Below are 144,179 nucleotides of genomic sequence, written 5' to 3'. Positions count from 1 at the left end.
GCACCAAGAGTACAACACAGAAAAAAAAAGATACATTGTGGGATAAACAGCTTCTTAGAGGTAAAAATGAATGGCCCAAATAGATGAATAAGTTGACACAATGGAGAGAAAAAAGAAATGAGTCAGTGGCAATATAAGAAAAAAGGTAAAAGTGAACAGAGGACAGAAAGGGAGAAAAGAAAAAAAATGTAAATGAGTGAGACAAAAAAGCCCAAAGAAGAAAAAGAAAAAAGAGAACAAGAGGGGGAAAGAAGTAATATTTTCCTTGATAAAAATGCACAAAAGGGAAGATGAACTTTGTTCTTTTTCTCTTTCTACTCTCCTCTCTCTTTCTGCTTTTCGCCTCGCAGCACGCCAGCCTAAGCTGAGAGCTGTAATGTCATTAAATTGCAAATGCTTTTTCATTTCCGACACACACTGTTTACTTATCTGGCAAAAACATATGTTGGAAGGAATCCGTTAAATTCTGCCCATTGCCTTGGGTAAAAGTGCAATGGAAACGGACCCACTGAGCTCCTTCTTTCTTCTTCTTTTAGCACTTCCCTTATCTACAAGACTGCTTCGCAGAAAACTGGCTAGTTCAATGAAAAATGAAGATACAGCAGGAGATTAGAGAAGAACACTGAGCAAAAAATTCCTGGAGAGAGGGTCACTCCATTGCAAATGATTTCACTCCTCTAGATCTGCATAAATTACTATTTTTAAGGCATCTCCAAAGTCTGTATATTTTTCTCACTCTGTCAAACATTTAATTTCACGCCCCGTGTTCTGAATATGCTAAAATGCATATCTCTGATGCACCTTTAAGCCAGAAAAACGAATGCAAAATTGAAGATAAAATGATGTGATTTGCACTACAAGCCTATTACTTGAGGTATTTACATATAGTTTACCTCTGCAGTTCTGAGAATGATTTATTAAAAAAAAACTGGATTAAGCTCATATAAATATGTATAAATCTTTGTTTAGAAAATAGATTTTGCAGCTGTTGTGTCAAAAAGTTCTTTAAGATTCTGTGAAGAATTTTCCTTTTAGCATGCTTTAAGAAAAAAAAAGGGGGACAGAATTTGACATTCTGCTTGGCATGGAAAAAAGCCCATTCCGCCATCCAGTATTTATAAAGATTCCTTTTATTGCCCGTCTTTGCCCAAAGCAGCTTGGCCCCTCCTCACTCTTTTATTATACTTATTTAATTTTCATTCATTCATTCATTCATTCATTTTTTTTTCTTATTTGCTTGGACCCAAATAATAGTGTCCTGGATTAGCTAAACTCAAATTAAATATCATTGTGTAATGACTGAAACAATTGTGGGAATCTTGGACCTGCCCCCAGTCCCATCATCCCCTCCTCTTTCCCAAACACACTCTATATCTGGATTCTACATTCAGGTTTCTCACCGAAATCAGTGATTTGAGCTAGGGAGGGAGAAAACTTGACCTGACTATTTTTTAAATGATCATTAATATGGTAAATAATTTTTGAAAACAGATACTTTATTCCCTGGAAAATAAATTAAAAAACACCAGAGGTGGTTCCTTTAAAATTTCATTTATATATATGGAGATATATATACACATACACACATGTATACATATATACATGTATGTATATGTAAACATTTACACACATACATACATATGTGGGTACATATATTTTGTTTCTTCCACCTTTTTTTTAAAAAATCCTTAGTTTTACCCTTTTGTCTGAAAAAAAAATACTTCACTTAATGCTGGTCTCTTGCTTTCTTGAACTTATACCCTTGCTTCTCTGTAATCACTTGGGGGCAGAGAGAGGGATGTGTGTGGCTCTATACTATTTTTTTTTTTCACAACCCACATCACTCTGGTTTTTGGAGAATTTAGATGAACAAACTGACTAATTCTAAACTGAACACATATTAGATTCTGCAATTACTCCAAATTCTATCCGATAAAAGAAGGGCCAGGCTTCCAGGATGCACCTGCAATGATGCTAGGGGCACAAGTAGTCCCTAGAAGCAGAGAGTGGGAAGAACTATTACTTCAAAGCTAACATTAATCCTTTTGCAATTAAAACAAGAAAGGGATGTTTATAGCCTTTCGATGGCTTTAGGTGGAGACAGGAGTTTGCTTACAAAGATCGAGTTATAGTTCCAGTATGCTGCACCTGCTTAAAGTTGTGTAATGACAACTTAAAATAATAAAACTTAGAGTCATTTTCAAGAGTGAAGTCATTCTTCTTGCACAAAATGGCTTAATGATCCCCCCTAGTGGTCCTTTTTTTACAATTCCTCAGGAAGTGTTCAGGTGAACACTCCAGTTTCAAATCACTGCTAAAACACTGTGTTTGCTAGTTCACAGATTCACATTAAGCGGAGTATGCAATTAAAGCTAATGCCAGATTACCAACTTTCTCCAGTTTCTTGTGTCTTTAGAGATGAACCCACCAGCTTTGCATAGCCCTATTGTTGTCTTATTTAATTAAGTCAGGGTAAAACTGAATAACTTCCAGAACTGGGTATGGTATAGCTGGGCTCTTTAGTACTTCTGTTTGTGTGTGGGAGTGGGGAGGAGGGGGACATGGGGATTGAAAAAGGACAGAGACAGCAAAGCAGAAATGCTGTATGTCTTTCAAGAAGGTTCATGCCCATCTTAGTGGCTTTGGATAGACTGTCATGTTTAGAACAACCTTGGTATCTGGAATTAGAGGACCTGGGTTAAATTAATTAATCTACAAGCATTTATTAAATGCTCCCTACGAGTCAGGAACTGTTCAAAGTGCTGGGGACACACACACAAAAGAAAGGCAAGAACACAGTCCTTGCACTCCAGGGCCTAGCATTTTAATGGAGACAACGTGTAAACAATCAAGTAGTTAAAGGATTAATACTTAAGAGTAGATGAAAGGCAATTTGGAGCAGGAGGCATTAGCAAATGGGAAGACTGGGAAAAAACCTCCTGGAGGAGGTGGAAGTTAAATCTTGAAGGAAGTCAGAGAAACTAAAAGGCACCAGGAGTGAGTGGTAGAGCATTAAGGGAGTGAAGTAAGGGAGTACAATGCCACAGAGTACCAAGATAGAGTATCCTATCTGAAGAATTACAAGTAGGCTAGTGTCACCGGAACATGGATGTATGGATGAGAGTGAAGTGTAAGAAGACTGGAAAGGTAAGAAGGAGCCAGTTTATAAAAAGCTTTAAATGCCAAACAAAGGCGTTTATATTTGATCCTGAAAGTAATTGAGAGCCACTGGAATTCAGAGCAGAGGAATGACATGGTCAGACCATACTTTAGAAAAAAAATCACCTTGGTAGCCGAGTGGAGGATGGATTGGACTGGGGGGAGGCTTGAATCGGGGAGACCTGTTAACAGGCTATTGAAATAGTCCAGGTGAAAGGTAAAAAAGTCTGAACTAGGGCTGTGGGTGTGAGTGGAGAGAAGGGAATGTACACAAGAGAAGTTGTGAAGGTATGCACATTAGGAAACAGTCCCACTTTCATCCTCCCACTTAGCCTATCAGATAGGGACATCACAGAAGCTCTTTATGCCCCTTCCTAAGAGCTTTCTTTATATGGAAAGCAAGTAGTGATAGGGATTTATTAAGTGCTCCCACAAACACAGGACCAGCTTCTATTCTCCAGGAACCGAAAATGTTAACTAAACATACTCCATCTATTGCCATGTAGAGAAGTCGTCTTGGTCTTACTATATTGAAGAGTCTATCAATATGTTCAAAAATTGCAACCATCATTTCATCTTCATTTTTTGGTGCTGGTTTGTCTTCAGGATGTGTACAAGGATGGATGATTCCATTCATATCCAAATATAGATTATCAAACTCCACTTCATTTGGATTAGGTTTACTGGTATCAACTGGGATCTTGACGCCATTGCATTCTTTGGGCTTTTCCTCCACGCAGTTCACGCTGATGGACGGATACTTGCGGCTCAGCCAGCGAAAGAAAGCCGGGACTCCCATGGTGTCGGTCGGGCGCTTTTTGAGTCGGCAACATCATCCTTCTGGTTCCTCCGTGACAAAACCTTAGTTATTTCTAAATCCTCTTGGATTTTTGTTGTTGTTGTTGTTGTTGCCCCAAACGTCCAGAATATCACTAAAGCTTGTGAAATCTACCTCTGTCTTTATTGGATTCATCTCTTGCTTGTGCTCTCTAAGCCTACACCTTAGCCCAAACCATCATCACCTCTTGCCAGTATTATTGTATCTATTGTATAGAGGGACCCAAACCCTCTCTCTTCTAAGTTGTCCTCCCTGCCTCTACACTTTTATTTATTCTTTTCATTTGTTGTTGTTCTGTTTTTTTTTTTTTAGTCATGTCCAACTCTTTTTGACCCCATTTGGGGTTTCTTTGGCAAAGATACTGGAGTGGTTTGCCATTTCCTTCTCCAGCTCATTTTACAATTATGAAGAAACAGAGACAAACATGGGTAAGTGACTTGCCCAGGGTCACACAGCCAGTAAGTGTCTGAGGCCAGATTTGAACTCATTAAGATGAGTCTTCCTAACCTCAAGCCCAATGCTCAAGCCCCTGTGCCACCCAGCTGCCAAAAAAAAAAAGCCCAAACAGCTGAACAATGAAACTTTTTTGTTGTGTCCTACTCTTTGTGACCCCATTTGGAGTTTTCTTGGCAAAGATACTGGAGTGGTTTGCTCTTTCCTTCTCCAGTTCATTTTACAGATGAGGAAACTCAGGCAAACAGGGTTTAGTGACTTTTCATATGTGATACATTTAGTGACCACATGGGTTGTTTAAATATATATGGACATGTCTTGAGGGTAGTTTAAAGAGAAAAGGATCTGAGGCCTGGGATGCCTCTGCATAGAGGAAGAGAGCTATGACTTGAAGGTAAGGAGAAAGTTAGGTCTGGATAAACAGATCTGAATCACTGCATAGAGAAGATAATTGAATTCATGAGAGCAGATGAGATCACTAGGTGAAATGTATGGTTATGGAAAGGGTGTGTGTGTGTGTGTGTGTGTGTGTGTGTGTGTGTGTGTGTGTGTGTTTATGTTCATAATTTTCAAAGAGACAAAATTTTTGGTAAAAGAATTTTGATCACTGGTACAAACATACTAGAGAACAATTTGGAACTATGCCCAGAGGGCTACAAAATGGTGTATATCCATTGACCCAACAATACCACTACTAGATCTGTATCTCAAAGAGATCAAAGAAAAAGGAAAAGGACCCATATGTACAAAAATATTTACAGCAGCTCTTTTTGTGGCGGCAAAGAATTAGAAACCAAGGGGATGCTCATCATCTGGGGAATGACTGAATGTTTTGTGGCATATGATTGTGATGGAGTACTATTGTGCTGTAAGAAATGACAAGGGTGGGGTGGTTTCCAAAAAATAGAGCAAAAACTATATGAACTAATGCAAAGTAAAGTGAGAAGAACTGGGAGGTCTTTGTGCACAGTAACAACAATGTTTTAATGATGATCAACTGTGAAAAACTTGGCTACTCTGATCAGTACAATGATCCAATTCAATTCCAAAGGACTCATGATGAAAAAATGCTATCCGTCTCCAGAGAGAGAACTAATGAATTCTGAGTGCAAATTGAAGTATGATTTTCTCTCTTTATTTTTCTTGCTTTTTTAAAAATATGGCTAATATGGAAATATTTTGCCTGACTTCACATATATAAATGATATCATATTGCTTGCCTTGTTAGTGGATCTGGGAGGGATACAGGAAGAGAATTTGGAATTCAAAAATTTAAAAATAAAATAATATTAAAATACATAAATTGAAATATTTTTAATAAAAATTTGAATCAAGTCCGTAGACATGATGAGGCCAGCTTTTCATGCATGCCTGCCGTTCATATCTTCTTTCTTTCTTGCCTTCCTGGAGTAAATTCCATTTCTCTGCCTCTCTCCCAAAAAGACTCTGGAACAAACACAGTAAGTCCTTTGGCATAGGGGTGCAGTGTTGAACTCCAAATTCTCTCCATCAGTCATGAGTCCTATACCTCCCTCCATATTCAGCACAGGACTGCCTTTCCCTCACCCCACTTGGGTGGGAACTGGGTTACTCATATTACACATGGTAGCAAATAAAACTTACCTAAAATGTCATTTGGATTGAGTCACTCTTCAGCTCAGACATATGTTTTGGTCTTTATCAAATTTAATTAGGCAATGTACCTCAAAGGGCTCTAATGATTGGCTTCTTCCATATAGCTATGCAACAATTCTGCCCTTATCGCCCACTCCATCTTTATTTAGAATTTCGGCTCATCATCATTTTGCTCTGTCTTGTACCTCAACTGGGAGTGCTCCAAGATCTCTTCTGCACCCTTCTCTGCAAACCCAATCCCTCTCTCTCTAAACTAAAGCTCATATTTTTTTCTCCACAAGAAGTCTTCCTTGACTAGATTAAGACACACCTGGATTTATACTAACTCCAGAACTGTCTTATGAAATATGTATGTAGTTCCATAATTCTGGAGAGGTGCACAGTTAATACTTCTATATGAATTCAGACATCTTTTTTCATTGGTCTTGCCTTTCCTATTAGATAATAAGCAACTCAAGGACATTAACGATGTCCATAGCCCATCACTGTGCTTAGCACATTTTTCTCCATTATGGAAAATTCATTTAATACTCTCAACTTAATGGCCAAAAATACAAAGGAATATTTTATCCAAAATCAACATACAGAAAATTACTTTTATCCAAATCCAATCAAAGGGAAAGGGAAAGACTAACATTCTAACTCATTTTGCTTTTTAAAATATGGAGCTCTTCAAATATTTGAAGAGCTATCTGGGAAAGGAAGATTCGATTTGTTCTGCTTGGTCTCGAAGAGTTGAACTAAGAACAATGGGAAGAAGCTGAATGGAGGAGGTTTACACTTGACGTAAGGAGAAATTTCCCAACAATTATCCTTCAACATGATTTGTTCAGTTGCATCCAACTTTTTGTGATACCATAGACTTGTCCATGAGTTTTCTTGGCAAAGATATTGGAGTAGTTTGCCTTTCCCTTCTCCAGTGTGTCCCCATTTTACAGATGGGGAACTGAGGCAAATAGAGGTTGAATGACTTGCCTAGGCTCACACAGCTATTAAGTGTCTGAGGCCAGATTTGAACTTAGGTCTTCCTGAATCCAGGCCTGGTAGTCTATCCACTGTACCACCTAGCTGCCCATCAACACAATAGATGTCTTCAACTATTTAATGGACTGGCATACCGAAGAGGGATTGGACTTGTTCTGTGCTGACCTACATAGCAGAAGAAGGAGCACTAGGAGTTGGGGAAGGCTTCCTGTAGAAGTTGGGAGTCTAGTTGGGACATAAAAGAAGCCAGGGAAATCAGTAGGTAGAGGTGAGGATGAAGAGCATCCCAGGCATGAGGACAACCAGAGAAAATGCCCTGGGCCAAGAGATGGAATGTCTCACATGTAGGACAACAAGGAGGCCAGTGTCACTGGATCAAAGAGTCTGCAGCAATAAAAAAGACTGGAAAGGTAGGAAGGGGCTAGGTTATGAATGTCTTTCTATGCCAAATGGAGGATTTTGTATTTGATTCTGGAGGTGATAGGAAGCCTCTGGAGTTTATTGAATAGGGGAGTGACATGGTCTGACCTGTACTTCAGGAAAATCACTTTGGTAACTGAACGGAGGATAGAATGAAATTGGGAGAGATTTGAGGCAGGCAGACCCACTAGAAGGCTATGGGCAATAGTTCAGGTTTGAGGTGTTGAGGGCCTGCCTTAGGGTTGTGGTAGTGTCAGAGGAGAACCTTGGCAATAGATTGGATATTGATAGAAATGGTTATTTCTCTCTGATAAGGGCCTCATTTCTAAAATATATATAAATTAAGTCAAATTTATAAGAATACAAGTCATTCCCCAATTGATAAATGGTCAAAGGATATGAACAGAAAGTTCTCAAATGAAGAAATTAAAGCCATCTATGGTCATATGAAAAAATGCTCTAAATCACTATTGATTACAGAAATGCAAATCAAAACAACTCTGAGGTGCCACATCATACCTATCAGATTGGTCAACATGACAAAATAGGGAAATTATAAATGTTGGAGAAGATGTGGGAAAATTGGAACACTACTGCATTGTTGGTGGAGTTGTGAAATGATCCAACCATTTTGGACAGCAATTTGGAACTATGCGCAAAGGGCTATAAAAATGTGCATACCCTTTCACCTAGCAATAGAGAGACCATACAAATAGGGAAAGGACCCACATGTACAAAAATAGCAGGTCTTTTTGTGGTGGCAAAGAATTGGAAATTGAGAGGATGCCCATCAATTGGGGAATGGCTGAACAAGTTGTGTATATGAATGTAATGGAATACTATTGTGCTATCAAGAAATGATGAACAGGCTGACTTCAGAAAAACCTGGAAAGACTTGTATAGTCTGATGCTGAGTGAAGTGAGAAGAACCAGGAGATGGTTGTACACAATAACAGCTATGTTGTGCGATGACTAATATTGATAAACTTAACCCTTCTCAACAATAGAAGGATCTAAGAAATCTCCATATGCCTCATGATGGCAAATGCTATCCACAAAGAAGAAAGAACTATGGAGTTTGAAAGCAGATCGAAGTATACTATTTGCTATTTTTTTTTCTTCTGTTGTGCTTTGTTTCCTCTTTCTGGTGGTTCCTCCTATTGGTTCTAATTCTTACTTGCAACATCACTAATGTGAAATATGTTTGATAGTAATGTATGTGTATAGCCTATATCAGATTGCACGCCATCATGGGGAGGTGGGGAGGGAGGGGGAGAAAAATTTTAAACTCAAAAGCTTATGGAAGTGATTGTTGATCATTCAAAATAAATTAATAAAAAAGAAAAAATAAATTATTTCTCTTATAATTAATAACTTATTATCAAATTAGGACCAAGGTTTTCCCCCTTTGCCTTATCCAGAAATCAACAGTGTTGAAAATCTTGGGCAAAAACTTACCCAACCAGGTTGAGAAAATTGGTGAATTCCTGTTCATTGTGTTTGCTCAGACAGGTCTGGGGTAGAAGTGGATTCCCTCTTTGATGTGTATATTGATAAGTCTCTTTGACCAAGACTTTGGTGACCCAAGTCATATGCCTCCAAGACCCTCATTGGAATATAGCCCAGGTCCTCATTGGAATAGTCATTCTCTCATTAGTTGTTAAACAATCAGAGTTGACTGCCACCCTCAGAAATACCTACTCTTCCAAGGGCATATAAACTGTGAGCCCACTACCATGAGGGGTCTTTGGCATTTGAAAGTGCCCCTGACCTTTTATTCATTTAAAAAATTTTTATTTATTTATTTACATTAATTTAATTATTTATTATAGACATTCTGGCATTATTAATAAGATGATTAAATTACCCAGAAATCATGTCTTGAACTTTTTAAACTCCACAATACGGGGGTGAGATAAAGTGAGGAACTGAGGATGACTCCTAGGTTGTGAGCTTGAGGGAATAGGAATATGATGTTGCCATCTATAGTAATAGGGAAAGTAAGAAGGTGGGGACAGTTTAGGAGGAAAGATAATTAATTTAGTTTTGGGCTTGCTTGGTTTAAGTTTTCTCCTGAACATCCAGTTTAAGATGTCTAAAAGGCAGTTGGAGATGTGCGATTGGAGGTCAGCAGATATGTTGGAGCAGGACAGGTAAATTTGAGAGTCATCAGCATAGAAATGGTAATGAAATCCATGGGAGCTGATGAGATCAAGTGAAATAGTATAAGGAGAGATGAAAAGATGACTCAGGACAGAGCTCTGAGAAACACTTACTGTTAGGGGGCATGATTTAAGTGAGTATCTTGCAAAGGTAACAGGAGGGATGGTGGATAAGTAAGAGGAGAATCAGTACAGAGTGGTATTCCAAAACCCTGGAGAGAAGAGAGTATCAAGGAGAGAGTGGTCAACAGTGTCAAAGGCTACAGAGAAGTCAAGGACAATTGGGTCTAACAAAAAGCCATTGGATTTGGCGACTAAGAGATCACTGTTAACTTTGGAGAGAGCAGTTTCAGCAGAATGATATAGTCAGAAGCTGGATTAAGGGGAGTGGGAGGGATTAAGAAGAGAGAGAGGAGAGAAAGTGCAGGCATCTATTGTAGATAGCCTTTTTGAGGAGTTTAGGTACAAAAGACAGAAGAGATAGAGGATAATAGTGAGAATGGGAGGATCATGGAGTTTTGTTTTTCAGGATGGTAGAGACAAACATGTTTGTAGGTGTAAGGAATGAGCTAGTTGACAGAGATATTACAAATAAGTGAAAGAATGGGGATGACAGAGAGGCCAATCTGTTGAAGGAGATGGGATGGAATTGGCTCATTTGAGCAGGTAGAGGGGTTAGGAGTACCAACTACCCGTTATTGTACCTTAATGTGAGACAGGGTTGAAGGAGGAGGTAGTGGCGGAAGACCACTGGGTAACAGGAAATGAGGATGAAGAGAAGAGTGAGCTCACACTAAATGGCCTCAAATTTTTCTATAAAATATGAGGCAAGGTTCTCAGCTGAAAGCATAAGGGAAAAGGAGTCATGGGAAGTTTAAGGAAGGATGAACAGGTTTGGAAGAAGTGCTGTAGAGAGTGGGACAACGAATTGACAAACTACAGAAGGATTGCTTAGTAGCAGTAGGCACCTAGTTGAGGCTATGTAACAAATTTGTAGTGGACTCCATCAAAACGGTTGCATTATTTTCTCCATCTTTATTCAGCAATGCAATGGAAGTAAATAACAGGAGTGATCCAAGGCTAAGGCTTGGCAAGGTACAATCAGAAAAATGAGTAATAGGAGAGGAAATAATTTAGAATGAAAAGAAGCTTGTAGACTATGGAACAGGCATTGTCGGAGGCACAGTGGAAAGATTGAGTGATGTTTGGTTGAAATTTTGGGTTGGGAGGGTTGAGAGAGATAGAAATAAAGAATCAGGTGGTGAGGGATAGGAAAGGAGATGTGGATGATGACCTGTAGGGGTTCAGAATCACTGGGATGTGGAGGGTATGACCAAGCATGAGAATGTTCATCATTGAGTAGAGGGCATCACTCTTCTCCCCAAAGGAAGTTGGAGATCCAGCTGGAGGCAAGTGCAGGAGGAGATGGAAGGCATAAGGCAGGCCATCAGAGGAACATTTGGCTCCTCTTCTCATCTGCTAAGCTAACGGATTCAAATAAAAGTCCTCTGGAACTAAATCTAGCATTCTTCCCACTGTACCATATCCTCTCTTAAAGGTGCTAAATCCAAATTATTAAGGCCTTGGAGCATTAATATGATGTTAGGTAGGGATGTGGACATTGCATATTAAATTGGGGATAAAAGTAGGCACTTGGGCCAATTATTTATAACCCTTCTACTCCTTATCTCTAATCTTATAGTGTTGGGTTTTTTTTAATTGCTCAATAAACACTAACCTCTGATAAAGCTTTCCTCTAATGCATCACTGTAACTTAAAGGACTCTCAGAGATTATACCAGGGGAACACAAATTCTAGCAGGTCCTACCAATCTAGAAAAACTGCTAGTCTAATAATGGTAGCTTATTATCAGAAAGCTGGCCACAAGATGAGGATTTTTAAAAAAAATATATTAACTGAACTGCCACAATGGAGGTTTTGCAACCTGCTTTGACAAAGGGAGTACTTCCATTGTTGAAACTGTGGGTCTTAGAAGTACTAAATTAATATAGATAATCACCATTTGGTTATTTGTAACCCAACCATAATTTGGTTTGTAAATGTAAATGACCAAGTAGTGGTTATTTATATTAATTCAGTAGCTCAAGGATGCCCAATTTCATCTCAGTCTTCTGCAGAAAGAGGAGGATTTCCCACTTACAGTGGTAAATGACCACTATTTGACTAACCCCTGAGTTCTCTGACGCTGTCGTAAAGCTGAGGTTTTGAGAAGTAGTATCAGGTCTGTTTTCCCATCAGTCAAATACGTTTAAGAAGAAGCACAGCAGAGTGGAGAGAGATCTGGCCTCAGAGTCAGGAAGATATGACTTCAAATCCTATCCCTGACACATACTCCTGTGTGACAACGGGGAGGTCACTGCACCTCACAGTGTCTCTTAAGATTATAAATTGCAAAGCAGGTGACAGTATGCTGCGAATAGAGGGGTTTTCCTCAACCAGAGTCCCCTACATTGAAAAATCACAGGTCCAAATCTCCATTCCCAATAGTAACAAAAATGGGGATAGAAGTTACTGTACTATCTCACAAGGCTGACAGTATCAAATGAGATGAGGAATAGGAAGCACAGCATAAAGTGAAAAGTACTAGAAAAATACCTTCCATTGTTTAGAGTAACATAGTAGCAGACTTTCAACATATTTTTTTTAAAAAAAGAAATGGAAAAAAAGAAATTTTTGTTTCCCTGTAATTCACCAAAACTCTCTTACCTTTTATTTCCATCAAACAAGAGTACTCTGTATCATCCTCTTAATTTTTGACGAGACAAACTTTAATATTTACTAGCGCTGATCCTATTAAGCGGTCCATATTACTTAGAGGTTATCACTATCGAAAGGTCATACATCCAATAGCTAAATCTAAGAAAACAGTATTTTAGAGAAAATTATTCAAATTGTAGCATGCCTCTCCTAGTAGTAAAGTTATCTTCTAGTTCTGCCAAGTTTAGAACATTGCTCTTTAAGCCTGTCAGAATACTAAGTTTTCAATAAGAAGTGCTCACCATTAATATAAAGCTGTTCACGATTAGTAATATTAACAACTAGTATATTTCTAGGTGTTGCATTGGGTAAAGCATTAGGCCTGGAGTCAGAAAGACCTGAATTCAAATCCAGACACTAACCAACTGTGTGACCTTTGGCAAGTCACTTAATCTCTGCCTTATTTTCCTTATCTTTAAAACGTTACTAGCACCTACCTCCTAGGGTTGTTGTGAGGTTAAAATGCAATAATATTTATAAAGAACTTTGCAAACTTTAAAGTGCTTTATAAACATTAGCTAACATAACTTCAGTAGGGGATCTGAAAGACCAAACAGAACATAAATTCTGATGTTAACCAGCAATATCCTATCTTTTGAATATTCAAATGTTTGAAGAAATAAGCAAAGGAATCTTCTCTATGTATATTTTACAATTATAAGAAATTCCAGACCAATAATATAATTAACCCATAAGCCTTTCTTTTAAGGTGGCATCAATAATAGAATGATAGAATCTCAGCATTAGATTGAATCATTCAGGACATCTAGTCTCACCTCTACCCGAATTATAAATCCTCTCTACACTATCCCTGATTGCTAGTTATTCAGCATCTTCTTGATCCAATAATCAGTATTCTGTGGGTCCAGTTATTCAATCAGTTCGGAAACTACCAAACTATATTTTCATCCAGTGCCTATCTCTTTATCCTATCCTCAAGGATAGAGTGAGACTTTTATCAAATGCCTTGTTAAAATCCAGGTATGCTCCATCTAAGAGCTGCTTTATGAGAAAGCTGGTAGTTGGCCTCCTAATTATGTCATGGATTTATATTTCATGAATTTATCTAAGTTCCTCTTGAGTCTATTTTTTTATTTTAATCTTACACAACCCTCTTAGGGCAATGAGATCTAATGTTTATTGGAAATCTGTCTTTGAATATGTTTAATTTAGATTGTCAGTTTTGATCATGTCTAATTCCATGTCAGCAAGTAAATACTGTAGTGGCCATCAAGAAATCCTAAATAATCATGTGATTTTTTACATGGATACTTCAATGGATCTGAGATTTCAAGGTAGAAACTCTTGGGTGATGTAGATCTCAACCTATCCATGCCCATTTGACCTGCGAGATCCTATTCATGTCCCCTGATAAATCATCCACAGGGGTCTGTCCGATATGCTGGTGGTACTATTCTAGCTCTCTTGGCATTCTGTGGATACCAAGGGAGCGTGAAAGATGCCCATCAGTCTAATTTTGTGGCTGACCTGGGACATACGTCTCTCCAATGCCATGTTTCTTTTGAACAGTTCTTTGTCAGTAACATGCACCAGCCTATTTATGCCCATCTTGCACCTCTTCAATGTCCTTTGGATGACCTGACACTTCATTCTTCACAAAGCATGGCTTTTCTTGACATTGCCCAGATATGAGTGGAACACTTGAGCTTTCTTGATGAGCATGGTTGGGATCAAAATTGCTATAATAGTTTTCTAGACCATGATAATAATAATGATGATATTTGTTTAACCTTTATTTTGACTATTAATGGTTTTCTTGAATTGGTGTTCATACAATCTAAGTAATAACACTCCACAAATTATCAAGCAATTCAAAAAACCATTAATAGTTAAAATAAAGGTTAAAATGATAATAGACATTTTGATCACAATCATTCTTACCAAGATCAGTTGTGATGGAAAAAGAAAAATAGCCCTCCAAAATGATGGTGTGTTACTAGGACACCAATATCTGCAAATCTTTAGTTGTCTATGTCTCTAATATAGTACAAATGTAAATTCCAGAGCCATGAGGGAAGGGAAGGAAACTTACTCCTAGAGGTACAATTCGATAGATCACTAGGCCTGAAGTCAGAAAGGCCTGAGTTCAAATCCAGCCTCAGACACTAATTAGCTGTGTATTTTAAATTTTTTTTTACAATTTTAGGTAAATTTAAATTTTTTTCCTTAAAAAACTAATGATCTTGGATGTTACAGAATCTAATGGTAAAGTACATATTTTACAAGAAATGCTACTTAAATTCTGTATTCTTAAGACATGTATGAATTGATGAAGAGTGAAATGAGAACTAAGGGAACAATTTATACAACAGCAACAACACTGTAAAAATGAACAATTAAAAAAGATTCAATTTCTCTGATCAAGGTAATGATCAACTCTGATTCCTTAGGACCAATGGTGAAGAATGCTACCCACCTCTTGAAAGAAAGATGATGGACTAAATATGCAGAATGAAACACGCATTACTGAACATGGTCAATGTGGTTATTTGTTTCACTTAATTATGCATATTTGTTACAAAGTGTTGTTTTATCCCATCACTACCCCACTAGGGTGGTGAGGAGAAAAAAGAACTTGATAAGTTTAAAAAATTTAATTCATTTTTTAAAAATTCTATGTTTCTTAAAATGAACAAAAGGCATATATTAAACCACCTAATTATGATATAGCACATGAAGATCAAATGAAATCATGTATGTCAAGGGCTTTGCATCCTTAAAGCACTATATAAATGTTATGTCTTATTATTATCTGGTGCACATATAGATGAACTAAACCACTCTACATTATCTTTGAAAAGCTCCACATACACATCAGACACTCTTCAAAGCAAAGAATTGTTTAAATGAAAAAAAAAAACAAACCCAGAAGCAATAAAATCCTTTTATGGACTAATCTCTTGCCAAATTTTGTTTTTTAATCAAATCTATTTTGAGCTAAACAAAGTATGAAAATGCAAATGAAGGGTCTGATGTTCTCCATCTTGTGAACATGTAAGGGCTGATACACTTCAAAGATGTTGCTTTTTTTGACTCCTAAATGAAAGCACTCATACAACATACATTCGCACAAATACATACTTGTAAACCATTTTTTCTTGCAGTTGGTGCCATTTCAGCCTGGTGAAAATATAGAAGACACCATTAAAAAAAGAAAAATCTTGGAAATGGATGTTTACAAGGTAAATATTGAACCACACTAAATTCTAACACATGCTTTATACTCTTGAATTATAATGCAGAATTCAATTGTTTTACTCTACTTCTGTTGAATGCATAAACCCCAATCAAACAAACCTGTGGATGGCTTCATGAAACTGCCTGTTTGTATAGAATTCCCTGGTGAAGCTTTTCCATTTCAGATTAAATATTCATTAGTAGGCCTAAGCAAACTCTTCAGAACATTTTATCTGTAAGTGAGAAAACATTGTTCTAAGCAGGCTGCTAATGAAGCCATCCGCCATCTTTTTTGATGTGGTTCAGTGGAGAAGCTAAAGTATCCTCTAAAAGGCACCAATCACCTCCAGCTGTGGCTCAAGGCAACAATTAGGGTTGGCAACTGTTTTAACCTCTGTGGGACAATAGTTTAACGGCACTAGACTCTCTTCCCATTAAATGATGATGCCCTGCCCTTCTTCCCCTAGTAAAAACTGTCCATGGATGCCAGCTTACAGTATCACATAAACTTTATTTTATTGTATGAACTACAAACTATGGGACCATGTAATAATGTATCATTAGAGAAAATGATGTCCCTCTTAGAATTCATGTATGAAAGAATTTTAATTATAAGACCTGTCCTAAAGCAAATCTTTGAGAAGCAACAAATGAATGTGTATACTATGGATGAAATAAACACAAATAAGTAGCTTGTGTATGCATCTTTCATCTGAAGAATTCAAAGCACTTATAGACAAATACTATTCTATGGGAAAGACTGTGATCTTACCCAGAGGTATCGGTGTATGAGAAAATGCAGGCTAACTGTAAACTAATAAAGTTTGGATGTAGAAAATAGAATGTTTAGATTAATGCTATGATGGTTTGAGCTTTTAAGTTTCTCCTTATTGTTTACATGGCTACATTTTGCACCATCCTAGTGCAAAAGAGAATTCAGAAGATTATATCATAATTAGGATGCAAGAACTGTCAGAGAACCTGGTTTCCTTCATTTCCCATCTGGCTGCACTCCTTTGGATTTTTCCATCATGCCAAGCCAGTTACCTTTTCATCTTTCTTTTTTATTTTGTCTTCCCCCATTAGATTGTAAGCTCCTTGAGGGTAGGAACTGTCTTTCTTTTTCCTACTTGTATTCCCAGCACTTAGCATAGTGTCTAACACATAGCAGATACCTAATAAATATTTATTGACTGGCTGATTACTATAGAGAAAGGTAGAAAATATAATATTATGTCCCTCCAAACCAGAGGTATGCTGGAGTCAGCTCTTATGGGCTTATGACAGCAATCGTTAAATTTTTAGTATGAGCATTTACACTTAAAAAAAATAAACAAATGATAAAAATCAGGACTTAATTTATCCTTTTGTTGATTGTCTAGACTTAAGAAAGTAATGGAGAAAATTTTTTAAAAATTATTTTTATTTAACAACAATTTTTTTTAAAATTTTGAGTTCCAAATTCCCTCCCTCCCACCCTCCTTTCCCCCTTCCTTGAGTAGGCAAGCAATTTGATTTCAATTATACATACTACATCATGTAAAACATATTTCTATACAGCCATGTTGCAAAAGAAATACAAACAAATAAAAGAATATCTATAAAGAAATTTTTTTAAAGTATGCTTCAATCTGCATTCAGATTTCATCAGTTCTCTCTCTGGAGGTGGATAACATTTTTCAGCATGGATCCTTTGCATTGTGATCATTGTCTTGATCACAGTAGCTAAGTCTTTCACAGTTGATCATCCTTACAATCTTACTATTACTATATACTATGCTCTCATGGTTCTGCTCTATTCACTTTGCATGAGTTCATAATAAGTCTTCCCAGGTTTTTCTGAAACCATCTTGCTTGTCATTTCTTATAGCACAATAGTATTCTGTCACAATCACATGCCACAACTTGTTTAGCCATTCCCCAATTGATGGGCATCCCCTCAATTTTCAATTCTTTGCCACGGCAAAAAGAGCTGCTATAAATATTTTTGTACATAATGGGTCCTTTTCCCTTTTCTTTGATCTCTTTGGGATACAGAGCTAGTAGTGGTACTGCTGGATCAAAGGGAATGCACAATTATAACTCTTTGGGAGTAGTTCTAAATTGTTTTCCAGAATGGTTGGATCAGTTCACAACTCTACCTATAGTGCATTGGTGGGAGAAAATGTTAATAATAAAAATTAAATTCAAAATGTCCTGTGTTTTTGGAGAGTTAGTTGTTAAACATTTGCTGTCACATCCTTACTCCAAACTCATCAAATATCATTTATTGAACTTTTGCAGGAATACAGTAGGGTGCTGTGCCCTAAGCAAAGATAAACAGGATGCAGAGCTTCTGATCACAATGGATAATGTAGCCAAAAGCTAGTACCTAAAAGCATGCAAAAGTACATGGGACCATAACAAATGAAGATAACGCAATATAGGACCTAAGTAATGAGGAACAATACATGTTTATACACAGGGTCAGAGCTTTATGCAAAGTGCAAGGCTAAGGAAAATACCCACCCCATTTCTATTAAGTATGTACATAAGAGTAAAGACACGGTTGGTCAGAGAAATAATAATAATAGCAATACCAACAATAATAATAACAACTAGTATTTCTATGTTACTTTATGGTTTGCAAAGTATTTAGTAAAGAGTATTTCATTTTATCCTCACAACAACCCTGGGAGGTACTATCATTACCCTATTTTACAGGAGGCAGCTGGTAGTACAATAGATAGAGCACTGAGCCTGAAGTAAAGAAAACCTGAGCTCAAATCCAGCCTCAGACACTTACTTAGCTGCGTGCCCCTTGCCAAGTCACTTAACCTTTGTTTCAATTTCTTCAGTGGTAAAATGGGGATAATAACCTACCTCTCAGGATTATTTTGAGGGTCAAATGAAATAGTATTTGTATAAGGTGCTTAGCATAGCGCCTGGAACATAATAGGTACTATATAAATGTTCATTCCCTTCCCTTTTACAGATGAGGAAGCTGAGGTAAAGAGAGGTTAAGTGAGTTGTCCAGGCTCATATAGCTAATAAGAGACTAAGGCGGGATCTGAATTAAAGTTTTCCTGACTCAAGGTCCAATGCACTATCTGCTGTGACCAAGAAAGGACCTTAAGAGAAATACTGCCAAAGGGATCCTTCTTAAAGAAAGGATTCTAAGATTTTAGGAAAGAATTTCTCTACATATAAAAATAGTGTTAATAAGTCTAAAAAGCTATCTGAAGTTCATGAGATTCTTGAAGGACCATAATGAGGGCTTCTTAAGCTTTGTAGGGGTATGCAGGTCAGAAGTTAGGAATGGAACAATGATCTCAATAGGCTGGAATCTGGGGGCAAATTTAATAAGCTGAGATCCAGTGAGGATGAACATGAAAATCCTACCCTGAAGTTGTTATTGTTTTTTTTTTAATGTCAACAACACAAATTGCTAGATAGCAATTCCTACGAAAAAGATTTGGAGGGGTTTAACAAAGTGCAAGCTCAACCTCAGTTAAGGGTGTGATGTGGCAGCCAAAAAACATTGAATGAATTAATAAAACACAGTTCAGATGGTTAAATGGTCCCACTGTACTCTATGTAGGGCAAGCTACATCTAAAATACTAGGTTTAGTAATAGGTGTCCAATGTCAATAAAAATTTGTTAACAATAAGAGCTGTCCCAGTGCGTGATATCCTTAGGAAGTTGTGATTTTCCCATTGCTGGAGGCCTTCAAGCAGAGACTGGACAATTATTTGTATGGTATTTTGTGGAGGAGATTTATTCTTCGGGTAGAGATTGGACTAGATAAATTCTGAGATCCCTTCCAATTCTAAGAATCTGGGATCTTAAGATCCATAATGCCTACTATGCACTGATTCTGATAAAACTCAGACTGTAATTACATCTGTTTCAAAAACTCTTCCTACATAGGGGCTACAGAAACTTTACTGACCTTTTAAGAGCATAGAAGCCAGGAGTTAACATTAGTCACTGTCATTATAGGAAGAGCTTTTCCCTATAGTGTCAGGGAGAGTAAGTGTTTTTATCTTTGATCTATAAGGATATATGTTAAATTATAGAGGAGACAGAGAAAAAGAAGATGAGGAGAAACTTTCTTGTGAGAATAGTCAACTATTATTTTATAAAGATAATTTTATGAGGAATGAATATGGAGAAAAACTGAGTGGATTCTTTTCTCTATATTATAATCAAAATGAAGCAGAAGAGATAGAAAAAGAAATTCCATTCAAAATAACTGTAGAAAAAAATTTTTTAAAGAAAATAAAAAAAAACAAAGTGTAGAATACATAAAATACGTAGGAGTTCACCTACCAACACACACATAGGAACTATATAAATACAATTACAAAACATTCTTTATAGAAATAAACAGAGCTAAATAATTGGAAAGATTTTAATTGCTTATGGTTGGGACATATTAATATAGTAAAAATGGCTACACTAATTTATTTATTCAGTGCCATTTCAATCAAACTGCCAAAGACTTACTTTACAGAGCTAGAAAAAGAAATAACAACAAAGTTCATTTGGAGGAACAAAAGGCCAAGAATCTCAAGGGAAATGGGTAGTCTAGAAGTACTATATCTCAAACTATACTACAAAGTAATAAGCATAAAAACTATTTGGTACAGATTTAAAAAGTGGAATAGGTACCTGTGATTTCACCAGTATAAGGAACTCTTTGGTAAGGAAACTCCCTCTATCAATGCAAGTCAGCCCCTTTTCATAAATTTATTGTCTTAGACAGTTGCCTAGAGCACTCAGAGGTTAAGGGACTTTCCCAGGGTTAGTATGGATAGTATGTGTCAGAGGTAAACTTGAACCCAAGTTGATGTGGGTTAAATATTTTAAAGCATTTTAAAACCTCTTATATTTTGTGCGTGCTAACCACTGGGGATACAAAAAAAGGCAAAACCAAAGTCCCTAACCTCACCTACCACAAATTCTATCTGGGGAGACATCACGCAAAAAATTGTACACAGAAGATAGATCAGATAGAGATATAAGTATAGATACAGATGTCATGTAAATAGAAAGTAATCTCAGAGGTACTTCCATTAGCAATGGGGGAAACTGAGAAATGCCTTAGGCAGAAGATGAGATTTGAACTGGATCAAGGAAGCCAGAAGTTGGAGGTGACTAGTAGCAGCATTCCAAGAACAGGAGATAGGCAGTGAAAAGGTATGGAGTCAAGAAATCAAAAGTAATGTGGGAGGAATAGTAAGAATGTCAGTATTACTGGAGGAGAGTAAAGTGTAAAAAGACTCGAAAGGGACCAGGTTATAGAGAGCTCTAAAAGCTAAACAGAGGAGTATCTATTTTATCCTGGAGGTAATAAGGAACCATTGGAGTTGATTGAATAGGTGGTGACCTGGTTAAAACTGCACTTTAGAAAGATTCCTTTGGCAAATGAATGAAGGATGGACTGGAATAAGGAAAGGCTTGTGTCAGGGAGACCAAACTGAAGGCTGTTGGCATAGTCCATACATGAGGTGATGAAGACCTACATTATGGCAGCAGTCACGTGAATTGAGAGAAGGGGAGGTATACGAGAGATGCTGTGAAGGTAGAAAAGACAAGACTTGGCAACAGACTACATACGTTGGGTGAATATGAGCGATGATTTGAAGATGACACAAAAATTAGGAGCCTGGGTGACTGGGAATATGGTGGTGCCCTTCTATAGGAAAAGTCTGGGAAAGTGGAGGGTTAGCCAGAGGGCGGTAAGATAATTAGTTCTGTTTTGGATATCCTGAGTTTGAGACATCTATGGGTTGATGAAAATGAAGATGACTCAAGAACCACTGTAGACAACAGGGAACCATTGGAGGTTGTTGAGCAGAGGAGTGATATGGTCAAAACTGTGCACTATGAAAATAATTTTGCCAGCTATGTAAAGGAAGCTCCAGAAAAGAGGAGAGACTTGAGGTGAGGAAACCTATTAGGAAATTACTGCAATAATCTGGCTAAAAAGTGATGAAGGCCTTAACTACAAAGGGTGGTTTTTAAAATGGACATAGTTGTATTGCTCTAAAAGTAGTCTGACTGTGGGCTACAGAAATATCTTGTCCATAGTTTTTCTGTGGCTGGTAGGAAAGAAAAAGTTATTCTTGAAGACAAATAGAAAGTAAGATGTCAGGCAATTCTTAGAAGATGATAATGTGATAAGGACTCAATAAAAGAGATGCCTCCTGAATTAGGAGTTATAAGTTGTAAGATTCAAAATAATAGGATACAGAGCTTGAAGGGAACTTAGAGGTAATGATTCTGCAAATGAGAAAATAGACCCAGAATTATTAAATGATTTGTCCAAGGTCACACTGGCATTAAGTAGAAGAGTGGAGATCATGCAAAGTCTAACAATTACAGGATCAGTATCATGGAACTCAAAAGGATCACAAGAGACCATTTCATCTGGTCCCCTGCTTCCAGGAAAAATAATGATACTATTTTTAAAGGTCCCCTTTCCTTTTATGTTAGCATTACTATATTATTATTTAATCACTTTATGTTTAACTGAGATCTCTTTTTGCTGAGATTCAGACTAATTTCCTAGAATTCTGCTGTTTATGGAGACAGATGGACATAGCTCTTTCCTTATTACATTATTCTAGTTTACAACAAAATATTATAATGATATTAAAATTGTCCCCTAAACTTCTCTTGAAATTTCAAAGCAAAACTTCTTTTCTCATGGGTCCTACTTTGTATTTCTCGTTTATTTTTCTGACCATGTTTCCATTTTTCTCTTAAAACCTTGAACGATAACTTGAACATGATGTGACCCCACTCTCTGAGAGCCAGGTCTCACAGCTTACCACCTTTTCCCCAAAGTTTCTCTGGTACCTTGAGGGGGTTGGGCAGTCTCATTTCTCTGCCCTACTAAGCATCTTCCCCCAATTTAGGGGGCCCAGTGGCTAGCACCCGAATTCCCTTAACATCAGGTCAGCCTTTTTTTTTTTTGCAAAAGGATATTTACTTCAAAGACATGCCAAGAACAAACATACAAACATTTTTCCACCCAGCACCTTGAAGGCATAATCCCCTCCTACATCACCTCGGTATCCAGAAAAGGAAGGGAGAGGGGATTAGGCTAGAGTCTTTGGGACCATGCTCCACAATGTATCACTGCTGAGCTGGATGCAACATTTAGCTTGGATTCCTCCATGCCCTTGAGCCAGATCATAGACTCTGTTTCTTGCACCTAAAAAGGAAAAGAAAAGACAAAAAGGACACAGATTCAGGCCCATTTCTTGGGGGCCACATGTTATAAGGTGGAAGCGGGAGGACATGAGTGAAGTAATCTTTCACCCTCAAAATAGAATGACAGAAAAAAAGCCCTCTGAGTTGCTGAATCAAGCAGGTTTTAAGATGCTGAAAGTTCTGGCTACAAAGCCAATGGTAGAAAATGCAGAATGTCCACATATTCTCTGGTCTTCTAGTTTCTTGAAATCAGTCCCCTAGTCTCTTCTACATGGGTGATAGGAGGTCTAGGCATACACCAAACCCCTATTACATTAATATTTCAATCAAGACTTAAGTAATGCTGACAAGAAACATTAATTCTTAGCACTTGCCAATAATATTCCTACTTAATATCTCCCAAAGTTAGCTTTATATAACAATAACAGCAGTACAGATTTATGTTAAAAAAAAAAAAGGGAAACATCCTTTTTTTCCCTACTAATTTGGGCTGGGCCCATCATTCCTAGTGATATAGTAGTTCAATTCAATAATTATTTATTAAATGCAAAGCATAGTGCCTAGTACAGGGATTACAAAACAAAAACAACACTATCCCTGTCCTCAAGGAGCTCACAATCTTATAATCTGGAGAAAACAAATATTACTATAATACAAATTTAAATGAGCTAAGTACATAGGAGAATTTAAATAGAGATGTACAAGAAACTTGGAGAGGGAGAGTCAGAGAAGGGCTGTCAGAGAAGGAATTAGAACCTGAACTATGCCCTGAAGTGGGGGGGGGGATTTCAAAAGATAGTGATTGGAGAGATTCCATTCCACAAATGGGGAATAGCATATGAAAACACACAAATAGGAGAGGGTAGGAAGAGAGAAGGTGGAAAGAATGAAATAAGAAGGAGGAAGACTGGAGGTCTCCAAGGTCCTCTGAAATCAAAGTAAAGAATTTGTACATTGCTCTGTGAGCTATAGGGAACCACCAACAGTCTCTTAGGCAAAGAGTGATATGATTACAGAATTATAGCAACAGAATTTCAGTGTTGGAAGGAACCTCAGAAGCTATGTAATTAACGCAAGAATTCCCTTCTATGATATCCCTGAGAAGCAGTCATCTGAATTCCATTTAAAGACTTCAAAAGGAAATATACTATCTCCCAAGTCCATTCTATCTTGGATAGTATTAATTGTTAGAAAGTCTTTTCCAAGCTAAATATCCCATTCAACTGATCTAGTGATGTGTCCTCTTCCTCTAAATACTCTTTAGCTTAGCAATATCCTTCTAAAAACTTGTTGTCCACCTTGGGCAAGTAACTTAACCCCATTGCCTAGCAAAAAACAAAACAAAAAAAAGAAAAAACCTTGTTGTCCAGAACTGAACACCCTAAGATCACTCACTTTTTTTTTTTACAACTGTTTGGCAATATTGACTCATGATAAACTTGTCCCACTAAAATCCCCAGTTCCTTTTCAGAAGCATTCTAGACTAAGTCACTTTTCTCTCATCATATATTTATGAAATTGAGTTTTTAAAACTTAATAAAGAGTCTTATATATCTTCTTCAATTGGACTTCATGTTGGCCAACCAATATATAAAAAAAAAATATCCATAGCAGCTCTTTGCATGGTGGCAACAAATGGAAAACTAAATAATTTGCCCTTCCATTGGGGAATAACTGAACAAATTATGGTATATACATGTAATGGAATACAATTGTGTTGTAAGAATCAATGGAGGGAACAGATTTAGAGAAACCATGGAAGACCTGTATGAACTGACTGCAGGGTTAAGTGAGAAGAAACAAGAAAACAATTTATACTTTAATAAAAAGACGATAAAAGCAAATAACTTTGAAAGACGTAAGAACCATGATCAATGCAATAGCCAACCATGATTCTAGAGGACTGATAATAAATACTACCAATTTATGGTATGTGATGGACTAAATATACAGACTGAGATACACATTTTTTAATATGTGGAAATTTGTTTTGCTTGCCTTGTTACAAGAGTTTAGGGTCACCTCCTCCAGTGGAGAAGGAAGAAATTAAAGAGAAAAAATGCTTCTTAATTGAAAAAAAAAAAGTGGCTCAATGTTTTAGTCTATCGGGGTCTTTTTGGATCTTGATTCTGTCATCCAAAGTATTAGGTACCCTTCTGAGCTTTGTGTTAACTGCAAACTTGATAAGAATAATATATTTGGGGCAGCTAGGTGGCGTAGTGGATTAAGTACTGGCCCTGGAGTCAGGAGGACCTGAGTTCAAATGTGACCTCAGACACATAATACTCACTAGCTGTGTGACTCTGGACAAGTTGTTCAACCCCAATTGCCTCACCAAAAAACAAACAAAAAGAATAGTATATTTGATAAGAATAATATGCATCCAAGTCACTGATAAAAATGTTAAATAGCATAGAACCAAGGGCTTTGGGGTTCTGTAATAGAGACTTCTTTGAAGTTGACACTGTGCCATTAATAACTGGTCTTTTGGCCTAGTCACTCACACCATTCTGAATCTCCTCATTTTAGTAAAATTTAGCCCCTGTCTCTTCACTGGAGATTCTGAAAGCAATGTGAAATGTTTCAGAGAGGGGAGAAATTGGAAGCAGAGAGACCAGTTTGATAGTTATTTCAATTGTCCAAGCTTTGGGTAATAAGGGGAGAGGCAAGGAGAGTAAGAGTAAGGCATGAGGAAGAGATAGATACAGGAAATAGAATGAAGATTGTATTTTGTATATTGTATAGTGTAACCTGGCAAATGTGGGAGAAGTCAAAGTGATTGTGAGGTTTTAAGTGCCTCTGAATGAGTGGTAGTAACATCCAGAGAAATAGGAAAGTTAGCAAGATGGACAGATTTGGAAGAAAGGAAGGGAATGACAATAATAAAACTACTTTTTAATATTTTGTGGGTATTATAGTTATTTTGACCTGCATGGTCCCTAAGTATAATGATAGCTTTTATATACTATTTGATACTATCTTTGATAAGAACTCACATTCTATTAAGCAAGTAACAATTTTAAGGCAGTTCCTTCTGGTCACTATAACCAGAACCAACCCAAACCCTCCTTACCCCAAGGGCAGGTGCACTGCCTAGTCTTTATAAAATAATTAATGTTCTTGTAGACTATGTTGACATTTGCAGGCAAAAGAATTCTAGGATGTGGTTGAATAGAACAAAGCCTGTACTTAAGTATTTGAATTTTGTAGGAAAATTTAAAAAATAAGAGGAAAAGTAAAGGGAAAAAAAAGGATGAGCTAAATTCTAACCCAACATACTATCTGGAGGCTAAAATATTTTCAGTTCATAGTAATGCCACACCTATTTTTCAGGCTTCCAGATAATTCCCTTTTATGGAATGCACAGTGAAAGATAAGTTTCTGAGAGCGTTTGCAAAGGCAAAAGTAGATAATTATGAGAAAAAGGGAGCTGATTTTTTTTAAGTTACCTATTTAAAACACGGATAAAATTTTATTCCTTTCAACTCATTTCAAAGAAAGTACATTTAATACAATGAATATTTGTTTTATGATGAGAAGACTATAATGCCAAAGACTTACAGCATATGAAGAAGCCACATGCCATTTATATCATAGTTTCTTCAAGAAAAGAGTTGGATGATGCTGGACATAGGACCAAATAACATCATAAAAAATTAAACTGATTATATCCTAACTGTCAGGAAATAAGTGATAATTGCAAGGGAGTCATTTTTCAATCAGCTGTGTACAGGCGATCAACTTGTTAGAGCAAAGATTAAAGTCTATGCCAAATTAGAAGAATGAAAATGAAACTAATAAGACATGGCACCCAATAGAGGAAACTTAAATCTGATCTATTTAATCAACTTGTTAATGCTAAAAGAGTATTAAATACAAAATGGATAAAAAAATAGATATTGACATTGACTTACCATTTCCTAAGGAAGGTTAACTGGTGTAAATTCATTGCCAAAGCAAGGAGAATTTAACCTGATCCAGCCAGGAAAAAAAATGAAAAATACCAATTGACCACACTAAAATATATAATTGGGTGGATAAATGGTAGAACTCATCCATCAATATGTAGAGAGTCTAGAGACCACCTTAGCCAGCAAACAATCTTCTTGCCAACCAGAGAAATATAACATTCAAGGGCAACCCTGGTTTAAAATAAAAATTCATTTGTAAAATCTGTAGGAGGAAGGTAGTAAAATACTATGAGCTATCATTACTTCAAAAACAGCAAGAATTTGTGAAGAGAAACGAACAGTTTAAGAAAGTTTGGTGTGAAAACGAACTAGGAAGGGGCAGCTAGGTGGCACAGTGGATAGAGCACCAGCCCTGAAGTCAGGAGGACGTGAGTTCAAATCCAGCCTCAAACCAAACACCTGATACTTACTAGCTGTGTGACCCTGGGCAAGTCACTTAACCCCAATTGCCTAAAAAAAAAGAAAAGAAAAGAAATAAAATGAACTAGGAAAAATCATTCCAAGAATATTTAAGGACAAATGGGAAGAACAACAAACAGATGAAAGATGGAAAAAAATCTGGAAAGATTTTCATAGCAAACTTTTCATCATCAAGGACAGCAAAGCTATCACATTTGGACTTTAACATCAAGGTCCTAGACACAGATGAGAAAAGCAACTATCCCAGACAAAATTTATACAGAGGACACCCATGCTGGAGGTGACAGACTTTGGAAGGCATTAAGGAATTGATTCCCAAGCTGTTTGTAGGAGGGGAAGATACCAAAGCATGGGGGGTAGGGTCAGGGAATTGCAATTTTTTATTGAAAAAAAGGTAATGAAAAGAAAATAAACAACTACTAATCCATATGTCTACTTTCCAATCTATATAAAATTTTTATAAGAATAATCCACATAGGCATAAAAGGCATCCTTATTGAGGATATCAGAAAGGAGCAGGCAGGCTTCTGAAAGTGATAAACCACAGAAGATTCACATCTTTGCCATCATATCGTTGCCTGAAGGAGGCAGAGAATACAAGAGTCTGCAGTGCATCTTGTTTGTTGACTAAATAAAAGCTTATATCATAGAGTAAAATGCTACCTTCAAGGCTAAAAGATCCAGCAGTGTCCAAGCTGAAGATAGATCCTTCATAGATGGTTATGTCCTCCAGAAACTCCTATTTGCAGATGGTGTTGTTGTTTACTGGTTTTCAGATGTATCCAACTCTTTGTAATGCCCTTAGGGGTTTTCTTGGCAAAGATACTGGAGTGGTTTGCCATTTCCTTCTTTAGTTTGTTTTACAGGTGAGGAAACTGAAGCAAATGATTAAGTGACTTGTCTAGGGTCACACAGATAGTAAGTGTCTGAAGCTAGATTTGAACTCAGGAAGATGAGTTTTCCTGACATCAGGCTTGGTACTCTAATCACTGCACCACTCAGCTGCCCATTTGCATGATATTGTGCTAATGGCGTCAATCCCTAGAACTCTGCAGAGCTTGTAAGATTTTGGCTAATCATGCATGCCAAGAGAAACCAAATGAATGATAATGTTTATTGTCCAGATTATGATATGTAGTTGGGTGGGTAACTTGGAGAATTCACTTAGTGGTGCGTGTGATGTGTGTGTGTATGTGTGTGTGTGTATGTGTGTGTCTGTATACACACGTAGATGTCCTCCATTGGAGAGTACACTTATATTGATGAGATCACACATTCATTGTAGTATTGATTTGGTAGAGCAAGCTGTCATCTTAAAGGATTCTCTGCATAAAGTGTTTGCCATGAATATCTTAAAATCATACAAGATCACTTGAAAGCTATAACAACAGAAACAAATATATATAGTATGTACTGTATACACACATATGTGTGTATGTCTATGTGTACACATATATATCCACATCTGTGTGATATATAATGAAAATTGATAACCCATTGAGCAGGAGAAAAACAGGCTAGACTGCTTTTTGGAAATAGCACAATTCTTTTAATGACTCCAAATTCCTCCTGGGAAACAAAGGCTCATCTTTTGAATACCAAAATACCAGTGAAATGGTGTGGCTGCCAAGCCAAAGAATATTTATATAGTCTTTGAAGAACTGAAGTCAAGGTTTACCCAAAAGGCAATGGAGAACTGAATGGTGGATATGAAGGGGCTATAACACATTGCAAATAAGGAATTATAAAGGAAAAGAAGCATAAAGGATGTTATCAAAGAAACTATGACTGAAAAAGATGGGTCAGTCATGCAGGAAGAGTAAGGGATAACTAGTGGGAAATCCTACAAGCCCTCTCACAAATCATTTAATCTCTCTGGGCCTCAGTTCCTCATCTCTAAAATGGGCTGGACTAGATGGTCTCTGAGGTCACTTTGAGCTCTAAATCCACCCTCCTACGATTCTGTGACAGGGACCAGTCATGCAAGATGGGTTATGCTCCGCATCCCAGGAAGCAAGACTTATATTGATGAGATCACAGATCCACCATACATTGCACTCTTAATATTGTCAGGTATTTACTTGATTTGGGTAGAGCAAATTGTCATCTTAAAGGCTTCTGCAACATGGGTGTTTGCTATGTATATGATCATATCATAAGATCCCTTGAAAGATGTAGTAACAGAAACATATTTATTCGGCAGTCCTTGAACAAGACATAGAGTGATGAGACACAGGCTTGCCAAAGATGTTTTCTACTGTTGTAGAGAATGCCCAGAAGAGTGTTAAATGGAAAAAGGGGATCCCTGTAAATAGTAAGATCCTTCAGATGATCCTGTCTGTGGATGACAGAGTGCTGACTGTATTCTGCCCAGGGACATTTTAGGGCCCCCTGAATGAGATCTATAGTGGCTCAAATGATCATCCTTAAAGAATACATATTATATTATACAGGAGGCCCACAGCACATCTACCTCCAAAGCAACACTTCCTTTCAAGATTTCACAAAGGCAAATGAATTACACAATTACAAAGTGAACTGAACGTCAAAGAAAAGGATACGTTAATAGCTCTTTCTACATTTAATTTTAATTAGCTAATAATCATATCTCAAAACACTACTGAACGTAAGGTATAAGTATCTTTTTTTTTTTAATGTGGAAACAAGCTGAGAAATTGAATAAGAATCCCAGGTTGTTATTCCAAAGCAGAGTGGCATGCTGTATGATAAAAACAGATAGTTAATTATGTAGCATTTGAAGGTCTGCAAAATTTATGTTACGAATGTTGTCTTATTTAGTCCTCACAGAAATCCTGTAAGGAAATAGGTGCTATTATCATCCACGTTTTACAGATGGTGAAACAAGCTAACAGGTTAAGTGCCCAGGATTTGATTTCAGTTCTTTTTAACTTCAAGTCCAATTGTGTCCATGGTGTCATTAGGCTAGAAAATTGGTCTCAGAATGAGGAGGCAGTTTATAAATTACCTTCTACAGGGAGACTTTCCTGATTTCCCCCAACTGCTATCGTTCTCCCTCCTCCCTTACTTCCCTGTATTTGTTCTCTTTAATTCTTTATTTTCTTATATGTGTACTTATTATTACCTCCATAAGAATACAAGCTCCTTATGAATAGTGATTATTTCATTCTTTCTATTTGTATCCCTAGCACCTAGTATAGAGTACCTGGCACATAGATGTTTAATAAATGCTTGTTTATTGACTTTTTTAACAATATTTTATATTTAGATAGATCTATGAACTTATAAGGATACCCTTCCCTCTTTACTCTTCGCTCTCTTGTATCTTTCTTAGCCAGTCAGTTACTAAACACTGCCAATACCTTCACACTCTCATATCTGTCCTCTGCTATCACCAGAGTACAGGTCACCTGTCACCTGGACAATTGCAACAGACTCCGAATAGGTTTTCCCATCACTACCCTCTCTCTCTATTCCAATCCATCCTCATCTGGTCATATCACTCTTTTTCTAAAAAATCTTTAGTGACTGTTGTCTTCTGAGCAAAGAAGAACTACATGTTTGTTGAATTGATTAAACTTTGATAAGACAGGGCATTTGAATAATATTTGTTGTTGTTTAGTCATTTTTCAGTTGTGTCCAACTCTTCATGACCCCTTTTAGCGTTTTCTTGGCAAAGATCCTGGAGTGGTTTGCCATTTCCTTCTCCAGCTCATTTTACAGATGTCTGAGGCTGGATTTGAACTCAGGTCTTCCACACTCCAGGGCCAGCACTCCATCCTCTGTGGCACCTAGCTATCCCTAATATTTGTTAGTTGATTGCCAAAACATAATCTATATTATTTTATAGACTTACCTCATATATATACATATATATACATATATATGTGTGTGTATATATATATATATATATATATATATAAAATGAACACATATAACATAGTGAAAGTATCCAATATATGAGCTTATAGAGCGCCATATACTTCAAAATTGTCCCCTTGAGAGGTTATACACATATTCCAACGATACTGCCACTGTACAAAACATCTTAAAACTCTTGGAATTGCTTTTAGAGACTATAGTGCATTCTATCTTCAAATAATGAAAAATGTTTATCCATCGAAGGTGGAATTTAACTTTTGGAAACCATCAAAAGTAATTCAGAGGCAAGTCAGAGACAACCTCATTGGATACTGGTTTTTATTCCCTAAAATAATTAGATTTGCTTTGAGTAATGTGGCCTATTGGTTGACTCCAAGGGGAGATCCAAAAGAGCATTAAGAAGGGGTTTTGAGAGGCAGAGGCAAGATGGTGAAGTAAAGGCAGGGACTTCTCTGAGCTCTCCCACATTCCCCTACAAACAACTTTAAAATAATGCCTTGAAATGAACTCTGGAGTACAGAACCAATAAAAGGATGACATGAAACAGTTTTCCAGCCCAAGACAACTTAGAAAGTTGGCAGGAAAGGTCTGTCTTACTGGGGTGAAAGTAAAGTGCAGTCCAGAGCAGGCTGTGCCAGCAAACCAGCAACAGGCCTTAAGGGCAGCTGAATCAGGAATGGTGGCTTCTGGAGCTCTCAGCCCACAGATAGAAAGAGGATCAGACAACTGGAGAGAAGGAGATTACTGCAGTCCCTTTGCTGGCACGAGGTATTGCATTGCCCATACACAGCTCTAGTTCAGAGTCCAAGACTGAGGAAGTGCACTAGCACATACCTGCAGAGGAGTGAGACCTGGTCACAGTTCCAGGGAGGAAAAGAGTGCTTGTGCTCACTCAGAGACCAGAGCGCAGGCCAGGAGAGTGGTGACCACACCTCTCATTAGATCCTACCACCTTGGGAAAGGCAGAAAACTTACAGGCCTCCGGAGCTAGCCCTAAAAATAGCAGCATAAACAAGCTGAAGCTTGGGACAGTGCCCCTTCCAACTTAGGAGTACAGCACAATTTTAGCATCAAGTTAAAAATCAAGAAATAGGCTGGAAAATGAGCAACAAACAAACAAACAAACAAAACCTGACTATAGAAACTTACCATGGTAACATGGAAGATCAAAACACAAACTCAGAAGAAAATAGTCAAAACAACCACATCCAAAGCCTCAAAGAAAAATGTGAATTGACTTCAGGTCCAAAAATAACTCCTGCAAGAACTCAAAAAGGATTTGAAAAATCAAACAAGAGAGATAGAGGAAAAATTGGGAAAAGAAATGAGAGAAGAAAATCCTAAAGAAACAGGTAATTACTTCGTAAAGGAGGCACAAAAAAATACTGAAGAAAGTAATACCTTAAAAAATAGATTAGGCCAAATGGTTAAAAAAAAAAGGCACAAAAATCCACTGAGAAGAACTCCTTAAAAAGCAGAATTGGTCAAGTGGCAAAGAAGGTACAAAAGCTCACTGCAGAAAATAATTCCTTAAGAATTAGAAGCTAATGACACCATGAGACATCAAGAAACAATCAAACACAAGCAAAAAATATATACATATATAAATGTGAAATGTCTCACTGGAAAAACAACTTACCTAGAAAATAGATTAACAGGAGTTAATTTAAGAATTATTGGACTAACTGAAAGCTATGATTAAAGAAAGAGAGAGCCTAGAATCATATTTCAATAAAATTTCAAAGAAAACTGCCCTGATATCCCAGAACCAGAGGGTAAAATAGAAATTGGGGGAAAAAAACCCACTAATTACTTCCTGAAAGGGATCCCAAAATGAAAACTCCTAGGAATAGTATAGTTAAATTCCAGGTCAAAGAAAATACTGCAAGCATCCAGAAAGAAACAATTCAAATATCATGAAGCTATAGTCAGAATAACAAAAGATGTAGTTTCTAGATTAAATGACTGGAGGGCTTGAAAGATGATATGCTGGACAGCAAAGGAGCTAGAATTACAACAAAGAATCACTAACCCAGTAAAACTGAGTGTAATCCTTCCACTGAGGGGAAAAAAGGATATTTAATGAAATAGAGGACTTTGCAAGCATTTCTGGTGAAAAAACCAGAGAACTGAATAGAAAATTTGAATCTCAAATACAATACTCAAGAGAAGCATAAAAAGCTAAATGTGAAAGAGAAATCCTAAGGGATTCAATAAGGTTAAACTATTTACATTCTTATGTGGGAAGATGATACTTGTAACTCCTAAAAATTTTATCACTATTAGGACAGTTAGGAGTATACATGGACAGAAAGCATGGTGGGATGGTGGGATGATATCTAAAAAAATAAAATTAAGGGGTGAGAAAGAGGGATGCACTGGGAGAAGGGGAAAGGGAGGGGCAAATTATCTTACATTAAAAAGGTGCAAAAAAGCTTTTAGAATGCAGGGGAAGATGGGGGGGTGGTAGTAGTAGCAACACTTGAACCTTACTCTGAATTGGCTCAAAGAGGGAATAACATACTCCATGGGGTAAAGAAATCTATCTTACTCTACAGGAAAGTAGGAAGGGAACGGAATAAGAGAAGGGGCAGATGGCTGATATAAGGAAGGGAGTAGTTGGGGAGTCAGTAGTCAGAAACAAAACACTTTTGAGGTGGGATAAAGTGACAGGAGAGAGAGAGAAGAGAGAGAGAGAGAGAGAGAGAGAGAGAGAGAGAGAGAGAGAGAGAGAGAGAGATAAATAGGAGAAAATAGGGTGGAGGGGAATAATTCAGTAATCACATCTGTGAGAAAAGTTTTTACATCAAGTTTCTCTGATAAAGGCCTCATTTTTTAAATATAGAGAGAACTGAGCCAAATTTATACAGATACAAGTCATTCTCTAATTGATAAATGGTCAAAGGATATGAACAAGCAGTTTTCAGCAGTCAAAATTATCTAGTCATATAAAAATGCTCTAAATCACTATTGATGAGAGAAATGCAAATTAAAATAACTCTGAGGTACCACTGCACATTTATTAGACTGACTAACATGACAGAAAAGGGAAATAACAAATGTTGGAGAGGATGCGGGAAAATTGGGACACTAAAGTACTACTGGTGGATTTGTGAACTGATCCAACCATTCTGGAGAGCAATTTGGAACTATGCCCAAAAGGCTATAAAACCACGCATAACCCTTGACCCAGCAAAACTACTACTAGTTCTATATCCCCAAAAGATTAAAAAAAAAAAAGGACTTATATGTACAAAAATATTTAGAGTAGCTCTTTTCTGTGGTGGCAAAGAATTAGAAATGAGAGGATGCCCATCAATTGTGGAATAACTAAACAAGTCATGGTATATGATTATGATGAAATACTATTGTGCTGTAAGAAATGATGCTTTCAGAAAAACTTGAAAAGATTTACATGAACTGATGCAAAGTGAAGTGAGCAGAACCAGAGCAGTGTTCACAGTAAGAGCAATATTGTATGATGATTCCAGTGTGAATGACTCAATCTCTTCTCAGCAATACAATAATCCAAGACAATTCCAAAGGACTTACGATGAAAAATTATATCCATTCAGAGAGACAACTGAAGGAGTCTAAATGCAGACTGAAGCATACTTTTATTTTATTTTATTTTTCTTGTTTGGGTTTGTTTGGTTTTTTGGTCTGTGTTTTCTTTCACAACACGACTAGTATGGAAATATGCTTTGCATGACTGCACACGTATAACCTATATCAAATCACTTGCCTTTTCAATGAGGGGGAAGGAGAGGGAGTGAAAAAGAGAATTTAGAACTCAAAATTTCAAAAAAGAATGTTAAAATTGTTTTTACATGAAATTGAAAAAATATTTTAAAGGGCTCGAGTAAATCTATAGCCACCTAAGATGATGATTTTTTGGAGGGGAGTGTGATGCAATTGGGGTTAAGTGACTTGCCCAGAGTGAGTGTTATGTGTCTGAGGCTGGATTTGAACTCAGGTCCTTCTGACTCCTGGGCCGGCATTCTATTCACTGCGCCACCTAGCTGCCCCTAAGATGATGATTTTGAAGGTCAATACTCATTTTGGATGTATTAAGTCTGGAACTGTTATCAAGAAACCAATCTGTTTAATATTCAAAACTCATATACCACTGGCATACATATAATTACATATATTCACAAATTATGTATAGGCTATTGGCTAGGGTTCAGATACTCAGTTTGATCCACAATAAATGGGTTTTTTTAAATTTTTTATTTTATTTTTTATTTTTTAGGCAATTGGGGTTAAGTGACTTGCCCAGTCACACAGCTAGTATGTGTCAAGTGTTTGGTCTGAGGCCGGATTTAAACTCAGGTCCTCTTGACTTCAGGGCCGGTGCTCTATCCACTGTGCCACCTAGCTGCCCCAATCCACAATAAATGTTCATGTCATGTTCCTCTTCTAGACTGTAAACTCCAAAAAGATAGGGACTACATCTTAGCTAAATTTTTGTAGCCCCCAGCACCTACCTAACACGGTCCTTTGCATATAGGAGGTGCTTATTTTTTGTTTAATTAATTGAATGAACAAATATCCATGATCCTAAAAGAGTCTGCTGCTGGGCATCCTGTATTCAATATGCAATGGATTTATGATCTCATTGACTTTGATCATTGATCATTGACTGTGAATATCCTCTTCAATGATAAAAATAGCAATCCATGGATATCTTCTCATCCTATAGGATTCTTATCCATGGCTTCCCCTTAACAAAGAGTTCTTAACCTTTTTTTTATGTCACGTACCCTTTGGCAGTCTGGTTAAGCTTATCCATCTCTTCTCAGAATTAAAAAAAAAATTGAAAGAAATGCTAAATTTCAGTTAGGAGTTAGTGAAAACAAACCTGTAATTTTTTTTCCTACCCAAGTTCACCTATCTTCCAAAGTCTCTCCAGGGACTCAGTGTAAAAACCTCTGCCCCCTAAATGTTTAGAGGATAGGTAGTTAGGTGGCAGAGTGGATAATGCTGGACCTGGAGTCAGGAAGACTGACTTCAATGTTGCCTCAGACACTTACTAGCTGTGTGACCTTGGCTAAGTCACTTAACCTCTCAGTTTTCTCACCTGTACAATAAGTATGATAACAACCTTCTAGGGTTGTTGAGGATCAAATGAATACTTGTAAAGCACTTTGCAAACCTTAAAACACTATATAAATTCTAGCTAACTTCATCATCATTAATCCAACACACTGGGAATCTTCCTCTCAGTCTTTTGACATTACAGCACACTGAACTACCTAGTTGTTATATTAAGCTCTCATTTCATGACTGTCTTCTTCCTAACACAATTATATATTCCCTGGATGGTATGCTACCTCTTGCATACAAGTAGTTAACAATATGCTATAACCAAACTATTTACACCCACTATTGCCTCTAGCTCAACCATAATTTTGATCCTTCAGAAACTGCTGTTCAATGTGTAACACTGCATATTTCTGACTACTTAGAAACCAAATACATTTGTGAACCCCTTGGAAATTCTTACAGAAGTATACATTATTAACATGAAAATCCTCAATCTGTAGAAAATATTTAAAAATTTTTTATTATGTTAGATAAAGATTTTTTAAAAAAGCTATCTCTAATAATGTGTAAAAACAGATCTAGAACACAGCATCTGGCTGTTTGACAAGTAATCCCAAGACACCAAAGAAAGGGTATGCTTTCCTTAAAATTCCTAAGTCAATATTCTTAAATTCTAAGCAAAAAAATTTCAGAAAGGACTTTTATTCTTCTTTTTAAATTGAAAAATAATTTTATCTTTATTGGAGAAGAGACACTTTCCTTCCCCCTCCCTCAATAATTCAGGAAGTTGTTTTGGCAATATTAATACCTAAGCCCTGAAGCTTAACCTTGTATAAAAAGATCAAACTCAAAACAATAATACCAAACTTTAACATATATATATGTATGTGTGTGTATATAAATATATACATATACACATACATAAAGAGAAAGTCACTTTGACACACAGAAGAACTCAAAAAATGTGATGCAAAACAAAGACAGACCATTTCCCTCTATTACTGTTTTGGTTTAGCTATGCACAGCTTTAAATAACAATAAAACAGTGTCTCTTTCTCATCTCCTATTGAAGTTTAAATTCATTAGTATACATGCTTATTAATTTCTGTTTATCCCTCCATAAAACATACTATCATACCTGAACTTCCACACCCACTGTACAATGCAGATTTTGTTTCCAATAAAATAAATGGTCATAAATCACTTAAAAAACAAAATAACTTAATTAAGAATGTGTTTTATAGGCAAAAAGGCACCAATTATGCAACAGTTCCAATAATCAGATACTCCAGTGCTCCTAAGCCTGCGTTACATTTGCTCAAAGTGTGTACAGACGATGCAGGAGGTAGAGAAGAGATTCTTTAAGTAAAACTCAACTTAATGTGCACTTCCTGGTTTGAGAATATATTCTCAGGAAGCTTTTGATTTGTTTGGTTTTATGACTTTGGCTCCTTTCATTTTGCATTAGTGCCAATACTTTTAAGATAACATAATTTAGACACATCATGGCTGCTGAAATTCATGGCAGGAGCTTGAGAATGACAACAAATAATCTTGCTGTATCATGGAGAACCACGAACACAGAACAGACATTGGGACATGACTGAAATTATTAAGGAGAATAATGAAAAAGCAAATGGTGGGAAATGTCTTACCACAAAGGTGAATGAGTGGAGAAGCCCATCTGATCTGGAAAAGATGATTTGAGACTTCAAAAAGGGACTTGCCGATAAGAATGACAGATGGTGAAAATTAAAGTCCTGATACCCAAAATGGGCTGCTGAAAATGGAAATGGGTAGGTAATCACACTCGGCTGACTGAAGGGGATCCAGGTTCAGAGAAGGTATAACAGTATCTTGTAAATTGAGAGACGCGATTCTGCAGAACAAATCCAGTTGTTGTGCCACTCAATTTTTGCTAGTATTTTTAAAACCCAATTTCTTGTATGAGTAATGCTTCCATTCTTAAATCACTTATTTTAGCCTCAAAGGTATACATTTTGAGGGAAGGCCAAAGACAGAATTTATTGGACTTTAAATGGATAGATTTTTAAGAAGAGAATTTTTAAGAAGAGAACATTAAGTCTAATGTGTTCATGCAACATGTTTGTAAAAAGTAAACAAAATATATTGAATGTTACTAAATGGAGAACTTATACCAATTAATGAATTAAATTTAATTAACTTCATTAATTAAAAATATAAATTAAAAACCACCGAAACTCAATTTTTACCAATATGCTACCTTCTGGGAAGAATTGTCTAAAAAAAAAAAGTTGGTATTCTTAAAGGTTTGTATTGGATAGAAACTAGGCAGATTCATTAACTGTAGCTCTAAATGTTTATTTTGTGTGGGAGTAAGCTGGAATGTAGTAATATGTGAATTAGACTTTTGAACGTCTTCCAATCACACCTACTTTGTTTTCTAATCACACATGTAAGTTATGTTTTAAATACAAACATTTTCACCCCCTTCATATTTCAATAGAACACATCTATCCACAAATAAGCAAAAAGGGTTAAAGATCTTTGTGTCCACAAATTACTTTACAAAGGTTTGTGGAGTCTATGTAAGAATATTCAGCCCTTCCTATACTTACATAATCTGGTACATCTGAAGGCAGGGAACCTGAAGTATTTAGTATCAATGTACACTGTGACTGTAATGCAAAGAGATTTAATTAACATGTCAGCACAAAAGTATCCAAATGAGTGTTATCCTTAAAAGTACAACTAAGCCTCGGTTACTGGGAACCATCAGTGAATAAGTTACTCTGGACAACTTCCTCGCCACCCCACCTCTGCCAAATAGCACCAAATGTTTACTTTAACCATTTAGGTAAAAATACTTTAAAACTGTATTATACATGGGACTCCTAAAGAGTATATGCTGACTCTAAAGAATATAATGTAACATTTTCTTGACAGCCCACCACCCAATCACAACATTGGGCTGAAATAGTGACTCCCTAAGGGGGGCAAGAAGTGGTATAGGATTGTTTGTTATCACTCCCAATGGCCTCAGTCTGTTGTTACTTCTGAGTCCTTATGTCAATTTTCAATTGTTTTTTGGACTTGAGCCTTGTTGCCATGTTGTCAGCTATCACTTTTCACTCCTGTTGGTGGACCTTCATTTGATCCACTGTGGAAATGGAAGCATGAATTACCAAGTTTGTTCAAATTTCACATATAAGAAGTAAGTAAGCAGAGCAAGGGCCCAAGGGGCTCTCCTATGAATAAAGTTCATAGAATTTATTGCATGGATTTTGTGACATCTATTTTGGCTCTCCATAGGAGTTTTGTTTTACTAAGCACCTGGTCTTAAGCTTTGCTCCAGATAACTGAGTTCCATGTAGATGAGCTCCTTCTTGCAATGCTACGATATTGTCATTGCTCAAAAACATTTCTGAAATTCCTCTTTTGGAATTCTATTTACAAACCACACAAGAAAACTATTCTCAATTACTTTGGTCACAAATAATTTTTTTCAAACAAAAAACAGCATTAACTATATTTAATTATACATTACATTCCTCAAATTTGGTTCTGAATAACTTGTGACTATTTCAAAAATGAAATCTACTCTCAAAGAATGAAGATTCACTGTGCTGAGGACATGCAAGAATGTGCCATTGGCCTTGAAGACAATTCTAAGAGGAGCTGTAAAAATGAGCAATGACAGAATCACTGGACTAAACATCTAGTGTTCCCAGAGGATAAGAGAATGGTACTCATTTGGATGTAGAAATCTTGCTGTTTCTTTAAAATTATGTCTCCTTACCATAAGGTTCCACCTCTACTTGCCTATCATCTCTTTCTCTCAGATGAGGCTTCATTTCAGAGTCCACGAAAAACATTCCCCAAACGAAGCCCTTCTACTGTACTGTGGCAGTAATGACTACAATACTCACTCACTGGTCAAAAGCCACAGTTCAGGCCTTGAATTGTTGTGAAGCCCTACACATGCTCAACTCCACTTTTTCTTTCACCATAATTCTAATTCAGACCATTACAACAGAAAAGAAAAACAAAAAAGAGAGGGGTAATCATTCATCCTCACTAAAGAACATAAACTTAGTCATAAAAAGGACATTTTTTTCACATTGTACTTTATTAAGAAATTTGAGTGCAAGAAATATTTCCCCAGATATTGACTACCCATTGATTGTCCCAATGAATAAAACTCAAACAAACAACAACAACAACGACAAACAAGCAGGCAATCAGGTAAGCAAACACCAGTAACAGAATCTGGAAAAACGTTTCGTTTGTCAGCTTTTGATCCGCTCGCTAAGAGTTTCTACAACACAAACCAACCCTGGGTTTGCTGCAAACTGAGATGATGAGGTTGCTAGGCATTAGAGAAATAAAAAGACAGAATAATTTATTCTAGTTCAGATCCTATTAATTCTGAGTTTAGGTAAACTTAGAGTAAAAGTATATCAATTTCATAGTGAAAAAAAGTTTTCCTTCATGTAAACAATGATTCCTGAAATGGCTGTAATAAATTAACAACAACAACAACAAAAAACACCCCAAACCTACAACAAATATACACAATGAATATAAATGACAGAATATGAAAAAAAAAATCCTTTCTTCTTGAAAGCTAAGTGCCACTCATATAACTCCGGATGGACAACTGAGGAGTAAGTATTTTCCCTGCACAAGAGAAACTCCAAATTGACAATTGCTACTGTTTTACATCTTCAAAGAAAGAGTTTCATTTTGTAAAACTGATTAATCATACTCTGTTGGAATACAACAGAACTTGACTACTATTATCAGTAAGCAAAAGAAAAACCCTGTGACCAATTTGTACAACATGTGAAACTAGAATATATCTCAGATTTTCCAGCCTCAACCTGCAGTTCTCATTTATGAAACAAATTACCAAGAACTACTCAAGAGATGATTTAACGAGCATATTGCACTTTGTCATGGTGCCATTTTGCCTTAGTCATAATCAAATATACTCAGCCCTTACATGAAACAAGTCTAGAACTGAGGCAAACACCAAAAAAATACAAAGCCACAGACATTTTAAAATTGAGCTCCATTATTAATTTTTAATTTTAAAAAAAGATCAAATCAAGATTTCATTTCTTCTTTGAAAATGCTACCTTTAGTAACAAATAAAATTTTCACTCACAATGACATAGCAAGTAGTGAAAAAGAAAGTTTTGAATAATCTGATGAATGCGAAAAGGAAAATTTCCTATCAATACTATTAATGGTAATGCTAATTTCATACAGAAGAGATTGTCAACCTTTTAATCACTATTTCAATAAACAGGCACTTCTATAAAGTATATTTTTTTAGCTGGCATTCTCAATACAGGGGCATCACAAAGTATGGCTTTATTACAATGGATTCAAGACGGCAACTACTTAGAACCCAGCGCCAACCAGGATTATAACAAATCCAGTGAGTATTTTGTTTTTCAATTATTCATAGAAAATTTAATCCTGATTAAGTATCCTTGGGCAGGAATTCATGGGTAGTTGATGACTGAAACCAACATTTATGTGAAATGCTTCTGTTAATTTAATGTGTATATGGCTTAATTATGATTGAGGATTCAATATAAGAGAAATGAATTATATCAGGATTAAAATTTTAGTACCGTATCACACATTCCATTTTTCATTTTTTCTTTTCAAACCTGCAAGCCTGCTACTTTTCCATCATAATACTGTGACCTTTTAAAAGCTTTCTTCTGGGCTTTGTGTCCATACTATCCACATAATATTTTTAAGTTTTATTTTTCACATAACAGTTTATCAAAAGCCTCTTGCTACTCAAGTTGAAACCTGAAGCAGAGTCAATAGTGGTAGAAAATATATATATGAGGTTTTCCCCCACCCACAAATAAACAAAAACTTGCTAAATTTAGATGTGAACACTTTACATTCATTTCCTGAAGTGATTTCATTTTTCAAGCCTTTTATATTTTTAAACATGAACTGCATTTTCCTTAAAGCTTAAAAAGAGAAGTAATCTTAGTCAGTGTATTACACTGATTTCATAACTGGGCCATTTGAGACATGTTTGAGCAGGTAATCACTTAACTGATTACTTTTTTATAAGGCTGTCAAACCTGAGTCAGCTATATTGATACAAGATGAGGAAGTATATGTATTGAAAATATCTAACCAAAATATTACACAGTTCCTTTTCTCCTTCGTTTCCATTTGGAAAAAACTGATCACCACAGAAGAATAACTTTTCTTTAAAAGTTCATACTTTATATATATTTCATAACATTTCTTTCATTGGCTTTCTTTAGTTTTGGTACTGTTCAGATGCCAGGACTATAACATGCTCTGCTTTTCTGTTCGACTTTTTCCAAAGAACATATGAACAAAAATATGAAACATCACTGTATTTGGATCCTTACTGCATTTTGTTAAATGAATGCACTCTCCCTTTAACCAAGTATTAAAAATGAGGTCGACTTTTGTGTCCAGATGATATTGTCAATGGCAGTGTTACTGAAGAAAGTGAAGAAACTTCCCAGTATAGACTATGAGACAGAAAAAGTCTGTAGAGGATAACCATGGAAACAGATTGGCAGATGATAACACCTATTGTAATAGCCTAAAAGAGAGAAAGTGAATGCTTTTAATATGTAAAAAGTCATCATTCTACATGAAGAAACACAGAGATTATATTCAATTTATTATGTCTACGTATTTATTATTTTAAAATATTACTTCTTCCTGAACTTCAGCAGACTATTTTAATATAGAAAAATATAAAAGGAAAATGCCATTAAATGTTCAGAACTGTAATTGTCTGCATGTAAAAATCCTCCAGCAGTGAGTTTGTAGATGGCAAAGTGAGACACAAAAGAATAATTTTATAGACAAACTTCCCTCCCAAGGAAGCCAAGTTGTATAGAGGGAAGAAGTTTCTACAAGTAATGAGAAAAATTGGGTTCCAGGCTATTACAGCAATAGGAATAAAACATCCCCTCCCCCCACACCTTGAAAGTGCTCTAAAAGCCCTTTCAAATTCTCAAGTCACTTCTCTATTTTTGTAGACTACCTTTCTACCTATTTTACCCTTTGTAAAATACCTCAGGCTCAGAAAACATTTGTGCATTCAAGCACACACTGCATTGCTTGTAAAGAGCTGCTGGCAGCACTCCACTTTGGAATGATGGAGTTATTCACCTAAGAAGGTAGGTATCAACACAAATCAAAATATGGCATACTTGAGCGTGGCAGCCTCCTCACTCCAGTTCCCAGCACGTGAAAGCAACAAGATAGATTCCTGTAAATCCACCTTGATTTCTACTGTTGTTTACCAAATGAATAAAGCATATCATGAATTTTAAAAAATTAATCTCTGGGCAAAGACAACATTGTGCTGTAGTTTTTCTAATTAATTTGATTTTGTAAAACATTATTTTGGAATTGGCTAAGCAGGAAAAAAAAATCCTAACAAAAGCAATGTGAAGCAATGGCTACATTTTCACCAAAGGCATATTTAAAGAAAACCTCTAATAGGGCTAAGATCTAGTGTTAAGCTGCAAACACTGACTCCACTTCTTGTCTAGGGTAGTCTCCTTAAAAGCTGATTTTTGCTTAATTTTTGGTTTTGTGATAAAGAAAAAGAAAAACATGTAATTTGCTTTTCTTCTAGGGAACTTTATTCTAAAACTCTAATTTGCACATAGGCTTTAAGCAAAAAGACCCATTGCTTCAGTACAAGTTGTGTTTTATAGAGACCCTCCTCCCCTTCTTTCCACATAGATTTAACTTTTGAATCTGAGACAGTTTTAGCCTTCTCATAATTACTTCATCAAACATACACATAATTATACTCTCATAATTACTTAACCAACACATATGCATATATGTGTGTTTATAAATAATAGTTTTAATTTTATACTACCCACCTTCTCTCTTTGGTAGTCACTAAAAATAACAGAAATGGTTGCCAGACCTGGATGGCATAAAAACCATAAGATACAGCCCTAAAACAGAAGGATAAAATGTTAGATGAGTAAGGTCGTACTTACACTCTGAAATGAAAGTACAAGAAATATAGTAAGATAGTGCAAGGCTGATTAAAATCAATTCCACTTGTTTTCAAAGTGGAACTGTATGACTAGGTCTTGGAAGTACTGATTTTACTACTGTCATGTTAATAAGCTTTTTTGTCTCAGCAGGTTGATTATATTTTTAAAGCACTTAGAAACTCATGCCATATATATACTAGTACTCCCAAATAGGGTTTCTTAAAGGCACCCAAAACAAAAAAAAATATTCTTTAATCTCTAAAGAATTTTCAGGATGAAACAAAGTGGCAAGTGGATTGGATTGATAAAATTGACATTAGGTATGGCTCCTGGTAAAGTCTAGAACAGGGGTGGGGAACCTGCAGCCTCCGGGCCACATATGGCCTTCTACATTCTTGGGTGTGGCCTTTTGACTGAGTCCAAGTTTTACATAACAAATCTTTTTATTAAGGGGATTTGTTCTGTGAAGTTTGGATTCAAAGGGCTGCACTTGAGGACCCAGAGGGCCACATGTGGCCTCAAGGTCACAGGTTCTGCATCCCTAGATCTAGAAGGAAGACATGACCTGGGGTAAGGCTGAACTGTTGGACTGCCTACCCTCTCTCTACCCCACCTCCTGCACTCTTTGCTGAATCTTGTGAAAACTTTCCCTTTTTAATTCAAATTAAATCAAATTGGCTTCAAGATCACAACAGGAACAGAAGTAAAAAGGCAGAAAGGAAATGGAAGAATAATTCTCACTATTCTCTTCTTTGCCTTTGAACAACAATGCAGAAAGACCTCTGTCAGACACAAGATCATGGGATTTGGAGTTAGAAAGGACTTTAGAAGTAATTTCATATGGTGTCCTCATTTCACAAATGAAGGAACTAACCCAGAATAGTTAAGTGACTTGCCCAAGGCAGTAAGAGGCTAAACTAGGCCTTAGCTCCAGGTCCTCTGATTCTAAATTCAATGCTTTTTCCTCATTATGCCATGATATCTCCTCCACCAGTCCCCACTGCTCTCTGGATTTGTAAGTATTTAAAGGTGGGGTGGAGTAAGTAGAATGTAGAATGTATCTCAATCACTTGGCTGTGTCTGTTTTCATGCAAAAATGGCCTATCACCCAACTTTTACCTCTGATGATGCCTGTATTATGAAACACCATAACCTTCAGCTGTAGCATCTTGTCATATATCATATGTCTCTTAAGGAAGGACTGGGGACTGGACTTGTGATTTTACTGACGTAGAGAACACTGGTGAGAAAACTCCCTCTAACCAGTACAAATCAGTACATTCTCTATATTAATAGTTACCTAGAGCAGTGGTGTCAAATAAAAAGCCCATGGGTTGCACGTACCCCACAACACTCTTGAGTCTGGCCCAAACCAGATTAAAATGTAATCTGGAAATATTTAACAAAATAAATAAAATTACAATAAAACACAGATAACATCACATTTTAAAACTAAGTCAATAGGAGGCCCGAAGAGATCCTTATGTATGATTTAGTGGTTCCTGTTTCTATCTGGGTTTGACATCACTGGCCTAGAGCACTGAAGGGTTCAGTGACTAGGCCAGGGTCACACAGCCAGTATATGTCAGAGGTAAAACTTAAACTCAGTTCTTCCTGGCTCTATTCATGACATGATGCATCCTGAGCTAGTTAGAGCCCTCTTGAAGAGTCTAAACTGATTTATTACTCATTCTTATTAACTCTTTATTCCTTATAATAGTCCTACACAATAGCAGAGAATAAATCTCTCCATTTACAAATTTCAAAAAATCTATGGGTCAGAGATACTGAAGGATGATTACAGAATGAAAAATAGTGATGCTAGCCTGGGTCTCCTGCCTCCCAGATGGATGTTTTACACCTATGAACCGTTTACCTTTATGAAAAGAGTCTAAAGAAAAATAATAAAAATAAGTTATTTCCTACATAGAACACTCACTTTGGCAAACGTGATGTAGAATTCCCTTTTAAGTGTACTTCTTTCCACTGTAATGATCTGGTAGAGACCACAGCCTATAGATAATGCGAGGCAAACTCTTAAAATAATTAGAAGTATTCCTGCTAAGTTATGCTGTGCATGGTAGCTGTGGTGGCTGGTATCTTCAAATTGTTCCCAAAGCAGCAAAATACTCTGTAAAAAAAGCAATCTTAGATTTTAGAAAACATAACTGTGTACTATGCCTGTTTAAAGAATTTCCCCCAAATGCTTCTCTAAAAACTACTGAAGATGTGACATAATCAAGCAAACCACAAAGACTGTCACTTGATACAGTATGGCCATAGTCCTTTATTCAATGATACACTGCCATTCTTTAAACATAACAATAAAAAAAAAAGACAGCTTTTCCAAATCTAAAGTATCAATACAACATTAGAAGAAAGAGATCTTCATGTTTCCTCTAAAATTCATTCACTGTTCTAGTCTTCCTTATCAGGATCATGGACCTCACTATCCTTTTATAATCTGGAAATCTGGAAATTTGTTTATTAAAGGTTTGTCTCTCCTATCATGTCTGAAGACCTTTGGGTGCAGATCTATATATATTAGGTATATACTGTAAACTATTACTATGTAGCCTCTGAATCTTCAGTACTTTTTGGATTTAACTTTTGCTATGTTTGCTTATCAGAATCATTAATTTCTACAACCAGTCCATCATTCCTCCCATTGCCAAACCTCTTCATCAAATGCTGAATACCACCCATCTGAATTGCTGTAACATATTTCACAGAAATCCTAGTCATTAGTCTCCCCTTCAGTCAATCCTAAGTACCACTTTTAAAACCTATCAAACATACAGACTGGAGAATGCTATCCACCACCTTAGAATGTTTAATATCTCCTAAGCTATTCCTGGATTTCAGAGGCTTAAATCTGTAGAAATCACTGTTTTAGTCACCTAAACTCCCTTGCCATTCCCATGTAGGAGGCTGCCTTTTCAGGTCAAAGCCTTTGTGTAGGTCATTCTCCATTACTAGAAAAGCCCACCCTACCCCTAACCCCTCTCAGTCCAACCATACTGAACTCTTCTCATTCTGTAAGCTAGGATCCAAAACATTCTAATAAGAAAATGCTTCTCATTTACCAGAAAATTACTCTTTAATACTCTTCACATCAATTTTACTCATTCCAGCTCACTCTCACTTTATAAACATAAATTGATATATAATCAATGTATATATTTATGTTGATACAGTGACTAACCATCCTTTTCACCTTATTAAATTGGGGGTCATTAACATGCAATCTAAACTCTATAAGCTCTCATGGAATCTAGTACAGTGATATATACCTTATGAATACTCAATACATAATTTGTCTATGGTGATGTGTTAAATAGAGCAAAGAGTTTGGGATCAAATACCTTTACATTCAATCTTTTCTTCTTTTTAAAAGGTAATAGGAATTCCATGAAGGAAAGGACATAAAGTAAGAAATGGAAATTTGATCTATTAGTAAATCTATCTCATTTACTAATTATTTTCCAGGATCAAAATACTACAATTGTTAGAATTTTATCTTTTGCACTTATTTTTAAGTTTATGTTTTGCCAGTAATATTTATTTCCTGGTATAATAGGATTTTTCCTAAGTAGTGAGTATATATATACTTACCTGTGATAAGCCTTGAAGCTTCTCTTCCCCAGATCATTAGTTTTTTATTCTAAACTATTCCTTACAGAATTATGATATAACATTTATGTTTACCTGAAAATAATACTTACCATTAATCATACACATCAGTAAATTTCCTTTCTTTACTCTGATTTTTATATATCTTTTTATATCTTATACCTAGCACTTGGTAACTTGAAATAAAGTAGATACCATCACACTACATTTAGTTCAGTAACAAAGATTTTCTTTAAGACAAAATGATCTCTAGTTCACTTAAATTCTGCCTCTTTCCCATTCTAGGTTTTCATTTCCAGTTAAATTTAAACTCCATTTTTCAGTCAGTGATCTGAATTCTGATATACTTACCAACAAAATTGGACCTGATGACTTTATAATTAATCATCTTTAACACTGTGTTATTCTGAAATAGCACAAATTCCTCCATAGGAGATTTTGATTCAGGTAAGTTAACGTTAAATGGTATTAATTAAAAATGGCATAAAGTTAAATGATATTCAGACTGCATGCCGTCTTGGGGAGAGAGGAGAGAAGGGAAGGGGAGGAAATTTAAAACTCAAAAACTTATGGAAGTGAATATTGAAAACTAAAAATAAATTAATTTTAAAAAGTTAAATTATATTAGTAGTATCAGGCTGAAGTTGGAAAACAAAAATTTCTGTATTAGGTGCTAGTACTCAATTCTATAGATGTAACAAGAAGAACTTGTGACTGTCTGTTAGTAATTTCAAAATCAGGATACATTCAAATTTGACAATATTTCTCAAATTTAATTCTACCCTTGAAACAAAGTAAAGCAGGAAAATCAGACTAAATAGCACAGACCTGTATGATGACAATGACTACAGCTATGCCAGTAGATGCTGGAGTAGAATCCCACTGGAGAGGTCTGCTTTGATACTTCTTCATTCTGCCTATTGTCCAACCCATGCATAAGCTCAGTAATAAGTACAGCATTTGGATCTGAGAGGCTATGTCACAAACTGATGAAAGATTAAAACAAAAACTAAATCATTCTTCTTCATACAAAGTATTCCTTCCTTCTAAGAGACTGGCAAACAAAAGAGATAAAAGAATAGCAAACCAATCTGTGAATTAAAGTGACACTCTGGAATTATACCTTTCACTTAGTACTCAATACAACATGTAGATGGTTTAGATAAATATGAAAATGGAGCCAGTGTTGTTTATTTATTTAGCTCACTAACTTAACTTTTATTAGTCAGTGCTTCATGAATCACCACCACTCCCTAATAGCCTATTTTTACCTTATTTTTAAGACACGACTCAACCCAGAAAAATCTGAGCCCAAGAACTGATTCCTAGTACAATGCCTCGTACATAGTAGGCATTAAGTAAATGGTTACCAAATTTAATTCAAATAAGTTGGAAGGGGTATTAGATGTCATCTACTATAAGCCTGCACTTCATAAATATGGAAACTGGGGTCCAGATTTGATAAAGTCACCACAGTTTATCAATGGCAGAAGCTGGGTTTTAATTCCCCATCAGCACACTTTACAAGACCACGCCAAATTACTAAGAATTTCATTTTAAATCCAAGAATTTGTAGCACAACTTTTATACAAAGAAAAGTATGAATCTATTTAATCAGAAATTTGATCACTACAGAAGTAACGCTTCTAATAAATCTATAAGATTACTTAGGGCTTTGTCTTTATTCTTTGAATAAATGTTAATGTTTTGTTTAAAAGAAGTACTTGTATAATACCTCTAGAAAAACCCACCTTCAATCTAATTTTGAACTATGTGGTATAGCAGAAAGAGCAGTGGACTTGGGAACAAAAGATTTGGGCTCTAGCCTTAGCTCTGCTGCTTACTGGTTGTCTGACCCTGAGTGGATCACTTCCTCTCTCTGAGACTATTGCCTCATCTGCAAAATGGGGGTAATAATACTTGCACTACCTAATCTCATAGGCTATTGTGAAAACACTTTGTAAAGTGTAAAGTGGCTTACACAACTGTAGCTATGATTAGTAAGTTTTTATGCTTGTTCCTTAATCCTGTTCTCTTAACACATAACTTGTTATTTATTTCATTGAAATTGTTGCAATGTTGTGATTCTTAATCAGAGCAGGCCACCATATTTTATGTTTCTTTAACTTAACTATAGTGTTTAGAGTCAATATTTTCTAACACAAAGTATTAATATGAAATAATATGGAAACAGACACATGACTATTACATGATTTGCTATCTAGGGATTAACAGTATAGAGTCACAGTTTCAAGTTCTGAAGAAAAATGAATGCCTATTGCACTAGTGTGATGCGCCATCAGGTGGCCATCATTTAAAATTGCAAGTTGACATCAATGGAAGCAACATTAACGGATGAAGTAACAAAATAGTAATAAAATCAAGTAAATCAAAAAGACTGAAAACATTTTAAGTTTATGTGGTTGCTGCTTTACAAAATACTTCTCTGCAGGTCAAAAAATACAGAACCACTTTTATGTCCCAATGAATTTTGATTTGGTCCATGGTAAAATTTATCCCAATTTAACAAAATACATCTTTCTTTAGAATCTTCTCTACATTTTTAATGCTACCTAGGACAGCCACTACTCTCATCTGAAGCTATTTTTAAAAGTGATATAAGGTTAACTGTATAATAAAGTTTACTTATGTTCAAAGAACATAAGCCAAATATAACTAATAATGACAGGATCTATTGGATCAAATAGTTTGACAGCTTGCTGTCAACTCAGATAGTCATAATTATAATGGGTTATTTTGCCTTTATGCTTATATTTTCATTTTAGGATAGGATATGCCAAACTTAGTCTTATTAAATGACTGATATTTCTAAATGATATGAAGATATTTTAGATTTTGATATAATATTTATACAGGATCTCTTAATTGCAAAAGTTAAAATATAACTTTTGGTAAACATTGCACATCTAGCTATTTGGTCACTATATCATCATTTGGTTGTTATTTATCCTATATGAACAAGGTAGCTAAATGGCACAGTGGATAGAGTGCTAGGCCTAGAGGCTGGAAGATCTGAGTTCAATTCTGGCCTCAGAGAATTACTAGCTGGGTAACATTTAGTATAGTCATTTAACCTGTTTGCCTCCATTTACTCAATTTAAAATGGAACTAATAATAGTATCTACCTCCCAGGGTTGCTGTGAGGATCAAATGAGATAATAATTGTAAAGCACTTAGCACATTACCTGGCATATAAGTAGAAGCTATATAAATGCTAACTATTCTTATCATCCTAATCATCATCATATTTGTTATCATTATTAAACTGCAAAAAATACCAAAGACAAATATTTACAACTTGTCTGATTTTCCAAATTATTTCTTTATGTATTTGAAAACTCTATTTGAAACAAAGTAACATACAATGTTTTGGATGTAATTCTCCCACTGAACACAGAGTAGTTTAGTTTATCTTAAAAGGGAGTGAATTACCCATTAATTATAGGTACAACAAACTGTATGAATGAGAGTCCAGGATAATATGGATATTAAGAAATTCCACTTTGTCCAGGAACTTTAAATACCTCACTGATTCAACCCTAACATACATAATAATATTACCACTTAAGTTTTGCTTACTTTCCTTGATCAGCCTTTGGCAGAGGTATAAAGTGTGTGGCAGCCACATGGTATAATGGAAAGGACACTTGTCCTGTTCCTAAGAGACTAGTTCAAATCCCATATTTCTTATTAGCCAGCTGTGTGACCTTGGGCAAATTACTTAAACTCTCTCTGCATAAGTTTCCTCACCTACATAATGGCAGGCTTATACTGGATGACCTCTAACTGAGAATTTTATGATTCTGTAAAAGACAAAAGTTCATAACATGAAAGAGGTAGAACCAAGGGACCTGAACATTCCACTAATTGGCTGAGCCCACTGATAAATCAGTTGATATGGATGGACCAAAAGAGTTCATTCATTAAAAAAAAAAAGAGTTCATTCACGTCTTGCTTGTGAATATAAGTAAAATTCAGGCTCACTATTTTTTAAAACCTTAGACAACAAGATTAGCAGAGTGGATTCCTGGACCAGTATAATTAGCCAGATGACAACCCTTTTGATAGTGAAACATGAGGGAGACAGAAACATGAGGAATGCTACTCCCTGAAGGATATATTCATATTTAGAACCTGAGTTTCAAGGTTTGTCATCGTATTTTTTATTCTCAATTGTGAAAAGGTATGTACTCAAGCCTGGCTGACCTTTTCTGATTTAATTCTGTACTCCAAAAATAAAAAGCAGGAAAAATAAAATTAAATTTAGTCCTGTATCATGACAATTACTGTACCTATGTCAATCACTGTCACATAGACTGATTACCCTCTGAAATTTTTCCATTGTTCCAGACTTGGCAAAAATTCATGTGATCACGACAGAAACTAATTCTCATTTTAGAAGAATGACTTACTGAATTATAGGTACAGGCATTGTTATTGAAGAAAACAGAGCTAACTGGTCCATATGGAGACTGAATCTGTGATTTTGGCCAACTTAGTGCCAAAGTTTAATCAAATGAATTTACTGATCTTAGATAAATAAAACATAACCACAACCAAAAATAATTACAAAAACTAATGGCAATGCTTAAAAATATATGTATTTTTAAATGATACTTACATTCTGCCAAACTTCCCATAAAAGGGACCCCAATTCCATCTTTGGAGTAACTAAGAAATGGAAAGGAGTAGTGTTAGTGTAAACTACAAAGTTCTAAAACAAAATTCAAAATCAAAATGACCATAATTTGGAAAGATTCATTAGAATTAATTAACTTTAATGAGTGAGTCTCAATGGTAGCGAGGTACCTGGAGAAATGCAGGTAATTAGTTAAAGCTGAACCAGCTTGCAAGAGCAATGCAGTTGTTAAGACCTTTAAAACCATGTGCATAGGCCCTCCTTTCTTAATAGCCTGCCACAGCGATTGAGCATAAATGCAGGCAGCCACAAAGTATACCAGGACTAGGAGGAAAAAGAATTCATGTAACCCTGGAAGAGAAAAAAAAAAGATGGTTTGCATCAATTGAAAAATCAAAGGTGTATTTCTAAGTTTACTAAAATCCCTCTGACAAAAAGTTCCTAGAAAAAATTTTAAAATCTGAATCACATTTGATATTTCAAAGTAAACTGATCTCACATATAACTGTTTGCTTTTGGTCATGAATTGAAAAAGTTATTTTTAAAAATGTAGACTTCTAATTTTAGGACAAAATTTCAACCATAAAAAAGCAAGTCATGCTATGATCTTCTGTCCCTTAGTTTAAACAGTATAAACATCCTCCCTTGGTCACAACTAAGCTATAAAGAACCAAAGTGAATGTACTGGCTCTAAGAGTCTCACTAACAGAACTGTGTTTTGACTTTGTTCCAAAAAAAAAGTAAATGAAAACAATGCTTTTAATTTGGCATTCATTTGTGTAATAGGTAGATTTGCCTTTCTCCAAAAATGTTGTTCTTTTCATATTAAAGTAAAAGCTAAGAATTTTGTTTTTGTTAGAAACACACTTTGCTATAGTCACCAATGGTTTGGTACATTTTAAAATGGCCCAACAACTAATTATCTCAGCAAATTAATGAAGAAATATGTTTGTTATAGAAAATTAAAAAATTATAGTTTTGGTGGTGAGGCTGGCTAATTGTATTTTATATCCACGGAGCCAATTCCCTAACTAAAATTTCTGGTTAATAATCTGAATCCCATGAATGTGTGGTGAGAATGGCTCTAGCCAACTCTTGTTTCTATTATTATAATCCTGGACTTCCTGGGTAAACAGACTGTATTAAATAGCAGCTAAGAAAGGATACAGATTAGAAGGGGAGAGTAAGGAGGATGAGCCTTTCACATATATACAAACTCTCAATGTTTTGAATTAAGAAAAATCAAGGATTAAGCAATTTTCATAAAAATATCTTGGTTATATTTTATGAATTAAAAAATACAGAATAATAAATAATGAATAGTTACTGTTATGGCAAATCTCATTTTAAATTAAATAAATGGTGTGCTCAATTACATTTCTATCTTTATTTCATGGTAGCAGAAAAGTAATTGAGAAGTTTTAGATTTAAGATTGAAAAATTTGTGACCAAATGGAAAGTTTAATACTTTTTCAGATATCACATAAATAATCACTTCTATCATAAACATTCTTATTAAAGAAAATGGAAAAAAAATAATAGCTTTTGAAAAAGAAGTAAAAACAACTACATGGATAACTAGGATGGGATGTATTCAATAAATGGTTCAATCATAAGTGTTTGATGAAAGTAATGGAATAGTATGAAAATAGAAAAAAGGAAAAGCCAATAAATAGTTTAGCCACTGGGTGTCCCACTTGCTCCACATAAAATGAATTCTGGCACTCATGTTACAAAACTTCAAGGATCTGATTTTATCAATGTGGTTACAAACCTCCATATCTATAACTCTAATTACACCTAAGCCAACATATGAATTCCTGTGGCTAAAGAAATTCATCACCTGGAAGGCATTCTGGTAATGAGTCTCTCTATGTTTGGCCAGGCTGGACAGCTGACATATAGTCCATCATTGATCCCATGCTCAAAGACTTTGCACCACCCATCACAATCTGCACTCTCTCAGGATCACTTCTAAACCCTGATGAAAACTTTAGTGAAGGATTGTTAGAAAATCCAGGTGAAAAGCTATGTTTAGACTTAGTTTAAACTTTTGATTTCATCAGTGCAGGGAACTCTTGGTATGGACACCCCCTCCATCAATGCACATCAGCAACTTGTCTGTAACTTCTAGTCTTAAAGAACTGTCTGCAGCACTGAGATATTAAGTGATTTGTCCCCATTAACAAGGCCATTATGCGTCAGTGGAAGGACTTAAGCCAGATCTTCCTGACTCTAAGAATCACTATATTTAGAGTTGAACCAATAAGGAAACTATAGGTGGGAGCATACATTTTCTTCCATATTACTCAGAGAAGTATATCAGAACTGACACAGTGTCTGAAAGGGGTTGAGTCACCGCATAATCAGTGTTATCTCTCATAAGAAAATTAGGAACCATGAATGCTGTACTTTTCACTATAGCAAATGCAGAAAACATGGGCACCATAACTAAAACCAGTCAATTTTATTTAAATTGTTAAGTTGTTGTCGTTAACACTTATTCAATTTTTGCTTTAATTCTCTGCCCTATGATTTTATCTGTATAGGGGAATTGCCAGTGTGGAATTTCCCTCTATCTCTCACTTCCTGGACACTAGCTCCAAACCACACTTCCCATGCTGCCACATATGTAGTTCCTCCATCCCCCTCCCCCATTCCTTGTAGGTCCCCTTTATCTAGTGTCACTGTATGTGTCATGTACTACACACATCACTTTTCCTTTATGTATTGTCTTCCCCCATCAGAATATAAGTTCTTTGAGAGCAGAACTGTCTTGTTTGCTTGTATTTATATCCTCAGTGTTTATTTCAGTGCTTGGCACACAGTAAGCACTAAATGAATGTTTTATTTGTCTGTCTATGAGCATGCGTGTATACATATCCATAAATAAATTCAAGATAAATATGTATTTTTTTTCCCATTCAGGAGAGAAAACACTAGCAGCTGGAGGATGATGGCTAAAAAAGATTTCATATAGAAAGTACAGATCAGCAAACATAGTTGTTATTACTGAGAGGTTAAATGACTAACTTGAAGACACACAACTAGTCTATGTTGGTGGCTGGACTTGAACCTAGGTTTCCCTGACCCCAAGGCAAACTCCACTACCCACCATACCAGGGGTGGGGAACCTGCAGCCTTCTGACTGAGTCCAGGTTTTATAGAACAAATCCTTTTATTAAGGGGATTTGTTCTGTGAAGTTTGGATTTAGTCAAAGGGCTCTACTTGAGGACCTAGTGGGCCACATGTGGCCTTGAGGCCACAGGTTCCCCACCTCTGAAATATATATATATTATATCTAGAATCTTTCTATAAAGGAGAAAATGGGCAAGTTTTATAAGTCTACAAATCTATCACAAAAGGAAAAGTCCTTCACTATTTACCAAGTAACATGAAGAAAGGACTTCTGAAAATGAAACTCATATAACCAAAAAGATGTTTTGGGATTCTTCAGTATGAATGGCACCTCTGGATGCTAAGATAATAATCAGCAGAAGAAATTATTTCACTGAGACAGCAATGCATAAAATGAATTGGACTGAAGGCATTTGTGCAGCCATGGGTAGCATTTTGCTCACAGAATGCAATTTCACTGAAGTTTGCATAAATCATTTTTGCCTTGATTGCCTACAAGATAGTTTAAAAATATACCCCTTGTTTTGAATTCACTGTTCTTTTAAGTAAATATAGTTCTAATGGGGAAAAATATTCACTTACTTTTCAACCATCAATTTGAATTTTATTCAGCTGCTTAACTTTCGTCAAAAGTAAATAATAATATGTGTTTGTTAATTCGAAAACTAAGTTTAATTTTAAAAGATGGCACTAAAGAGTAAAACTTGGACAAACTCAAAAGAAAATACACTTTTAAGGGAGCATGAACTAGACGGTGAATATTACCCATATTATGAAGTACATAAATCTGAACACAAACCAAATTTGGAAAAATCCTTTGCAATTTTCATACAGGTAACTGGCAAATGCTATTTTTCCTCTTTTGCCAATGAAGAAATCAAATCAGAGAATACTAAGATGAATTTGGTGAAAGATAATAGTGAAATAACACAGCAGGGCAAGGGGGAAATGGTAACCTTTCACAAGTGATGTACGGAAATTCTGGTGCACGAATGAGGAAGAGTAATGAGGGCAAGGGAAGTGAATGTACACTAGCTTTCCTCTCAGGTATAGAACTGTACACAGATACTTTATTCTCACAAAAAGTGAGGTGGAGGTGTTTAAGAGGTAACTGGACCACATACTGACGAAAATTAGTCTAATATCACCACACCTGGTTCACATGTGAATTTCTCCCTTGTTCTTCAAAATAAACTATATATTACCTGAACATATAAATATTTAGCATAACTACATTTTTTTAAAAGGCTGAAGAACCACTTTGACTTTTAAAGCGTTTTACTTTGTTCTCTTCATAAATGTGGTATTCATAATCTATGTCAATCTGAAGCATAAATGATTTGGATTTTTTTTTTATATAGCAGAGAGTGAGTTACAAAAAATATAGCATTAACTCAAGCATGGTGGGTATAAAGAATTATATTTGATTTGAAAATAAATAATGATCACATACAACCTTAATTACAAATATTTGCAATGTAATTTTATAACTCAAAATACCTCTGATGAATATTTGGTAAGTAACTTCTTCTGAAAATGGGTACAGATGAGACAATTTTCCTCCTTTAAGGGTGAAGTCTGGAAATGAGTTAGGTAAAATATAGACTAATAGACACTCCTGAAATGAACTAACGGGAAATGATTCACTGGAAACACAATTTTCACACATGATACCACATGGGAGAAAAATCTCCCTAGGGACTCAACTTAAAAACCAAAGTGTTCCTAAAATATTTAGGAACTTGTGATATTTTAAACTATGACAAAGAAATAACATAAGACTTGTTGGATATTTCAGTCAATGAATAACGTAGTCTTTAGGAGGCATCTGATGGCAATGTGTTGTAAAAAGAAACCTTCTGGTAGTTTTAGTAATACATTCTTTTCTTTGAGGGTCAAAAATGATTCTAATTATATTCAATTCTAAAACTTACAAAAGTCTCTCTCTCTCTCTTTCTCTCTCTCTCTCTCTCTCTCTTTCTCTCTCTCTCTCACACACACACACACACACACACACACACACACAGGCAGATCAAGAGAGGACATATCAAGGCATTGGTCTGGGCTGGTATGGTAAAGATGTGCAAGAAGTACAGGAGGTGGGTTGGTACAGAATGATTAAGGCACAAGTATAATAAGTATGGTATACCGGCACAATTAAAAATTCTAATTTAAATTTGGCATGAAGCAAAAGGTAGGGGATATATTTACACATACGTATACATATATAATATATACATACATATTAAACAATATATGTTAGAGAAAAGGTATCCTTACCAGACTCTCCAGCACTAAAATGATCCAATGGATTCCCTGCAGCATCTGGATTTAGTAGTATCATTTCAAATGAGATGTCTTCCAATTCAGAATTTTCAAAGTCATCATCACATGTAAACTTGTCAACATAAAACACATACCACATTTGAGGATATGGAATCTGAGACACAGTTAGGTTGTGTTCAGTATGATTCAGAGTCACTTTAAAGAGAAAGAAAAAGAAAGAAGATATACTTGATTGTACATTGCAAACAATTTATTTATTTTATAATATAAATAAATGATGCAGTCCTGCTCTCAACCAGTGATTTCATCCTATTTGAGGTTGTACAACCCCTTTTATTTTGTTCTTATTACCCTGGAAATACCTAGTTCAGTGTAGGAAGGTTATTGTAGGTAATTACTTTAGATAACAGAGCAATCAGAAATTGAGTATGAGTCACAATTACACATACTCTTGATAAATGTTTAAAAAACTGTATTGAAAAAGTATGGCTCTTAAATGGAAGTATTTCCCTGGAATGTCACTTCACAATTATTTTAAATTACACTTAAAATTTTCCAAGTGAGATAAATTATTTCTTTGAAAAATACCTAAAGAGGTAAAATGTATTCCACAAGGAGTTTAACTTAGGAATTTATAGTCACTGAAGAATTTGCTAACTTCCATTACCAAAATTTTCATATATGAATTTTCTTGATAAACTACTTTTGAAAAAAACTATTTGAAGCAGAAAAAAAAGAGTCACCTCCATTATCTAGTCTTATTTCTTTTTTTTTTTTTTTGCTAGGCTATGGGTTTAAATGACTCGCCCAGTGTCACACAGCTAGTAAGTGTCAAGTGTCTAAGGCTGGATTTGAACTCAGGTCCTCCTGACTCCAGGGCTGGGGTGCTCAATCCATTTCGTCACCTAGCTGTCCCCTATCTAGTCTTATTTGAATGGATTTGGGAACTCCTCAAAGTAAGTATTCCCTCCAACTGTGCTGATAACAACCCATTCACACCTTTTAATCCTGTCCAACTCTTGTTCATGTTCATGTCCTCTCATAAATCCTCTATAGAAGTCCCCAATGTGTCAGAGAAATTCCTCTAGATCTCAGTGTGTGTATATCAGTGGAGCATGTGGATTGTTTAGCAATTATCTCTTATTCTTGCAGCATGACCTCTTTTTCTAGCTAGAGTCTCTCTCTTGCTCCGGTCTAAATCTCTCTGATGACATCAGTAATTTTCACTGCCTGTGCAATTGTTAGAAAAGTGCCAACACGGTGGAGTAAAAGCAATGACTTGCCTGAGCTGTCCCCCAAACCTCTCCAAATCCCTGTAAAAAATGACTTTAAACAAATTTTAGAGCAGCAGAACCCACAAAAAGACAAAGTAAAAAAAGTTCCAGCCCAAGACAACCTGGATGGTTGATAGGAAAGGTCTGTTGTGCCAGGCTGGGAGAGGAGCACAATTCAGCGTGGGCTGCTCAGGCAAAGGCCTCAGGAGCCTGAATCACAGACAGATGTGGCAATTTCCACACTTCTCAACCCACAAACGCCTAAGGTAACTTAGAAGATCAGTGGGAAAGTTCTGATGGACCAGTATGAGAGAGAAGCGCCATCCAGTCCTGGCCTTAGTGCAGTCCCAAGGTGGCAGCCAAAGTAGCAGCTGCTGCATCTGAACAAGCAGCTACTCTGGGGGGTGGGGGGTGGGGGTGAGATTGCAGGAATCTCTTTGCTGGTGCTGAGGCAGGATTCTCTTGCTTTGCCCAAGCTTGGCTCTGGGTCACAGTCCTGGGGCAAGGACAAGTGCTGGCAAGGCGGAGCTTGTGGCATGGTAGAGAGAGAATCCTCCTCACCGTTCCAAGGCAGAAAAGAGCGCTTGTGGTCACTCATAGACTATAGCACAGGCCAGGAAAGGAGTAAACACCTCGCCCTTGATGATAGCACCTTGGAGGAACTGAAAATTTACAAGTCTCTAGAAGTATCTCTGAAAACAGCTGCACAAAACCCCTGAAGCTTGGAACAACACAACCTCCACACTGGAAGCAGAGCCCTACCTTAACAGAATTAAAAAGTCAAGTAATTGGCTGGGAACATGAGCAAACAGAGTGGAAAAAGTCAGACTATAGAATCTTACTTTGGTGACAAAGAAGATCAAAACACACTACCAGAAGACAACAAAGTCAAAGCTCCTTCATCCAAAGCCTCCAAAATATGAATTGGTCTCAGGCTATGGAAGAGCCTGTGCTTCCAAAAAAGATTCTGAAAATCAGTAAGAGGGCAGCTAGGTGGCACAGTGGATAGATCACTGGCCCTGAAATCAGGAGAACTTGAGTTCAAATGTGGCCTCAGACTAAACACTTGACACTTAACTAGCTGTGTGATCCTGGGCAAGTCACTTAACCCTAATTGCCTAAAAAAAAATAAAAATAAGAAAAGTAAAGGAAAAATTGGGAAGAGAAATGAGAATGATGCAAGAAAATCAAGAAAAACAAGTCAACAGTTTGCTAAAGGAGACCTAAAAAAATACTGAAGAAAATAACACTTTAAAAAAATAGCCTAAGCCAAATGGCAAAAGAGGTCCAAAAAGCCAATGAGAAGAATGCCTTACAAAGCAGAATTGGCCAAATGGAAAAGAAGGTCCAAAAGATCACCAAAGAAAACAATTCCTTAAAAATTAGAATGGAAGGAATGGAAGCTAATGACTCTATAAGAAATCAAGAAATCATAAAACAAAACCAAAAGAATGAAAAAATAGAAGACAATGTGAAATATCTCATTTAAAAACTGACCTGGACAATAAATCCAGGATAGATAATTTCAAAATTATTGGACCACCTGAAAACCATGATCAAAAAAAGAGCCTAAATGGTGTATAGAAATCTATCCTGCCCTATAAGAAAACAGAAGGGGAAGGGAATTAGAGAAGGCAGCAGTGACAGAAGGGAGGGCAGATTAGGGGAAGGGGTATTCAAAATGCACATGTCTTTGGGTGGGGGAATGGGAGAGATAGGGAGAAAATTTGGAACAAAAAATCTTGTGTAAATGAATGTTGAAAGCTAAAAATAAATTAATTTTTTAAAAAAGAGCCTAGACATCATCTTTCAAGAAATTATCAAGGAAAATTGCCCTGATATTCTAGAACCAGAGGGTAAAATCGAAATTGAAAGAATCCACCAATCACCTCCTGGAAGAGATCTCCAAAGGAAAACTCCTAGGAATATTATAGCCACATTCCAGAGTTCCCAGGTCAAGGAGAAAATATTGCAAAGCAGCCAGAATGAAACAATTCAAATATTGTGGAAACACAATCAGGACAGCACAAGATTTAGCACCTTCTTCATTAAGAGATTGGAGGGCTTGGAATATGATATTCTGGAGGGCAAAGGAGCTAGGATTAAAACCAAGAATCACCAACCCAGCAAAACTGAGTATAATCCTTCAGAGGGAAAATGGTCATTCAATGAAATAGACGACTTTAAAGCATTCTTGATAAAAAGACCAGAGCTGAATAAAAAAATCTGACTTTCAAATACAAGATTCAAGAGAAGCATGAAAAGGTAAACAGAAAAAAGAAATGATAAGGGACATATTAAAGTTGAATTGTTTACATTCCTACATAGAAAGATATATTTGTAACTTGTGAGACCTTTCTCAGTATTACGGTAGTTGGAGGGAATATATATGTATGTATGTATGTATGTATATAGACAGAGGGCACAGGGTGAGTTGAATACAAAGATAATACAATTAAGGGGTAAAGAAGGATTGTACTGGGAGAAGGAGAAAAGGAGAGGTGGAATGGGGTAAATTATCTCACATAAAAGAGGCAAGAAAAAGCTTTTACAGTAGGGGGGAAAAGGGAGAGGTAAGAGGGATTGAGTGCTTCTTATTCTCATCAGATTTGGTTTAAGGAGGGAATAACATACACACTCAATTGGGTATGGAAATCTATCTTACCCTACAGGAAAATAGGGGTGAAGGGGGATAAGAGGAGGGGAATGATAGAAGGGAGGGCATATTGCGGGAGGGGATAATCAGAAGCAAACACTTTTGAGGAGGGACAGGGTCAAAGGAGAGAATAGAAAAGACAGGGGCCAGGTAGGATGGAGGGAAATACAGTCAGTCTTTCACAACAATACTATTACGGAAGTGTTTTACATGACTACACATGTATAACCTATATTGAATTGCTTACCTTCTCAATAAGGGTGGGTGGTGAGGGAGGAAGGGAGATAATCTGGAACTCAAAGTTTTAAAAATGAATGTTAAAAATTGTTTTTACATGCAACTGGGAAATAAGATATACAAGCAAAAGCGTATAGAAATCTATCCTGCCCTACAGGAAAATATAAGGGGAAGGGGATAAGAAAAGTTGGGGGGGATGATAGAAAGGATGGCAGATTGGGGGTAAGGGTATTCAGAATGCATGCCATCTTGGGGCAGGGAGAGGGGAGAGATGGGGAGAAAATATGGAACTCAAAATCTTGTGGAAGTGAATACTGAAAACTAAAAATAAATTAATTAATTTAAAAATATATTCAAAAAAGATTAAAAATAAAAATTAATGTTAAAAATAAATGATAAATTTAAAATTTCTTTAAAAAAAGAAAGTGGCAGGATGTGATGGTCCGCATCACCATCAATTTTAAACATCTCAATTTACTTTTAATGGCCTTATTCCATTTCATAAACCATGTGGGCAAAACTAGCTTACGGTATAACTTTATTTACAAAACACGAAGGCATTAAGATTCAAATGTGTAAGACCAAGATATAAAAGGTCACATAATCTAAAAAAAATTTAGAGGATAATGGAAACTATGGCTAGAGGATGAATTCTAAACCAACCAAAAAAAAGTATTCATAAGGAAGAAATAGACAATTTTGACTACATAAGGTTAAATATCTTTTTACATTAGCAAAATCAATGCAACTAGAATAAGAAAAAAGGGCAAAAAGGGAAACAAATCATTGAATCAATTATCTCTGAAAAAAGAGTGAGATTGATGATACATGGAGAATTACCATAAATAAGACCAAGCCATTCCCCAATAGATAAGTGGTCAAGGATATGAAATTTTCAAAAGAACTGTAAACTCTGAACAACCAAAATTACTAATAATATAAATGAAAATGCTGGTTTCATTTCACACTTTTAGCAATGATAAATTGGAAGATGAAAAAAAATCAAGGTTTGAGGGGCTAAGGAAAAGGCAGAAACACTAACATATTGTTGGTGAAACTGTGAATTAATCCACGAAATTCCTGAAAACAATCCTTTCCAAAATCAATTTGGAATTATATGAGAAATTCACCAACTTTTCATATCCTTTGACCCAGAGATTCCCAAATCAAAGACAAAAAAGCATATTCATAGCACCACTTCCTATGGTAGCAAAAAAAATGGAAACAAAATGAAGTCCATCAATTTGGGAATGGAACAAAGTGTGGAATATTAAAGCAGGAGAATATTATTGCGTAGTAAGAAATGATGAATATGAATTCAGAAAAACATGGGACACCTTGTATGAACTGATATATTGTGAATGGAGCAGAACCAGGAGAACAATAACACATAATGACATCCACATAAATGAAATAACACGAAAATAAAGCTGAACTCTGGGTGATTATAATGAACAATCTTGATCCTTGAGAACCGATAGGGAACACACCTTCCTCCTTTCAGTAGAGAAGTAGGGAACTGCTAGTGTAGAATGTTATATTTCGCTGCTCTGAAGGTTGACTGGTTTTGTTTTACAAGTTTTCTTTGTTACAGGAGTGATCTTCATGGGGAGAGGAGGGAAAGGACAGTGTTAATAGATGCAGAAGTGACTGTGATTTAAAAACAAAAGTCATCAATAAAACTTACATTAAAAAATGTTACAGAGAAGGATGATAGATGATTACAAGTAAAGCTCCTCAAAAAAGCAATCTAGGAAAAAATGAATGAGCAGAGAGCTTGGCAAGAGATCTAGTGAAGCTAAATTATCCTGAGAGCACTAGTAAATGAAACCAAAAGGCAGATTACAAACATATAAAATGGAACAAATCTGCCACTGTTTTTATAAGGCAAAAAAGAAACAATGCCATTTGAAGTCTATTTCCATCACCTCTCTACCCCATATAATACGTGATGAACCAAAACTTAACGAGATGAAGACAAGAGTGGTTGTATCTAACCAAATGCTTTTAGAAAATATGCATGCTGGAAGCAACACAATTTTAAAGTCAGTCAGATCATTTTCAAAGGGAGAAGAATTCTAAGGGCATAAAAGATTACAGATAGTATTTTTACCTATTCAAAAAGGTGACTAAAAGTATATTAGTAACTAATAAGTTATTTTTCATTTTTTTCATCTCTGTAATTTTAATGAGAATGGTCTATAAAAACATCAAGGGCATTCTTGATGGAATTTGAAACTTGAACAGGCAGGCTTTTATAAACATCTTGCCATAGCAAACTATATTTTTACAGTCACACAGCTAAAAGGTATAGAAAATACAAGATCTCACTGTAATCTGCTTCTTTTCTTCAAAAAAAAAAACCCAACAACAAACCCATTAAGCTCATTAGAAAAAAAAATGCAGATTTAAAGGCTTGAGCAAGGTGTCCTCCACACATTTTAATTATCCAAGGTGTGATAAATATGACTATTGAGACAGGTATCTTGGACAGATTACAGATGAATAATGAGCTGAATCTGAAATTTTCAGGAGCAAGAGTTAAAACTGAATAGTATTTGGGAAATTTTACAGAACTTTGAATAATTATAAGCTGTTGCTGCTACAAAAGCTCATCTCTTTAATACCAATGCTCTCCTAGTAATGGTATATAACTACAAATCATGGAATGATGTAATTCCTGAATAAAAATTATAGTTATTAAAAAAGCCTTAGGAAGACATAAAATTGATATAAATCAATCACATCATATTCTCAATAATGATTTACATGTGAGAAATTGGGTAAAAGAAATCATCAAGGATATGTATTGCTAGAAAAGGATGTAGGCAAGCCATGTAGTGAAAATGAAAAATAGGAGACGATCTATAATAGCAAAAAAGCTGGAAACAATGTGCTCAATTAATGAGGCCTGGCTGAACAAATCATAGTACATACATAAATAAAGAGGCTGGGACAGGGATTGGAGACCTGTGATTTCATTAATACAATGAACTTTCAGCTAAGGAAACTCCCTTACAAAGGCAGACCTTTACCTCAGTAATTTTCAGTCTCAGTGCTGATTACAGCACCAAGAAGGTGATTTACCCAGGATGACTCGGCCAGTATGAGTTAGAGGAGGGACTTGAACCCAGGTTTTCCTGGTTCTGAAGCTGGCTTTCTAACCGTTACACCACACTGCCTATCATGCATTAATATATTAATCCCAATTAAATATATTAAATTCAATTTATCAAACTTTTACTAAGCATCTACTATGTACCAGGCAGAGAGAAAAACACAAAAGAAAAACAGTCCCAGGAACTTATATTTGCTGTGTCATAAAGAAAAGTAAATATTACAAATTTAGAGAAACTTGAGAAATTTTGTATGAAGTAATATAGAGTAAAGAGAACTAGAAAAACAGCATATCAATTAACCAAACAAACATTTATTAGGCATCTACTATGTTTAAAGCACTGTTCTAGGTACTGGAGATATAAAAACAAAAATAAAATAGTCCTGCCCTAAAGGAACTTATATTCTTTTTCTTTTTTTTTGGTTTATTTTTGCTAGGCAATGGGGTTAAGTGACTTGCCCAGGGTCACACAGCTAGTAAGTGTCAAGTGTTTGGTCTGAGGCTGAATTTGAACTCAGGTCCTTCTGACTTTAGGGCCAGTGCTCTGTCCACAAGGAACTTATATTCTAACAGGGGAAACAGCATAAATAGAAGTTAAACTGGGAAAGAGAGGACACTAACATATGGGGGAATGCGAAATGTCATTAGAAGCTGGCACTTGAGGAGAGCTTTGAAGCAAAAAAGGAATTCTAACAGGCAGAGGTGAGGTAGGAATGCCTTCCAGGTCTGGGGCACAACCAGTATCCTGGGTGAGGAGCACAAAGATATAATAAGGTTAGAAAGGCAAATTGGGGCCAGAGTGTAAAGAGCTAAAGTTAAATAGTAACTACCATTAGATTAGAGAGATAGTAGGGAATCACAGGAGTTTATTGAATAGGGGAGTGACATGATCAGACATGAACTTTAGGAAAAGCACTTTGGCAGCTGGATGGAGGAAAGACTGGAGAGGGGGAAAAACTTAAGGCCCACACATTGATTAAGGGACTAATGTAACTTATAGGTAAGAGATGAGAGGCTCTAAATGAGGTTGGTGGCTTTAGGAGTAGAGAGAAGGGGACAGATGTGAGAGATATTATGGAAATAGAATTGACAAGATATACGTGGGAAGGGGGAGACTGATCAGTCAAATATAATGCCAACACTGCCAACCTGGCCTATTCTTTGGGCATATGTATAATTCCATCTCGTGTTTATAATAATGCAAAGCATGTGGAAGCCATCTTTTCCAATCACGCTTTTTTTGAACGCAAATACCAACTAAACTATTCGATCTGATGTGGAATTAAATGTCTGGTACTAAGTACTTAAAAGATTTAAAATACTAGAATGTTGTAATCATTCTACAAAAGAAACATTATAGGGATGGTAAATAAGTGTTTATAAGAAAAGCTTGTTACTCTTTATGATTCAAATAATCATTCTATAAAAGAGAAATTCACTGTAATCTGTATTTATAATTTGAAATCTCATGAATACCTCTTCAGGGACTGTTTTGTTTATTCTTTGTATTCCCAGTGCCTACCACAACTTCTAGCAGGTGTTTAATAAGGTCTTGTTAAACAGGGCAGATCACTATCAATCCATAATTCCTTACTCTGTGGACTCTTGTCCAGGTCCTCCCATAAATTCTTCATGGAGGATCCACCTAACTTGAAGATAGCTTCCACTAGACCTTTTGACATTTCACAGTATGGAAGAAAAATTCTGTATTCTGTGTTTGGGGCACAACTCTGAGAAAGACAAATTTATTAATTAAATTATTCTGAGGATATCTACTTAGATAAAAAATCAATTTCTGTTTATTGTTTCAGGGAGTGGCTTAAGATGGCCACATATGCCACACACTTTGCTAAATGCAATCCAGGCCACTTTCCTCACCCTCTTAAATTCTGGGTCTTAAATTCTGTCTATCTCTCCAAGATATACTTACAGATGGACTAACATAATATAGTACTTTTTAAAAAATTAATTGTTTTTTTTAGTTTTCAACATTCACTTTTGTAAGATTTTTAATTCCAAATTTTCCCCCTTTCCTTCCACTGCCCCATCCCCAAGACAGCATGCAATCTGATATAGGCTATAAACGTATGATGATATTAAACATATTTCCAATTAGTCATGTTGTGCAAGAAGAATCAGAACAACAAGGAAAAACCACAAGAAAGAAAAAAACAAAAAACAAAAAAAGAGAAAATAGTAGGCTTCAATTTGCATTCACAAACCACAGTTCTTCCTCCAGATGTGGATATCAATATACTACTGATGTTCTATTGCATAACATAGTCTAGAGCTAATAGAATTCTTCATTCACTTGATTTTTTCTGTTATATACCACTGGGCTAAACTCTTTGGAGTGATTAGAGATCTCATTAAGGAGGCTCTACAGTATTTTGGGACTTGTTTCATTCAGCATAATGTCATCTGCAAATAGCATCTGCAGGACCTCAGCATTTGTAGCAAATCCCTCTTTCATCTGGAACTTTATGCTAGAATTATCCATTATAGTGGTAAACAACTCTAGTGACCCTACATGTCTACCCTAATAATCAGAGGATCATTAAAAAGGAGTTTTCTATATAAGTGCATTTACCAAGGAAACTTATATAATCTTAATATTTGAGAACAACTCAGAGTAAGAACTTTAATATGCATTTCTGCTCTACCAAGCCAAATCCTTCACGATCAATGAATAAACTCTGGGATTTTATGTAGCCTGCACTTTTCAGTCAACTGTGTAACTCTGATGATATGATCTAATTCACAAAGTCAACCAGGTTCTCAACCTTGGTGTAATCTTTGACTCTCTACTCTCTCACATCCCACATCCAATCTTTTGCCAAGTGCTCTAGTTTCTACCTTTAAAATATCTAATCATATACACTCTGTTCTCTCCTAACACTGTCATCATTCTGATGCAGGCCCTCATCATCTCACACCTTGACTATTACAACAGCCTGCTGGTTAGTTTTCTGGCTTCAAGTCTCTCTTTTCTCTAGTTCATTTTCCACTCAGCTATCAAAAGTGATCTTCCTTATATAAAATATGTCTGACAATGTCACTTACCCCACCCCATTCAATAAACTCTACTGACTCCCTCTTTTCTTCAGGATAAAATATAAAATCCTCTATCTGGCTTTTAAAGCCCTCCATAATCGATCTCCTTCCTCCCTTTCTAGTCTTCTTGTACCTTGCTCCTTGCTCCCTCCACTTATTCTTTGATCCAGTGATACAACCTCATTGCTGTTCCTTGAACAAAACATTCCCTCTCCTGACTACAAGCACTTTCACTAGCTGTCCTCCATGCCTGGAATTCTTTCCCTCCTCATCTCCATCTCCTATCTTCCCTGGTTTCCTTCAAGTCTTGGATAAAATTCTACCTTCTGCAGGAAGCCTTTATTAGACCCGCTAAAAGCTAGCGCAGCCCTTCTGAAATTACCCCCAATATATCCTGTACATATTTTCTTTGTACATAGCTGTTTGTATGTTGTCTCTTCAATTACTGCGTGCTCCTTGAGGACAGGGGCAATGTTTTTGCCTTTATTTTTATTTCCAGAGTTTAGTACAATGCCTAGAACATAGTACAAACTTAATAAATGCTTGTTGACTTGACCTGACAGCCTGCCTGGTATCTTTTCAAATTTTCATCAAGGATATTCTCAACACACATACAGTTCATGTTCATAAAAATTTCAATGATGAAAGAAAAGGTTTATGGATCCAATTATAAATGTTCACCTTTTTTGGTATTATTACCAAACTATTACTTGTGAGTTATTTCCCCTCTATTCACTATCTGCAAGGACAGTTACAGGCAGCTTTCAAAATAACATACTGTTTTGACTAGGGCATAAAAAACTCTCTTGTGTGCTATGGGGAAGGGGACTTTTTTTTGTTTGTTTACAAAATCCTCCCTGTAGCTACAAGTCCCTAAACAGATTTCCTTCTGACTTATTATTTTAATTGTATTTTTTAAGCTATGTGTTTTTTATACTGTTTTTATACTCCCATTAGTTCTAATTCTTCTATACATCATGACTAATGTGAAAATATGCTTAACATGAATGTATAAGTAGAGCCTATATCAGATTACACGCCATCTTGAGGAAGGGGGAAGAGAGAGAGAAAATTTAAAACTCAACATCTTAAAATACATTTTTATTATATGTTGGTGCCTTGACTGGGAATCCTAAACACAGAAAAGTAAGAATAAGCCACTGCCTGCTCCCTCCTCCACTTACCTTGTTGGATTAATCAAAGGTAGGAAAGATTCTGTTTAAGTATCTATTTAGAGGCCTAGAAAAGGCTGCTACCTACAAACTCAACACTTGTTCAAGGCATGGGATTCGTCCTGATTGTGTGTGTGTGTGTGTGTGTGTGTGTGTGTGTGTTTAATAAAAAGCTTTATTTTTGATATTCTGTTCCTATTAAGCTGCTGGTTCCCATTAGATTGAAGCAGGGGTGGTGAACCTGTGGCCTTAAAGTCCCATGTGGCCAAGAGATTCCTTAAGGAGAATCCATTTTTGTTTTGTTCTGTTTCAGCAAGATTTTTAGAAGCAGAAGCCTGTAAAATAAAACCTGTTTAATCACCTCTGGTGAACTGCAGTGAGATTTTTCTGAATAATCAGTATTGTCTGGCCCCTGGAGTATGTGTCCCTTTAAAAGTTTTGGAGAGCCTTTGAGGCCCTCAGCAAGATTGTCTCTGTTGTCTGTCCCCAGCTTTTCTTGTATGTCTCTGGGCTTGTGTTTTATGTGCCTGTGAGAGCTCTGATTCCCACTAGCAGGGTCTTTTCAAATGAAATACGTGCTGAGAGCTAGGAATAACTGCAGATGTCCTAAGTAAGTTTCTCTTTGGTTTGCCCTTACCCACATATTTTGATAGGGACATGTGAGTTTAAGCAAGATCCATTTCCTCCTTTTGGAATTCCAATATATATCCATTCCTCATTCTTTCAAGATTGATATGTTTCTGGATAAATGCAAGAAGTATATCAAAGATGATCCCTCTAAGCAATTCTCTGGACAGTCAGTAGGTCAACAAGCATTTATGAAGCACTTACTATGTGCCATGTACTTTAAGTTATAAGAATAAAAAGATACACAGCCTCTGCCCTCAAGGAGTTTACATTCTAATGAGAAGATAATATTCAAACAATCATGTATATACTATAGACACAGACACATACAGTATATATTGGAGGCAATCTCAGAGGGATTTGATATGAATGACATTTTACATTTATAGTGAGTCCTCTAAACCCTTTGATCTAAAGTAGAACAAATGTTTTGGGATGCCCTGTTTGGTACAAAGAAGCCCTTAAAATTAAAAATGTGAAGTTGAATATATCCGGAATGAAAAAAAAAAGGACATTTGACAAACTGAAAGACTTTCAGGTATTTGTAACAAAAATAACAGAATTCAATGGAAAATTCGATATAAAAGATCCAGAAGAAAAATAAGGAAAGCATTAAAGACAAATTATAAGGCACTTATTAAGATCAAACTGTGTTTATTATATATGAAAATGTTATTAGTATTCTTTAAACTGTCATCTTTACGAAGGTGGTTTGAAAGAAAGGTCAGGGATGAGTTGTGTTTGACAGGGTGATGCTAAAAAAAAATTGGTTAAGAGAAGATAAAAAGGAGCAACTATCTCATAAAAATGGGGCATGACAGCAATATCACTTGTAGGTCTGTATCCCAAAGAGATCATAAAACAGGAAAAGGATCTACATATACAAAAATATTTATAGCAGTTCTTTTTGTGCTGACAAAGAATTGGAGATTGAGGGGATGCCCATCAATTGGGGAATGGCTCAACAAATTGTGGTATATGAATACAATAGAATATTATTGTGCTATAAGAAATGATGTGCCTTGTATCTCCAAGCTGAACTATTAGTTTTTTCCAAAGACAACATCACTTCTTACTTCTAAGTATTTACCCAAACTGCCCCCCACAACTGTAAAGTACTATCTCTATATCTTAGCCTACTGGAATCTTTCTCTTTCTCCGCAGCTCAGCTAAAGTGCTATTTTGATTATTCATTTGTAAAATGAAAGGGTTGGAGCAGATGGTCTCTGAGGTGCTTCTCTAAAATTTAGATCCACATCTACAAAAGATCCTCCATACCTTTCCTGATGCTCCCAGCTAAAATGTTCTCTCCGGGGCAGATAGGTGGTGCAGTAGATAGAGCTCCGGCCTTGGAGTCAGGAGGATCTGAGTTCAGATCCGGCCTCACACACATAACACTTACTAGCTGTGTGACTCTGGGCAAGTCACTTAACCTCACTGCCTAACCAAAAAAAAAAAAGTTCTCTCCCCAAATCTTCCTACAGCACTTTGCCGAGATCTCTCCTCTTCTTGACCAGATTGCATGCTACCTTACATTAAACTTATCTGTATATGTATCCTATCAGCCTTTCTAAATACATACACATTGAAAAAGTGGACCATAAGCCCCTTGAGATCAAAGATTGTGTGTTAAAACAAACAAATAAACAAAAAAAACAAGCCTTTGGATCCTTAGCTAGCATCTATTTTTTTTTTTGATGGTAGAGAATTGGAGACTTCCTCTGCCAAAGCTGGTCTGTATGTTTTCTGAAACTTATAGTCTTAGTGATAGGTTAAGTAGCTTGATCAGGTCAAGTATGAGGTTGAGAATGAACCTGGGGTCTCCTTGTCTCCAAGGGAGGCTTTCTATCCACTATGATATATGACCTCTCTAATACTTAATATAAATATTTTCTTAGGTCAAGCACATACATCTGACATCAAGAAATTATAATTTCAAGACAAGTCAATAAGCATTTATTAAGTGCTTACTGTAGGTCAGGCTGCAGCTCTACTGATGTAAAAAGCAACTCCCATATAATTTGGTAGTCCTAAAGAGGGCTATAATCAAAAAATCCATTGCCCTGCAGCCAGCTTGGTGATGGGTCCCTTCTAAACTTAGCCAAGGTAATCCTCAGATAATCACAGATATACCATCCAACCACTACTGAAACCTTTACCTAATGAGACCTTCCAGCACTTGTACTCTACTGGCCTAATCCCTAGGAATACAGTGTCACCTTCAAGACACAAACAAGCATCACAGGAAGACTTTAGTGTAAAGTGATGTACATAGTAAGCATTTAATAAATGTATGCTGAATTAAATTTAAAGTGAATTAACTAAGGTTACACAGGTAACAGGAGAATAGATCTGCTGTTCTCAAATACAGTGTTCTTTCCACTATACCAGGATGCCTCCTCTTGGTTCTATCTTCTAAGTGACTGAAGATCTTTCATCAGGATTTTTAATATGATATGAATAATCATTCAAAAGTTATTATTTTTAGACCCTAATTTTCAATTAAACCATTTAGCCATTATTATCGAAAGTTTTGCTGTTTTGTCATTTTTTCATTTTTCACTTCAAATTGATATATGCATAAATTATCCATTTGATCAACACTTTGAAAATCAATTTTAAAGATTACAGATTTTTTTTGTGGATTTATAGATCAAAGACAAATTTGGTCTCCATAAAGGTAACACTGGTCTTTTGTTTTGTCTTGCCACCTTTGTACAATGCCATTTCCAGCAAGCCCAAGAAACATGCCTCTTGACAAAACTGCATGTCATTGTTTTTGAAACAAAAGACTATAGCACAGCATGCATATTCTATGCTAGTGTAATTAGTACCTCAAATATTAAAAACATTTGAATTACAGAGATTGGTGTACTAGGCTAATTCAGCTGTACTACAGCTGAATCAAATTACAAAAGGAAATGAATAATGTTAACTAAAACTACATGGAATGACAACACAATCGTCTTTAAATGATTTCTCAAATACAAGAAATGTACAAAAGGAAGCTAAAATGTGTAATTATGATATGAACAGGAATATCACAAGTGGCTTTAACATATAAATTTACATATTGTGATTTTATGACCTCACAATAAATGTTGATTTCTACTTTAAGATTACTACAGAGGAACCTATAAACTATTCTCAGTACCTTTAATTAATAGAACTTATTAAAGTAATCACTGGCTTACTTTAAAACCTAAAAAAAATTATTCAGCTATTTTTTGTGAAGGGGAATAGCACTGGATTATTGAAAAGTCACTTTAACTATTAATTTGCTGAAATAACCTAAGCAAGAAAATGTTACTTCTAATTCCAAAGTTCTACAATTCTTTGATCTATAAAACATAAGAGTCAGACTAAATTCTTTCTAAAGATCCTCTCTAGCTCTATCACTCAATAGTGTTATAACTAACTTTTAAAAAAATCATCCCAGCTTTATACACTATTTTTAAAAATGTGTTAAAATTTTTGTAATACAAATGGCATTCAATGTCTAGGACAAGCATAACTGCAGAACTTTCTAAATCAGATCCATGAACACTTAGAAGAGTTTGGCTAAAGCAATCACACAGAAAAATCACGTACACAAAGAATGCTTACTGTCCAAACTATCGTATACAGTTGGATGGTCATTTATAAACATAAAGCTGGTACAAGTGTGCACCTATCTTAAACAACCACTAAAGATGGACAATGAACGAAGTATAGAATTGAATAGCAAGAGAACAGACTGACTGCACTGGGAGAATTGAGAAGTGCTTTTAATAAGCTCATGTTTCTCCATGAAATAAAGACCTATCTTTTTTTTTTTTTTGGGTGAGGCAATTGGGGTTAAGTGACTTGCCCAGGGTCACACAGCTAGTGAGTATTATGTGTCTGAGGCCGTATTTGAACTCAGGTCCTCCTGACTTCAGGGCCGGTGCTCTATCTACTACGCCACCTAGCTGCCCCTAAGACCCATCTTTTTCATGCCAATACTTTACCAGTGATGCTATGTAGCTATGAATCATGGAGTTTGGTATTCTTCAAAGATTTAAAGTTCTAGATCACTCAAAAGATAATGAAGACTCGTGGCAGACATAAGTAAACCGCAGCACATTACCTACACTGACCTGTATGCCAGAAACAGTGTAAAAAAATTACTGGAGTAGTGACATGATAAAGTAGAAAGAGCAATGGATCAGGAATCAGAGGACTCCGGTTCAAATACCACCTTCTCCTTTAATACCTGCGCAACTCTGGGCAAGTCACTTAATTTCTCTGGGCCTCAGTTTCGTCATCTGTAAAAGGAGATTAAATTAGATGGCCTCAAAGATCCCCTTTAGCACTAAAACTATGATCTAATGATCACAGAAGTATGAATGAAAAGAAAGATAAGCCAATCAAATAACAAGAACAAGGAATAACAGAAGATGGAGAGCCTATGCTCTACACCCTGTGCTCCTATCTGGTGAGTGCTCCCCAATCTCACCCAGACCAAGGCCTACCATGCAGGTCTTTGGGCATCTTCATATTATGCTTCCTGGCTCCAATCTCTACCTCTACTCTGGCACTACAGTTCCTATACTAGGATCCTGATTGGTAGAGTTCTCCATATCAAGGCCAGACACAGACCTACCACGTTACTCTCTAGCCACCTTTATACCATGCCTCCACCTTTACCCTCACTACACTCAATATCACTGAGGGTATACCCTTCTCCCCAGCCCATTTCCATCTCTAGTTCTGGAAACATCAATTAACTCAACACTAGCATTTCTGGAAAGTGGCTCCATTCATCATCCCTATTACTTCCCCAAACAAAATTCCCTTTTTGTTCACCACTGCCCTATACATATTGTCTTTCGTTACTAGAATGTGAGCTTCTTTTGGGCAACAGCTGTCTTGCTTTGTGTATATGTATCCCCAATGTTTAGCACAGCATCTAGCACAAAATAAGCACTTAATAATTGTTTTTCCATTCATTCATCTACTGGTATTATACCACGTCAAACGATCCGAAGGAACTCCCAGCATGCTATATGTACTTCCTGTGATATATTTATGACATAACTTAGACAAAGGGAGCACAACAGAATACTGGAGCATATATTCAATCAACAAGATCACAAATATGAGTTTATGGATCTAAACTCTTTTTTTTTTTGGCTAGGCTATGGGATTAAGTGACTTGCCCAGGGTCACACAGCTAGTAAGTGTTATGTGTCTGAGGCTGAATTTGAACTCAAGTCCTCCTGAATCCAGCACTAGTGCTCTATCCACTGGGCTACCTACCTGCTCCTAAACTCATTTTTAATTGCATTGTTATTCAACTTTCCTAATTGTTTTTACTCAATAACAATTTATTTCCTAAATGTTTTAATCTTAAATTTGTCAATCTCACATAGATTATCCTTTTAAATTTTCTATGATCTTTCATTGATCTATCTTAACAATTTTTAAGATAACTACTTTTTAACATATAATATACATTATATATTATATATAACATATGTATATTAATGTATTTTAACATGTAATACATAAAAACATATACAGATATGTATACATGTGTATATATAAACATACACAGATATACCACGTCTGCTGAATCTCCAAAAATGAGATCTGAAGTACAGTTCATCAAGAAATATGAAAGTCATATTTCTCACAAGTAAGTTTCATGATTTTGACCACATAATTAGAACATACTAATTTTACCAAACATTTATCACGTGTCTACTGTGTATGTATAGATAGAGCATTGTGCTTAGCACTGGGGGAGATATAAAATTTAGAAAGAACAGTCCCTGGAGCTTACAGTCTAATAGTAAATAACCAGTTACTGTAGATATGAACAAGATTTGAAATTATCTGTTGACATTTTTACTAATCATGTAAAATTCTTTGGCTCAAAATACAAAAGAATTGAGCAAGTTTTCATAAGCACCAAGTTTTGGTTTGCTGCCACAACAATGTAATCAGACTTTGTCCCTCCATTAACTAGGAATTGAAATCCAACAATTTTTTGCAAATGTGTAGAATATTTAGAAAGATAGCAAAAAACCACTCTCCTACAGCGTTAAAGAACTGACCAAGTACAAATGAATTCCCAGTGCTAAAAGCGAATTCATGGTCACAAGGACAATTTTTAGAGCAAATTGCTCTTATGATTTCTGAATCTTATTACCCAGACCTCTCTAGTCCCTACAACAGCATCCAGTCTCACCCACTTAGATCAGAATCTTCATGAATGAGTGGCAAGTGACGAGCATGGTTCAATTCCTGCCTTTCCCCTGATAGCTGTTTGACCCTGCAGCACCACCCCCAAGGGGAATCAAATAGCAGGAATTCAGGATGTATAGAAGCAGAAACTTAATATGTGCCCAGATTAAAATTGAGGAGTCAGGAATCATCAGGAATATGGAGACCATTCAACAGACTGGTTGCTAATCTGATTCTTGGTTGTCTCCTACTCATCACTTACAGAACTTGAAATGTGTAATTCTTCCCATTGGTATTCAAGATATATTAAATGACCAAAAGTAAGAACCTAAGCACATTGGGTGGTAGCACTTCTATTATATAGGACATGGATAAGTTTCACACAAGATGAGAAGGCGTGGATGGTTCACGATATGCATTGGTATATCATCAGCTATATCAGGAGTATCAACACTGATGAGACTATGAATTTATTAAAGTATGCTTCTAAAATGGTTAAAGGAAGAACCAAATGGGATACAGGTAGAAGGACCATATATAGTTTATTCTTTGCTAGCAAAGATTTCCAGTATACTCTGGGTAGTTAAAGCCTTGCTGCTTGGAATGGTTTTGAAAAGTTTGGGAAATCTGAAGGATTTCCATAATTAGTATGAGTTAGTGAAAATGAATTCTCTCCAGGGCAAGGCCAGGGTGAGAATTAAGACTATTGCAAGTAGGTGCCTGATCTTATCTCTCACATATCGAGAACTGCTTCTAAAGTATCAGCGCTCAAGATGAAATTCAAACTTCTATGCAACCAGACTATTGCCAGGTTGCCAAAATACATCTGACAAAAGACATGCTACTACCTTCATTAGTGTGAATTATAGAACTTGTCAAAAAAAACCCATCCAAATTGAATTAGTATATAGCTTGCCAATGCTAGTTATAGTCAATTATAATATTTTGGAAAATTTTATGAAAGTATGGCTATTTTAAAAAATTTATTCTGTCAAGTGGTAAACAAATAATACAACATATTTCCAAAAACTTCTCATTTGTAGAACACAAACCTAAAACAAAATATCATAAAAATGCAAATAATACATTATCAATTGATGTAGACAATTATTTTAAAGAAAATATTTATGAGGGGGGTTACACTCACTTGTCAAAGGAGCTTTGGATAATTTTTCTGTGCAGCTATAATACTCTTGGGTGCTTTCTTGTAGCCTTAGCCATTCCTGTGCTTGAAACAGGTAAAGTTTAGCTTCTTTTCCAACAGCTGCTGCTATGTTGTTGATTCTGACACATAGAAGAGCATGGTCACCTTGACATGAAAAAAAATGTTATAAATGTAACAATTCATATTTACATAGCATTTTGTGGTTAAAAAAATCCTATCCATGCATTTCATTTGATGTTCATAACTCTGTAAGGTGAGTTGGGTAAGTATTAGCTCTGTTAATAAGGAAACTGAGGCTCAGACTTGTCCATGGTCCCAAAGCCAAGTCAGTGACAGAACAAAATTTAAAACCAGGTGTTCTGGCTTTGAGTCCCATGCTCTTTCCATTACAACATGCATTCTTCTCCAAGCTGAAATCAGAGGTAATTTCAAAAAGACATTTTATAATAGTGTACATTGTCATGGCATCAGTATTGAACCAGGTCCTCTAAACTTTCCATAATTATCATAATATAGTAATCATTGTGCTTGACAACATCTACGAGGCAACATAAGATCATGAGGTGTCTATACAGTTTTGGTGTTGCATTTTTTACTATTCTATTTATTTGATATTTGCTAATGCATGAGTAGCATACAAAAAACTCAGTAAGAGAAATCAGAATAACTTGTTCTTCAAACATATGTGGTAGATGTGAGCTTACCATGTAATTTTTTATAAGACTGATTATCAGGTTGGCATGTTGAAGTATTAAAGCAATCTAAGTCATTTTGCTATTCCTGAGTAACCTACACTCTATCATTTTAATGAAAAAATTATAAACTGTCAGAGTGGGAAGGTACCTTAAAGATCATCTAGTTCCCCATTTTACAAATGAGGAAATTGAGGACCTGAAAGGGTAAGTTCGATGTTCAAAATAACAAAGGCAATAAAAGGCAGAGCCAGGATACAAATGGAGTTCTGCATCCAGTGTTCTTTCTACTGTACCACACTGTCTCAGCATTGCTTGGGTGTAAGAGGTACATAAATACAATAAAAGGTGATATAATATCTAATAATCAGCAATAGGAATATTTTAGTAATTCTCTATAAACTTTACTTAGTCTGGAACCCCCATAGAGCAGTTAGGATCATATTTTTAATAATTAATACTGGGTTGTAATTTCTAGCAATCTGATATATTTGTCTTATATATAATATTATGTTTTTAATTATATAATATATAACCTTAGTATATATTATATTAATCTTTATACAAATGTCATACTGAAAAACAATATAGTTTAAGTATAGTTATAATCAATTTATTATTAAATTGAAAATGTGAAATTCTCTTATGGAATAGAATATGACAAAGCACATACTATAGCTATGTGTTATATATGTAAATAAAGTCTGACTTTCTCAAATTCTGACTTCTCCTTGGATAAAAGTAGCATGTGATTAAGTTGAGCTGTCATACAATTATATTTCTTATGTGATCTTTTATAAGATCTTTATCTGGCCAGTGTTTCCTTAACTTCCCAATAGACCCTTTCCTTCCTTCCTCTACACAAATAGCAGAGAGCAGCATGCTTTGTAGTATTGTATAACACTGGACTGAAAACCTGGAGACCTGAATTCTGGTCTGAGCTCATTATTAATTTGCTATGTGACTTCTGGTAAGCCATTTTACCTCCCTAAGCCCGTTTTATTTTCTGAAAAATGAAAGGTCAGAATTTGATGATTTACCTTCTAGCTCTAAAATTCTCCAACTGATTCTAATTTCTCCTAAGACTCTTCCTAGCCCAGTGTTTTCTCCTGAGAATTATTCCTAGACCACATCTTGATCATCACAGCACCATCTTCTGGCCCCAAGAACCCATACTTAACTATGAAACAAAGCCTACTTTGGTAAACACTGGTACTTGTAAGATAGTATCTGTCAAGGTAAGAAGAGGAGACACAAGTGATCCAGAATAAATCATATAATCAATAATGAATGTGGATAAAGACTGGCAAGCCATGGGCAGTTTTGATTCTGGAAGAAATAGAATGATGACTGAGGAATAATTGACAGAAGGGATCTTAGTGATCACAGGATTAAGAGTTCAATGGGCAACTTTAAAAAGCTATATAATCTTTCCTTTTACAGATAAGGAAACTGAGGCCCAAAAGGTTAGTTACTTGAAGTAGCAAGTAGAAGAACCAAGATTCAAACTTTGCTCTTGGGATTTCAAATCAGGTGCTCTCTCCACTACACCCAACTGACTCCTTACAGCTATTTCCTCATTTTACTGATGAAGAAACTGAGGCCAAGAGAGGTAAAGTGGTTTGCCTATTATCACAAAATGAGTTCATGACAGAACCAAGACTTCATTCCAGATTCCCTAGTCAGCATTTTCTGTATTATCTCTTATTTGTTGTTTTTCAGTTACATCCAACTCAGTGACCCCATGTGGGTTTTCTTAGCAAAGATACTGGAATGGTTTACCATTTTCTTCTCCAGCTCATTTTACAAATGAGGAAACTGAGGCAAACAAGGTTAAATTTTTGGCCTGGGTCACACAGCCATTAAGTGTCCGAGGCTGAGCCACCTCTACCTCCATTATATCTTATAGGGTTCTACTTGTGGAACTTTTTGTTCACAATTCCACTTAAATATTTACTAACTACATTAAGTCAAATATAATGCACTGTGTTACTTGTTTGGGGAACTAAAGGTATACAGTATGATGTTGTCCCAGCTTTCAAGGACCTAACAACAGAGTATACACATTGTTCAAACCATGAATAATTGGAATTTGGATTCCAAAACTTTTTGAGACTAGAACGAAGCAGGCATAATTAAGTGGTCTACAAATATGACAGCAGAAATAAAAGGTTATTTTTTTATTATGGGTTGTTTTTTTTTTCAGTCAGAGGGAACTTTTAATTGTTAGTGCCTTGGTTTGTACAACTGTAATCCAAAAATCATATAGCAGAGATAGTTCACAAGATAAAGAAAATTGGTCTTACAGAGAGGAATCAAAAAAGATCACCTGTTCCTCTGAAATTTATTCATATACTTTTACATCTCATTAGAGGGTGACCTCTATGAGGGCAAGGACTGTATTTCTTCCTGCTTGTATTTATATTCGGTATACACATACATAATATATATGTATGTATAATACGCTCAGCACATTATCTGGCACATGTTGTCATTCAGTACTGTCCAACTCTTGTGACCCTGTATGAAGTTTTCTTGACATAGATACTTGAGTGGTTTGCCGTTTTCTTCTCTAGTGAATTAAGGCAAATGGAGGTTAGGAGACTTGCTCAGGGTCACACAGCTAGTGAGTGTCTGAGGTCGGATTTGAGCTCAGAACCTCCTGACTTCAAACCCAGTGATCTACCCACTGCACCACCTAGCTGCCCCATGTGGCACACAGGAGGCGCTTAAATAAATGTTTCCTGAATGATGTGCTTTTTAAAAGGCAGGTTGCAGGTTGGGAAAATGCACTGAAAGATGAAGAGGAGGAGGAAGATTCATATTTCTACAGGATTCTTCTTAACGATATGCCTAAAGGGCATTCCCTGGACTTGGAACCAGATGGCCTGGCTTGGAATCTCAGCTCTGCTGTGTGTGTGTGTGTGTGTGTGTGTGTGTGTGTGTGTGTGTGTGTGTGAGACTCTGGCCAAGTTCTATCTTTCTGGGTCCGTTCCCTCATCTGTACAATGCTGTCTTGACTTCTCCAGTCCCTTTGCAGCTCTAAATCTAACTAACTAGGGGAGGATGTTGGGGGAGGGGGCACACGGGCTGGACAGCCAGGGGCTCTTGCAGGCCAGAAGTGGGGCCAGGACGAAGTCCCCTCTTTCGTGATTAACCCCTTCCCCTCTACAAGGCAGGGGGAGGGGAGAGCAGAGGACACACTGCGGGCCCTCCCGCCCCCCGCTGTCGCTGATACGCACACGGACACGCATCGCGGGCCGAGAGGCCTGCGGCGCGTACGTGGCTCAGCCCGGGGCAGGGGCCGCAGGGAAAGGGCCCGGCGCCCCGGCTCAACGCCAGGTACCTACCATGGAACTGGAAGTGGCTGATGCTCTGGCCCTGCAGCTCCCAGGCCGAGGCGCTGCTGAAGCTGCCCCGCAGGGTCTTGCCCCGGCTGCTCGGCAGCCACGATGAGCAGCTGAAAGCCATCGCCAGCAGCAGCCGAAGCACCCGCATCCCCGCCTCCCGACACCCGCCGGGCCTCATGCGGGGCCCCTGCACTCCACCCCGGACCCCCAAACTGCTTCGGGTCCCCCACGTAGACAGCTGAGGGAAGGGGCGGGGCAAGATGCCGGCTGCACACCGCAGCTCCGGCTGACAGCCAATGAAACCCGGGCTTATCCGCCCAGAACCAAGGTGCCCGCCAATCATGACGCGATGTGGGCGGGACATAGGCACTCACCCCTCCCGTGCCCCGCTGGCTGGTTCCCGCCTTTTCCCTGAAAACTGGAGGGACTCAGCTTCAGGCGGTAGAAATTTGTCCCGCCCCCCCAACTACTAAGCATGCGCAGAAACTTTTGCGCAATCTCAGTACAATTTTTTAAAAGTGTTAACTCTGGCTTTTACGTTGCCTCAGGGCATGAAGAGTGAAAAAGGAATGAGACAGTGAAAGGTCTCTTCTAATTGCAGAAAAGCTTTAGGACTCATGGGGATTCAATTCAATAAACATTTATTTAGAGCCTACTATGTGCCAGCTGCCAAGGGGCAGCGAAGTGGACAGAGTGCCAGACCTAGAGTTCAAATCCCACTTCAAAGGCTTATACCTATGTGACCCTGGTGGAGTCACTTAACCCTGTTTACCTCAGTTTGCTCATCTATAAAATGAGCTGGAGGACGAGATGGTAAACCACTCTGGTATCTTTGCCAAGAAAACCCCAAACGGAGTCATCAAGAGTCTGACATGACTCAACAAGAGAAATGTATCAGGCACTGTGCTAACTGCTGGGGATACAAAGAGGAAAAAGACAGTGTATATCTTGAAGGAGCTAAAAATCTAATGGAGGAGACAACATGCAAACAAACATATAGAAAGCGAACCATTAAATTTAATACGTTTTTATTAACGTTAAGGGTGTTTGAACTAAACTCTGGACAAGTAGAGGCAAAAGACAGTGCTTGGCCTCAAGTAGCTTACTGTCTAATGGGGGAGAATACATGCAAACAAAGATAGATAGATAGATATGGAAAGGACTGGAATGAACAACCCAAAGCAAAGATTGCTGAGATTAACCTTTTCTGGAGAGATTCCAGTCGGATGAGTGCCCCTTCCCAGCATACTAAGGTTGACTGCTGAAAATTTCTGACTGTAGAAATATCGTTCTTGCAAGAGGTATCCATTCCATATATGTGTATTTGCACACTAGACTTGGCTCATCTTGTCATGTATACAACTTTCTGGACTTTTTCAGTCATATGATTCTAGACATAGACACTCAGAAAAGATGGGCATTTTTATCTAATGTAGGAGTTGTTAACCTAGTTTCTTTAATACAAGGTGCTCCAAAAGCCTTAATGCAATTAACTGTATTTAGATAACTGTTATTGTAATATTGTGTATTTTCTGCATTGAAAATATTCCGAGAAAGTGTCCATAGGCTTTACCTAGAGGACGTGACAAAAAATGTTAAGAATTCCTCCCTGATAGTGCTTTAGATTGCAAAGAGCTAGCAGTAAATTAACATTAACTTATTTGATCCTCATTACAATTTTGTCAAGTCAATATGACTTCAGATTTCAGAAAAGCCTGGAAAGACAATTGATACACAAACTGATGCAAAGTGAAGTGAGCAGAACCAGGAGAACAGCAACATTTTGCAAAGATCAACAATGATTCACTTAACACTTCTCAGGAATGCAATGATCCAAGGCCATTCCAAAAGACTCATGATGGAAAATGTTATCCACATCCAGAAAAAGAACTAATGGAGTCTGACTGCAGATCAAAGCATATTATTTTCACATTTTTATGTGTGTGTTTTTCCTTTTGTTCTGTTTCTTCTTTCACAACATGACTAATATGGAAATAGGTTTTACATGATTGTACCTATATCAAATTGCTTACCATCTTAGGGAGGGAGGAAAAAAATTTGGAACTCAAAATTTTATTTTAAAAAAGAATGCTAAAAATTGTCTTTACATGTAATTGGAAAAATGCTATTAATGACAAAGATTAATAATGTTAAAATAAAATTTAAAAAATAACTAGAGTTTGCAAAGTGCTTTACGTATGGAAACCCTTTATTAAAGAAAACCAGGTATTTATGTCTACAACCACTTGTATGGGACAAGTGAAAGTTTCTCATGTAAGATGTAAGCTATGCTCCATAAATGTAGTAAGGCTTCAGCATGAGCTGGGCCTAAGTTTCCCTTTTTGGGGAAGTGGGTTGTGCACTAGCTGCCCCCCCCTTTTGTAACCACCCCCTCTGTCGTTTTTTGTGCCTTAACTTTACCAAATAAGGCAATCCTGTAGCTCCCAAGCTAGTTTTGAGTAAAATGTATCTCTTGGGTTCTAAATACAGTGTGAGGTGTCTTGCCTCAGCCAATGAGGATAAGGAGATTGAGACAAACAGGTGGGGGGAGGGGGGGCTTTTTGGAGTGGTTTGTCTGAGACTATATATACTGCTTGCTGTTGTTTGGGCTTCAACTCTCTACACCAGTCTGCCCTGGGTAGGAGGCACCCAACTCTCGAGAGAGACTTGCCAGAGTAAAACCTTCTGTTTTCTACCTGGAGATACCTCTGAGTTTTTATTTGGGTAAATGGTCTCTATTCCACTCACACCTGACTGAAGAAGTCCAGAAAGTTGTATACTTGACAAATGAGGCAAGTCTAGTGTGAAAATCAATAGATACTTGTTGCAACAACTCTAGGAGGTGGATGATATTATTACCTCCATTTTACTGGTGAAGAAACTGAAGCAAACAGGTTAAATGATTTGGCCAACTTCACACAGCTATTAAAAAGTCTGAAGCAGGATTTGAACTCAGGTCTTCCAGATTCTAGGTCCAGCTCTCTATTCACTGCACCACTTACACTTACCTGCTTCTTTGTGTTAATATAAATAATTATCAATAATAAAATTCTTATATCACAAAGTCAACACACTATAATTCTGCAATATTTCATCTAAGAAATCTGCGAAATTATGGTGTTGAGAAATACAGTGCAGGTCTGTAATATAAGGAATAATGCCCTCACTAGTCTATTAAGGAAAGTATTTGGTGAGCCTTAAAGTGCTATATGATAGTAAGCTATTTTCATTATTATTATTATTATTTCTGCTTATAAAAGTTAAATCTTTGTACTCCTAATGAACCTAGGTGAGAAGTGCACTGTCAATAAAAATTCAAGCTCTTTAAAAGATAAATGAATATAATAAAATTCTCAACAAAGAATAAAATTCTCGGTGAGAATATTCATTATTTTTTAAAAAGATTGGCTTAACACTTTGTGATTAGCTATATGTCACCATATACTGAAAGTGAACTGAGTGAGGATACCACTGTCAACCTTTCCAAATTATGGAATTCCTCAAGTATCTACTGAGATACTTGGGGTATCTCAGATTACATAAAGTATTATTAAATTTCAGTTAGTGGTAAGCACTGAACTAAACCCAGGGAATACAAAGGCAAGCATAAACAAAGAGTCTGCTCTCAAGGAGCTTACATTCTAATGGGAGAAGATAGCTAAGCTAGAAGGACAGGGATTAGTCTAGAAAATTAGGGAAAGAGCTGAGTTAGAAGACAGCATATCTGGTATGGATACTTCCTCAAGTGGAGGTTCTGAGAGGAATTCACCAATTAGAATACCATATATGACAAGTGACTGATGGAGTGAGGATGTTAATGTCAATCTATATATTAAATATTAGTAAAGCTTAATTGATTTCATATCGTATTTATTTTTCACTAGCATTTCCAACTTATTTTTCCTAAATGCATACAAGCACTAATTAGATATTGCTTTTGTCACATCCATTTAATCAGCAGCCCTAGATTTGCTGTAAACAAATATTATTGACTGGGAAGAAACTGAATCTTACTATTGGAAGCACAGGGTATGTGGCACAATAGTCTACTTGCCTAAAGAAATCAGGTTATTAGAATTCTGAGCTAGAAGGATCAGAATAAGCCTCTTTAATTTATTTTGTAACTGAGTCTGAAACATGGAGGGATACTGCAGCAACCATACCAGAACAGTAACTTGAGAGTGGATACAAGATTTGGAGTCAGTTTCACTCCTGGCTCGTCTGCTTTTAACTTGTATGGCCGTAAGCAAGTCACTAATCTATCTAAGTCTAGATCTACATTTAACCTGTATGGCCATGAACAAGTCACTAACCTATCTAAGCCTAGATCTCCCTCTCTATAAAATGAGGGAGTTGGAACAGATAGGTTCTAAGGTTCCTTCTAGTTTAAATCTGTAATCCCTGTCATCCTCAGCTCTTCCTAGAGTATTTGCCTTGTGTAACTCCCTCTTTAACTATAAGTAATAAGGTAAGTTTAGGCTATTTTTTTTCCTTTAGGAAATCATGGTTTTCATCCAATCTTCAGGGTATTCCTTTGTAAATGTCATCCTATTGTGTTTAATTGGAAGGGAGGAGAAATTTTATTCTCCCCTCCCCCAATTTATGTATCAGAGGAGATAGCCATAGGTAATGTAGTCCAACAGATGACGGTAAAAAAGTGTTAACAGTAATCCCTTCACAAAGCATGAACAATTCTCTTTGAGTCAGAATGGGCAATATGGTAGGCTGAGCTGAAAACTGCCTGTGCTTTGGGGGACTTTAAGCCTTGGAGACCGCTAGCATTTGGAGAGTTTAGCAGTTTGGTAGAGTTGAAGAAGCCAGCAGTTGGGGAAGAACCAAGATCTTCACCTCTTGGAGGGACGGGAGAGGAGGAGAAGATTTTTTTCTCCTTCTCCTTCCGTTAGCCAAGGTATCTAGCAGCAGAAAGGAACTTTATGAGAATTCCAAAGAAGAGAGTTCTGGAAATGTGAGTTGCCTTGGCCACATCTGTTTTCTACCTGTGTGCCTCACTTCAAGGTTTATGGCTATTGTTCTCATGAACACTGAAAGTATTATGGGATTGTGCTCCCCAAGTTTCTGGGGAAAATCATTGCTTTGAGCTAATTGTGTCTTTTGACTGACTAGTGATGAGAAATACACCAGTGGTAATGTACATGAGATCTAGGTACAAACAGTTTCACTTCAAGACAACATGGATGATACAGGAAGAAGGGAGAAACTCTCATCCCTTTCTTTTCTTCCTCCTCTCCACCTCCTCCCTCCCCATCCCCCAACCCTCAGCCCAGGCACTTTCCTTTGGTATAGGCACAGAGTATCCTCTCTGAACCTTGACTGATTCCAATTGATGAACTCTTAGATTGTTCAACTGTTTAAGGACCTTCTGGGGATAGCCATAGCCAATTTTTTCCAAACCATTGTTTTGGGGAAAGGGGCCTGGCCCTTCTAATTCCATTAAGGATTATTTTTCACATTTCAAGATGTTAGCATGTATTTTGTGGTATTAAAATTTAATAATAGTGTTAAACTCAAATAGAACTAAGGTCGCAAGAATTTCTGTACATAAGGATCCCTGTGAGGAGTATTGACTTAGAAAACCATATGTTAACATTATCTATGTTTTACTGTATTTTTATTTGTTTTGTTAAATATTTCCCAACTACATTTTAATGTGGTTCAGGCCTCACTCCCCACTGCGTGTTTGATATTTCTGCTAAAGTAAAGAAGGTATAAGCTGTTTTTCTATGTGTGTTTTTGGTGTAGAAGGCCCTTTTGCTCGGTCTCTATGCTTGTTCACTCTCCAATTTGATGGTATGTATATTAAGAACTTGTGCTTAGGTATCTTAGGAAAGTACTCTATTATAAATCTCTTTACTATGGTATTCCAGAAAATGCCTTTTCTCTGAGCTAATTGTATCTCCTGGCAAACTGTTGAAAGGTATAGGTAGGAGCTTGCAAGCAATTGTTTTAGTTTAGTTTAGACCTGCAGAATACCTTGAAACTGAAGGGGGAAGAGGGAATAGGGCTTTCCCTAGGTAGAATGACCTGGGAGGGTTACTACTTGGGCACTAGTATAATAACTAATAACTTAAATTTAAATAGTATTTTAACATGTTTAATTTTTGTCTTTCTATCCCTAGCAGCTAGCAATGTGCCTAATACATTTTGGTTTGGGGCCTGGACCTGTGATTTCAATGATACAGGAAACTTCCAATGAGGAAATTCTACCTATGCAGATCTGCAAATGCTCCATAACTTAGAGCCTTAGAGAATTGCTTGGAGGAGCACAGACAGGTTGAATGGCTTGCCTATTCACATTCACAATTTATGTCAGAAGGGACATTTCCCTCCTAGAATTTCAGGGATGTTTAATAAATTCTTGTTGAATCAATGAATGAATGGGTGGATGAATTTCATTTGATCCTTACAACAACCTGTATGATAGTGTTGTACCGAGAAATCAGTGAGTGCGACCCAGACATAATTTAAAATGTGGATTTATTAGCCTGCAGCTGCAAACGATATGCACACCCAAATCCAGCAGCCCCGATCAGGGGTCGAGCTAGGATTTATATGGAAAAGAGCATGGGAAAGAAATGCCAGGAACACTGATGAGGTAATCCAAAGGTGCAGATGTCTTTGGGGGCTATGGATGAGAAAGTACAGGGAGTATACCGGACAGGGAGGGGGATGGATCTTTGGAGTCTGGCAGGAGGAAGAGTCTTTGGGCTGGCCAAGGACTCCCCTTTCCCTCTGTCTTGATGAGAGAATGCTCTGCAACAAGGGAAAGCTTTCTCACAACAGAGGAACTTACTAAGGAATTGGGAGGCTTCCAGAGACATGATCTGAGGGCTGGGGCCTGAGCAGCCCAGCTCTGTGTAGCTATACCAGGGAGAGAGATAAGGGTTGTGCTGAGGCCCATGCATGAATAACTGCTAGGCACAATGTCGTTGGGCTGGGGAATGGTTGTCAGAGACAGTGTTTCTGAGACTAGGGAGAAATTGGGGCACAAGTACAAGCACAAGCACCCAAGCACCCCATCATTACAGGTCAGAGATCACATAAACCAGACCAGGTGTCCTGGTGTCTGGTATAAACATAATTATCTAAAGCAATTATATTGCAAGCTTTCTTATCCATTTGCATTGGAGGTATGGGCTGTGCTGAGCTATGCAAGAGTACATTTCACTATTGTTTAGATTTAGGAGGAAAGAGGTCTGGGGCAAGATTAAGCAGTAATTTCTGCTTTCCATGGCTTAAAGGGCCCTGCTACCTAAATGGTAAAATAATGTTCTGCATAACAATAGGCACTATTATTATTTTAATTTTACACTAAAAATGAACTCAAGAGGTTAAATGACTTGCCCAGCCAACAGAGTAAGGCTACAAACAAAATCCTATGGGGGGAAGGGAAAGAGGAAAGGAGAGAAATTGAAACTCAAAATTTGAAGGAAAAAAGTAATGTTAAAATTGTTTTTTCATGGAATTGGGAGAAAGTAAAAAAATAAAAAAAATCCTGAAGAATGCCTACATGTTAGCAACAAAAGGAGGAATAGTAAAGGAGACTCCTATGTGCCGCTTGATGAAAATACAAAGACAAAATGATAGAACTCTCAAGAGGAAATCTACTTGTCTGGTGTTATCCATGCGAGGATGGAGTGTCTTGTTTGTGGAACAGACAGGAGGTAAATGTCATTGCATTGAAGAGTACATGGTGAGGTGTAAGATCTAATAAGAATGGAAAAGTAGGAGAGGGCTAGATCGTGAAAGGTTTTGAATACCAGACAGATTTTGGATTTGCTCATGGAGGCAATAGGGAGCCACTTTAGTTTACTGAGTAGCTGACTGACATGGTTGTACCTGTGGCTACGAAGATCCCTTTGGTGGCTGAGTTGAGAGAGTTGAGGAAGGCACGCCCACCAGAAGGCTTCTGCATGAGACCCTGCACTAGAGTGGTGGCAGTGTTAGAGGACATAGTAGCCAGATGTTGCAAGGTGAAATCGGCAAACAGATTGGATATTGGAGGTGAGAGATGGTGAGGAGTCAAGGATGACTCTTAGATTATGAGCCTGAGGGACTGGGAGAATGATCTTGCCCTCCATACTAATAGGGAAAATAGGAGGCAGCAAGATTTAGGAGGAAAGTTTTGTTTTGGACATGTTGGGTTTAAGATGTTTACTGGACATCCAGTTTGATACGTGAGATTGAAGGGCATCAGAGAGACTGGGGCAGGATAGGTGGATGTGAGAATCATCAGCATAGAGATGGCAATTGAATGAATGGGCGTAGATGAGATCACCATAGAGGGAGAAGAGAAAAGGTCCCAGGACAGAACCTTCAGGGACACCTAGGTTAGGGCATGAACGGGATAAGATTCAAAGAAGAGAAAAAGAGGACTGCATATTTAATTATGTTTTATTAGGTAGTTTTTAAAAAAATTAATATGATAGTAACAAAACGGCCCTGCAACGTCTCCTTTGGAAGTCTTCCTTCCTCTTGTTCCTTTTTAAAACGTTTTACTGATATTTTCTTTTTTATTAGCAACAACACCCTCCCACTCCCTATTTGCCCAGTCAAGCAAGGCAAATTCGGACATTGGTCTTGTTGGAAGAACCGAAGTCTCAATCTGGACTTTTAGTTAGGAAGAGGTTCCTCCACCCTTCCTCTTTGGCCACCAATGAGGTTAAAGACTAGCCGGGTCTCCAAGTCCCGGGCGCTCTACTGAGCATGTGCTGAGATGTACGCATGCCCAGTAACCTTTGCGAACGACTTGCCAGACTCAGCCGTGGCGGGGCGGGGCTCTCTCCCTGCCTAAGGGCTCAGGCTCTCCGTGCCTGTCAAGTAAGACTGAAGCGAGGGCAAGGGTGAGTCGCAAAAGGTCGTAGTGTGGTGGTTCCCGGCAGGCTCCACTGCAGAGCTGAGTCAGAGATGTCGGCCGCCGCTGGCGGGGAAGCTCCTGGCCCACCGAGGGGTTTCGCCAAACGAGTCCTGGTCACGGGTGGTGCTGGCTTCATGTAGGTATCGGTGACTCCGTCTCAGGGGGATAGTGGGGTGATGGCCCCTCTGCTTTGCGGCCCGGGAGGGGGATGGGCGTGGGCCCCGCCCCCTGGCTGTCTGGGCTGCGAAACTTACACCTGGCTTATCTAGGCGTCTATCATCCGGGTCCTGGAGGGGGTCTGGTGCTGAGCTCGTCAGGCCATCTCACTGAGTGAGTGGGAGAGAGAGACAGAGAGATCTTTTTCCCTTTTCTTCTCTTTTTTAACCGCTTCAGAATCCTCTAAAACTTACATCTTGCTTGGGCATATCGTAGCCATCGAATCAAGGATGATTGCATCAAACCCAGTTCAATTCAGCAAGCATTTATTGCCTGCTGTGTGTAGAATGTATTTAGAAAGAGATGCAAAGTGTAAATAAGGCAGAATTCTGTCTTAGTTGATTTTACAATTTAAAATGAAGATATGACTAGTAACAGCAACTGTAATTCATGAGAATTCAGTAATAACTTACATTCAAGAGAAACAGAAAGTGTTTTGAGCGTTAGTCAGTCATACAAAGCTTGATTGGGAGGGTGGTTAATGAAGGTGGGTAGGAATTCAGCAGGAAATCGAGAGGAGGGAAGACGTTATAGACAAGTTGGTTTTTTTTTAAATTAAATTTTAACTGATATCTTTTGTTCTCATATTGCCAAATTTCCCCCTTGTGTTTTTCTTCCCCCTTCCCAGAGAAGCCATCTCATATAATAAAGATTTTTTTTTAAGAAAAAGAGAAGGAAAAAAACTCAGTTAAACTTATCATTACATTAAAAAGGAAAAAAAAAACCCCAACCCTGACAATACATGCAGTGCTTAACATCTATGAACATCCCACTTCTGCAGGGGAGTAAGTAGGGTTAGATATCTTCTCATATTTCTTCTTTGGGACCATGCTTGGTTTTTTTTTTGTAGTTGGTAATTTGTCTTTAAACAGTTTTCCAAGTTTGGTCTAGTCTAGGGCCAGCTTGGGAATAGTAATGACAATTGTTATTTATGTAGTGCAGTGTGGTTTGCAAAGCATATTATATACATCAGTTTTTTTTAAAGTAGATATCCTCATTTTGCTGATGAAGAAATTGAGATTCAAAGAGGTTGTGACTTGCTCATAGCTAGTAAGTGCCCAGTGGGATTCAAATCCCACTCAAGGCTTTCTTTCTCAGGATCCAGCATTTTATTCACATCACCAGGCTATCTTGTATCTGCAAGCTAGGAAGAGAGTTGGACTAAGTAGAAGTAAGCCTACTTTTATTCCTGGCTCCACTACTGACTGACTGATTGTGTGAACATATTCAAATAACAGTCTGTCTAGGTGAAGTTCTCTCTGTAGCGTGAGGGTGTTAGTTAAGATGAGTACAGAGGTTCCTTCTTATTTTATAATTCTTTTATTTCAACCATTGAACCAGAGCTTCAAAGACATGAATCAGTTTTGGGCTTAAGACCCTGAGGCTGATTTGGTAGCCATAGTCATTTACCTGATACTGTAGTACTCATCCCTGGAATGACAGTAAATGACAGTGATTTCCTACTATTTGCGTCAGAGATATAATTTGGTATAGCTCAAAGTCTTCATAATAACCCTGTGAAGTAGCTACTGCAAGTATTACCTTCCCCAGTGAGGGAATAAATGGGGAAGTAAATGTTTAACTTTTTACAGTTATAAATTCAGATGAATCAGTAATCAATTCTACATACTACTGTAATAATCAATAATTAGGCCTTAATATGTAAGTTGTGAAAGGTAAGAAAGCCTACTTTCATCTTAAGTGTTTTATCTTTTGTCATTGTTATTATTTGTTTTTTTGCTTTAAGAATCAGGATATGGGGCAGTGAAGTGGCGCAGTGGATTCAGCTCTAGCCTTGGAGTGAGGAGGACCTAAGTTCAAATGTGGCCTCAGACACTTGACACTTAGTAGCTGTGTGACCCTGGGCAAATCACTTAACCCCAATTGCCCAAGCCAAAAAAAAAAAAGAATCAGGGTAATTCATTTGCTTTTCCCTTTTTGCCATTTCTCAAGAGGTTGGCTCCTTTTATTTGAAGAACATTACCATATAAAATGATCTAGTTATAGTACTTTACATGTGTTTATCACTTGATTAATTTAAAAGCACTTTCACATAAGAGGCATAACTGTAAAGTAATGGCTGATTCCCATAAGCCACACATGAAAAACAGTTTCATTACTTCGTGATACTTGTGTATTATCTCATCTGATCCTCTTACTAGCTCTGGGAAATAGGACAGATTTAATAGGATATTTAATCTGGCAGTAGTATGTAAAATGGCATGGAGGTAGAATGAATGTGTTAGGTTTTTGCAATAGCCTCTAATGAGACAATGGAATAGAAAGAAGAGATTTTGTGGTGAAGAAGTAGAATCCTCAGGTCTTGATATTCTCTATATGTGAGTAATAAAGGAGACAGTGATAGTAAAGGTAACTTGGAGAAAATTGGTACAGTTGATAGAAGTAAAGAAGTCAGGAAGACATCATTCTGGGATAAGAAAATCAGTTTGCTTTGTAACAATCTATTTGAGATGCATGTGGAACATGTAGGTGTAAGTGTTCCTTATCAAGTTAGAATTGCTGTATTGGAGCTTTGGAGAAAAACTTCGACTTTAAAGAGATGTGAGAGTGATTTGCATGAAGAGGAAATTAAAGCCATTGGATTAGCAAAGGTCAAGAAATACCCAAGTCTAATTTGAGAAGGGCCATGGACAGAGCGTGCGTGTTGAGGGTAGGAGAACTGGGAGAATATGGACTTGCATAGGCCCACTGAAAAGAGATTTCAGGAAAGGATTAACAAGTGGTGGCAATTGCTGCAGAAAGGTTAGAGACATGAGAGCTGAGAAAAGCCATGGGATTTGTCTACTAGGAAATCGTTGGTGACCTTTGAGAAAACAGCAGTTTTGGGGAAGGTTTGAATGAAATGTTTTCAAGTAGAGGTGAGGAGGCAGTGTTTTTGAAGAGCCAGTTTTGACCAGTTTTGAAGATGAAAAAGAGAAGAGATGAAATGAAGTCCCAAAGATGACAAGTGGTTTCAGATGATGAGAAGAACTAAGTTTTTAGAACAAACATCAGTGGAAGTGGAATTTCAGTTTGCAAAGATTAATCTTAATGTCTAATTTATCCTTAAACATTCACAATCAAGTATCTCATAAATATTTTAGTAGAATAATTGGACATGGCTAGCCTTAGATGAAACAGAAGTTTGCAGTGGGTACTGGTAGCTCTTTTTAATTTTTTATTTAATACCTCAGTCAACCAATAAATATTTATTTAATACTTATTATAGCCCAGCACTGCTATGGGAATACTAGTACAAAAGTGAGACAGTAATTGCTGTTATTCTGTTGGAAGACAGCATGTTTACAGAGAAGTAAATACAGGTTGTATACAAGAAAATGAGGGTTACTAACAAGTGGTGGAACCAAGAAAGGCTTTGCAAAGGAAGGTTTTTGCAAGAAAATCCTTTATATGTTCTTGCCACAGAACCAAGAAGTTTTGCATGCTCATAAATAACTTTGTGACTAGTTTTGGCTTCTAGCTTACTTTGGTGTTAGAACATTAGAGGAGGTAGAGGAGCAGACTTGGGAAGGTATCATCGAAGGATGAGACATTTGAGTTGGACTTTTAAGGATTGAGTAGGAATTTAGCAGCCTAAGTTGTTAGAATATTATGCCTTAGTGGAATTCAACTTTTTTTCTTTTTTACCATAAAGAAGTTATTTGGGGGGGAAAAAAGTGCTGTTTCCATAACAAAATGTTGATTTGATCGTAGCTCCTTAGTATGAAATATAAAACTTGCAGAAGCATATTTTAATTTTTACTAGTAACCAATGGTTGGTAACCAAGGCATAGCTTATTAGGTAAAGAAACTAAATAGCTTATTTTGTTTGCATTTTTAATTGCACTTTGACTTCTAGAACCATAGACATCCTTTTTTTTTCCAACTGCCTCATTGGGGAAACAGGATAAGTAGTTTGCCAATGGCCACATATATAATTTTGTGTTTCTTCTGTTACACTAGGTTGCACTTCCTGTATTGACAAATGTGTTAATCAGGGTAACTGAGCAAGTAAATTAATTTTTTTCTTTGTAGCTCAATCCATAACAGATATCAATACCAAGATGAACAATGGCACCATGACACAAATACGCCTACAATTTGCAGTAAATATCCTTGTGACTTGAAATTGAGACTGAAGGCAGTCTGTTCAATGAGTTGACTTAGCATTTTTGGAGTCAAGCAGGAGTTAGTTCTCTTTCTTGTTTTTAGGAGCCCAAAAGAACTGGGTACTGATATGCAGTATAATACATCAAGTGCTAGATTAGAAGTCAAAGACCTGGGTTCTGTTTCTCACTTTCATACTTATATCAGCTGTGTGACTGAGCAATTCTTTTCAACCTCTTGAGTCCCTTTCCTTATCTTTAAGGCTGATAATATAATAACCCTCCCCTCTCACAAAATTGTTACAAAGATCAGATGAGATTATTCATGTGAAAAGACTTTAAAGTATTACACAAATGTAAGGTAATGGGGAAGCTTAACAGAAAAAAGTATAGATACTTACAGGACTTTTACTGCCTTTATCTAGGAGGCAAGTCAGAAGACATAAAGTGCATATTTTTTTCAAGGTACTAGTATAGTAAAGGACAGATAAAACGAACATACTAGAATTTGGGGAAATGTCAACATTTTCTTTAAAAAATAAATTTCCCTCTTTGTTTTTATTTTATTTTTTCTTGTAGTGCATCACATGTGATAGTCTCTCTAGTAGAAGATTATCCAGACTATATGATCATAAATCTTGACAAGGTAAGATTTATGAAAAATGTACTTGCACAGTATAACAAGTAATGCAGAAATATAGTTCAATTTAAAAATACATAATATTGTTACCTTGCCATGAAGAAATATCATAATTTATGGTTAATCATTTTAATAAATAGATAATGCAGTATTCAATGTAAAATGAATATAAAATCCTATAATTATTTATAACATGAACTGGAGGGGGCATAACAGATTGACAGCCCAGGTACTTAGGAAATATAACAGAACCTCTAAGAAAACTTCTAAAATATTGGGACAGTCCTCTGGGATAGAGGGAGAACATGTATAAGAAACAGATATGGGTTATGATTTGTGTCCAAGGAGACAATACCTATGTCACTTAGACCTCAGATCCATTAAGTGTGAATTATATCACTCTCTTTATCTTGACAATGTTTCTGCTTAAGTGACAACTATCCCCCAAATCAGCTTGACTTATGTAGCAAGCACTAGCCTCATAAAGTGATGCAATAGAAGGAAGTCAAGTTTTCCCTTTATGTTCAGAGAAAAAGGCTGTAATTGGAAGTGGCATGGTTATGGTGGTCATACAAAACCAAAAACACCACCACCATCTTAGATCACAAAGAAAATTTTTATTGAGACTTGAATGAGCTGCCAACCACTGATCTAAGAGGATGCTGGCTATTAAAGAGATATAGGCAGTCATAGAGACCTTATTCATTATCTAGGTCAACATCTTTATTTTACAAATGAAGAAACTGAGGTCCAGGGAGGTTCAGTGACTTGTCCAAGGCAAGCACATACTAAGTAGAAGAACTAGGTTTGAACAGTGGTTTTAAAATTCTAAATCAGTGCTCTTCCCATTACATCCTGCTGCTACCTTAAAAGTTTAAAGTAGCTACAACTGATCCTACTATAATTATCAAAATTAACTGATAAAGTGAGAGTTCTATCATAAAAATTAATAGTGCTTTATAATGACTTTGTTGCTTTTCTCCTTTTAAGCTGGACTACTGTGCAAGCCTGAAGAACCTTGAAACCATTTCTAACAAACAAAACTACAAGTTTATACAGGTATAGTGTCTTTCTTATTACTGTTTTTATGTATTTTGTTTAAAATCTGATTAGTCATGAGAGGAAAAGAAAGATGTAAACTGGCATTGAGGAAACAAATTATCCTCATTTGTAGATGACATGATAACTTACTTAGAAAAATGTCCAGGGGTAAGCAAAAAAACTAATCAAAGTGATTTAATAGCTTCAGCAAAGTATCAGGATACTAAAAAAAAATAGCATTTCTACACAGTACTAATGAAATCCAGGTGGAAGTTATGAAGAAATTTCATTTAAAATACTAATAAAATACATAAAACATTGGTTATTAACCTCCCAGTATACATTCAGGACTTCTATAAATACAAAACTCTTTATGAAAATACTAGAAAACTTAAAATATTGATGAATTTTTCATTGCTTGTAGTTGGATTACATGAATAAATACAAATGATAGTACTGCCTAAGTTAGAGATTTAGTATTATAACAGTCATTCTAATAAGGTGTTGCTTTATAGAAGTAGATAAAATAATTCTTAAATAATCATTTAGAGAAGCAAAAGATCTAGAGTCTCAGGATTGAAGGTATAGCACTGTCGTATTGCAAAACTCTATCATCAAACAGTTATCTTGAGAATTATTTGGGGCTGATTTTGAAGAACTGAAAAGTAGATAAGTGAAATGACAGAACAAGCAAGACTCAAAAACATCGAACATAATAGCCCCATGATATGAATGCAGACCACTAAGGGAAGGGCTCCTGCTAGACAAAAACTGTTAGGAAAATTGGAAAGTGGTTTGGCCAAAAAAAGGGGGTGGTGGTCGGGGCTTAAGTCGGCATCTTACCCCTTTTAACACAGTAAGCTTCCAAAGGATCCTCAACTCAGATATCACTTTCTCAGTAAACATTTCTTGAGCACTGTTAGGTGTTAGAGATACACAACCAGAAATAAAACTGTTCTTCACACAAGGCGTTTACATTCTGTTGGAGGAGATATATACCTTTTCAGAATCAATTATGACCTTTTCATAGATGCTTTTTATCACTTTTTTTCTTAATAAGTGATGCAAATAGTATAATTGCTTTTACTTTGGGGTCCACAAAACCATTCTGTTAAGGCCAATATGCATAAATTAGCCTGTTTGCAAATGGTTTGACTCATTTGTAAATTGGCAGATAGGGCCAGCCCAAGTGCAAAGAAAAGTTTGTTTTAAAAAACTTAAAAGAACAATTACCAATTTTAGAACATTTTGGGGAATTGGGGAAAATTTATTGTAGTATTAAAGTAGTATAATTTTTCAAAATTAATTTTACTTTGTTTTTAACTCATTGTTAATTCAAAAATATATTTAAAAATAAGTTAAACTTTTTGGTAACTCTTTTAAAAGAGTTACCAGGGAACTGTCTTCAATAAAAACACTTTCTAATTAACTGTATTATTTGTTATGGCTTGAATCCATCGATTTTCTCTTCACCTTAACCTATCTACCTACATAGAGTGAGCTAGACTGGATAGTTTCTAAGGTCCTGTGTATCTATGAAGACAGGCTGGTTCATTTACAAAAAAAGAACTGCTTCTGGATTGAGGGTCAAGTATGTGAGGTTTTTTGTTGCCTCCAAGAAGTCAGAATGTAACGGTGGAAATGTTTGCATCTTTAAATTTCTTCTTGGTTCTTATAATTACTTAATTATATCTTTAGCAGAATAAAAGTGTGTGGGACAGAGACCACTTACTGAAAATTAAAAACAAAGACTTAGATACCTTGAAAGTAGAAAGGAGTTTATTGCTTTCTCATGAGAAAGGGTACCCTCTTGGTCACCATTGGGGGCCAGGAGAGTACGAGTTCCTTACAGAAGTAAACGCTTATTTGTATCCTAACTCAAGCTCTTCCTCCTTAACCCCCTTCCCCTTATCCCATTGGCTCGGCTTTCAGGGGGTACATTCTATTCATGGAGACACAAGTTTGCCCAGAGACAAGAAAAGTCAGGAAGCTTTTCAAGGGCAAGCATTTCAGGTTGGGGGCAGGACAATTCTTTCTGCCAAGTACTTAAAAACAGGGTCTGAGTAGGGGAGGGTTTTGAAAGCAACAATCAAGAACTATTAACTCCCCTGAGGAGGCTTCTCTTCTGAGAAATCATCTCTCACATAAGCTTCTTTAAGACCATATACTCATAGATTCAACACTGGGTTAAGCTTCTTACAGTTATCAATTCCAGCTCTCTTATTTTATAGATAAGAAAACTGAGGCCACAATTGAAATACTTGCCTACAGTCACATAATTAAAAGTTACTGAGACAGGATTCAAACCCAGGTCTGATTAAGTCTAAGTGTAGTACTTAATCTCTACCTGTCAGGACAGGGATTTGCTTTTTATATAATAGGCCCTTAGTAGGCATTTTTTAGTTGTTCACAAGATTGGAAAAGAAACTTTCTCATTTTACATTGACCATGAATGGTAGACATTTGTAGAGATTTCTCTGTACCTGAACAGCATTGAATGTCCCTTTAGTATGCCTGTAGGTACACTAAGGGCCCCATTTCCTTCTCCAAGATCCCTTTGCTGCCTTAGAGAGGTTTCCTGACACATCCAAAATTCTCTTCACCTAATGCAGTTGTTTCCCTTCAGCTTTCCTCCAGCTGGTAAGCCCTTCATTCTACATTTAGATTCTTTATTAAAATGTTAAGTTTTGCATAAGATAAATTTAAAATTTTGATAATCTGGATTTTTAGCTACTCTGGAACCCATCATTTATTTTAACACTGTTCCTATGGAACTACTTCCTTTAATGTTTATTAGAGAATATTAACATTCTGGGAGAGGCCTCCTAGCCAGCATTTAAAGCTTAATGATTTAATTTACACACAATTCTAATAACTTTAATTATCTGGTTCCTCTGGAGACAGCATCTTGGAAGGCAGCAAATTAGAAGAAGAAAGGTTGCAAGGGGCATGCCATTGCAGCAGAAGCTACAACGCAAAGGGGACAAAAGAGAAAAAGTTTATTGAAGCAATAATTGATGCATTCATTATGGACCTGAGTCATTAAGAAAAAGGAGAAATTATGTTTATTGTACTGTTTAAGAAAACAGGGAAATCATAATACATTTCAGAAAGATTTCTGTTTTAAAAGCTTAAAATATTTGACACTTAAGGGATATTCATTTAGCTTGAACAATCATTAATGTAGAATATTTAATTCCCTAGTCATTACTGTACTTTGTTGGTTTGGTTGTGATTTGATGTCTACCAGTTCTGTTGATGTTATAGGTAAATTCAACTTTTTCCTATAGTTTTTGTTTTTTCCATGTTAAAAATGATTGTGGTATTGATGCTTAGGGAACTCATTTCTCTCTTTGTTTTCTTATTTAGGGTGACATTTGTGAACCACACTTCATAAAACTGCTTTTTGAAACTGAGAAGGTAGATATAGTACTACATTTTGCAGCTCAAACACATGTAGGTGAGCATTGTTGTATGTAATGATTGACACATTAAGCTTTCTCAAAAAAATAGTCTATTCCCTATTTTTTTTCTATTTGTTTTGTCCTTTTTACTCCATTTCTGGTAATCTCAGAAACCTCCTGTGAAGCTAGGTTGGCAAGATTTCAAGGTCTTTGAGCATTTTCACTATAAATTAATGTATGGCTTAATCACCAAGAGTAGCATAATTGTTCAGTGTTCCAGCCAAGGAATTGTCTTCAAACTTCCTTTTAGTTAGGTACTATGTGAATGGAAAAAAAATAACTGCTTAGATTATGCACTACTATTTTTAATATGTTTGTTAAGTTTGCTTTTTAAGCTGTGTTGAAAACCAGCTATTCTTAAATGGACCCTACTATATTATTTGTCATTTATATCCTGACAGCTTCCAAAAAAGAGTTCGACATTAATCACTAAATATTTATTAAAGTTCTGTTAAGTAATTAACTCTTTGCTAGGCACTGGAGATAAAAGTACAAAGAATGAAACAATCCCTACTTTCAAGAAACTTGTAGTAAAATGAGGGAGACAAGTACCTGCAAAAACACATACAGCATGTATGTAAAAAAACAAATACAAATCAATACGATAGCTGCAGAATAGTTTGGGAATGGGGACACTTGGTTATGAGAATCTGGAGAGCCTTTATGCAGATAGTGGTGCTTTAGCTGAGCCCTAAAGATCCCTGTAAAATGGTGGCAAGAAGGGAGTGCATTTGCAGGCATGTGGGACAACCAATGCAGAGGTTACCAAGAGGGACAGCGTAAGGAGAAAACAAAAAAGGGAGGTAGACTTTCACCTGGAGAAGGTGTAGTCATGTCACTTTTGTAAAGTTCAGTAGATTTTCAGATAATAAATCCATATTTTAAAAAATTTCTAATAGTATTGTGAGAGAAAAAAAAGCATTTCCTCAATATTTTCTCTAGAACATAGTAATGAAGGGCTAGAATTTTGATTTTTAAAAAAATCTCTTAAAAGTTAATATGTATCTTTGATGTTGATACACTTGTGCTTATATCTTTTATGTTTTATTCAAGCAATAAATATTCCTTCCTAAAACAGTACTAGGTACTGTGCAAGGCATAGAAGTATGAAACAAATTCTCTTTCCATTCTGATATGGTCTTTCAGATCATCAAATTTTAGAAGGCAGGGACTTTGTAGGCACAAAGTCCTTTAGGCCCTCATTATATACTTTAGATGATAAACAGGAGGAATTAAAACTTTGTAATACTATGACACTTTATTTTGTTTTTAAATTTTGAGATTACATTGTTGTTGGTAAGTCTTCCTAGAAAGAATACAGTTTTCATATCATAATTATTTTTGTTAGTATTTTTAAGAGCTTGAACATAATGTTTAAAGAAATAAGGGATTGAATATAATAAAATATTGTTGCCTCCTGTACAAAGTTTAAAACCAAAATCCACTTGGAATGAAATTTGGCTGTAACTTAGTGTCAGCCCATTATAAAGACACTAGGGTAGCACGACACTGTCCCTGTCGTATGTAATCTCCTCAAGGATTTAGCCCTTGACCCTGCCTTGGGCCACCCTGTTCTTCCACCTTTCTAAGGCTGCCCCAGCTGTGCTACCCTTGGCCCTGGCCAAATGACCCTCTGTTCCCTGTGTCTAGCACAGTTTGGCATATAGTAGCTGCTAAATAAATGCCCCTTAACTTAACTCAGCCTCTTAACTTAACCACGCCCAGAAACTCCTAGTTCCATCCTTGGCCTAGAGCTCTCTTCAACTTTTATTAATGTCTTCTCACCCCCCAAACCCCTACTGTTTATATTTGTCCTCTTCCTGCCCCCAGCCTCACCAAGTCACAGCAGTTAATAGAGTGCTGGATGTGGATTTAGGAAGACCCAAGTTCAAATCCAGCCTCAGTCACTAGCTAGCTATGTGACCCTCGGCAAATCATTTAAACTCTGTCTTCCTTAGTTTGCTCATCTGTAAAATGGGAGTAATAAAATCACTCCCTCCCCCTAACCCCCAGGATTATTGTTAGTATCAAATGAGATAATATTTGTAAAGCACTTTACAAACTTTAAAGTACTATATAATTGCTAGCTGCTCTTGTTATTATCATTAAAGTCATGTTTTCCTGGAATCGGTAATTAATAATTTACTATGTAGGCCCCCAGAAAGCTCCCTCTGATGCTAGGCATTTGTTGGGTCAGCATCCATATAAAACCATGGTTCCTGAGCCTCCACTGATGCATTTACTTTTATTATACCAAACAGGACACTTTATTGTAGAGCAAAAGACACCCAATGAAATTAGCAAGATAAGTTACCAGACAAATTCCTCCATACCAGACAAATTCCTCTATACAGACAAGAGTCTCCTACAGATTACCACATTACCAGTGGGAGAGAGAACACGCGTGAAGGGGCATATACATAGGGAATGGGATCAGATGACACATGTAAAAGGCACACGTGTTGTGAAGGTACGTAGAGGTTGGAAAGTTCTGGCCTCTGATGCTGCACATCCAGCAGTGGCCTCTAGTGGTGTCATCAGGTGAACTGCTGTCTCATGTTGGGTTGGATCCTCTGCTGTTCTGGTATTTCAGTCTGAGTACTGTCCTCTGTGTCTGTCTCCATTGTCTTGCCTGCTGCTGTTTAACAACATCTGCTGCTCTCTGGTGCCATTGGCTACTCTTCTTGTGTAATACCACTTCTTCTAGAAAGTGGGAACAGTCTGATAGCTCTTAGCTTTAAGCCCCAGGGCCATCCTTAGTTCCTTTGTGATGTTGACCCAGCTACCTGAACTCTGCTTGCTAGCTAGTAAAAGCCCATAGGCATTTAAAAAATCTGTCTTTTTAAAAACACTTGGTCTCTTCAGCTGTCCTTTGAATGTTTCAGTCCATCTCCTAGCTGAGTTAAGGGTAGAAAATTCATTTTAATTTCTATCATTCCCTGGTTCCCTCATACCATTTCTTTTAGCAAAACTTCAGAGGAACTGGTTGAAGCTGTGGGAATCATCATCCTTGTTTTTCATATAAATCTCTTACACTAGGAATACCAAAAAGACTAGAGGGTTTTCCTTACCTTTCTTCCATACAGTAGTGTTCATGGTATACCATAGTATATAGAAAGGACCATTGTATATGGATTTTTATTTGTAAAATTATTAAAATGGTGATTAAAGAGAATTTCTCTTAATAGATTTTTTTTTCTATTATTATTAGGTCTGAATCTACTATTTCACTGTTTATAGTCTCCCATATATGATTCTCCCTCGTTCCTTTTAATTCCTAGAAATTATAAATTAAAACTTTATGTTCTGGCTCATTCAATCTGTTCTATATTAAGTTCTGAATATCATATGATTCTGCCTTTTTTTTTTTAAGATCTTTCATTTGTCCATGCCTTGGAGTTCACTTATGTCAATGTTTATGGTACTCATGTTTTGCTGAGTGCTGCTTATGAAGCCAGAGTAGAGAAATTCATTTACGTGAGCACTGATGAAGTATATGGAGGTAGCCTTAATGAGGTAAGTTTGGAAAACATTTGTATTTCACCTGCTTTATTTTAAACTTTTTAAGGATAGACTTTTAAAAATAACCACATTTCTCATGCTGTGAAGTTTTTAAAAAGTGTATGTAAAAAGCATGGGATTTGATAAAAATTGACATTTATAAAATCCAACTTATTTCTTTATTAGTGAATGCCTATTTTGGCAGTATTTGTTAGATATTGTTAGATTGGATGGAAGAGAGGCTGCAAATAGGAAGACCAAATGAGTGGTTGCTTTTATATTCATTAGATCATGGATTTAGAGCTGGAAGAAACCAGCTCTATTCAGACATTTTACAGATGAGAAAGTAGATCCAGAGAGGTTAAATGACTCACCCAGAGACTCACAGGGAGTAATGTGGCCAAGCTGGGAACTAGAACCCAGATCCTCTGGTTTCACGTTCGATATTCCTTCCACCCTCCCATCCCATCTTTGTTTTAGCATATAATGGGTATTCCATGAACATGTCATAGACACAAAGCATAGAGGAGAGCTGATACAGGCAGAAATGGGATCTGAGAAAAAGATCTGGGTGGGTAAGAACAGCTGTCCATAATGCGTAAAGTGAAATATATCTGGATAAATATAAATTAGTCTTGAAAAGTACTTGAATTTTAGTTGATTCCAAGCTTAAAATGAGCCAGCAGTGAGATATAGGTGCTAGAAATGCTATTATGACCTCAGGCTACATCAGTAGGAATACAGGGTTTAGATCAAGAAGAATATTAAATCCATTGTACTCTGCACTGGTCAGACCACAAGTAAAATGTTTCATGGGCACATTTTAAGTGTCATTTACAAGCTGGAATACATCCAGAGGAAAAGAATGATAATATTGAGGGAACTTGGACTTGAAACCATGTCAATTGAAGTAACTGGGAATGTTTGGACTGAAAAAAGGAAGAATGTGGAGGGGCATAGTAAGCATCTTCACATATTAGGCTGTGATAAATAGGTTTTATTTGTCTGTGGCTTCAGAGGGCAAAACTAGACCCAAAGAATTGAAATGACAGAAAAGCAGATTTTGACTCTAAGGAGAACTTTCCAACACACTTCTTTAGTGATGAAATGAACAACTTCCTTAAGGTATTGAACTCCTAGTGGTCAAGCAGCAACTAGATGTCCACTTATTGGTAATGTTGTATTAGGGATTTATGCATCAGGTCTAAATAAAGGAGTGGGCCACATGTGGCCTTGAGGTCGCAGGTTCCCTACCCCTGTATTAGATAATCTAAGTGCCTTCCATTCTGAGATTTTATGTGCCTGTGGTCCTCATGCAGTGTATCAAATTATTCTTTCTCAAATGGAGGGCAACAATCTAAAAGTCTTACTAATAAAATATTGACATGATTTTGTAACACCTTGCTGAGTTGTCAGGTTTTATAGGCAAATAATTACCCCTAATTTCTTTGCAAAGTGTGATGATGAGAGCCTGGAGAAGATCATGCTCTTATCACTGTTGATCTGTCATATTGTACTCTATTATGTATTTTATAAGGATATTGTTTTTGGATGTTGCAGTTTTAAACATTTGCCATAGTTTGAAAGGCAGCTTGCCATGATGGTTAGAAAAGCTGTTCCTGGATTTAGGAAAACCTGGGTTCGAATTCTGCCTTTGACTAATACAGGTTTTATGGCTCTGGGTAAGTCACCTAACTTCTTAGTGCTGTAGTGCAACTCTCTAACACCCTAAGTTTGCAGAGAAGGTGCTAGTCTACATCAGAGATCCTAGTGAAATCATAGGTTAGTCCCTGTCCATACTATACTCTATGTTTGAACAAGAGCTTGTGTCAATCCAATTAAGATAAGCTTACCTATGTGATGAACGTGTCAAGTTTGTGATGTGCTTCCTAATTCTCTTGGATAGACATTATGTATGCTAAAAGCTCCTTAATTCCTTTTTAAAATTAGGAATTTGATGAGTCTTCACCAAAACAACCTACAAATCCTTATGCATCATCTAAAGCAGCTGCAGAATGTTTTGTACAGTCTTACTGGGAACAGTATAGGGTAAGTGTTCATTTCAGAGATTTATGAAATAATCTGCAATAGCAACCATTAATCTTTCATTTGTAGATAAGGAGATAGGTGCTGAGTAAAGTTATGTGTTAAGTTATAAAAACCAAAAAACAGTTTTCTTATTTTTTGGGGTAGATAAACTAGGGACCACATGCTCTTTTATATGTCATCATTTAAATCACTAACTACTCATTTTATTAATACATTAGAAATAAAATTTGATGAATTAAGAGAAGATGATGTTGCAAGTACATTGGAATACTTATGCTATTGAGAAAGTGAAAGTTCTTTAAAAACAAATATGTAGGCATGTCAGTACTTTCAAAAAGTATGTTAATTTTATCCTGGTTTAGAACTGATTGATTAGTAAACCTGACATGGCATTTTAAAAGATTTAACAGCACTTCTCTGATTGATCATTGACCTGTCAGATTAAATGCCATGTGAAAAATAGGAAATATTGACTATTTATGAAGTAGGTATGATATTTCACTTTTCAAAATTTTAATACCTACAAAGAAAGGAGCTGGAACTAATAAGTCCTCATAGGGTGAGGAAGAAAAAAAAGTGCCTGGTTCTTTCCCTATTGGGATTCCATGGATCAAGCAAGTCAGGTGAAAGGGAAGAGATAATGATAATGTTCATGTCTGTGCTTTTGGTTCTCTATAAAGAGAGTGGATTGCTTGCAATTGTTTTGTGACTCTTGTTGGCTGTGAAATTTGTTTCCATCCAGTTCACAGCACTGTTATAATTTCCGAAGGGAGATGATATTGCTATAGGGACATAAGTTTGGATTATTTGCTCTAACTAACCAAGTTTGTTCTCTTGCATTTTAAGTTTTTCAGTGTTTTACACGGGAGAGTGAGGGGAATTAGGCATTAAGTACCACTCCCTGCCTCCCTTCCCCCAACAGAAGGAATCATAGGCAAGCAGGACAGCTTTGAAAGTTATGTATTGAATATGTGTAAAAAAAAAAAGCGAGCTCTAGGTTATAGAAATTTGGTGTCATCTACAGTCCTTTCCTATAACTTATGTGGAAATGCTTGTTTTTAAAATGTTTAAGTTCAGAATAAGAATAAAATGAAATGAAAACCCAAAAAAATAAAAACAAAAATGGAAAGAAAAAAGACAGAACCAGAAGATTAGATTATTTATTAACTACACTCATATAAAAAAAGTGAATGAGAATAAAAAGATAAGAATCCTGATTGGAATTTAATCTGTTGTATGTTGAATTTTACTATGCACTTACTATGCAATATAGTTGTTTTCAATTTTTTTAATGTTGTTTTTAATAAAAACATTTAAAGGGGAAAAAAAAGAAAATGAGGTCCTTTTTTCATTACTTATTGTCCAGTGGATGGAGAATAGGGGAAAAAACCCTAAAGTGCTTTTACGTATATCATCTCATATAATTCTTTAAGCACCCTTCGAGGTAGGTAGTAGAGGTGTTATTATTTCCATTTTACAGATGAGGGCATGAAGCTCAGGGAATTTAAATGATTTGCCTGAGGTCACTAGAACCAGAATCTCTCTAAGTAGGGATTCTAACTTGGGTGTTCCTGATTCTGTCTTTAGCATTCTACCTAGTATGCCATTTAACTGCCTTTTATAGTAAAAACAGCATTGTTAAAAACATCACTGTCGTTTCCTGTTTCTCACTAGAACCTTCCGTTGTAACAAATAAATCTTGTTTAACGTTGATCATGTCCAAAAACACATTCCTCATTTTGCATTTCTGGTTCACTACCTCTCTGCATTATGAATGCTTCACTGTCACTATCTTAAAGTCATGATTGATCACTGTATTGTTCAGAGTTCTCAAGTCTTTCAGTGTTTACAAAATTGTAGTCATAGAAATTGTTTTCCTGGTTTTGCTTATTTTACTCTCTAGGTTCACGAAAGTTTTCACAAATTACTCAGGGTTCTTCATTCAATCACTTCTTAAGACACAGTAATGTTCTGCTACTTTTATATCCACCATTGTTCATCTTTTCCAAAGTTAATGGGCACCTACTTTTTTTTTTCTCCGGTTCTTTGTAATTTACCACCAGCACGCTTTCTTCTCTGCCATCTGGCCTTTATTATCTGGATTGCAAGATGTACTTTTTATATGTTTGAAGAAGAATTGCATTCAAATGTTTTAGAATAAAAAACAGTTTTTGTTTCCCCTTTTTTTCCTAGAGAAGGAGATTTGTATAGCACATATAGAGATCTAACTTAGAATTTAAAGGCTTCTCCTTACCACAATTCTAGAGGTACAGACAGTGTGATGTGGTAGAACACTGGTGTGAAACTGAAGTACAGATAGGTTCGTGTGGCTGCATAATGATTTAGAACACCACAAATTAACAAGATCTGTTTTGTATTGTGTTTTATTTATTTCGTTAAACATTTCCTAATGACATTTTAATCTGGTTGGAGGGCTGGCTCTGTAGTAGATCATTGCTTTTTGGAGTCAGACTAGGCTTGAATCTGAACTTTGCTGTTTCCTTACCTAGGTGATCTCCAGCAAGTCACTTAATGTCAGTCTAAGTTTCCTTTTTGGCACTTTATGCATTAAATAATTTGTGATATGCAGAGAGATTGAGGTAAAATCAGATACCTTTAAAAATCATGCCTAGCTTTATTTAAAAAAAGCCTTAAGCTTACAGTACCTCTTTAATAACTATCTTTTATACTTTGAAGTTTCCGGTTGTTATCACAAGGAGCAGTAATGTTTATGGACCACATCAGTATCCAGAAAAGGTAAGTTTAAGTTCCAGTTGACATATTTCCAGCAATGGTTTTGCTTTTCAGTGTGAAAAATGAATTGTTTATAACTTTGGTCAGTCCATGTCCAGACCTCTATCCAGATATCATTTAACCTACCTCTTTGCCTTCTTACCAACATTAGCATCTTGATACCAGTTAGGATTTGAAAAAAAATTTAAAGTCTAGGTTTAAGTAGTTTAGACAGTGATATCTGAGACTTAAACACAAATTAATTGTATTGCCATTGCCATATTCTTTTTTTTTGTTGTTGTTTGTTTGTTTTTTGTTTTTTTGCTAGGTAGTGGTGTTAAATGACTTGCCCAGGGTCACGCAGCTAGTAAGTGGCAAGTGTCTGAGGCCAGATTTGAACTCAGATTCTCTTGACTCCAGGGCCGATGAGCTATGCACTACACCACCTAGGTGCCCTGCCATTGCCATATTCTTGACAGACATAATGAGAGGGTTCATAATTGAAATGCTAAGAGCCAGTCTCTGCTTTCTAGTTCAAGAATCCTAAGTAGGGTCTGAGTTGCCTACCCCTGAAGTTTCTCTGTTTCTTACATGGTTGTATTGGCTGTGTTGCAAATAAGATCATGCCATGTTAGACAGAGATTAAAGTCTTGCTTTAGCATGTTTTGTTTGATATAAAATTTCAGGTGGTGTTGCAGTCATTAGAGAATAGCAGTTTTGTTCTCTTGCCCTATATATTATCTTTCTTCAACTTATTATAAAGTCAAACAAAATTTTTGATATAAGAAATCATATTTCTGGGTAACATCCTGTGAAATAATTTATCTTGAATTTTTAAGAAACTTTTTGTTTTGGGTTTGGTTTTCTCTTTTGTCCATCAAAAAATTGGGCATGTTAGAGGATATGATGTAGTAACTATCTGTTATCTGGGACAGGTTAGCATGTGATATAAAGTTGTCTCAGGAATTTGTAGAGTACCTTTTCGTGGACTTCCCACATTAAATAAAACCAGACCACTAAAGTAGACTCAACAAATACACATTTTTAGTGATTTTAGCATTTAGTAGTGATTAAGAAGATTTTGCATAATGCTGTTAATCTTCTGCAAGGGCATCATAACAAAAGCATTAATCTTATGGAAAAGTCAGATAAATGTGAATGTGACCTAATTACTTCTACAACCAGAAATAATGTTAAATATTCTCTTTAGGTTATTCCAAAATTTATATCTTTATTGCAACACAACAGAAAATGGTATGTAATCTTCCCTTTTTTTATCCCCCCAACCCCTGTTTTTGGTATATGTTGTGTAATATAATGAATATAATGTGTATTGATAATAGTTGCCACTGATTACTATTGTCTCTTGTTATTTTTCTAATGGGAACTCATGAATCAACTATAATTTATTGGGTTAAATTTATCGATCAATAATATCAGAATTTGACTATCTCTTTACATGTAACTTAAATTTATGTTCACACTGTAGATAGAACTGGATGAATTTGCAGGATACATTTCTGATATGAAAACTGGTGAAAGAGTAGTTCTCAAGGGGCATATTTTGCCTAAGGGAGCATCCTAGAATCCTGATGTTATGTTAGAAAACCTAAGATAGCCATTTAGGACTGATAAGTTCACATTGGGAGTAGTCCTCTTAACACTATGGTGTCTGTTAGGTCCCTGGCTTCTTTCTTAATGTAGGGATCATAAGAAAATGTTTAGTGTCCCGTATAAATCAGCATCCAGGCACATTTCTGCTACTTTTATAGTAAAAGTGTTCATTTGGTTATGGTAAATGGCTGAATTTTGTTTAATCTTTTTAGTTGCATTCATGGTTCAGGACTCCAAAAAAGAAATTTCCTTTATGCTGCTGATGTAGTAGAAGCTTTTCTCACCGTTCTAAAGAAAGGGAAACCAGGTGAAATTTATAACATAGGAACCAATTTTGAGATGTCAGTTGCACAACTTGCCAAAGAATTGATACAATTGGTAAGTATATATAATAAAAAGACACAGTTTTTACGGTTGAATTCTGACTTACTGGAATTAGTTTATAAAAAATAAGCACTTGAATAAACTGTCTGAAAGTATATTTATGGAAGATGTAATAATTTTAATAGGTATTAAAGTCATACCTTTGTATTACAGAAGCTTATTTGTGAATGTTGGTATTAAGGATAATAGGGAGAAATTAAGTTAAAAATAAAAGCTGATGAAATCCTTTCTCTCCTTCCATTTAAAAAAAAAGACAATCTTTTGTACTTGAATGAAAGACTAGTTTAAAAAAGCAATGTGTGTCTGATTTTGCTATAACCAACCCTTTTCAGGGTTTGTAATGAATAATTCAGATGTTCTGTGTTATAGGTATACTTCCTTTTTTGTCTTTCTTTTTGAAATGTGTTCTTTTTCAAATTAATTTCAAAAGTAATGATGTTTTAAGTTCTTGTGTTATATTTTGACTTAAATCATTCTCCTCTTTGACAGATCAAAGAAACCAATTCAGAGTCTGAAATGGAAAATTGGGTTGATTATGTTGATGATAGGTAAGAAATGGGTTGAGATACTGGTAAAGGGTTATAAAGTGTTGAGTATTTGTAAAGTCCTAAAATTTTAGGACTTAAGTCATCTGATTTCTTTTTAAGTAGAACAACATTGAAATCACAAGTAAATGAAATTTTGTCTGATTCATAAAGATTGGCTTTTCTAAAAGGCCATCCCAGTTTTTTTTAACTCTTATTCTAAAGAATATTTTACATGTAATGATAAAGTAAGAGCATAATTTAAGCCCATTTTTTATTATTCTGTCTTCAGTCTACTCATAAATAGCTCATCATGAGCCTCTGTTTCTGTGTACATGAATCTTATGTTTATGTAAAATAAAATTACTGTTGCCTCATAGGTAAGGGTGTAGAACCTGAACTCCAAGCCCAAGTTTCAAATCTTGTCCCATAGGTAATTGGTGAAATGGAAAGAGCACTCATCAGGTGTTGCAGTCAGATGACCAGGCTTCAGGTCCTAGCACTTCCGTTCTCATGTATGACCTTAGGCCAGCCACTAATCAGTCTCTCTGTGCCTTAGTTTTCTGCTCTGTAGAAATGGGAGTTGAATTCCATGACTCTTAAGATTCTTTCCAACTCTGTATCTGTGATCCTCAGGATTTGCACTGAAACATAGTACCTATATCAGTTACTGTTGAAGTCTAGGTTATAGATATGGTCCAAGCCCTTGAGAGATACATGGTCAAGTGACCTTTGGAGGTAGAAGATTTCAAGGTCTAGGTACCTCAGGGGTCTGATTAGAATTTTGTCATTTCCCTGAGATGCTTGTATTTTCCACTCCCCATTACTTACACTTCCTAGGTATGCACTTGGGTAAGTCACTTAATCACATTTGTGTAAAATGGGGATGATAATAATACCTTACAGGGTTGTTTTGAGGATCAAATGAGACAATATTTATAAAAAAGAAGTGCTTAACATAGTACCTGGCACATAGTAGGCACTCTAAATGCTTCTTTTCCACCCTTCCTTCCCCTTCATCAGTTCACTGATTTCCTAAGACTTTCCACGTGAGGCCCTGCAATCCCATAGGCTCCCTGGGTCCTAGGGTTATGAAATGAAATAAAGTGACCTAGAGTTATGAAATGAAGGATTATTCTCGTGTTGTGCTAGGAGTTATTCTTGTCCTTCTTGTTCACTGTTAGGTAAAAAGCATCAGGATACATAGTAAGTACTGCATGGACAATGCCAAATAGTCCATTTGGAAGAGGGAAGGAAGGTTTTTTTTTTCACCACTGACATGGAGTTGGAAGCATAAGACATTAGTTTTGAAGATAGCCAAAGAGTTGGAGTGGTATGATATGGTAGAAGTTAGTGTCATTCACGTTTAGGTTGTAACGGAAATAATAAAAGAATAAGGATATATAATTAAAGAAGTAATTAAAAATGTATAGAAAAGGAAATGGTGATTTTAAAGATCCAGTATGGTTTCCTCAGTAGTGAGTCCTGCTAGAAGGGTTGCTAAATGGATAGAACTGGAGAGCTAGGGGATGCTACAGATAAAGTTGACTTAGATTTACCAAAATGTTTGGCAAAATATCTGATGCCTTAGTGGAAAAGATGAAGAGGTGTGACTAGACAGTAATTCAATTAAATAGGTTTGATTGGTTGAACTTAGAATAGTTGTTAATGTTTCAATGTCAGCTTTGCAGGAAGTTTCCAGTGCAATGCCTCAGTGATCTGTGCTTAGCCCTAAACTGTTTAACATTTTTAGCAATAACTTAGATAAGGGAATAGGTGGCATGCTATTCAGATTTGCAGAAGGCATAAAGTTGAAAGGGATAACTAATGTACTGGGTGATAAAATCAGGTTCCAAAAAGTGCTTGTCAGGCTAAAGCATTTGGATGAATCTTAGATGAAATTCAATAGGGATGATATAAAATCTTAGACTTATATCCAAAAAAATCAACTTCACAGGTGTAGGGTGGGTGAGGCAGCAGTTTGCCTGAAAAATATTGGGTTTTTTTAGTGAACTGCACGTTCAGTATAAGCCAGCAGTGTGAGGTGGCAGTCAAAAAATCGAATGTGATCTTGTGCCACATTAAGAGAGTCATAGCTTCCAGGAATAAGGAACTCATGCTCTGCCCTGACCATTCCACATCTAGAGAATTGTGTTTAGTTCTGGGCACCATAGCTTAAGGACATGATTAACTTAGAAGGTATCTAGAGGAGGGTATCCAGCATGACAAAAAGCCTTGAGTCTGTGTCAAATGAGGAAAGGCTGAATAGATATTTATTTAACCTGGAGAAGGAAAGACTTGAGATATGATAGGTGTCCTTAGTATTTCTCCAGACATTGTCTTTCCCCCAGCAACTAGCACTGTATACTTAGTGGGAGTTTAATAAATATTTGTTGAATAAATGAATGCCCTTCCATTTAACTGCAACTGTAATTTCTCCAGCTTTCAGCTACAGCTGGGATGTTTTGTGTAGACATGGTTTCATTCCTTTAGTAGTGCCTCAAATCAGTGATTATTAGAAATCTCATATTGTTGGTAAGTGGGTACTAGTAGATGCTCTAAAACTGAATTGATGCATAGCATCCCATGACTCTTTTTTTTCCCTCTTCCATCATAGTCACTGTGGTAGTGAAGGATTGAGGAGCATCCATCACCATAGCAACATTCATTACCTAGTGCTTATCTCTGTAGGGCAGGGGTTCTTAACCTTTTTTGTGCTATAAACTTGTTTGACAGTCTGATGAAGCTTATGGACTCCTTTTCAGAATAGTTTTGGTAAATACGTAAAATACATAGTTACAATGTACCCCCTGAAATCTATCCACTGACCCCTGGGGAGTCTGTATGCCAGGTTAAGAACTCCTGCTCTTTTATTTAGGTCTTTGGACAATAAATGCAGGCTTTTGCCCATAAACAAACAAGTGTACGCAGGTAAAATTTGGACCAAAATTTACCTTAAAAATTTTGGTTTAAAAAAAAAAAGACCAAGAACATTAATTCATGGCACTTCATATTCTGAGTTTGAACTGGTATTGTCATGGGCATTTTCCATCATTTAAAGTTATAATTGGTAACTGTGTATGAGATTTAAACTTAAATGTCATTTCATTCACTCTGGTTTTTTTTAGACCTTCCAATGACATGAGATATCCTATGAAATCAGAAAAAATGCATGGTTTGGGATGGAGACCTAAAGTTCCCTGGAAAGAAGGAATAAAGAAAACAAGTATGTTTTAAAATACTTTTTTTCCTGGAATTAGGGTTAGTAATTTGAAGAAAAGGAAAATGTGATGTATTTTAAGAATACTCTAGAACTAGATTTGAATATTAATATCTTTGAATTTCAGATGCTATACATCCCTGCACAGACAAGACTCCTATAGCATTTGCTGGCAAGTTGTCATCCAAATTTTGCTTAAAGACATCTAAGAATGAGGAACATGCTACACTTCCCCTCATCCCTACCCTCCACTATAGGACTCTAAATTTGTCTGTATTAAATTTCATCTTTTTGTTTCTTGGAAAGGATAGAATTATGAACTGAATTTTCTAGGGTCCTAATTCTATCATCCATCATATTAGCAGGACCTCTCAACTTCATGGCAGCCATAATTTCAATAAGTTTGCTCTGTTTTCAGCAGAATCATTGACAAAAGTGTTGGACATAACCTGACCAAGGGCAAGAACTTGTGACTTTTCACTAAATGTTGTCCTCCAGATTAACATTGATTCATTCATTAATCACCACTTTTTGGATCAGGACAATCAATCAGTCCCACCACCTACCTAAATTAGGGTTAGAAAGATTTTGTCAAATGTCATGCTGTAACCTTTTTCCTTTGGTGAGGAGGTTGGGGGAATGAGTCTGATTTCATTCATGTGAGGAAATTCCTTCCACCAATGCAGATCAGCAGCTGTTCTGCAACTTATAGTAGTAGAGAGTTACCTGAGACAGTGAGGAGTTAAATGACTTGTCTTAGGTCACTGTTAGTTTGTGTCAGAATGGGAACTTGAACCCAGGGCATCTGAGGCTGGTCTTCTCTCCACTAAACCATGCTAAGCCACTGTACTGAACTGCTTATCTATATCTTTGCTTTGGTTTACTTATTTAGTAACCTTGTCAGAAAGGGAAATAAGGTTGGTATGGTATGATTTGTTCTTAAGGAGCCCCTTTCTGTTGTATGCATCACCTCTTTCCTTTCTAAGTGCTTACAAATTACCCCTTTAATAATCCATTCTAGAATTTTACTTAGTAAATGAGGTCAGGGTTCTTTGCCCATAGTTTAAAGCATCCACTTTTGGGGGGTGGGGTGTGAAAATATGAGTGTTCTTAACACAGCTCTGCAGCAATTTTCCCATTCACCAGGATTCCTTGAAAAGATGACCCAACAGAAATTTAACAGTCAACATCTACAGGTTTTTAGTGTCCTGAGGTATAATTTACCTGTGACATTTGATAAAGCTATTTCATTACTTATTTTGAGTTCTAATTCACGCTTAATTCTTCTTGGAAGATAAAATAGAAGCAGAATAGGAGTAAAGTAATTGTTCTTTCTCTCAGCGGTCCTTGATCATCTTCCTAGCCATCATACTGTGCCTTTCTTGATCTGCCTGTTGCCTTCCAAAATAGCTTTTAGATACATTTTATTGATGGCATTAAAAAATTGTCTTTATCTTTGCAGACGTTATCTCTCTGTTGGGTTCCTTCCCCTTCCCAATTGAACAGTTTAAAAAACCACTTATTAGAAATATTCTGTCTAGCAAAGAAAATTCCCATATTAGACGTCTCCTCTTACCACAGATCTGAAAGGTCATTTCTTCCTTGTTCCTCTGATTTGCTTCTAATGTCACCTTTTTATGTCTAAGTCATGTGTCCTTTTGGAGTTTATCTGGCATATGGTTTTGAGGTGTTGGGTCGTTGCCTATTTTCTGCCCAGCCACTTCACAATTGGCCACTTCTGGTGGCCCAGAAATGAATAGTGACAGTTGGGGAGGCCATTACTTCCTTTTTTTTTTTTGTGAGGCAATAGGGGTTAAGTGACTTGCGCAGGGTCACACAGCAAGTAAGTATTACTTGTCTGAGGCTGGATTTGAACTCAGGTCCTCCTGACTCCAAGGCCAGAGCTTTATTCACTGAGCCACCTAGCTGCCCCGAGGCCATTACTTCTTACCTAGATTTATTTAAACTTGTGAAAATCTGTATCTTTCTTTCGAAAGTCCTTAAGACATATCAGACTACACAGTGATCAAGAGAACTGCTCATCAACGTTTCAGTTGATTTTTTTTAATATTGTTAAATGTTTTAGTAGGAAATTCAAGAAGTATTCAACATATCCCAAAAAATCCATTAGATAAACAAGATTAAGTGGGTACATGTACATATATTAAGACCCTTTGCAGAAATATTCTGGTTTGTATATTTATTCTGGACTAAGGAGCAATGTGACCTCATGAAACAGTGTGAGATATGGAGGCAGCAAGGTAGCAGTTCAGATCCCCCTTTCCCATTAACTAGCTGTGTAACTGTGGACAAGTCTCTAACTTCTCTGAGCCTCACTTTGCTCTGTAGCAAAATGGGAGTCATAATAACTGTAGATTTATCTCTTAGGGCTGTTCATGAAGATCAAGGGAGATAACATAACAGTGTTTTGCAAATGTTAATGTTATATATCCATGTCTGTCTGTCTCTCTGTTTCAGTGTCTCAGCTGTTATAATTATTACTGTAGATAGGATGCAGTCAGATATTTAGGGAACGTTGGTTTAGGGCTTACTGTAGAATGAATTAATACTTCTACTGATTCAAAAAAAAGTTCACTTTTTAAAAAATGTTATTGAGTTAATGGGGAGAGAATGAAAAAATTAGCTTTTGAAGACTTGGTTTAAAAAAATGTTAGCAAGATTATTTTGAACTATTTTTTAACTCATTAAAAGTGCTTGTAAAAAGGTTAATTTATTCTTAAGCCCTGAATTGTGCTATTTTCTGTACTTGAACACCTCCCTCCCAGTTTTTGGATGTATAAGTTGACACATACATGAGTGCATACACGTATATACATACTTGGCATACATATACAAGCATATGTGTATTGCATGTTATGTATATATACACATATATAAATAACTAAATGTGGAAATACATCAATTACTAGACATTTTTTAAAAGAAACTTAGCAAGTTGTTTTTTCCCCTAGTTTTTCTTTGATGTGAAGAATTTTTATAAAAAGTGTTAAAAATTATGGCAGTACAATAGCCTTCAAGTGTTATGTGTTTAAAATAAATATAGAAGAAAAGTTAAAATTTTTTTCTTTCTTTTTCATATCAGTTGAATGGTACAAAGAGAATTTTCATAACTGGAAGAATGCAGAAAAGGCTTTGGAGCCCTTTCCTGTGGAATAAAAATTTTTACAATAAACAACATTTATGGGAGAGAAAAGAAGAAAATCGTTCTACCTCACAGATACTTGATATGAAATAAAGTTACCAAACAGAATCTTCTTTCCTTTTGGAAGTAGATTCAGGTATTTTTGCACAAAATCTCAAGGGCAAAATTATGTTATAAATAATAGATATTCCCAGTTCATGGAAGAGTCGCATTATGAGCTGACTTGATGGAATTTTGATCTACTGTCAATTGTATTCTCAAAGGATGATGCTACTTTTCTGCACAATAGGAAACAATAGGAAATAAGATGAATGAAGTGTGGAGAAACACAACTGACAGATGTATCTATAAAGAGAGAGTCCATCCCTTGGGTTCGGAAGTCTCATCAACTAGAGAAAGGTCTGCTTCACAAGTGGTCCACAGGCCCAGAAATCAATCATGGCAGTAGGGAAGGCATCACTTGCAGGCCTGTTCTCTGCTCTGACGCTGTGAATATTCTACAGATCTACTTCTTGCTAGGGATTGTTATAAATTTGAATCTTAAGGTAATACAGAGTAAGTTTTTATCCTAATTAAAGCCTGAAATTCCATTATATGATTTGCCGTAAAATGAGAAATACCTGTCTGTACGAAGCAATAAAGTTGGAGTAAGATAAAAACATTTCAAGCACTTTTAAATTTTGGTACTTGATTTTTAATAATTGATTAACTTAGTAAAGTTAACTGTGGAATTTAAAAACTTCTAGAAGAATATATTTATAAAAATAGGAATGTAAGATTTATATAAGTTTCTAAATTATTTTAACTGCAAAAAAAATTGAGTTAAAGAGGAAATGTACTGCAAGTCTAGCTTTCATTTTGTGTTTATGAAATTATGTCATATTAATGTTTTTAATGAGACATTCATGCTTTTTATTCTATTTTCTATTTAAAATACAATGAATACTTCATATATATATGTATGTATAATATTTTATCTATATTCATGACCAAAAATGCATAGCTTGGCCAACTTAAGTTAAATGATGTTGGAAACTTAAAACATGAATTCAACAAATATTTTTGGAGCATACTTTGTACATATCATTGAACTTAAGAAATACTTTTTTAAAAGTGTTCTTTTTCAAGAAACCAAAATTTTTTATTTTTCATTTTTAGAATTACTTTTATACCATTAAATTCAGGTCTTTTGCTTTCAAGATTAACATTAATTCTCCTAATTAACAAAATTAGCTTATCATGAAGGGAAGCATTTTAATTTTTAACATTTATAAAATTGATGTCCACATAAATCATTTTCTATTAAAGCGTTTTTAACATTTCTGCTGTCTCATTGAATTTTTTTAAAACATCATTTAGCATTTATTGATTACTTTTACAAAGTAAATGGCACTTCTAACTGTTGTGAGAATGGGAAGTATGATAAGGGAAAAGGCATGTGAAAGCTGGGATGAAATGTCTACATCTACATGTGATGTAAATCTAGCATATCTTTACTTTTTGTGGAGATCAACATTGGGTATAGAAATCTTATCAAGCCATTCCTGGAACTGAATCAGTTCATCCATAAAGATGTTGGACAAAGGTATGTGACCTTCCCGAAATTATTTATTACTATCTTGAAGGCAGTTTTCCAGGGATTTGGTTGGAGAAGTGAGACCAGTGATTGGTGACTCTCACATATGTGTTTTATGTAAAAGCTTACCTTTTGTTTCTTTTTTTTCTTTTTCTTTTTTTTTTTTTTTTCCATTTGTGAGGCAGTTGGGGTTAAGTAACTTGCCCAGGGTCACACAGCTAGTAAGTGTTAAGTGTCTGGTTGCAGACCAGATTTGAACGCAGGTCCACCTGACTCCAAGGCCAATGCTGTATCCAAGCTGCCCCTTGCCTTTTGTTTCTAAATGTCCCAAAGTCTCAGTGGCTATCTGATTGTTTTATAAATGTAATTGAACAATATGATGTGGATACTTCACAGCATTGCCTCCCAGAGCATCCTTGCATGCGGAAAGTTCAGATAGGAAACAAGGGTGTTCTATCTTTGACACCAGCTTTGCCAGTACAATAGCCTGGATAGAGAATGAGGAAGAAGATGCAAAAGAGCTTGGATGGGTTGCCACCATATCTACACATTATATGATAATCAGGAAAGAAATAGTCAAACCTACAACGTCAACCCTAGACCCCAACCACGTCCCTCTCCTGTCTTTGTCCCAGGACGATTACCAGTACCTGGCCACCTGCCTCTGGCCTCCCATGAGCCTCTCCAGTGCTGCAGAGATGATTAATGGACCAGAATCAAACTTCCTCAGCCCTCAAACTTTTTCAGCATCTTAAACTATCACTTTCTACCTCCCGATTAAACTCTTCCAGGCTATGCCTTCACCTGAGGCAGGACATCACCACCTGTTATAAGGCTGAATCTCAAGAGAAGACAACAGTCTCCTCAGAGCAGCCTGGTGGTGCAATGATGAGAGTGCTGAGCTTGGAATCAGGAAGACCTGAGTTCAAATCCAGTCTCAAGCATTTACTAACTCTGTAACTTTGGGCAAATCACTTAAACTCTTTGCCTCAGTTTCCTTATCTATAAAATGGGGCTAATAATAGTACCTGCCTTCCCGAGTTAATGTGAGGATCAAATGAGATAATTATAAAGTGCTTAGCTCAGTGCCTGACGCATAGTAGATGCTATATAAATGGTAGCTATTATTAATCACCTGCCTCCTTCAAAGGACCTCTATACACTGTTAGAGCCTGGGCTCATTCTCAGTAGTTGGCATACTCCCACCATCTTGTTCTCCCCCCATCCTAGTCATTTTGTTAGTTTTTTTATTTAGTTAGGCAGTAGGGTTAAGTGACTTGCCCAGGGTCACACAGCTAGTAAGTGTTATGTGTCTGAGGCCGGATTTGAACTCAGGTCCTCCTGAATCCAAGGTGGGTGCTCTATCCACTGCGCCACCTAGCTGCTCCTGTCCTAGTCATTTTGAACAACAAGCTGCTGATCGGCAAATCCTACTTCCCATCCCCAGCTTCCTGCTTCCTTACTTCCATACTTCTCAATCCTGCTCTTCCCCTACTCACCAGTGTTCTGTTCTAGATCTACATGCTTCTCCCATTTTGCTCTTTGGAATACTTGCTCCATAGTTTACAAACCCTTTCATAATTCATCCTCTCCCTGTTTCACTCCTTCCGTCTTCTGGCACTCACTGACACCTGGCTCCCTCCTGGTATCGCCTTCTTACATCCTTGACCACCCTTTCTGGTACTGAATTATTACAAATGCAAAAGTATTAGAATTTGGGTCCTACCTCACTGGCCATGGTGGGGGTTTTGGCATATTCCTTGTTCTATAGATAAAATATGGATTGGGTAATTAATTTGGATAGTATAATCCTCAAAAGAGGAGGGGTTGCTGAGTGATGGTGGTAAAGGGATAATCTGAAAGTAGCTGTGGGAGACAAGTTATCTCTTATCTAGCTTTGCCAGGGCAGACTTTTCAGCATGAACTCTTGATCACATCACCTTCCATCTCCAGAGCATCCCCACTGTCTGCTCCATTCTCTTGGTAATCTCCAATTTCTCCATTATCTGTCAGTCCCTTCCCTGCTACCCACAAACACACCCATGTTTTCCCCGTCCTTAAAAAACAAAAACACAGCTCATTTTATCCCACCAGCCCTGCCATTTATTTTCCCTTCCTGGCTAAGGTCCTTGAGAAAGCCATCTACTCAGTGCTTCATCTCTCATTTGATTCTAAATGTGCCTTCCCTTCTCTCATTGATTTTAAACTCTGCAATCTGGTTTCCATTCTCATCATTCAACTGAAACAGTTACCAGATCACAATAGCCAGATCTAATGACCTTTTCTGAATCTTGATCCTTTTTGACCTCTCCTGTAACCTTTGACACTGTTGATCACCCCCTGGATACTCTCATTTTTCTAGGTTTCCATGACACAGCTCTCTCCTGCTTCTCCTTCCTGACCACTCCTCAGTCTCCTTTGCTGGATCTTCATCCAAGTTTTGCCCACTAACTGTGGTGTTCTCCAAGGCTCTGTCCTGGGTCCTCTTCTCTTTTTTCGTCTATATTCTCTAACCTGGTGATCTCATCAATTCTCCTGGATTGAATTATCATCTCTATACTGAATCTCAGATCTATTTATCCAGCCCCAAACTCTGCTGAGCTTCATTCTCACATTACCAACTGCTTCTTGGACGTCTAGAATCAATTCCATGTCTCGTAGACATCTCAAATTCAACATGTCCAAAACAGAACTTGTAATCTTTCCCCTCCCCACCCCCGTCCCATGCTATAATAATAATAATAATGATAATAGTATGTATCTCCTAGAGTTGTGAGGATCAAATGAGGTAATATTTGTAATAAGCTTTTCAAGCCTTGAAGTGCTATATAAATGCTAGCTATTATTATTAGTGATTTTTCCCATAAAAATCAATACTTTGACAAAGTTTTTGATATTCTGACCAGAATCCATATAATAGACAAAGATATTAGTGTTAAACCTATAGTGTTAAAATAAGATGTTAAATAAGTTAAAGTAAGTGTTAAAGTAAGATGTTAAGATTTAGTTGCACATATTCTGACTTGTCTGCCATAGCAACACAAAGCTGTAAAAGAATCATTCTATCTTCAGACAGGCTTATTAGTCTGATTATATTCCGGACAGATAAACACTTCTTTGTTTTTTTTTTAACATCCAGGGGGAAAAAAGATATTGAAACCCCTCACTTACCCATACTAATGTTTAACTTTGGGGTCATTATTCTTCATGTGGAAAAATTGAGCTGTTGCTTAGTGAAATGCGTTCTTTTTCCCATGTCTCTACTTCAGAACCTAAAATATTCTTGCTTCTTTGCTTTGTCAGCTTCTTGATAATCATTGTTCTAATGTATTGATTTGGGGCTAATTTGAGGGCCAAGAGGAGGGAAATTTGAATGGCCAAGGTCATGTGATAATCCTCATCCCTTTTTTGGGCTGTGTTGTTCATTCATTTTTCAGTTGAGTCCAACTCTTTGTGACCCTATTTTGGGTTTTCTTGGCAAAGACACTGGAGTGGTTTGCCATTTGCTTCTCCAGGAGGAAAGGAAGAAACTAAGGCAAACAGGGTTAAATGATTTGCCCAGGGTCACACAGTTAGTAAGTGTCTGAGGCCACATTTAAACTCAGGATGATGAGTTTTCCTGACTCCAGGCCTGATACTCTATCCACTGTGCCACCTAGTGCCCTCTGGAATGCATAGAAAGTCCCATCTCCAATTTCTAACAATACTGTATTTTGTTTGGTATTAAAAATCAGTCCGTGCCTTTATTTCCTAATCTTTAGTGCAGGAATGAGAATGCTGCTGAAAAATATCTATGAGAATTAAGAAATAGAGAAAAAAATGATGCCAACAAATGATTAAAAAAAAACTATAAGAAACATGGCCAAAAAGAGTCTGTGAGAAAAATTTCGATATTTTCAGCAAGAGTTTAAACATGACAGTTATTTTTAACCTTGGAGTCACACAGTTCAAATTGTTTCAAGTAATAAGCTAAAAATGGAAACATAACTAGGGTTTACTCAGAGAAATTACAAGCAGCAGACTAATGTGGTGTTTTCACAATCTTTGCATAACGCATGAAATGAACATTCCTAATCGTTACTTTTTTAAAAATACAAATTATCCTTAAAAACAAATTCAATTCTTTTAAAAACATTTTTCACCTTAAAAAACAAAAACTTAGTCACACTTTAAATGAATTCAACTTATTACATCACAAATATTTCTGTTATCTTTAGATGGCAAAAAAGAATAACATCATACAACTAAAATGAAATCAGTTTTAAATTCTCAGTAGCTGAAATTATGGTTTGCTGAGCTAATGAACTAATCAAGCCACAGTTTTAAATGGTGTTACTACAGTATTCTAATTACTGCAATCTGATTTTCCTCATCGCCTGTGAAGGTCAAAATTGAAGGTCTGAATCAACAAGAAATTTAAATGTTGAGTGTAAGACCTAAGTGAAACACTTTGTCTTGTGAATACGAATTTGAGGTCATCTATTGATCTCTTACTCTATGTAAGAATTGCATTTAAAACAGGGATTCATAAACTTTTCCTGTGGCATGGACCCCTTCTCAGAATAATGTTTTGAAATACATAAAATAAAATACATGAGATTATGAAGGAAACTAATTACATTGAAATAAAAATGTGCTTTTCCCTATCCAAGTTCACTGATCCCATTATCTTTCCGTATTTCATGTTTGTCATTCAGATAAACTGACTAATGAGTGAGAATCTTTGCAATTCTAACTTTTGCAAGCCTTTAACATATAATTCATCATCTAAACACTCTCCCTAGAGGTTTTCTACATGCACCATTAGATATAATAAGAATAAAAACAACTAGCACTTTAGGGTGTGCAAAGAATTTACAAATTATCCTCACAGAAGCCCTGAGATGAAGGTGCTAGTATTCTCTCTGTTTTACAGATGAGAAAATTGAGGCAGATAGAAATTAATTGATTTGCCCAGGATCACACAGCTAGTCTCTGAGGCAGGATTTGAACTCAGGTCTTCCTGACTCTAGATCTAGCACTCTATCCACTATGCCACTTAGCTGATAGAATTGTGGCTTTCGTTTCTTTCTTTTCTTTTTTCTTCTTTCTAAACTTGTTTTTTCCTACAAAAACTTTTCTCCAAGCCTGAAAATTTGGTCTGAACCATCTATTGTATACACTCTCACATACATTTTGCCAAAGCATTATAGAGCATTAGCAATAAAATGATAAAGCATATAGAATATATACAATTTAAATGTAAAGAAATTGCAGAAGGTATGCACTAGAGTATGGGCCTCTAGGTGGTGTGGATAGAACACTGGACTAGGAACCAGGAAGACTCACCTTCCTAAAATCAAATTTGGCCACAGGTCTTAACTTTTGTTCTTGACGTTTTGAACACTTTCCTGAGAGAAAAGAGTTAGATCTAAGAAAGAGAAAAGGACTTCAGACTGTAGAGATACTTATTTATTAACATTTTCAGTTGAACTCAAAAGGAGATTTTTAATATGCTTCCACAGTTACAAAACAAAATGGTGAGTTTAATCAGGCTTAGGGGGTGGAGGTGGTTATTACTGATCAGAAGGATCAGAGAAGGCTTTGTAGAGGAAGTGTCATTTAAATTGGACTTAAAAGGTGGATTTTTAATTTTACATTAAACAGATGAAGGTAGAGAGGGTGGGGGATATACTAGGCATTAGGGAAAGCAGCAAAGACACTGAAGTGGTACACATGAAATAAGTAGTACAATTTGGTTGGCACATAGAGGACAATGATTAAAATAACATTGAATAGAGCAGAAAGAGTAGTGTGGTATGAGATGATGATGGGCCTTGAAGGCCAAGAAAGAAATTTGAACATTACTCAGATAATAGGAAGCTATTAAAGACATTTGAATAGACAAGGACATAACCATTTCTATGCTTAAGGAAGATTATTCCTATAATCCTATAAAGGATGATTTGGAGGAAGGAGAATAGAAGGAAGACCTACCACCATAGTCTGGGTTGGTGACAATGAGGGTCTTTATGAGCAAGGTGGAAGCAAGGATAGAGGGGAGGGGATGGATGCGTGAAATATTGTGAAGCTGAAAGCCACAGGCTTTGGGAACTGATTGGGTAAGAGGTGAAGGAGCGCAGAGTTTCAAATACAACCCCAAAGTTTTGAACATAGGAATTAGATGAAAAGTTATGTTCCTGACAAACAGTGAAGTCAGGAGTGGGTTAAAGGGAAAATAATGAAGAATGAAATGAATAGAACCAAGAGAATATTATATACTGTAACAGCAATATTGTTTTAAGAATGACTTCAATGAGGTGGCCCTGGATTCAGGAGGCCCTGAATTCAAATGCGACCTCAGTCATATAACACTTACTAGCTGCGTGACCCTGGGCAAATCACTTAACCCCATTGCCTAACCAAAAAAAAAAAAAAGAATGACTTCAAGCAAATAAGCCATTTTGACTACTATAAATACCCAAATTAACTATGAAGGACATATGAAGATGCTCTTTGTATCCAGAGAAAGAACTGATAAAAAGAAGTATGTATAGAATAATTTGGTATACATATACCGATTTGTGTCTAATAGTAGCCATCTCTGGGGGGTCGGGAGGGAGAGGAAGAAAAAAAAGAAATTTACATGATAACTTTATTATATATTTAAAAGGAATAGCAAGTTGTACATAATAGATTTGCAGTACCAAAAAAAAAAAAAAGAAAAGGAAACAGACATATTTAACATATTAAGTTTGAGGTAATAGTGAGACATCCAGATAGAAATGTCTTATAGGTAGCTGGAGATGTGGGTCTAGGGCTCAGAAGAGAAATCATCTACACAGAAGTAGCAGTTGAAGCTGTGACAGCAGATGAGATTATTATAAAGGAAGAGAGTGTTGGGAGAAGAGAAGCAGACCAAGAACAGAACCTTGGGAACTAGGGGGCTGAAAAATGCATAAGGAGACAGAGAGGGAAGAATAGGAGAAAAACCAGAACTGACTTCTCTGAAGTCAAGGAAGGAGAGAGGGAGTGATCAAGAATGCCAAAAGTTACAAAGAGGTAGACAAGGACAAGAATTTTGAAATGCCTTTCGCATTTAGTGACTAGGTCAATTGTAACCTTAGGGTAAGAAGTTTCAGCCGAGCAGGAGAGGCAAATCCCAGATAGTTAGATGTCGAGTCAATTGTAGATAGTGAAGATGTAGAAGTCTTGGCTGTAGACTTTTTTTCAACGGGTGGAACATTTAGAGGAAGAGGTGAGATGGTAGTTGGATGGATTTGGCAGGTTGAAGGCCCTAGGCAGGGCTTTTTTCTTCTGAGGAGACCTGATAGCATTCCTAAGCAGATAGGAAGGAGTCAGTCCAAAAGGGAATTCAAGATACATGAGAGAGAAAGAGTGACTTAGGTCCCATGGTAGGCTTAAGGGAATGGATTCAATTAATTGGTCAACTAGCATTTAAGCTCCTATAGGTGTCTGGTACTCTACTGTTTATGGATTTGGGGACACAAAGACCAAAAACAAACCAATTCCTGTCATCATGGGGCTCACACTGTAGTAGGGAAGACAACATGTACACATGTAAGTAGTTATATATGAATACAAGATAATTTGAAGTTGGGATTAGAAATCCTAACATCAGGAGAGGCCCCACCTAAGAAGCGGCATTTGAGCTAAGCTCTGAAGGCTGTGAGGGATTCTAAGAAGTGGCAATGAGAAGGGAACATATTCCAGGCATGGGTCACAGCTTATATGCAAAAGTCTAATGACGTGAAATGAGTGGAGGGCTAAAAATAAGACAGGTTGGTGAGGCCACAGAAAGTGTAGAAGACAGTAACATGTAATAAGTCTGGAAAGGTAGACTGGAACCAGGGTCTGAAGGACTTTCAATGCTAGACCTAGGAATTTGTATTTGATTTTAGAAGCAATAGAAAGCCATTACTGACTTTTCAGAAGGAGAGTAACATGGTTAGACCTGTGTTTTAGAAATTTCACCTCAGCAGCTGTGTGGAAGATAGATTCAGGGGGATACACCCTTAGGAATCAAAGAATGTAGAGTTGGAAGGAATTTTAGAGATATTGTAGTCCAACTTCCTTATTTTCCCCTAAGATAAGAGAAATTAAGGGCCAGAGAAGTTAAGTAATTTACCCAATGTTACACCGCTAGTTTGTGGTTGGGGGTAGGTGGTTGTTTATCTGAAGAGGAGCACTAGCCACGCCTCTTTGGGTTGAAGTACTTTTAATCCCCTCATGGATACATGTACTATGAATGATACCTTGGAAAACTGGTTTCTTTTGACCCTCACCAAATAAAGAAAAGACATAGACTCTCAAAGAAATAAGGTTTCAGGGTGAGAGAGCCAGGTAGAGGTGCAAGAATGAGAGGTAGAAATTTCATTAGTTTTGTTCTTGGTATCAGAGATAACTAGACATTCTTCCTCAGTTCTGGGTAGCTCCACAAATTCCTTTCCCTGATATTCCCCAGGAGGAGCACTGCACTTGTACCTGTTTGGCTTCTTAGGAAATTTCAGTTTTTCCTTCTCCCCCAAGACTGGGAAAAAGCTATCTCATTATCTTATTGACAACAGTGTCACAGATCCAGGAATAAGGAGACTCCAGCTATGGGTTTCTAAATAGCACATGGGAAACTTTGAACATCATCTCCATCTCCAGTGTCATGTCACATTTTGGCACATAGTAGACACTTAATAAATGTTTATTGATTGATTGATTAGAATTAGCTGAGTTAGTATTCAAATCCCAGGGATCTCTCTTCTTTGAACAAAGGGAAGGAAGAAAGAAGCTTCTCTTGCTGAGAGATGCAGGCTGAGAGCTGAAATCTCATCAGCCTCGATGAGGTAGGAGGATAGGTCTTCTGTTATAAATATGGGTGGGGGTGACAGTGCAGTTGGAGCTCAGAGAATTGGAAAAATTATGGGGGAAAAAAACAAGTTGAGAAGCGTAGACTATTAAGATTGTTAAGCAGCATCAAGGGCCTCTCTGAAATAGTATGGTGCAATATAAAGAGTTCTGGTTTTAGAGTCAGCTTCCTACGAGTATGTCCTTCGGTAAATCATTTAACTTCCTTGGACCTTGATTTGCTCATTTGTAAAAGAAGGGAATTGGATTAGATGACATCTGAGGTCCCTTCAAGCTGCTCTGAATCTGTATGAATTTGTAGTGGGTGCAGACTTTATCACTTTATCCTCTGACTTTCAGCAATCCTGGTGGAACGGAAATGTCAAGTCAATAAGCATTTATTAAGCTCTTACTATGTGCTGGACAATGTGCTAAGAAAGGAAACACACAAGCAGAAGGAAATACAGCCCCTAACCTCAAGGAGCTTATATTCCAATAGAAGAAAGATAATACATAGAAGAAAGCTGAAGAGGGTGGTGTACCCAAGTGGGGTCATGGTAGAGAAAGTCCAGAGAGTCAGGAGTGCCTCCTGGAGAGGAATGAAGACATGGCTGACCTCGGCATCTTCTTAAAATGGAGATTCTGGGAGGAACCAGCCAACCAAAGGAAGAGACTGAAGGAGCAGAGCTAGGTAGTTAGGTAGTGTGGAAGCCAGAGTGATAGGTGGATAGGTAGAATTATACAGAGCTGGACCTGCAGTCAGGAAGACCTGAGTTCAGATTCAGCCTTAGACAATTATTAGCTTGTGACCTTGGGCAAGTCACTTAAGCACTATTTGCCTCAGTTTCCTCAGCTGTAAAATGGCAGTAAGAATTGCACCTGCCTTGAAGGGTGGTTGTAAGCATCAAAAGAAATAGTATTTGTGAAGCACTTAGTATGGTGCCTGACACTTAGTAAGCTCTATATAAATGCTTACTATTATTATTACTTCCAGCGTGAGATTATTACTTCCAGCGTGAGACATCCAGGGTTGAAGTGAACTTCCAGGAATGAAGAGGTTTTTGAGAAATGGCAGAGAAAGCCCAGAGAGTCAGGAGTGCATAATGTTGAGGACTGAAGAAATTGGATGATGGTGGTCAGGAATAAGGTTGAGGAAACAAGGCCTTCTAGTATCCTGGTGTTTTGGTATGTGCCTTTGATGGGGTGCTTGGGTGCTTGTGCTTGTACTTGGACCCCAATTTCTCCCTAGTCTCAGAAACACTGTCTCTGACAACCCCTCCCCAGCCCGAAGACACTGTGCCTAGCAGTTATTCATGCATGGGCATCAGCACAACCCTTATCTCTCTCCCTGGTACAGCTACACAAAGCTGGGTAAGAGAGTGCTAGGTTGCTCAGGCCCCGGCCCTCAGATCGTGTCTCTGGAAGCCTCCGAATTCCTTAGTAAGTTCTTGTCTTGTGAGAAAGCCTTCCCTTGTTGCAGAACATTCTCTCATTAAGACAGAGGGAGAGGGGTGCCTTGCCCAGCCCAAGGACTCTTCCTCCTGCCAGACTCCAAAGATCCATACCTCTCTGTTATCTCTCTCCCTGTCTGGTATACTCCCTGTACTTTCTCATCTGCAGCTCCTGGACCTTTAGATTACCTCATCAGTGTCCCTGGCATTCCTTTCCCATGCTCTTTTCCATATAAACCCTAGCTCCATCCTCAGTCTCTTGCAGGTTCCTTAAGATTCCTTGCCCGCTGAAAAGCGCAACAAAAATCTTTGCCAGCTTGACTTAAAGAATGCTTGAGTCTGTGAATTCATTCCAGATGACCCGGCCCGTACTCTGGTCTCAATCTCTCTGACTGCAACACCTTCATACAAAATTTGTTTGATTGCTTCTCTTTTCAAGTCTTACATTAGGAGAAGAGAGGAAAGTAAGAGTATTTCTGGTGTAGACACTTTGAAGGAACACAGGATTTGGGGAATATGCTCTTAACTGGATTAAGAAAGGAGATACTTGAACAGCTTTTCTTTCCTTCTTTTTTTGGGGGGGTATTTTTTTAGTGTATGATTAAGGTTGTTAATCCTTTGTGAATAAGATCTCATGCTTTCAGGGTCTGACACACTTCATTAAAGGGAAGACTGGGGTTTGAGCCAAGCTATTTTTAAGTAGTCTTCGCCTCTGGGACTCATCCTCCAGAATCCAAGTTTTCTGGCCTTTGGGGCACTGAGCCAAATTCTCTTGGTTAGTCAGGACTTTACTTGATGGATGTGGGAGTAGTGCTTATGGAAAAGTTGGTTGGATATTCTGGAGGATAATTGAGTTAATTGTTTTTGGCTTGGCAAACACACACAGAAGCTTTATGTTGATGTCTACAAAGACAATAAAAACAATAAGATTTTCATCAACATGTGATTTAAAGGCTTTAAATAAATACATTTCCTTGGATTAATCATTCATACTGATTTTTGGTTCTTTATTTAATTCTTTATGTTCTTTATATTCTTAAAAGTCTCAATTTTAACTTATAGTCGAGGAGAAATCACTTTATTCACCCCAGCCAAAAAACCATTCATCAAGCTGACTGTGTACCAGGCAATGTGCTACAAATGGTACAATGATACAGATGTGCAAAGACAGTCTCTAACTTCAGGGAGTTTACATTTGAGCAAGGTGAAGACAGCATGCACTTGTAGAGAATATACAAAATATACACAAAGCAGATAAACAGTAACCTTTGTTGGGGAGACACTGTCAGCTGGGAGGGTTTCAGGAGGAAAGTGGCTGAGCTTTGTTTTGTAGGAAGCCAATGATAGAGTTGGAGGTCAGGAGTAAAAACATTCCACAAGTGGGGCACAATCGATGGAAGGGCACAGAGGTGGCATGCTTGGCATGTTAGAGGTGACAAGGAGGCGGGTAGGAGCCAGAGGTGGTCATGCATATCTGTACTCCTTGCTGCCGGGGAGGCTGAAGCCAGTGGATTTCATGAGCGCTGGAGTTCTGAGCTTCAGGAAGCTGAAAGTGGATGAAGTGTCTGCATGAAGTCCAGCACCAATATATTGAGTCCCTGACCTCCAAGCAGGGTTGGGGACCAGGCTGCCTAAGGAGAGGCAAGCCAACCCAGGACAGAAAAACTGAGCTGGGTGAACCTGCCTAGGTATAAAAGGGTGATGACAAACACACAAATTAGAAAGAATTACATAAATAAAAAGTAAGTAAACAAACAAACAAACAAATAAATACACAGATAAATAAGACCTGTGGGGTTACAATGCAAATCTTCTACAATAATTCAACAGATACTTATTACAGAGAACTTTTTAAAAAATCAGATATATGATTTTATTAGGGTTGGGAGCTGTTGGCTAGGTGGAGGATTTGCTTTACCAATGCAAATCAGTACCTGTTCTGCAGTTTATGATCGTGGAGAGCTGCCTAGGGCACTGAATTGTTAAAAGTCTTCAATGAAAGATCACACAGCAAGTCTTACCAACTCCAAGGCCATCTATAGCCACTAGACTACACTGGTTGTTAGAAACAGAGAGCTTTGAAATAGGGAAATTGAATTTTATTTTACATGCATTTACATGCAACTAACAAAAAAGCCTCCTAAGCCAATTTGGAGCTAGCAATATCAGGAAAATGTATAAGGCAAAAGGTATATTTTCCCAAACATTAAAATTATCTAAGTAATAGCATGCCTGTTCTTAGCTTAGCTGAAAGTCCTTTGACTTCACTAGTAAAGATGAGAGGTTGCTGCCATTCATCAGACTTCATTTATTCCAAAACATACAACACAAAGGAAAATTATCAAGCCAGAGATTTTTATGTCCTTTTCTATTTTCCCAGTTGTTGTCTAGTTGATTTCTACCTGGGCTATTGCAACAGCCTCTTAACAAGTCTTCCCACCACCTCTCAGTCTCTGTCCCCGTCTTTCTCTGTCTCTGTCTTATCCGTTTCCTAAGGGTTTGATTTCTTTTCTTCACATAAGATCCTCCAGGGCCTTTCAGTCAAAGGATTGCCCTTGAGGACCTAGAGGGGCACATGTGGCCTCGAGGCTGCAGGTTCTTCTCCCTGTGAGACTAATCCATATAAATTAGAGGGTTAGTGAGGCCTTCTGAGATTCTTTTTTTGTTTCTTTGTTTTAACTGTTTGCATTTTGACCCCTTATTATTGCAGTTAATGTTTCCTCTTCAATCAACAAATACTTATTGATCAGTGTTAACTGATGATACAGGACAAATTGATGCTTAAGAATGCAAATATTTATAAAATACCATTTCTGCCTTCAATGAGTTTATAGTTTAATTGGGGGAGAAGAAACAGAAACATGAGAAAACTAAATGGTATAGAAGTTATCAAACAACTATAGAAGACCATCATACAAGAATTATAGGTGTTTGTCACATGGTATGCATTTGGTAAATAACTTGATTGATTCTTTCCTCTATAGTAGTACCATTTGGGGCAGCTATGTGGCACAGTAGATAGAGTGATGGGCCTGGAATCAGGAAGATCCATCTTCAAGAGTTAAAATCTGGCTTCAGACATTTACTAGCTGTGTGACCCTCGACTAGTCACTTAACCCTATTTGCCTCAATTTCCTCATCTGTAAAATGAACTTCAGAAGGAAATGGCAAACCATTCTGGTATCTCTGCCAAGAAAAACCCAAATGAGGTCACAGAGAGTTGGGCACAGTTGAAAAATGACTCAACAAGAAGTAACAGCTAGCTTTACAGCTACAATGCTTTGAAGTTTGTTATCTCATGAGTTATTGCCTCTAGAGATGGTCATGTAAACCTGTTGATTTCAAGTGGCTAAGAACTATGCTTAAACTAAGAAATTAGTCTGTTTTGTTAGAATTTTTTTTTACAGTTTAAGAATGATTAGTTCATGGAATCATAGACTTAGAGCATGTCACTTAATTGTCTGAGTAGAAGTTTACTCATCTGCCAAAAAGGGTTTGACGTACCTAAGAGGGCTGTTCAGAGTTTCAAATGAAATGTAAAATGCTTTGTAAATTTTAAAGTACCACATAAAATGTCAGTTGTTATTATTATGAGCTGGAAGAGCTCTAAAGTTTCATCTAGTCCAACTTTTTCGTTTTACAGATGAGGTAGTTGAGACTGATGGAGGTTATCTGTCATTTGCCCTGAGTTATATAGCTAACAGAGGCAGCTATCAAATCTATGATATTTACTTCCAAATTAAGACCTCTTTCATTCAGTATTATTAATTTCCATTCCACTCTATAAATAGTTATTGAGTATACTATGTGTGAGTGAAATATATACTTGGTAACTCCTTGGTCAAAGAAGGGGAATTGGAATATTCCTTGCTTTTCTTTGCTACTTTCAAGCTCTCCTTCTGCTTCCATCACTCAGCAACTTCTCTTCTTTTGAGATTGGCTAAATCCAAATACCTTTTTTGAAAAGTTTTTTATTGATGTCGTTTGCCCTTTTACCATCACCATATTTCTCCCCAGTATCCCTTCCCCCCTCCCAGAGAGCTATTCCATGTGCTAAATAATATTTTTTAGAGACAGAAAAGAAGGAAAAAGTCAGCATAACTGATGAAATCATCAAAAAAGTTTGAAGATATGTGTAATGTGTCATACTTGTAGGCCTCTCACCTCTGTGAAGGGGTGAGCTGGGGAGGTGTTAGGGTCATGTTTGTTTTTTGTAATTTGCAACATTCATTTTAGATTTTTTTGCGGTTCTTTACATTGTCATGTCATTGTATATATTGTTTTCTTGGCTCTGCTTCCTGTCTTCTGCTTTAATTCATATAGATCTTTCCATGTTCCTCTGTATTCATTATATTTGGCATTTCATATAGCACAGTAATATTACATTACATTCATATTTGCCATCCAATCAAGATTCTGGTAACTATTATTTCCTTTGCTCAATGAGTTTAGTGCCTAGCCAGCAGTCTCCTCCTTAACTCTTGCCCTTATAGTGGGGGACTTCGACACATACATATGCTGACACTCCCTCAAACGCCAGACCCTCCAGGTTCCTCAACTTACTAATTTCTCGTTGCCTATTTGGGCACCTCACCTTAGCTACACAAATATATATTGTCATTTTACATATACATATATGTCATTACATATTGACCTCATTAACCACAAGTCTTATACTTCTACATTTATAAATTCTGAAATTCCTTTTTCTGATCAAAATCTATCATTTTATATCTCCCTCTGCCTTGCCACCCCAAACTCTGTTCTATATCTTCTCTGTGCCTCTGATCCTTTTACTCTGAAATTCTTCCTTGGCTACACTTTCCTCCCTTCCATCTCTTGATTGCTTATTGAACCAATTTAACTCTGCACTGTGTGACCATGCCATCTCCCTATTCAATAAACTGTAGTGACTCCCTATTACCTTCAGGATCAAATATATGTTCAAAGTCCTTCATAACCTGACCCCATCTACCCTTCCATCTTATTCTCACCTCTTTTAATCTGAGATCCAGTGACATTGGCCTCCTTGCTATATCGAGAACAAAACAATTCATCTCCCTATTTAGGGCTCTTTCACTAACCCCATGCCTGGAATTCTCTACATTCTCAGCTCCATCTCCTGGTCTTCCTGGCTTCTTTGAAGCCAGGGCTGAAATAGTACTTTCTCTGTGAAGAGTTTTCCAATTACCCTTAATACTATTGTCTTCTCTACTATCTTTAATTTATACTGTCTACATCCTTCTTGTTGCACATAGTTCTTTACATGTTGCCTCCATTAGAGGAGCTCCTCGAGAACAGAGACTGACTGTCTTTTACCTTTCTTTGTATATCATGGATTAGCACAATGCCTGGCACATTAGTATGCTAGACACTTAATAAAGGCTTGTTGACTAATAGGCAGAGCTCAGCTAGAGAGAGCAAGATGGTAGATGGAAAGCCAACTTCAACCCAGGCAGACCTAGATAAGGGCTGCTTGTGGGATCATAGGCAACTTTACAAAACTTTTAGTTTTAGAGAAGGTGCTGATGTGTACCTTATTCTTATCATTCACAAGAGGAAGGTCTTTCATCAAAGAAATCACAGTCCTAGTCCAGGCCATTAGAGTTCAACTCCAACGGTATTATAAAAGGAGTAAAATTGTGTATGCTTTTTTTTTAATGGCTGCAAAATTCTCACCTATCCTATCAATTGTTTCTCTTGTATTTAGTGACAAATTTTGGCTCCTGGGTTCTCACTAATGTTATCAGGGTAGCATATGTGATGATAGTGGCTCTTTTTAATGTTTTATTCAAATTTGCATGAACTTCTGCCTTACTTTTTTCAAGCTTTGGACTTTGGGATTTAGGTTAATCTGAATAGCAGAGTTTGGAATTGCAAAGTGTTTTTTTTAAATTTAAAGAATTATAGAAATGTAAGCTATTATTATGGTGATACTTATTAAATTAATAAAAGTTAAGTTTATAATAATAAATAATAACAGTAATGGCATCCTCAAGCATTATAAAATTGTATATAGTATATGCATATAAATAATGTTGACAATTACGCTACAAGATTTTTAGCACCACCCTTCGAGATTGTGAAGAATAAATATGGAAGAGTGATGCTGAATTAGAAACAAGGAAAACCAATTGCAGAAGTAACAAAAGGGGGTTAAAGAGTAATACAAGGAGTAACTCAGAAACAGAGGCTGCAGTTGCCGAAATAGCTCAGTTGGGAGAGCGTTAGACTGAAGATCTAAAGGTCCCTGGTTCGATCCCGGGTTTCGGCAGAAGGTTTTGAAGCTTTCCCCCAAAACATCTTCTGCCGGATTGGGTACAACCGTAGTAAAACCTTTATTAGTTGACTTCCCTCAGAGTTTCTGACCTTATCTGCTTTGGAGACCTAGGGACATGGGAGAAAAACGCACACCCGGAAGCTTAGGTATTTTCGGCTCTCACTATTCTTTCCCGCCTGTACTTTTGGTCCAGTGGGGTTAAGTCTCTCCCCTCCTTGTCTCTTTTCCTTACCTTAGTATTAGGACATACATACACTTAATTTGGCAAGCCGTTTCTTTTTCGCAATGTGAATCTTAGGAACTGAAACCTACAGCATAGTTTCCAAAGGCTGACACTGCGCAGCTTAAATCCAGACTCAGACACTAGCCGTGTGACCCATGGGGAGTCACACAGCAACATCGGTCGACCTCAGTATATGAGGATACTGAAAAATGGGGATAATCACAGCACTTCCCTCGCAGGGTTTATCTCAGGAGGATAAAACGAGATAATATTTGTAAAGAGAGTTGCAAATCTTAGTTATATAAATGCTAACTATTATTATTATGGCGACAATGCTGAAGGACAGGGTGGGGCAAAAGGGAGGGGTAGATAGTACATATAGGAGCGGAGATAGAAAAATGAAGAAATTGGAAATCTGGCAAAATTCGCGCCCTAGACTTGTTCAACTTCCCTGCGCTTCTTCTCTGGCTTGCTCTGGGTTACTGTGCTTGGGGAATTCTCCGGTATTTTAAGTAGCCTGAAGCCGAGCGCTGTCCGAATGTACCTGATACTGAGTCAGGGTGCTTCGCGTCTGCGTGTGCTGAACTCCCTTTATGAGTACAACACGGACTTAAGTACAGAAGAAATAGAACCTCTGCCCACATGTAGCTGTAAATAAGAGAGACAGTTCGAACCCCCCGCAAAAATATCAGTTAGGTGGTGCAGTGGATAGAGTGCCGGGCCTGAAATCAGGGAAGACTCGTCTTCCTGAGTTCAAATTTGGCCTCAGACACTTACTAGCTGTGTAACCTCGGTCAAGTCACTTAACCAGTTCCTCATCTGTAAAACGAGGTGGAGAAGGAAATGACAAACTACTCCAGCGTCTTTGCCAAGAAAACCCCATATAGGGTCACGAAGAGTCGGACACGACTGGAATGACTGAACAACCACATGGTCAAGGGATGCATTAGCACTGTATACCAGGATGGCAGTTAAGTATTAGGTAGGATGCAGACTGTAAGCTTGCCTAGGGACGGCTTGAATCAGATGGCAACCAGTTTGCTTAACTGAAGAATTGTCAGCGAGGGGGAGTGGACCTACCTAGAATTATTTTAGTGGGAAGAGAAGGGCACCCACCCTGGTTTCGTAGAAAGAAATGAAAAGGGAAATGAGACAGAAATGAGGCAGTAGCCTTCCACAGAGTTGAAGTTTACTTGGTTGGAGAGTCTGTGAGAGGAACTGAAGGTATACCAACATGCACTCCACCAACTGCAGGCAATCTACTCTTGCTCATACTAAGGATATCTTCTCTGTGACCTCCACTTGCCAAACAGGACTTCTTCACTTTCCTTTGACATCCAGACAAAATTAAAGGATTTCTTGGGTGATCTTCAATCATCCTTCAGTTTTGTTATATGCTTGTCCTATTTTCTTTTTATACATTTCCCGGATGACATTCTTTACACAACTTTTTCTTTGCAATTACTTGTTTTAATGGATTTCAGGCTTGCTCATGTCCACCATGCATATGTCCCTTGTTCTTTGGGTGATGCTCAGTTCTTCCCAGATTGTAGTGTTCATGACTCACTACCCCATATAACACCATCAAATGAATATTGGCATTAAAAGATGAGTCTCTGTTTCAGGGAGAAGCTTGGAGTTGTTAAAAGAACTTTGTGATTTTCCAAAGGCAACCCAGCTTTGCTCTCTTCCTCTTTTTTCAATTCTAGTTTCTAGTTCATTATCCATTTATAGTGGCTGTTCCTCAAAACTGGAACAAAAGAGGAGAGAATGGGGAATGATTTTGAGGGGTTTTGAGATACAGTAATGGAGGGATGAGGAAGTTTGTGATTAGATGGCTATGAAGCAAAGTCCTTTTTAAAAGAGGGAATAGAAAGTTTGAACAGAAAGAAGGTTTTTTAAAATAATATTTTATTTTTCCTCAATTACATGTTAAAACAATTTTTAAACATTAAGAAAGTTTTGAGTTCCAAATTCTGTCCCTTTCTCCCTCCCCTCCCTGCTTCCTTAGACGGTAAGCAGTCTGATATAGGTTACACCCGTGCAATTGTATAAAACATTTCCATGTTAGTCATTTTGTACAAGAAGACATAAAAAATGAGAGAAAGAAAGAAAAGAAAGTGAAAAATACCATGCTTCAGTCTGTATTCAGATAGTGTCAGTTCTTTCTCTAGAGGTAGATAACATGCTTCATCATGAGTCCTTTGGGATTGTCTTAGAATGCTTAGATCATTGTATTGCTGAGAATAGCTAAGTCATTCACAATTCTTCATTGTATAATATTGCTCTTACTGTGTACAATGTTCTGCTCACTTCACTTTGCATCAGTTCGTGTACGTCTTTCCAGATTTTTCTGAAATCATCCTGTTTATCATTTCTTAAAGCACAATACTATTCCATCACAATCCTATGCCACAGCTTGTTTTGCCATTCCCCAATTTATGGGCATCCTAGAAAGAGAAGGTTTGAAAGAGAAACTGGGAGGAAGTAAGTAAGAGGATTGCTGTAAAGTATTACAGACTGCACAGAAATTTTACAGTGGACCCACTTCACCACTGTTGTGTGATTTTTCTTGAGTGGTATTCAGCAGCACACAGGTAGAAGTTGAGAAGATCTAGCCATTTAAAAAAATGAGAAAGCAGACAATGAGGATAATTTAGGACTGGGATTTTAAAAGGGATGAGGGGCTATAGGATGAAAGGGCAGGCAATTCCAGGACTGTTGAAAGTATACAGTTGAATTGGTTACCTGTAGCTTTGAATTATATTGGGTTATTGTCAAAACTCAGTTGTCTAGGATATTAAAAGGAATCAGTGGCACAGATTATTAATTGACAAGGTATTTATTAAGCACCTATTATATACCAGGGCCCTTCACTAGGCACTGGGAATAGAAAGATTAAAAAAAAATTTTCTGTTCTCAAGGAGCTTATTCATAAGAATAGAAAATATTTGTTTTGGAGTGACTTTTGATTTTTTTCCCCAGAAGACTTACTTTCCAAATTATGTTCCATTTCTTAAAGTGAATAGATGTTGCCAAAGCACACACAAGCATTTGTTTTTAAATTTTTGTTATTTTAATAAAATTTTATTTTTTTCCAATTACATGTAAAGCAATTTTAAGGTTAGTTTTTAAAAATTTTGAGTTCCAAATTCTTTTCCTCCATCCCTAGTTCCCTCATTGAGAAAGTAAGCAATTTGATATGTTATACATGTGCAGTGACGCAAAACATGTTTCCATATTAGTCATGTTGTGAAAGAAAACACCGACCTGAAAACTCAAACCCCAAGAAAACTAAAATTAAAAAAGTATGCTTCAACCTGAGCCCAGACTCCATTAGTTCTTTCTCTGAAGGTGGATAGCATTTTTTATCATTAGTCCTTCAGAATTGTCTTGAATCATTGTAATGATGAAAATAGCTAAGTCATTCACATTTCTTCACTGAAAAAATTTTGCTGTTACTGTGTACACTGTTCTCCTGGTTCTGCTCACTTCACTTTGCATCACTTCAGGTTTTTCTGAAAGCATCCTGTTTGTAATTTCTTATAGCAAAACAACATTCTATCACAACCATATACTGCAATTTGTTCAGCCATTCTCCAATTAATGGGCATCCTCTGAATTTCCAATTCTTTGCCACCACAAAACAAGATGCTATGAACATTTTTTACATAAGCATTTGGGGAAGGGAACAAACGTTTGTTCAGTGCCTGATATGTGCCAGGAACAGTGTTAAGCACTTTACTATTGTTATCTCCTGTGGTCCTCTCAACCACCCTGGGCAATAGTATGCTATTATTATTTCCATTTTATAGATGAAGAAACTGAGGCAAACAGAGGTTAAGTGACCTGCCTAATATAAATGACTGAATCTAGATTTGAACTCAGGTCTTTCTGACTCCAGGTCCAGCATGCTATTCCCTGTGCCAATTGTTTAGCTACACATTAGGTACTGTCAAAAATTACTTGGATATGTGATCAGCAGAGGGGAAAAGCCAGTAAAGGATTGAATTTGTCATTAATGATCCATAAAAAATAGATAAAACATTTATCAATAATGAAGATTTAACTATTTCTGGAAGGATAATATTTTCAATTTTTACTAGCTAAAGAAGTTAAAGAAATAATGCTTTCTATTTATAATTTTTTCCCTCCTTTCTCCTTCTATAGCTTTTCTAGGAATTCTTATTGGTCTTATATCTAGTCTGCGTTTTTCCTTGAGGCTTTGCTTGTAGATATTTTCCAAGCCATGTCTTCTGAGTTTGTGTCTTAAGTTTTCCTTAAAAAAGTTTCTTATCATCAGGTTCCTTTTTGGGTTGTTTTCTCATTTACCTATTTCTTTACTTTGAACTTCATGTTAGAATTGCACTCACCTCTGGAGAGGAGATGGCTGGTCTGAGCTTCTGTAGCTCAATCTGGGGGCCTGTAGGTTTTAGGTGATTCCAAGTTGGTGTGATCTGGGGAGAGGTCTGGTCACTGCCCTCCTGGTCTGCACTTTAGTCCTTACCTAGGTAAGACCTCTCTCCCTTGTGACTGTGATCCTTCCTCTCTGCCCTGGGACTGTGAAGTGGAACTGGGTAATAGGCTTCAAAGCTGCCAAATGGCACCCAATTCTGCTCCCAAAGCTAGCACAGGGGTCCTCTGAAATCTCTTTCTGACCAGATATTCAGTCCCCCTCCTGTCGTTGTGCTTTGGACGTGCCCAGTATTCCCACTGCTGTCTCCAGGGCTCACGGGTGGTGCTGCTTCTGTGGCACTCCGAGCCAACCCCCCATCCCAATATTCACAGACTTCTCTTTTGTCATCCCAAGCTGCCCTGGTCTCTAAAAATGACTCACTGTGATTTTTTTTTTTTAATGTTTAACATTTTTATTCAAAGTTTTGAGTTCCTCACTGTGACTTTTTGTTGGCTTTTCTTCTCAGAATTCAATTTTACATATTTAGTAGTCATTTAGTAGGAGAGATTTTGGGGGAAGTTTGGCAGTTGTGACCCTTCACTACACCATCTTTACTGTACCCTAACAATGATACTTTTGAAAGTTACTGCTGACCCACCATGGAACAGGAATTTGAGGATTCCTCTGGGGACCACCTGTTGCCAGTCTGCTGGGCTTCCCTACTTTTCCAGAAGGACTTGCCCACAGCCTTTGAAAACCTTCATTCTTAGGGCCAGGGCCACAAATGGTCCTTTCCCTTACTGTTTCCTAGGCTTGGTCTTTACAGTTAATTAGAATAGGTATGATTTAAAGGAAAGGCTCCTGTCTCTCCAAGGATAACCCATAATTGCCCCAAATTCTTCTGATTAGGAACTCATTTGCTTTAGCAAGCAATGATCCTTGGGAATGTATGGGGCCTAAGGGAGCTAACAGTTCTCCCTGAGTGTGTATTAATTTTAACAGATAAGACCAAACACTTGACACTCACTAGCTGTGTGACCCTGGGCAAGTCACTTAACCCCAATTGCCTAAAAAAAAAAAATAACAGATGCTTCCCCCCTCCCCTCCACCCCAGGCTTCGAGCTGAAATATGTTGGAGGAATGCACTGGAGGAAAATTTTGGTAGTGGAGATGAGAAAGGAGAAGAATAAGGGTGATAAGGTATTGGAATGAATTAAGATAATAGATAAATATCCATCCTGAGTGATTTAATACATTCATTTGTGTAAAACTGAAGACTGAACGAGATGATGAAGGCAGTCTATGATAGAGGGTAAATAGTACTGGAGTAGGAATAAGGAAACACTAATTAAATCTTGGTCTTGATACTTAGCAGCCATGTGACCTCCGGCTTTGCCTCTCGGGCTCTCAGTTCCCTCATCTGTAAAATGACAGTGATTGCACTCAACAATCTCCAACCTCCCTCTGAGCCCTAAGATTCTATGATTCTCTTGATGTGCAATGTACAAAGCACCATGTTAAACAATGGGGGTACAAATAGAACAGTCTATACTCTCAAGAAGAAAATGCAACCGTTCCCCAAAGGTAGACATATGGAGGAGGCCCAGAGTCAAAGAGGGCCTTTGATATTTGAATCCTGTGATAAGCTGCTTCTTGTATCTACAAAGCCTTTAAGGTTGCTGTCTATGCTTTTCTCTCTGCCTTCCACTATAGGGAATGCCACTTAGCTCCAGGGAGAATGCTTAGGATGGTTGTATTCTTATTCCCTCAACACTTAGTTCTCAGGGCAGCAAGAGAGCACCTGTTCTTTAACCATTTCACTCCTTGATCTTCTAGGTTATCTTCATCCCAAGTCACAGCCCCTTTTATTCCTTAATTAAAGAATCCAGGGACCTTGGGTTTATGACAACCCACTCCATAACCCTTGGGTGGTGGTTGTCGTTCAATCATTTCAGATGTACCCATCTCTTCATGACCCCATTTTGGGTTTTCTTGGCAAAGATACTGGACTGGTTTGCCATTTCCTTCTCCAGCCCTTTTTACAGGTGAAGAAACTGAGGCAAACAGGGTTAAGTGACTAGAATGGAGCAATTTTTTTATAGCATCAAAAAAAAATCCAAAGATCCACACTACTTCTTCTGTTAGTGTTATTTTTTGTACAGAATTAAAAAAAAAACCAAGTATAAATCCATGCTGTAATGTTTAAATCATACTTGATTATTCACATAGTATATACATAGGCAGTCACACTATAGCAATACTAGTTACTCACTTTAATGGAGCAGAACTCCATAAAATATTATTCTAAAATTGACATTATATTATGTCCATAACTTATCTAAGCCTAAAGTGCCTTATGCCTTATTCCAGAAGCAGTTATTAGTTAATTAATTGATTTATGTTTTATAGCATTTAAGGCTGGTTTGTCCTATGCTGTAGTTATTAAGTAGGCTTAGCTGTGGAACAGGCAAGAATAATAGTGCTATATAGCAAGGGAGAAATAGTCCCTTTCTAAACACAATGACAACTATAGCCTTATAAATAAAGAGAAAATAGTTTATTGACAGTATTACATAGTTGTAAATTTGATATTTTAATCACTTTGTGTATAGTATATCTCAAATCCTGCATGTCCTACAATACCTATGTCAAATTTTACTTTCTACATTAGGCCTTTCTTTCCTCACTTTCTGACCTCTTCAAGAACTTTATTATCTCAACTTTACATTTTAGCATAATCTTATAGTTCATCTTGAATTATTCCTATTATTGCCCTTTTTAACAAAGCACCTTCTTCCTCACAAATGACAGATTTTGGAGGAGACATTCCAGAGACAGAATTGGAGATGTTTATGTTCCAAAATAAATATTGGCATTAAGTAAAGGTTTTGAGAATCTATAGGAATTTCTTTTTAAAAGTATCATAAATATCTAAAGGAAGAGGCTTTTTTTAAAAGCATAAGGTGACACTGTTCAAGCTGGGCCAGGGGATAGACTAGCGATGCCAAGGGTTTGGCTTTATCCAAGATCTTCACTTTGACATTTTGATGATGGATCTTTAATATCACTGGCATAAATAATCTTCATTGATATAGAATATAGCTCCCCTATGATTTCTGTCTTCTGCAATTCTTGTCTGTGCCTTGCCATAAATTCTCAAAAGAGAATCTACCCAAAGAGCTAGACTTCCTCTCATTCTTTTAATATTTCAAGGCTACCGATGCAATACTGAGCCTTCCTATCACTTGCTGTTCATTACAACTATAAAGATAAATCTCCTTTCTGTCCATGAATATCTCAGTAATAGCTTTTGACCATAATTATCAGTTGTAAGTCATTGTTGGCAATATGGTCTAGTCTACTTATACCTACCATGAGTGTTTAACTGCTCTTTTGTGTTGCTTACAATTTTGATTCTTTCAAGGTTATGGTTCCCCAGGATTTGTACTCATATAGTATCATTGGAAATGTTATTATTAAAGTGATCGGACGTTGAGGCAATAAGCAGTTTGGGCTGAAGGAAACCAAATACAACCTACTCTATCTGCCTTATTCTACCCACCTGATACCAGTTTATTGTCAATCTGCAGTGCCTAGCCAAGATAGCTAGGTTTATATTGATGGATTAATTTCATGGACTGCCTGTAATAGCTTTATGTTACAGTCTGGGAATATGCATTTTACATACTATGTTTTTTTCATTGTGCCTCATTAGACTATTCTCTTAAATTTTTTTTTTGATTGATGTCTTTTTGCTATTACATTACATATATTTACCAGGGTATCCTCCCTCCTCTTTCTGAGGAACCATCCCTCATTAAACCAAACCAAAATGAAAGGTAGGGGGGTAGGGCAGGCAGTTCAGCAAAACTAAGAAATATATTGAAAAAGTGTGACTTTATGTACAGTGATTGATAATTATGGTCTTACATCCTTGCAAAGAAGCTGAGGGAGGTGCTTTTTCGTGTTTTTGCTTTGGGGCCAAGTTTGATTAATATAATTGCATAGCATTGGGTTCTGATTTTTTTGTGTTGTTGTTGTTCTTTCCATTTACACCATTGCAATAGTGTTTGTTTCTCTGTTTCCTCTTACTTTACTTTCAATCAGTTCATATGTCTTTCCACTCTTCTCTGTATTTATCTGTCCTGGTAATATAATAGCATTGTGTTATATTGATGTATCACAACTTGTTAACCTATTCTCTATTGGATGAGCATCTGCTTTGTTTTCAGGTCTTTGCTACTACAAAAGTGCTGTTATAAATGTTTTGCTGTGTTTGGGACTATCCTTGGGGTAAATGACCAGCTGTGTAATCTCTGGCTCAGAGGTTATGTACGTTTTATCCATTTATTGGCATAATTCCAAATATCTTTACAGAATGATTGGAATAATTCACAGTTCTACCATCAGTCCATCAGTGTGATCATACCTCTACAAGCCTTCAAACATT

The 144,179-nt window shown here is 36.8% G+C and overlaps 2 protein-coding genes and 1 non-coding gene across 5 annotated transcripts; 2 read left to right on the top strand and 1 right to left on the bottom strand.

Moving 5' to 3' along the window:
- Positions 1-40,220: 40,220 nt before the first annotated feature.
- GPR180 (G protein-coupled receptor 180) lies at positions 40,221-81,693 on the bottom strand. Its single transcript, XM_020965812.1, has 9 exons — positions 81,436-81,693; positions 77,376-77,537; positions 57,875-58,075; positions 52,626-52,806; positions 52,438-52,487; positions 48,624-48,781; positions 46,102-46,293; positions 44,040-44,117; positions 40,221-42,733 (listed from the first exon to the last, which is right to left on the bottom strand). Exons 1-9 carry the CDS (start codon positions 81,611-81,613, stop codon positions 42,575-42,577), a joined length of 1,359 nt encoding a protein of 452 aa, XP_020821471.1. The 5' UTR covers positions 81,614-81,693; the 3' UTR covers positions 40,221-42,574.
- An 8,523-nt stretch (positions 81,694-90,216) lies between these two features.
- On the top strand, positions 90,217-118,286 carry TGDS (TDP-glucose 4,6-dehydratase). Of its 3 annotated transcripts, none has more exons than XM_020965814.2 (12): positions 90,217-90,446; positions 95,212-95,278; positions 96,263-96,331; positions 99,683-99,773; positions 103,151-103,293; positions 105,229-105,327; positions 108,025-108,084; positions 109,271-109,314; positions 109,887-110,052; positions 110,548-110,606; positions 113,711-113,808; positions 113,930-116,897. In XM_020965814.2, exons 1-12 carry the CDS (start codon positions 90,361-90,363, stop codon positions 114,124-114,126), a joined length of 1,179 nt encoding a protein of 392 aa, XP_020821473.1. In that variant the 5' UTR covers positions 90,217-90,360; the 3' UTR covers positions 114,127-116,897. The 3 variants fall into 3 exon arrangements, with proteins under 3 accessions (XP_020821473.1, XP_020821475.1, XP_020821474.1); XM_020965816.2 differs by lacking the exon at positions 113,930-116,897 and adding an exon at positions 117,255-118,286 and having other exon boundaries at positions 90,221-90,446; XM_020965815.2 differs by lacking the exon at positions 113,930-116,897 and adding an exon at positions 116,906-118,286 and having other exon boundaries at positions 90,223-90,446.
- Positions 118,287-135,031: 16,745 nt separating this feature from the next.
- On the top strand, positions 135,032-135,104 carry TRNAF-GAA (transfer RNA phenylalanine (anticodon GAA)). The gene has a single exon. It is a non-coding gene; the product is annotated as a tRNA-Phe (tRNA).
- Positions 135,105-144,179: the final 9,075 nt, after the last annotated feature.

This window comes from Phascolarctos cinereus, unplaced genomic scaffold (genome assembly GCF_003287225.1).
Source record: "Phascolarctos cinereus isolate Bilbo 61053 unplaced genomic scaffold, phaCin_HiC Scaffold_7;HRSCAF=346, whole genome shotgun sequence".
Classification (NCBI taxonomy): Eukaryota; Metazoa; Chordata; class Mammalia; order Diprotodontia; family Phascolarctidae; genus Phascolarctos; species Phascolarctos cinereus.
This window is presented reverse-complemented; position numbering and strand designations above follow the sequence as displayed.

Excerpts from the sequence above, each read along its gene's own strand:
- GPR180 (XM_020965812.1), bottom strand. The coding sequence starts at position 81,613 with ATGAGGCCCGGCGGGTGTCGGGAGGCGGGGATGCGGGTGCTTCGGCTG. Across the intron at positions 77,538-81,435 it reads CAGCCACTTCCAGTTCCATG|GTGACCATGCTCTTCTATGT; the intron begins GTAGGTACCTGG and ends TTTCATGTCAAG. Across the intron at positions 52,488-52,625 it reads AATTACCTGCATTTCTCCAG|TTACTCCAAAGATGGAATTG; the intron begins GTACCTCGCTAC and ends TCCATTTCTTAG.
- TGDS (XM_020965814.2), top strand. The coding sequence starts at position 90,361 with ATGTCGGCCGCCGCTGGCGGGGAAGCTCCTGGCCCACCGAGGGGTTTC. Across the intron at positions 95,279-96,262 it reads TGATCATAAATCTTGACAAG|CTGGACTACTGTGCAAGCCT; the intron begins GTAAGATTTATG and ends TCTCCTTTTAAG. Across the intron at positions 109,315-109,886 it reads TTGCAACACAACAGAAAATG|TTGCATTCATGGTTCAGGAC; the intron begins GTATGTAATCTT and ends TAATCTTTTTAG.